General features: G+C 34.6%; 10 protein-coding genes and 1 long non-coding RNA gene across 32 annotated transcripts; 6 read left to right on the top strand and 5 right to left on the bottom strand.

The window, feature by feature from the left end:
- The first annotated feature begins 17221 nt into the window (after positions 1 to 17221).
- On the top strand, positions 17222 to 19383 carry LOC148268982 (uncharacterized). Its single transcript, XR_015816741.1, has 4 exons — positions 17222 to 17656; positions 17867 to 17937; positions 18130 to 18226; positions 19198 to 19383. It is a non-coding gene; the product is annotated as an uncharacterized LOC148268982 (long non-coding RNA).
- A 1508-nt stretch (positions 19384 to 20891) lies between these two features.
- LOC148268981 (uncharacterized) lies at positions 20892 to 30961 on the top strand. 5 transcript variants are annotated; one of them, XR_015817268.1, is made up of 2 exons: positions 20892 to 21136; positions 30688 to 30961. XR_015817268.1 is itself a non-coding variant. In XM_088214152.1 (2 exons), exons 1-2 carry the CDS (start codon positions 20962 to 20964, stop codon positions 28137 to 28139), a joined length of 399 nt encoding a protein of 132 aa, XP_088070278.1. In that variant the 5' UTR covers positions 20905 to 20961; the 3' UTR covers positions 28140 to 28188. The 5 variants fall into 5 exon arrangements, 1 of the variants encoding a protein (XP_088070278.1); XR_015817270.1 differs by lacking the exon at positions 30688 to 30961 and adding an exon at positions 30457 to 30645; XR_015817267.1 differs by lacking the exon at positions 30688 to 30961 and adding an exon at positions 27960 to 28188.
- A 14280-nt stretch (positions 30962 to 45241) lies between these two features.
- Positions 45242 to 48473, top strand: LOC110823698 (pentatricopeptide (PPR) repeat-containing protein). Of its 2 annotated transcripts, XM_088214148.1 has the most exons (3): positions 45244 to 45601; positions 45778 to 46460; positions 47387 to 48473. In XM_088214148.1, exons 2-3 carry the CDS (start codon positions 46011 to 46013, stop codon positions 48158 to 48160), a joined length of 1224 nt encoding a protein of 407 aa, XP_088070274.1. In that variant the 5' UTR covers positions 45244 to 45601; positions 45778 to 46010; the 3' UTR covers positions 48161 to 48473. The 2 variants fall into 2 exon arrangements, with proteins under 2 accessions (XP_088070273.1, XP_088070274.1); XM_088214147.1 differs by having other exon boundaries at positions 45242 to 46460.
- A 5266-nt stretch (positions 48474 to 53739) lies between these two features.
- EOL2 (ETO1-like 2) lies at positions 53740 to 58263 on the top strand. Its single transcript, XM_022054028.2, has 4 exons — positions 53740 to 56025; positions 56298 to 56589; positions 56829 to 57138; positions 57530 to 58263. The coding sequence occupies exons 1-4, from the start codon at positions 54071 to 54073 to the stop codon at positions 57763 to 57765; spliced, it is 2793 nt and encodes a 930-aa protein (XP_021909720.1). The 5' UTR covers positions 53740 to 54070; the 3' UTR covers positions 57766 to 58263.
- Positions 58264 to 58471: 208 nt separating this feature from the next.
- Positions 58472 to 63351, bottom strand: LOC110823613 (Protein kinase superfamily protein). 2 transcript variants are annotated; one of them, XM_022054029.2, is made up of 10 exons: positions 63165 to 63351; positions 62741 to 62887; positions 62476 to 62608; positions 62013 to 62084; positions 61786 to 61929; positions 61537 to 61677; positions 60371 to 60951; positions 60045 to 60235; positions 59829 to 59961; positions 58472 to 59398 (listed from the first exon to the last, which is right to left on the bottom strand). In XM_022054029.2, exons 2-10 carry the CDS (start codon positions 62850 to 62852, stop codon positions 58803 to 58805), a joined length of 2103 nt encoding a protein of 700 aa, XP_021909721.2. In that variant the 5' UTR covers positions 62853 to 62887; positions 63165 to 63351; the 3' UTR covers positions 58472 to 58802. The 2 variants fall into 2 exon arrangements, with proteins under 2 accessions (XP_021909721.2, XP_021909724.2); XM_022054032.2 differs by lacking the exon at positions 63165 to 63351 and adding an exon at positions 62983 to 63132.
- An 11728-nt stretch (positions 63352 to 75079) lies between these two features.
- LOC148268980 (Glutaredoxin family protein) lies at positions 75080 to 77990 on the bottom strand. 3 transcript variants are annotated; one of them, XR_015817266.1, is made up of 3 exons: positions 77019 to 77990; positions 75461 to 75641; positions 75080 to 75385 (listed from the first exon to the last, which is right to left on the bottom strand). XR_015817266.1 is itself a non-coding variant. In XM_088214150.1 (2 exons), exons 1-2 carry the CDS (start codon positions 77753 to 77755, stop codon positions 75608 to 75610), a joined length of 771 nt encoding a protein of 256 aa, XP_088070276.1. In that variant the 5' UTR covers positions 77756 to 77990; the 3' UTR covers positions 75080 to 75607. The 3 variants fall into 3 exon arrangements, 2 of the variants coding, with proteins under 2 accessions (XP_088070276.1, XP_088070277.1); XM_088214150.1 differs by having other exon boundaries at positions 75080 to 75641; XM_088214151.1 differs by lacking the exons at positions 75080 to 75385; positions 75461 to 75641 and adding an exon at positions 75693 to 76495.
- A 4957-nt stretch (positions 77991 to 82947) lies between these two features.
- On the top strand, positions 82948 to 88413 carry LOC110823615 (LRR/ubiquitin-like domain protein). The gene is made up of 11 exons (XM_022054034.2): positions 82948 to 83639; positions 83964 to 84182; positions 84311 to 84405; positions 85289 to 85441; positions 85993 to 86103; positions 86186 to 86286; positions 86945 to 87082; positions 87379 to 87427; positions 87574 to 87639; positions 87835 to 87954; positions 88047 to 88413. The coding sequence occupies exons 1-11, from the start codon at positions 83591 to 83593 to the stop codon at positions 88155 to 88157; spliced, it is 1212 nt and encodes a 403-aa protein (XP_021909726.1). The 5' UTR covers positions 82948 to 83590; the 3' UTR covers positions 88158 to 88413.
- Positions 88414 to 88914: 501 nt separating this feature from the next.
- On the bottom strand, positions 88915 to 95250 carry LOC110823591 (ubiquitin-activating enzyme E1 1-like). 7 transcript variants are annotated; one of them, XM_022053990.2, is made up of 7 exons: positions 95040 to 95250; positions 94181 to 94572; positions 93434 to 93651; positions 91636 to 92430; positions 90454 to 91322; positions 89949 to 90381; positions 88915 to 89764 (listed from the first exon to the last, which is right to left on the bottom strand). In XM_022053990.2, the coding sequence occupies exons 2-7, from the start codon at positions 94557 to 94559 to the stop codon at positions 89168 to 89170; spliced, it is 3291 nt and encodes a 1096-aa protein (XP_021909682.1). In that variant the 5' UTR covers positions 94560 to 94572; positions 95040 to 95250; the 3' UTR covers positions 88915 to 89167. The 7 variants fall into 7 exon arrangements, with proteins under 7 accessions (XP_021909682.1, XP_021909684.1, XP_021909685.1 ...); XM_022053992.2 differs by having other exon boundaries at positions 94181 to 94567; XM_022053993.2 differs by having other exon boundaries at positions 95045 to 95250.
- Positions 95251 to 108812: 13562 nt separating this feature from the next.
- LOC110823697 (ubiquitin-activating enzyme E1 1-like) lies at positions 108813 to 115333 on the bottom strand. The gene is made up of 7 exons (XM_022054132.2): positions 115017 to 115333; positions 114409 to 114788; positions 114008 to 114225; positions 111921 to 112712; positions 110414 to 111282; positions 109890 to 110322; positions 108813 to 109614 (listed from the first exon to the last, which is right to left on the bottom strand). The coding sequence occupies exons 2-7, from the start codon at positions 114773 to 114775 to the stop codon at positions 109018 to 109020; spliced, it is 3276 nt and encodes a 1091-aa protein (XP_021909824.2). The 5' UTR covers positions 114776 to 114788; positions 115017 to 115333; the 3' UTR covers positions 108813 to 109017.
- Positions 115334 to 117483: 2150 nt separating this feature from the next.
- LOC110823779 (Protein kinase superfamily protein) lies at positions 117484 to 121628 on the bottom strand. The gene is made up of 3 exons (XM_022054256.2): positions 120842 to 121628; positions 119407 to 120487; positions 117484 to 117986 (listed from the first exon to the last, which is right to left on the bottom strand). Exons 1-3 carry the CDS (start codon positions 121255 to 121257, stop codon positions 117696 to 117698), a joined length of 1788 nt encoding a protein of 595 aa, XP_021909948.1. The 5' UTR covers positions 121258 to 121628; the 3' UTR covers positions 117484 to 117695.
- A 1923-nt stretch (positions 121629 to 123551) lies between these two features.
- Positions 123552 to 142097, top strand: LOC110823602 (Rab3 GTPase-activating protein catalytic protein). 8 transcript variants are annotated; one of them, XM_022054015.2, is made up of 23 exons: positions 123552 to 123743; positions 123822 to 124017; positions 125266 to 125309; positions 125410 to 125473; positions 126213 to 126327; positions 126408 to 126484; positions 126565 to 126662; positions 126994 to 127165; positions 128068 to 128290; positions 128653 to 128779; positions 129002 to 129111; positions 129557 to 129649; positions 133014 to 133142; positions 133305 to 133438; positions 135768 to 135857; positions 135976 to 136049; positions 137648 to 137831; positions 137928 to 137999; positions 138771 to 138810; positions 139698 to 139975; positions 140835 to 141012; positions 141105 to 141209; positions 141593 to 141756. In XM_022054015.2, exons 2-23 carry the CDS (start codon positions 123961 to 123963, stop codon positions 141604 to 141606), a joined length of 2478 nt encoding a protein of 825 aa, XP_021909707.1. In that variant the 5' UTR covers positions 123552 to 123743; positions 123822 to 123960; the 3' UTR covers positions 141607 to 141756. The 8 variants fall into 8 exon arrangements, with proteins under 8 accessions (XP_021909707.1, XP_021909701.2, XP_021909703.2 ...); XM_022054009.2 differs by having other exon boundaries at positions 123553 to 123728; positions 141105 to 141316; positions 141593 to 142097; XM_022054011.2 differs by having other exon boundaries at positions 123553 to 123743; positions 123916 to 124017; positions 141105 to 141316; positions 141593 to 142097.
- Positions 142098 to 144179: the final 2082 nt, after the last annotated feature.

Below are 144179 nucleotides of genomic sequence, written 5' to 3'. Positions count from 1 at the left end.
ATGAAGAGTAATATCTTAAATGTTAGATATTTTCCTCTAAATTAAATATTATTTTTGGTTTTGTCCTTTCCAAGGAGAATTATATTTATTTTTATTTAAAGATAATATTTACCACATATATGTTTTATTATGTTTGTCCTAAAAGAAGGAACTATATTTAAGTCAAAATATAACTAAAGAAATATACTAGAATTGCAAATAATTAAACACAATAGGAATCTTAGTTTTATAGTATTTATTGATAGCGTTATCGTATTATAAGCTTTGGTTTACACGTCGATGCATTCATTCATGCAAATATTTACATAATTGTGTATATGCATATGACGAATGCATTTTTTCCTACAATGTATAATTCTGCTTTTTACATAACCATTCTTGTTTAAAAAAAAAAAACTCTATTTGATTGTGTCGTTGTTGTTTATGATAAAAAAACTTAAATAATTCAAGAATATACTAAAATATTTTTGGTGAAACAACTTTTCTTAGATAAACAACTTGTTAAAAAAAATAAAAAATAATCAATAGCAAAAATTACTCGTATAAATTTATGGTAAAAAAATATATATCATTCTTATATACTGTAATACTTATATCATATGTACATAATAGCTTTTATTTTTATAAAATAAAAAATATAACTGTCATAAGTCATTGCAGGTACAACTAAAGCAAATAGCAGAGCTCATGGCATTGATAAATTAAATCAAGTTGACATGCACCAACAACTAATGATTGAATCCGACACTTATAGATCGAACCATGTCAGCATGAATCAACCACAACAAATGGTTGGACCCAATATTTATGGTTTAGACCACCTTAACAAAAATGAACAGCAGATTATTGGACCAAATGTTTGCGCATTGAACCAATTCAGTGGAAATCAACAACAAGCAATTGGACCCATTGTTTATTGACTAAACCAAGTGGCCAGGAATCAACAGCAGCCACAAACGATTAGACCCAATGTTGGCGAGTTGCACCAGGTCAACAGGAATAAAAAAACATCAAACAATTGGAGCCAACATATAACAAGTGATTGGATCCAATGTTTACAGATCGAATCAGGTCAATCTAAACCAACAACAGCAAGAGATTGGATCCTTAAACCAGGTGAACAAGAACCAGCTGCAAACTATTAGACCAGACATTGACGAATTGCAACAGGTATGCATGGATCAGTAACAATAAATTATTAGATTCAATATTTATGAATTGAATTATTAAAAGTGCTAAATTACTAGAGTTAATGTTTGTGAATCATGTCAGGTAAATTTTAATTGGCAGCAACAAACTATTAGACCTAATGCTGACATATTGAAACAGGTCAGCATGAATCAACAAGAAGGAACAACTGGACATGCTTTTAATCAGTTGGAGCACGTCAAAATAAACCAACAACATCAAATAGTTGGACCTGACATTTTTGGATTGAATCAAGACAGTGCTAGTCAACAAAAAATGATTGGGTCCAACATATCAAACCAAGTTAATGGCTATCGAATGCAGCAAACGATTGCAACAAATGATTATAGATTGAATGAGGTTTGGATGAATCATCAACAAAGAGAAATGATTGCGCCTAATTGTTTGGACAAGGCTATAGGTTTACAGGTAAATATTGGAGAGATGCCAAATAATACACTCTTGAGTCTTGATCAGTCTATCTTGAACAATGCCGCAAATTTGAATATGATGAGGAACCGATTATCTAAGTTAGAGAATATGGTTAATCTTATGACGATGAATAAAAAACATGAGTATGGGTCAAATAACAATACTAATATAAGCTTCAACAACAACCAACCTGGGATAAGCTCTAGTGATGCATGTAGATCAACGAATATGAGCTTCGACGATCAATTGGGAATTGCCTTTAGTGATTTTTTTTGGTTCAGACAACACTGAAAATGTAACAGCCCCGGAAAATATTAAAAAAGAAATGAGTATTTAAATATATCGAATGCGGAAGCGAGATCAAAATTTCAGTTAACATCCCTTACACGAAAAAACCAAAAAAACGTACTTAAAATATAAAAGGTTAAACTAAGAAAGAAAACTCGAAAATAAACTTTGCGTATGACTACAGAGTCTCTAGGCATCCCCTTCGTCGTCCTCCTGCGGAACGGGCTCGGGAACCATGTCTTCCTGATCTGAAATGGTTAATTAAGGAGTGAGCTACACTAGCCCAGTAAGAACATCACGATATCTCACCGTCACGGAGATAAAGGTGGGTAGAAAATCACAAAAAGACCAATGGAGCATAATTTACAATAAATTCTTTTGTCAATAATAAATCCTTTACCATCCACTTACCTCGGTGGAATTTATGAAAATAATATAAGAAAAATAATAACATTATCACAATCATGGAATAATATAAGCTGTAAAACATAGCACTTATCACGCCTTTTATAATTCAATCATTATACAACATATCTTTTTCTCATTTACCAGCCTACTAGTATCCATGGGGGTCCCTAGGGGTCCCGCTACCCGTTAACCTTTAACATTCATAATCAGTTTCCAGGGCCGTCCCCATACCCCGTCCGGTATGGGCGCCAAAACCATAAACCTCAATACCCCGTCCGGTATGAGGGTGAAACGGGCCGTCCCCATACCCCGTCCGGTATGGGCGCCAAAACCATAAGATCTCCATGCCCCGTCCGGCATGTGAGACCACAATCCCGGTAGGGTTCCCTACGGACCCGGTCCGTCCACCATCTCCCAGGATATCTAGTCAGGCTGACCCCATCATACAATTATCAGTCTATACAATGTTTCATTTCCCTTTTTCCTCAATAAGCATCATCAATTCACATTTAAACAAGCAAATCGTAATTCATGCCGAACAGACAACATACAGTATCAGTTCTTCAGTCATTCAACCCATAATTAATAAAACAGTAAGATATGCATTCGAAACTATAAAATGAACACATCAAACCCCATAATGCATTTAAAGCTGTAAAACAGTGTAAAACATGCCAAATAACAGTAAATCATCAATCACACTAGACTCGGGCTCCATTAGCAACCTTAAGCAATTTCACACATGCGTTAATTCAAGAAATACCGTTTTATCATTTTGAACTTTAATACCGTGATAGGAAATAGGGTGAGGGGTCCTTACTTGTTTTCGGGATCCGAATACGATTCACAGTGCGCCTGCAGGCTGTCCCTAATTTTCCCTGAATTTTTCCCGGGGAACTGAAACACGCTAACAGTACCTGCACGTGTTCCAAAAAAAATCCAAATTAGGCCCAGGGCCTCTTTCGGCCCAAATCGCAACTCCGGCACGGCGGCTCCGCCGTGCTCCGGCGACGGCGCCGCCGCTGGCGGCGGCGAGTCGCCTCGGGTTGACTGTTTTCGGCCGTTTTTGGCCGAATTCGGCCACACTCGCATTGGTCCTTGTCAGAAAACAACCCTAGGGCCCTCGGGGGGCCAAAAAATCACGGAAAAGCGGAGCTTACCGGCGGCGGCGCTCTCGGGTACGGCGACTCTCCGGCGAGGTTCGTGTTTTGGTGATTTGGCTTCGGTCAACCTGTAGAGAAAAGAATGGTGATCACGGTGATATAAAAATTGCATCGAACGGAGGCCGGGAAGGGCCTCGTCGGAGGCAAAAACCGAGAGGGGACGCGGCGGCGCCGCTGGGCTTCGGCCGCGTATTCCGGCCGTTTGGCCGGGATTTCGGCTTCGATTTGGCCATAGGAGGAATCAGTGGGGAAAAATGAGTCGGGGGTATGAAATTTACCTCGATCGGCGGTCGGAAATTTCCCCGGTGCGGCGGCGAGTGGCGGCGGGTGGCGGCGGTCGGCCTCTGGTTCGTCTTCTCCGGCGAGCGGCTGGCGGCTAGGGTTTTTGGTCTGGTGTGGAGGTTCTATTTATAACCCCTTGCCTTTTGATCACAGCCGTTCATTTCGTTTTAATCTGGGCCGTTCGTTTTTGATTGAATCTGGGTCGTCCGTGCGTTTGAATCTGGGCCGTCCGATCGCGTGATTGATCTGGGCCGTCGGATCGCACCCACGCGGATCGCCAACGTGGCTCCTTTTGGAGTGACGCGATCTTGCCACGTGGCAGGCCCCGGTTGGCCGGGACTGCTGACCGGGCCTGCTGACGTGGCTGCTGACGTGGCCCCCCCCTTTTTTTTTTTTTTTTTTTTTTTTTTCCTCCTCCTTTCCGGGTGCTACAGAAAATCATTTGATGGGTTTCAAGAATCAGCCCAGAGTGAATTTTTGGAACAACCCTTGTGGATCAAACATGGAAACCTTGGGTATGAATAATCAATCTGGTATGAACTTCAGTGAAATGAACATTGGCAATCCGTCTATGGGAAGTCTCACTGATGAATTTAGATCAAGCATTAAGATGGTAGATAGTGGATTAAACAATCAATTTGGATTTAAAGACATGGTGGACATGAGCTTAATAGATGATAATGGGGCATTCAACAAAGTTTTTAATGTTAGCTTTTATTGTAAAGATGGGTTGAGCTCCATTGAAAGTGAGAGCGTAAACATGAATGAAAAGCATAACAACATAATAGCAACTAGTATGAGTGTTGGCAGTGGATCGAATAACATGACAGCTGAAAGAAGTTTTAATGACAAGAACAAGTCAAATGCTACGAAAAATATGACATTGAACAATGAAGATGAGTTCAACAGCATGGGAAATAAGCTCTTTAATAATCAAAATGGCTTAGGCATGGAAAACACAAGTTATCTAGAAGAATATGGATTAGGGAGCATGAGTTTTGAAGATGACTTTGGGCAACAGAATATGAACTTTTTAGACATGCAGCATCAATTTGGATCAGAAGAGTTTGGGAATATGATAATGGAAAATGAATCTGGATATGAGAGAATGACAATTATGAGATCAAATGATGAACATGAGGCTCAAGATAAGGGAAATCAAAGTTCAACTGATCAAATTTGGCTTTCTAAATTCAATTTGGATGACAATCAATCAAGTTTTGGTGGAATTGAAGAAATATTGAAGGATTTCAAAAAAAAAAACTAAACACTCACAAGAACAATTTTATTGTTAATGTTTTCCTTTGTTCCCATGTATTGTCTCTAGATTTATGACTCTTTTTTATATTTTTTCTAATATTTTATTATCATGTCTAAGTGTTGTGTTTGTCTTTCTCATAAAGTTTGTAATATATCCATCAACCATTAGTAATAAGTTACTTATATATATATATATATATATTAACAGAAAATTTAGAAATTTTATTTTGAAGATATTATAGGACTTTATGTTTTTGCAATAATAACTGAAGGTAAATTTATTATAAAAAGTAAATCGATGAACTTATGTAAATGTATATTATATATTTAATATATATAATGAAAACATGGGGTAGATCATATGATATAATAATTAATAATACCAAAAGGTTGCTCGGAAAAAAATTGAAAATAAGCTTTGTTTCTTCAATTTTTTGAAGAAGTTCTACCTGCTCAATTTATAATTGGTCTTGTACGATGTCTTGATTTCACGATTTTTGTCAGGAACTCCTAAATCAATTGTTTCTCTTTTTTTTTTAATATATATATATATAATATACATATCACATCATTGGATTTCATAGATACAAAAATAATATATTTCATTGTAATATTGAAGAATTAGAAAACTACAGTCATTCAAGATTAAAATAATGTTAAAATAGTAAGATAAATACTACATACATACTAAAACACAATATCACATAATTCATGATTTTCCAAGCTCCCCCACTACATTAAAAAAAAAACAATTATCTAACATGATATTATTCTGTCATAATGTTCAATGTATATGAAACTTATTTTTATCACGTACTTCTATTATAATTAATATTTCTTCTATGATACGATAAGAGCCTCTTAAATATATTAATCATTTAGGAATACTGTTATATATATATATTACAACTGGAGAACAAAAATTACAAAGGCAAATGTATATAATTAAAGATTTAATATTTTGTGGCAATTGATGATATTTTTTAGAGATGAATCTTTTATATGAATTTTCATTAAAAAAAAAAATTAGTTTGTAAGAATCGTTGTTGTATAACGATTCATCAACAAGTTGATGCTTCCCAAATCAAGTAAAAGTGCAAACCTAAAACTGTATATTAAAAAATAAAAGATTATGAGTCTCATCTAATATCTTCAGTTACCATAAATACTTTATATTAATCAGTACCGAAACTAGTTTAATAATTTAAAATTTCTATAGTTTGAGTTCGGTTTGCTTGGTGAATCAAAATCTATATTCGATCTATAGAACATTTACCTCTCAATAATATTTTTGCATCCGTTCCAGAATTAACAGTAACAAAAAAGATAAAAAATACTTTCAGGTTTGATATACCTCAGTTTTAGGGTGATTGACTTATCGATTAATCAACTTTTTTTTATGGTGGTGGTTGTAAATATTTTTATGAATTTATTATTTTTATCATATTTATTTTTTGATTAGTTTAAAATTATTAGGACAGCTCCTATTTTTTTTTTAATTAGATTAATTTCATAAATAAAATTTAATTAATTAATAACCATTAGGGAAGATCATACAAATTAAGTATAATTAAAACTATATGTCAGAGATATGAATCCCAAAAAAATTATTACAACAACTTCTTCTTCTTTATTTGCAAGATAATCAAAAACAAGAAAGAAGACACCACACTAAAATTATCAAAATTATTCATAGTCATGTAATATATATATATATATATATATGAGTATATATACTACTGTTCAACTCCCACCATCAATATACCAGCTTGTCTGCAGATATACATATATCATCTTTAACTCCGCTAGCATGCTGGAGATGATATATATATATATGTGTGTGTGTCTTTGTGTGTGTATTTGTAGAGCTACATTGGAGACAAACCTAGAGATAAATAGCGATCCATTTCTTGCTCACAATTGTTAAAATAATACCGATTTCTTCTCGAACTTTCTCTTAATGGTCTTTTAGATTTTGTGCCTAGAGAGAATTTCAAATCAACATGATCATGATCACCACCAGCTTTCCCTTTTCCCTTTCTTATAGCCATTGAGGTTGGTGCAGCAGCTAATCTTAGGGTTTTGCCAAAGCCATCTGTGCTATTTGATTGAGCTTCATGGAGGTCTTGCGCTGACCTCTTTCTGCTGACCACTTCCTTTCGTGACCTTATCATTAGCCCCAGACCCACCCCCAATTTGAAGAGCCCTTGTATTATTTGCTGCACGTCTGACAGACAACAAACATACAGTTGTAATAATAGTAAACTCAATAATACATATATATATATATATATATATATATGGATAGATACTCAATATGAATGCCATATATTTATATATACATAGTACTTGTGTCAACTAACATTAAATATGACAGAAAATTAATATAATATTTCACAAAAAATAAATAAATTTCATTCTTCATTTTTCATTTCTTGCCGATTAATTATCAATTTCTAAGTGTTTTGACTAACATGAATAATATATTTTAAATATTAACAATATATATCTAAATGACATAAAATAAATAAAATATTTAATAAAATAGATAATAATGAAAAATAAGCATATATATTGATTTATAAATATGATAATTTTTTATTTATTTAATATTGATTATGATCTAGTACTTAAAATTTAGAGAGGAATAAGTAATTTATTTTTTGTTTGTTCGTAGTAATAGGGCAGTTTCAATAACAGAAATTTAATTATTGATTTTTTGGCTGCTATTTATTATAATTGGACTAAATAATTAAAATCACATTCTTTGTAACAACTCTAGAAATTTAAAAGGAAATATATATAATAATTTAGGTGCGGAAGCGAAATAAAATATTAAGATTAACATCCTTTACACAATAATTTCAAAGTACTAAACAATATCACGGAATAAGTTCTCTAAAAGAAATATGATAAATGAGAAAAATAAAAGAAACTATAAAGTATCTAGCATTTCCTCGTCGTCTTTTTGTTGATCGAGCTCAGGAACCAGATCCTCCTGATCTGAAATTGTTAAATAAGGAATGAGGTACACTAGCACAGTAAGGACATCACACTATATCACCGTCACATAAGCAAATGTTGGTAGAAAACTAAAAACAACCAATTGAGCACAATTTTAAAGCAATACATTTATTTGAAATAAAGTCATTTAACCTTTTTCTTACCCTTGTAGAATATGTGAAAATAACCTACAAATACAATAACATCATACAGATCACAATTTCATGCATAATCAGTAACATAAAATACATCATAAATCTGTATTCATTAACAATAATTGATTATCACCGTTTCTCGTTTTTACCAGCCTACTAGTATCTATGGGGATCCATAGGGATCCCCGGTAAACGGGAACTATTTTCCTTAACAATCTTAATTACAGGGTCGTCCTCATACCCCGTCCGGTATGAGCGCCAAATGACTAAGTCTCCATACCCCGTCCGGTATGAGACAACGTTCACGGTAGGGTTCCCTACGAACCTGGTCTGTCCACCATCTCCTAGGATATCTAGTGAAGCTGTCATTTTGTCCATTTATCAAATCAAATCTCATTCCTATTTGTCCTTAGTCTCTGTTACCAACTCAAACATAAATATATAAACAAGTAACGTGCATCCAACAAAGCAAATATATCTTAGATTCCCAAAATCAAACAGTAGTAAAGTAAGCAGTGATACATGCATTTAAAACTATAAAATAGATAAATCAGATACCATAATGCATTTAAACAGTAAAATAAATCAAACAGGAATTGACAGAGAATAATGTCTGGTTCGGACTCCATTAGCAACCGTAATTAATTATGCATATTTATTTAATTTGTACAAATTACAGTATTATCATTTATTCAAACTTCAATTCCATGATAGAAAATAGGGTGAGGAGTTCTTACTTGATTCGACGCCGAAAACTAGATTTTCACTGTGCCTATAGGCGATCCCTGGGTTCCCTGAATTTTTTCTCGAGAACTGAAACGCGCTTAGAGTACCTACACATGTCCCAAATAACCCAAAAATCAAACCCAAGGCCTACTCGGCCAATTTCAAAATTCCGGCATGGCTGCTCCACCGTGCTCCGGCGACGGCACCGCCACGGGTGACGGCACCGCCGTGGGCAGCGGCAATTCGCCTCGAGTTGGCTGTTTTCAGCCGTTTTCGGCCGAATTCAGCCAAACTTGCACCGGTTCCTGTGAGAAAACACACTTAGGGCCCTCGGTGGGCCGAAAAACGTAGAAAATTGAAACTCACTAGCGGTGAGGCTCTCCGGTGCGGCGACTTCTCTAGCTCACGTTGCGGTTGGGTGTTTTGCTCTAATCAATTTGTAGAGGAGGAAATGGTGATCACAACGGTGAAAAAATCACATCAAACAGGAATCGGGAAGGGCCTCATCGGAGGCAAAAATCGAAATACCCTGCGGCGGCGCCGTTGAGCTTCGACGGCATTTTTCGGCCAATTGGCCCATGCTTCACTCCGATTTGGGCATATGTGGGTTTAGAATCAAATTCTGAGCAAAGAGTAGAATTTTTACCTCGTTTGGCAACCGAAAATTACTCCGATATGACGATGAATGGCAACAGTCGGCTCCCCGGCGACTAGGCTGTCTTCTTCGGCGAGGGGTTCTGGCAGCTAGGGTTAGGGTTTGGGTGCGGATGGGGTTATTTATACTCATCTGCTTTTGATCTGAGTCGTCCATCGCTTTTAATCTGAACGGTCCGATCGCGATTAAATAGGAAGTGAATCTGGACCGTTCATCGCGATTCAATCTGGACCGTCCGTGCGCGATTCAATCTGGACCATCCGTGCGCGATGCAATTTGGGCCATCCGTGCACGTTTTTGATCTCAGTAGTCCGTGCGCGTGGAAACAGATCTTACCCGTTCGATCGCGCGCACGCAGATCACCCACGTGACTCCCTCCTGCGTCAGCGTCTCTGCCACTTGGCGCGTCCTGGTTGGCCGGGGCTGCTGACTCGGCAGCTAACATGGTACAACTTTTTTAAATTACGTTTTAACCATCAGTTTTTTATTTTTCTTTCAAAAATACCCCCATAACCAAAATTTTCACCATTTTTTTCCAAAATTATTTTCAATTAAATTCCTAAACAATTTTTACCCATTATTATTATTATTATTATTATTATTATTATTATTATTATTTCTATTAAATTAAATTAAATTCAATTTAAAATTACATAAATAATAATTATATTCATACAATAATAATTAATAAAAAGAAAAAAGGAAAGGTTGGGTGTTACATTCTTTACTAACTGTTACGTGTATATAGTTTAATCAAATTAAATATATACTTTTTACGAAGTTTCTTTTAATCTTCACCTTGCTCCTGCTCTTTAATTTTCTTAGCCCGATACACCTATTTTCACCCAATGGACAATATTTTCAAAAAATAAAAAATAAAGAAAAATATTATATATGCAGAAATATATACACATAGATAACGTTAGTAATATATCTTGTATAAATTATGCATGTCGATCTCTTTTAGGAAAAAAAATTACATGTAAATGGCTCTCGTAAGTTCTCAGATATTCATTTTCTGCAATAGGTATTTAGAGGTTACTTCTAAACAATTAATCAAATATTCATGATTATATATATATTCTCAATATGTGATAAGAGATTATTGTTAATCGATTTATTGTAATTAAATTGAGCTTAACATTAAATTACGAATATAAAATTATTCATTTATATTTTATATATCTAGGTATATATATATTAAAATTAAACAATTGTTTTACTCAGTTCACTCCTAAGACTTTCTACAGCTTCAACAAAACATTGATGGAGTTTAGGACTCCATTTTAAACTAGGCAGCTCCGATCGTTCATATGACCTCACCTTCTTGTTTGCTTCCATTACTGCCTTCAAATCTAATATAAGAAGAATGAATGTAATTATATTGTGCATTAATAAATCTAGTATTTAAGTATATATATACACTAAAATTATACTATATGTAATAACAGTCAGGAAAGTAAAGTATAGTTTTCTAAATATATATACATATACACACATATATAGAATAAATGAAAATTTTCGACCTCTTATTTTAAAAAAATTTAGAAATATGGAATTTTACCAAAAATTCTATTTATATGTAGAAATATGTATGTTGGGGAAATATAATTTATTTAAAAAAATGTATCTATAGATATAGTTTTCTAGAAAAGGAATGATATACACAATATTCGGAATTTTATCAAGCTTCTAACTTCTATGGTTGTATAGCTACTTGGCTGTGGTTAATGCATTGTTTTAATATAAATTTGGATTTCTATCTTTATCTCAATTTTCTTGTGATTGGATATAGTAATTTTGTCAACGTCCTTTGAATGTATATGTGCACAATTTTCATCATGAAATAATGTTTATTCTTACTAAACATGTGAATTTCACCGGAATTCACACTCTCATTTCAGAAGCAAACCAAAACTAATTAGGAGATATTGAAGATAACTTTCTAACTATATTGTTAAAATTTGTACTGCAAATAGGAATTAAGTTAGGATATTATTTATAAATAATTTTATAATATCTCATATATTTTGAATTTTAATAATTATTCTATTAACAAAGGATGTGTAATAAAATTTAGTATCATTGCATGCAATTATATTTGATTGGCTCCATTAATTAGAAATAGTGTGCAAACACCCTTGCCCTCTAAAACGGGGTTCGGATGTTACATATTATTTTTTATTTAATTTAAGTTTTTGATGATGTCTTATCTGTTTTTTAAATTTTATTTATATACTATAAGAAATTATAGTAATTGATCTTGAGTTACCACTAATGATTTTTGTACTAAATATTTTATTTTAATGTACTCAATTACATTTTCAATTTTGGACAAATCAATAATCAAAAGTACAAAAATTTGTTTGGGCCGGAGTTCAAGAAACCTTACTCCCATCGCGGTCTAAGTCCTGACCCATCTAAATTTTACTAAATGTCAATGTTGAGTTTGTGTATATTTGTTGGATAGCATATTTTAGTTTCACTATATTATTAAATTCTAATTATATGAGATGGAAAATTTAATTAATTAAATATGTCCATAACTAGAGTGAATGAAACGAAATCGAACAACCATATGTATACTGTAACACCCAAAAAAATTTCTTTTATTATTTTACTTTTATTTTATTTTAATTTTTATTAGAGTTTTGTTTATTTTATTTTATTTTAATAATTAATCTATAAGGTTTTAATTTAATTTAATAATAATAATAATAATAATAAAATGTGGTAAAATTATTTTTTGGATTTAATTGAAATTGATTTTAGAAAAAAAGAATGAAAATTTATATTTTTGGGATATTTTTGAAAAGAAAATCGAAAACCGAGGGATCAAAACGCAATTTAAAAAAATAGTGTCACGTCAGCAGCCGCGTCAGCAGTCCGGTCAGCAGCCCCGACCTACCAAGACACTTTGCGTGGCAGGGACGTTGATGCGGGAAACCACGCGAGACGGAGACACGTGGGCAATCTGCGTGCGCGCAATCGGACGGCTCGGATCCGTTTCCGCGCGCACGGACGGCCCAGATCAAAAGCACGCATGGACGGCCCAAATCTCACGCATGTGGACGGTCCAGATTTGATCACACACGGACGGCTCAGATCGCATCACGATGGACGGCCCAGATTTATTTCCAATTTAATCGCGATCGGACGGCCCAGATTTAATCATGATGGACGGCTCAGATTAAAAGGAGAATGTTATAAATAATCGCATCTACACCCAACCCTAAACCTTAGCCGCTAGAACCCTCGCTGGAGAAGACGACCCAGCCACCGGAGGAACTGGCTGCCACCACCTGCTGCTGCACCGAAGGATTTTTCAGCTGCCAAACGAGGTAAAATTTTTCCCCTTGGCTCGTTTTTCAATGTTGAACCTCCCTATGGCCAAATCGGAGCCAAACCACTGGCCAATTGGCCGAAAAACATCGCTGAAGTCTAGCGGCGCCGCCGCGGATTTTCTCGATTTTTGCCTCCGATGAGGCCCTTTCCGGTTCCCGTTCATTGTAATTTTTATACCACTGTGACCACCGTCCTTTTCTCTGCAAGGTGACCGAAGCAAAACACCAAATCACAACTCGTGCTGGAGGAGCCGCCGTACCCGAGAGCTTCGTCGCCGGTAAGTCTCGATTTTCTAAAATTTTTTGGTCCACCGAGGGCCCTAGGGATGTTTTATCACAGGAATCAATACAAATTTGGCCGAATATGGCCGAAAACGGCCAAGTCGAGGCGGATCGCCGTCGTGGGCGGCGGCGCCGTCGCCAGAGCACAGCGGAGCTACCGTGCTGGAATTTTGAAATTGGTCGAGAGGGCCCTGGGTCTGATTTGGGGTTTTTTGGGGACATGTGCAGGTACCAGAAGTGTATTTCAGTTTTTGGAAAAAAAATTCTGGGAATCTAGGGACTGCCCGTAGGCACAGTGAGAACCCGATTTCAGACTCCAAAACAAGTAAGGATCTCTCACCCTGTTTCCTATTATGGCATTAAAGCTTAATAAATGATAAAACAGTATTTATGAATTAATAGATATATATAATTAATTAAGGTTTCTAATGGAGCTCGAATTTGATGTATTTTTCGGTCAGTTGTTGTTTGATTTATTTTACAATTTTAAATGCAATATGGTGTCTGATGTGTTTATTCTATGGTTTCGTATGCATGAATCACGATTTCATTTATTATGGTTTGAATTATTGTGAACCCGATGTTGTGTTGTCTTATTTGGTGTCCATTACTGGTTTACGTGTTTATGTTTGATTGGATAATTGAGATTAAGAAAAGAATAAAAAAAGTATGTGAATTGATAAATGGATAATGTCGATAGTCTGACTAGATATCCTGAGAGATGGTGGACGGACCGGGTCCATAGGGAAACCCTACCGGGAACGTGGTCTTTCATATCGGACGGGGTATGGAGACTTTATGTGTTTTGGCGTCCATACCGGACGGGGTATTGAGCTTTATGGTTTTGGCACCCATACTGAACGGGGTATGGGGACGGCCCTAGAATTAAGTTATTAACATGAATGGTTCACGTATAGCAGGGACCCCCTATAGATCCCCATAGATACTAATAGGTTGATAAAAGAGGAAATTTGTTGCCTGATGATTGAAATACAAAAGTATGACATGTACTATGATACAGATTATGTATGAATTCATGATATTTATGATGTTATTTTTTCTCATAAGTTGTTTTCATGAATCTCACTGAGGTAAGTGGACAGTAAAGATTTTTATTATTGATAAATGAGTTTGTTATAAATTATGCTTCATTGGTCGTTTTTGTTTTCTACCAACTTTTACTTCTGTGATAGTGAGATAGTGTGATGTCTTTACTGGGCTAGTGTAGCTCATTCCTTACTTAACCATTTCAGATCAGGAGGACTTGGTTCCCGAGCCCGTTCTGTAGGAAGACGGTGAGTAGAAGCCAAAGAATTTATTAGTTTTCCTTATAGCATTTATTCATAGTATTTCCTTTAAGTTAGTTTATTCTTTCATACGTTTAATTCGTTTTAGTTTTTGTGTAAGGGATGTTAATCATAATCTATTTTATTTCGCTTCCGCACTTACATTTCCTTTTAATTTTCGGGGCCGTTACACATACAATATAATTATATACAAAATGCAATAATAAAGTTATCTCAATCAACAAATAAAATTATATATAATATCTTTACATTAAAATTATTTCAAATTTAATTTATTTTATTTTATTTTTAATTATTTATTAAATTTTAATCTATGATATCTTAAAATAAAATTAATTATACAATAAAATAAAATAAAATATTATTTAATAATTCAACATTTCAATGTCGGTCATATTAATGAGAATCATATGCATTTATCAAATACAAAATATTATCTATATTACAATTCATATATAATAAATAAATAAAAGTGTACAAGATGTGTCTCAATGTACTTTATGATATGTGTGTTTCTAATGTAAGTATGATTTAGCTTTCAATTAGAGTGAATAAATTTTGATTAAAGTTAAGCACAATATGGTAATGAATAATATCCTTCTTTTTGTTCTTTTTTCACTTTCATAATTTCACAAGTAAGAAGAACTTTACAAGAACATATATATACATTAATACATATGATGTATATGTGGCATGACATGAATGATAGCAGTGTAAAACTTAATTGGGTAAAGTTTAAAATTAATTACCATATGTATAAGCTTCATACATGCATATAACCACAAACAAAAAGAAAAGAAATTCAAACTCCAATGTTCAATGAACTTCATAAATTTAGGAAATTATCGTTATACTTCAACTAAAAATGAAAATTACTTAATTTTTTAACAAACATCTTATCTCTAAAAATGAAATCCACTTAAATGGCCATTAATAGGTTGTCGACCAATTATATTTTATATGCTAAAAAAATTATTTATGTCCATATAAATAAAAGGATACAAGTACCTTTTTTATCTTCAGAAAAGCTCTACAAGCTTCTCAAGATTAGTTTGCCTATTCCAAACTCTATTTCCTTTATAAGTTCCCAACTCATTTGTTCGAATTTTAAGGTTTTGTTTTTATTTGATTTTTTTTTTTTCTGACTGTGGTTATTTGTAAGTGATTAATACGGAAGAATCAACGGAGAAAAATAACAAGAAGGATGCTAATAAGAGAAGCTCATTAAATTTTTATTGGCCTGGAAAGTTGGTAACCACTACATTAACACCAACTACTATTACTTTAGCCGAAGTACTTTTAAAATATGGAAACAAAAAAAAATTTAATTTCAAAAGTTATGGATCTACTACTAAAAAAAGTAATAGTAGCAAGGCTAACCCTACTTCTCAGTAATCTGATGCCAATATTTTTAGGATTAGCCTTGCTGCTACTATTTTTCTTAGCAGTAGATTCATAACTTTCGAGATTAAATTTTTTTTATTTTCATATTTTAAAAGTACTTGGGGTTAAAGTAATAGTAGTTGGTGTTAATGTAGTGGTTAAGAATTTTTCAGGCCAATAAAAATTCAATGAGTTGTTTCTATTAGCATCCTTCTTGTTACTCTTCTCCATTGATTCTTCTATATCCATCACCTACAAATAACAAGAGAAAGAAAGAAGATAATCAAACCAAAACAAAACCTTAAAATTCAAATAAATGAGTTAAAGACTTACAAACAAAATAGAATTTGGACTGAAAACACTAACTTTAAGAAGATTATAGAGCTTTTCTGGAGATTAAGAAGGTGTCTATATCCTTTTATTTTTATAGACAAATACACTACCATATAAAATTTTACTAGTTGACAAATTATTAATGACCATTTAAGTGGATTCTATTTTTAGAGATAAGATGTTTTTTTTAAAAATTAAGTAATTAATTTTATTTTTGGTTGAAGTGTAATGACAGAAGTAAAGATACCAAAGTGCCCATTGAAAATTAAATAGAGATGTGGGTCAATGTTGTTTTATGGGGACAATTTCCTAAATTGATGAAGTTCATTGCACATTAGAGTTTGAATTTCTCTTCTTTTTGTTTGTGGTTATATGCATGCATGAAGCTTATATATATGGTAATTAATTTTAAACTTCACCCAATTAAGTTCTACACAGCTGTTATTCATGTCATGCCACATACACATCATATGTATTAATGTAGATATATGTTCTTTAAAGTTCTTCTTAATTGTGAAATTATGAAAGTGAAAAAAGAACAAAAAGAAGGATATTATTCATTACTATATATGGTAATTATCAAATACAAAAGATTATCTACATTACAGTTCATATATAATAAATAAATAAATAAAAGTGTACATGATGTGTCTCAATATACTTTATGATATGTGTATTTTTAATGTAAGTATGATTTAGCTTTCAATTAGAGTGAATAAATTTTGATTAAATTTAAGCACAATATTGTAACACCCACTAATTTTATTATTTTTATTATTATTTTTTTTAATTTTTAATTTATTTTATTTAGTTTATTTTATAATATTTTAAATTTAATTGATTTATTTAATTTAATTTAATTTAATTTAATAAAAATAATAATAATAATGATGATAAAATTGGGTAAAAATATTATTTGGATTTAATTGAAATTGATTTTGGGAAAAAGGGATGAAAATTTGGATTCTGGGGGTATTTTTGAAAAGAAAATCGAAAACTGGGGGTTAAAACGCAATTTAGAAAAATTGTGCCCCGTCAGCGCCACGTCAGCAGCCACGTCAGCGGCCCAGTCAGCAGCCCTGGCCAACCAGGACCTGCCGCTTGGCAAGGCCACGTCGACCCGGGAACGGGCCACGTGGGCGATTTGCGTGCGCGCGATCGGACGACCCAGATGCGTCCCCGCGCGCACGGACGGCCCAGATCAAATGTGCGCACGGACGGCCCAGATGCACGCGCATGGACGGCCCAGATGCACGTGCACGGACGGTCCAGATTCAATCAAGATAGACGGCTGTGATTAAAAGGCAAAGGGTATAAATAAACCCCCCACACCTGACCACAAAAACCCTAGCCGCCAGCCCTCGCTGGAGAAGACGAACCAGACGCCGGAGGAGCCACCCGCCGCCACCCGCCGCCGCACCGGGGAGTTTTTCGACCTCCGATCGAGGTAAATTTCATACTCCCGGCTCGTTTTTCAATGCTAAGTTCCCCTATGGCCAAATCGGAGCCAAACTCCCGGCCAAACGGCTGAAAAACATGGCCGAAATCCAGCGGCGCCGCCGTGCCCCTCCTCGGTTTTGGTCTCCGATGAGGCCCTTCCCGGCCTCCGTTTGATACAATTTTTATATCACCGTGATCTCCATTCTTTTCTCTACAGGTTGATCGAAGCCAAATCACTAAAACACGAACCTCGCCGGAGAGCCGCCGCACCCGAGAGCACCGCCGCCGGTAAGCTTCAGTTTTTCGTAATTTTTTGGCCCCCCAAGGGCCCTAGGGTTGTTTTATCGCAGGACCAATGCAAGTGTGGCCGAATTTGGCCGAAAACGGCCAACCCGAGGCGAATCGCCGCCGTGCCGGAATTGCGATATTGGCTGAAAGGGGCCCTGGATCTAATTTGGAATTTTTTTGGGACACGTGCAGGTACCAATAGTGCGTTTCAGTTTCCCAGAAAAAATTCAGGAAAAATTAGGGACAGCCTGTAGGCGCACTGTAGAGCCGTATTCAGACCCCAAAACAAGTAAGGACCCCTCACCCTATTTCCTATCACGGTATTAAAGTTCAATAAATGATGAAACGGTATTTCATGAATCAACAGATGTGTGAAATTGTTTAAGGTCGCTAATGGAGCCCGAGTCTGGTGTGTTTGTCGGTCAGCTGTTATTTGGCCTATTTTACAGTTTTAAATGCAGTATGAGGTCTGATATTTTCATTTCATAGTTTCGTGTGCATATATCACTGTTCTATTGATTATGGGTTGAATGACTGAGAACCCGATGTTGTATGTTTTCTTGTTTGGCATAAATTACTGGTTTGCTTGTTTGTGTGTGATTTGATGATGCTGACTGAGGAAAAAGAGGAATAAAAGGTTATGTAAATTGATAATTGTATAATGTGGTCAGTCTGACTAGATATCCTGGGAGATGGTGGACGGACCGGGTCCGTAGGGAACCCTACCGGGATTGTGATCTCTCATACCGGACGGGGTATGGAGACCTTATGTGTTTTGGCGCCCATACCGGACGGGGTATGGGGACGGCCCGTTTCACCCTCATACCGGACGGGGTATTGAGGTTTATAGTTTTTGCGCCCATACCAGACGGGGTATGGGGACGGCCCTGGAATCTGATTACAAGTGTTAAGGGTTCACGGGTAGCGGGACCCCTATGGATCCCCATGGATACTAGTAGGCTGGTAAATGAGGAAAAATATGTTGTGTAATGATTGAAATGCAAAAGGCGTGATAAGTATTATGTTATACAGTTCATATGATTTCATGATGATGATAATGTTATTTCTTTCGTATATTGTTTTATGAACTTCACCGAGATAAGTGGATAGTAAAGGATTTTATTATTGATAAAAGAATTTGTTGTAAATTATGCTCCATTGGTCTTTTGTATTTTCTACCCACCTTTACCTCCGTGACGGTGAGATAGTGTGATGTCTTTACTGGGCTGGTGTAGCTCATTCCTTATTTAATCATTTCAGATGAGGAAGACATTGTTCCCGAGCCTGTTCCGCAGGAAGACGGCGAAGGGGACGCCTGAAGACTCCGTAGTTATATTTATAGCTTTTATTTTCGAGTTTCTCTTTTAGTTAGTTTGTTCTTTTATACTTTGAGCACGTTTTTGATTTTAGTGTAAGGGATGTTAATAAAAAATTTTATTACGCTTCCGCATTTGACCTTTTTAATACACATATTTCATTTTAAAATTCCGGGGCCGTTACAAATATGGTAATGAATAATATCCTTCTTTTTCTTCTTTTTTCACTTTCATAATTTTACAATGAAGAAAAACTTTAAAGAACATATATATACATTAATACATATGATGTATATGCGGCATGACATGAATGATAGCAGTGTAAAACTTAATTGGGTGAAGTTTAAAATTAATTAACATATATATAAGCTTCATACATGCATATGACCACAAACAAAAAGAAAAGAAATTCAAACTCCAATGTGCAATGAACTTCATAAATTTAGGAAATTATCATTATACTTCAACTAAAAATGAAAATTACTTAATTTTTGAACAAACATCCAATTAAGTTCTACGCAGCTGTCATTATATCATGCTATATATAGATCATACGTATTAATCTAGATACATGTTCTTGTGAAGTTTTTCTTGATTGTGAAACTATAAAAATAAAAAAGGATGTCAGCACTATTCTTAGAATTACTCTGGTAATTAAGTCAATTACGTTATTTAATAGAGAAAAAAATTGAAATAAGAATAAATATTCAAATTTATGATAGAACAATGCATTAACCATGGAAGGTAGAAGCTGGATACAATTCCAAATATTTTATATATCATTCTTTTTTTAGAAAATGACTAAATCTACATATATGTATCGATACATTTCTTTAATTAGATTATATTTCTCCAAAAAGTATATATATATATATATATATACGTATATAGAAATAACCTCTAAACGTATATGTAGTATATATTACTCAACTGAAGAGCCATTGAAAGGTAATTTTTTTTTTTCTAAAAGAGATCTACAAATATAATTTATATAAGATATATTACTATCGTCATATGTGTATATATATTATTTATGAACGTATAATGTTTTAATTTTAGTTTATCTTCCTTTAAAAATATATTTTATTGGGTGAAAACAGATGTATCAAGCAAACAAAATTAAAAAGCGAGAGCGAGGTGAAGATCAAATTTGCAGTATATATTCAATTTGATTAAACTATATAGATATAATAATTAATAAAAAATGTGATTTTAATTATTTAAATTCGATTGTAATGAATAGTACCCAATAAGTCAATATTTAAATTTCAGTTACTGAAACTGCCCTACTACCACAAACAAAACGAAAATAATTACATTATTCCTCTCTAAATTTAAAGTATTATATCATAATCAGTATTAAATAAATAAATATTCTTATATTTTATAAATTAATATATATGCTTAATTTTCCACTATTATCTATTTTATTAAATATTCTGATTACTTATATCATTTTAAAGATATATTCTTAATATTTAAAATAAATTATTTACACTGATCAAAACGTTTAAAAGGGATAATTAATCAGTAAAAAAAAGAAAAAAAAATATATTTTTTATTTATTTTTCTTGAAATATTATGTTGATTTTCTGTCATCTTTAATGCTAGTTGACACATTTAGTGTGTATACGTGTATATATACATATGGCATTCATATTAAGCATATATATATATATATATGCATTAATGACTTTACAAATTGGCGATGGGTTGGGGGACTAATGATAAAGTCGCCAAAGGAAGTGCTGAAGAAAGCAGAAAGAGGTCAGTGCAAGACCTCCATGAAGATCAATCAACTAGCACAGATGGCTTTGGCAAAACCCTAAAATTAGCTGCTGAACCAACCTCCATGGCTAAAAGAAAGGGAAAAGGGAAAGCAGGTAAATATCATGGTCATGTATGAGTAGTATATATACTCATATATATATATATATATATATTACATAACTATGAGTAATTTTGATAATTCTAGTGTAGTGTCTTCTTTTTTGTTTTTGATTATCTTGCAAATAAAGTAGAAGGTGTTGTAATAATTTTTTTGGGATTCATATCTCTGATATAAATTCTTAATTATACCTAATTTGTATGATCTTCCTTAATGGTTATTTTAATTAGATTTTATTATGAAGTTAATCTAACTATAAAAAAAAACTATAGGAGCTGTCCTAATAATTTTAAATTAATTCAAAAATAAATATGATAAAAATAATAAATTCATAAAAATATTTACAACAACCACTACAGAAAAACTGATTAATCGACCAGTTAATCATCCTAAAACTGAAACTATTAGAGTTTTGGATGCGCAAACTACCCATCTTCACCGCTAAAGAGTTGTTTATTTTGTTATTATTTTTCTTCCTACTAACACATAAAGTTCAAATCTCCAAGCTCTTGCTTAAAATTTTTTATTACGTTTCCATGCCATTCATTACCCATGGAAATAAATTGTTCACCATCCAAGAAATTGCCATTACCTAGTCATTTCTAACTAAAAATGTCTCTGCAACTTCAACATGATTATTTACAAGTATGGGTAGAGCTTCTCTTGTTGCCAATAGTTCTGCATGATTAAAGTTTAGTAAACAACAACTTTTTGAAAGAAAAAAATATTTAATATTACCAAGCCGGTCTCCCAAGACATCTTCGCCTCTTGCTGGCTCAAGTTTGTCCAAACACCTTCTAGAGGTGAACACCATCTATCAAACCTTCAAGTGCTTCTTCTTTTTCTTGTCGCTGTTAATTCTAGAACAGATGGCGAAAACATTATTAAGAGGCAAATGCTCTATAGATGATATATAGGTTTTGATTCACCAAACAAACTGAGAACTATAGAACCTCCAAATTATTGAATTGGTTTTAATACTAATCAATACAAAGTATTTATACCAACTTAAGACGAGACTTTTGATCTCTTATTCCTTAATCTTTTTTTGAAAAATCTTATAAAAGATTCAACTCTTAAAAGTATCTTCAGTCGTTACAAAATTCTTAATGGTTACAATAAAATATATTATTTTTGTGTGTACGAAACAGCACAATGTAATATATATATATATATTTAAAAAAAATAAATGAAATAATAGGTTTAGGGGTGTCTAACAAAATAAACACTAAAATCGATACATAGCACAACACCAATTATAAATTGAGCAGGTGGAACCTCTCCAAGAAATTGAAGAAACAAAGCTTTTTGCATAGCAACGTTTTGAAGAAAAACCCTGTGAGTTCACTTTCTATTTAACGAACAAGAAAAGTCAAACTCGTGAAAGTCACATCTTTTACTAATATACACGGGCTTCTGAGAGGATTCTTTAATCAACCAAAACCTGCAACAGAATGCAACATCTCTAACACTTACAAGTTGAGAGATGTTCCATTCTTAATGGCAGAAGAAATATGCAAGCTGGAAGGACTTTTCTAAGATACTCTTCACTTGGACAGGAGAAGCAGCGCGCTTAGCGTTAGAAAGATACCTCTATATGGGTGTGCTATAAAAGCAGAGAAGAACAGAACTAAATGGATCAAATCCTTTGATCAGTCATTTCGAGCTTCCAGTTTTTATGGATTACTAACATGGTTCGATGATGCCGATGGAAGGAGCCACTAGAGATTCATCCAACTTCCATCTCTTAACGGTAAAAAATATAAAAGATACTTGTACGTAAGCTCATGGGTTTATCTTTTATAATACATTTGTCTTCAGTTATTATTGCAAACATTAAGTCCCATAATAAACTCTATGAGAGAGACAAAAACATCATTTAGATATGACAATGAAAGATTAGAAAAAATATAAAGATAAATCATGAATCTAAAGACAAAACACGAGAACAAAAGAAACATGAACAATAAAATTGTTATTGTGAGGGTTTTGTTTTATTTTTTGAAATCCTTGAATATTTCTTCAATCCCAAAAACTTGAGTGATTGTCATCCAAATTGAATATAAAAAGCCAAAATTGATCAGTTGAACTTTTATTTCCCCTTTCTTGAGCCTCATGTTCATCATTTGATCTCATAGTTGTCATTCTCACATATCCAAATTCATTTCCCATTATCATATTCCCAAACTCTTCTGATCCAAATTGATGCTGCATGTCTAAAAAGCTCATGTTCTATAGCTAGAAGTCATCCTCAAAACTCATGCTCTCTAATCCATATTCTCCGCTATAACTTGTACTTTCCATGCCTAATACATTTTGATTGTTAAAAATATAACAGCCCCAAAAATTTAAATAAAATGTATGTATTAAAAATCTCGAATGCGGAAGCGTAATAAAAATTTTAATTAACATCCCTTACACAATAACCAAAACGTACTCAAAACATGAAGGAACAAGCTAACTAAAAGAGATACTCGAAATAAGAACTATAAATATAATTATGAAGTCTTTAGGCGTCCCCTTCGTCGTCTTCCTGTAGAACGAGGTCGGGAACAACGTATTCCTGATCTAAAATGATTAAATAAGGAATGAGCTACACCAGCCCAGTAAAGACATCACACTATCTCACCACCACGGAAGTAAAGGTGGGTAGAAAACAAAAATGACCAATGGAGCATAATTTATAACAAACTCGTTTATTAACATAAGAACATTTACTGTCCACTTATCTCGGTGAGATCCATGAAAACAACATATGAAAGCAATAACATTATCATCATCATGAAATCATATAAATTTTATAACATAACACTTACCACACCTTTGCATTTCAATCATTAAACAACATATTTTCCTCTTTTACCAGCCTATTAGTATCCATGGGGATCCATAGGGGGTCCCCGCTACCCGTGAACCATTAATATTACAACCTGATTCTATGGCCGTCCCCATACCACATCCGGTATGGGCGCCAAAACCATGAACCTCAATACCCCGTCCGGTATGAAGGTGAAACGGGCCGTCCCCATACTCCGTCCGGTATGGGCGCCAAAACACATAAGGTCTCCATACCCCGTCCAGTATGAGAGACCACGTTCCCGGTAGGGTTCCCTACGGACCTGGTCCATCCACCATCTCCCAGGATATCCAGTCAGGCTGTCCACATTTTTCACTTATCAATTCACATAAGCTTTCTGCTTTTTTTCTTAATCTCAATCATCCAATCATACACAACATGTAAACCAGTAATTGACAGCAAACAAGACAACACAGTATCGGGTTAACCATAATATCAACCATAATAAAAGAAACTATGATTCATGCATACGAGACCATAAAATAAATACATCAGACATCATGCTGCATTTAATACTGAAGAATAGATCAAACAACAATAGACTAACACTGTATCAGACTCGGGTTCCATTGGCAACCTTAATCAACTATACATCTATAAATTCATAAAGTACAATTTAATTATTTATTTAGTTTTAATACCGTGATAGGAAATAGGGTGAGAGATCCTTACTTGTTTCGGGGTCTGAAACCGACTCTACAGTGCGCCTACAAGCTGTCCCTAATTTTCCTGAATTTTTTTCGAAAAACTGAAACGCACTACCGGTACCTACATGTGTCCCAAAAAAAATCCTAAATTAGACCTAGGGCCCCTTTTGGCCAATATCAGAATTCTGACATAGCGGCTCCGCCGTGCTCCGGCGACGGCGCTGCCGCAGGTGACAGCGATCCACCTCGGGTTGGCCGTTTTCAGCCATTTTCGGTCGAATTCGGCCAAACCTGCATCGGTCCCAGCGATAAAACAACCCTAGGGCCCTCGGTGGGCCAAAAAATCACAAAAAACTGAGACTTACCGACGGCGATGCTCTCGAGTGCGGCGGCTCCTCCGGTGTGAGTCGCGTTTTGATGTTTGGCTCCAATCAACTTGTAGAGAAAAGAACGGTGATCACAGTGGTATAAAATTTGCATCGAACGGAGGCCAGGAAGGGCCTCATCGGAGGCAAAAACAGAGGGGAGTCGCGGCGGCGCTGTCGGACTTCGGCTAGGTTTTTCGGCCGTTTGGCTGGTGGTTTCGCTCTGGTTTGGCCATAGGCGGACTCAGCATCAAAAAATGAGCCAGGGGGAGAAAATTTACCTCAATTGGCGGTCAGAAACCTCTCCGGTGCGGCGGCGGGTGGCGACAGACGGCTTCTCCGGCGTCTTGTTCTTCTTCTCCGGCAAAGCAATGGCGGCTAGGGTTTTGTGGTCAAGTGTGGGTGGGGTTATTTATACCCTTTGCCTTTTAATCTTAACCGTCCATCAATATTAAATCTGAACTGTCTGATCGCGATTTAATTGGGATTAAATCTGGACCGTCCATCGCGATGCAATCTGAGCCGTCCGTACCTGATTGAATCTGGGTCGTCCGTACGCGTGAATCTGAGCCGTCCGTGCGCATATTTGATCTGGGTCGTCCGTGCATGCGGGAACGGATCTGGGCCGTCCGATCGCGCGCACGCGGATCGCCCACGTGGCCCGTCCCGTGTCAGCGTCTCCTTGCCACGCGACGTGTCCTGGTTGGCTGGGGCTGCTGACCGAGCTGCCGACGTGGCTGCTGACGTGGTATAACTTTTCTAAATTGCATTTTGACCCCCGATTTCCGATTTTCTTTTCAAAAATACCCCCAGAATCCAAATTTTCACCCCTTTTTCCCAAAATCAATTTCAATTAAATCCAAATAATATTTTTACCCAGTTTTATCATTATTATTATTTTTATTTTCATTAAATTAAATTAAATAAAAATCTGAAAAATTCAAATACAAAAAAAAAAGAAAAATAAAAATAATAAGAATAAAATTAAAAATACTTGGGTGTTACAAAAAAGCTTATTTCCGATGCTGTTGAAGTCATCTTCTTTGCTAGTGTCACATTTTTCATAATATTTGTTCATATCTTATTATATATAATATTAGATAAAAAAATATTCATTTAACTTGTAATTTAGTTATTTAACTTGTAAAATTATTTAAATTATAATTTTTAATAGTTTTTTTAAAATATGAAAAAACAATTTGTTATGAAGAACAAAAATTTAATTTTTTATAATTAATTTAAAACTAGAAATTTTTATAATTAATTTAAAACTGGAAATTTTTATTTATGATTATAAATTGAAAAAAATCTAAAAAATTGTCTATTACATAATATTTATTATTATCATTTCTATGATATAAATAAAGTAAATAAATAAATTTTATTGAGAACAATTTTCAGTTTTGATAATTTTTAAATAATTAAATACTTACATACATTCAATTAACTTACTTATTTCAATCATTATCTTATTAATAGGTACCCGATCAATATAAGTTATTTAGCTTGTCATTCATTCGTTTGGAGTTGAACCTCATTTGGTGTTTAACTTTTCCCCCATTCATTTATAAGTTATTTATTTTTACTGATTAATATTCATAAATAATTATATTTAAATCTAAGGTAAATTTAAATTTACATGAAAATTGTGATATTTACTACAATTTATTTTTAATATTTTTATCATAAATTAATTTTCAATATTTTTTTATTTATTTTAAATTTTTATTTTCACTCTATTTTTAATAAATAAATATAAAATAATTAAATCATATTTAAATATTTTAAAAAATAACTCAAATTATTATTAATTAATTAAAATTTATTCATTTATTTATAAGTGACTAAAAAATTTAGAAAAATTGAGAGTTTTTTTAGGGTAAAACATGAATTAATAAAATTTAATGAAAGTATAACCGGAACAAAAATCTAAGCCCATAAAAAATCACCAAAAAATTTGACCAAAATTTTCCTTTTGGATACCATGAAACACTCTCATAACCATACTATCAGGAAACAAATAGGATTTCATCATCCCAACACCATACCCTAAATAAAATTAACCACGAAATATCATCATCCAAACAAAGGATATGTAATAGCTTAAAAATACCTCCGAGTTAATTTCTTATATTTGATATATTTAATTTAGTTTTGTATGTGTTTGAAAATATATAATAAAGTTAATGTCATAGTTTAGAATCAAACGAAAAAATGATGGATAAGGATGAAGGAGCTAGAATAAGCATGAAGAGGCATGAAAAAAGGTGAAAATTTTTAAATAAAGTGGTATAATAAAAAATGGTAACTATTAGATAAAATAACTTAATAGAAAATGATAACTTTTAGATGAAGTGACATGTGAAAAGTAATAACTTTTTAGATAAAGTGACATGTGAAAAAACCTTTTAAATAAAACGACATGTTAAAAGTGGTAACCTTTTAGATGAAGTAGCATGTGAAAAAGTCTTTTAGATAAAACAACATGTGAAGAGTGGTAATCTTTTAAGTGAAGTGACATGATAAAAGGTAACAACTTTTAGATGAAATAGTAAGACGGAATGGTGGCAACCTTTCCCTCATGGCTCCCCACTCTTATAAATAGGGGGATAGGAGAAGGGAGGAAAAGACATTCTAGAAGAGAGAAAAATAATGAAAAGCATAGAGGTGAAAGAAGAAGAGGAAGTACGAAATGTGTGATTTTTTAGAGTATTTTGATGTTTTAAATAAAAATTTTAGGAAAACTCTACTAAATTTGTGAGAGCGGAGAAAGAAGAAGAGAAGAGGAATAAGGCTCACGATCAAAAGGGGTAAGCTTTTTCTTAAGTTTTAAAGTTCAGTTTCTCTGTAATTTTTGGAATTAATTTTTGAGTATTGTATTAGATATTTTTAAGTATTGTGTTAGGCCCTCCCTCTCATGTCTTGGCCCACGAACCTCTTCCACTCCAGGAGGATTTATCCTACGAGGAAGTACTAGTCGATATTGCGGATCGAAAGAGCAGGTTACTCCGCAACCCAAAAATACCTTTTGTAAAGGTCATATGGCAGAACCACACACCAAGGGAGGCCACATGGGAACTAGAATCAGATTTTAGAGCCCAGTATCCCCAGCTGTTCGATCGACAGTAGGAGACAAATTTGAAAGATCAAATTTCTTTTAGGGGGGAGAGTTGTAACATCCAACATTTATTTTTTTTTATTTTATTATGAATATAATTATTTATTAATTTATTTTATTTTATTTTATTTTATTTTATTATGATTTAATAAAAATAATAATAATAATAAAAATGGTGAAAAATTAGTTAAGGATTTAATTAAAAATAATTTTAAGAAAAAGATGTGAAAATTTGGGTTCTATGGGTATTTTTGAAAGAAAAATCAGAAATCGGGGGTCAAAACACAAATTAAAAAAATTGTGTCACGTCAGATGCCAGGTCAGCAGCCCTGACCAACCAGGACGTGCCAAGTGGCAGAGGCACTTACGTGGGAGGCCACGCGGGGGGAACCACGTGGTCAATCCGTGTGTGCGCAATCGAACAGCTAAGATCCGTTCCTGCGCGCACAGACGGCCCAGATTCATAATGCACACGGACAGTCCAGATTGCATCGTGCACGGACGGTCCAAATTGAATCGCGATGAACGGTCCAGATTCACTCCCTATTTAATCGCGATCGGACGGTACAGATTAAAAGCGATGGACAATCAAGATCAAAAGCAGATGGGTATAAATAACCTCATCCACACCCAAACCCTAACACTACCCGCCAGAGCCCCTCGCTGGAGAAGATAACCTAGCTACCGGGGAGCCGACAGCCACTACCTGCCGCCACACCGGAGCAACTTTTGACTGCCAAACGAGGTAAAAAAAATTTCTCTTCCACGAAATTCAATTTTAAACCCACACATGGCCAAATCGGAGTGAAAGAACCGACCAATTGGCTAAAAAATGCAGCCAAAGCTCGGCGGAGCCACCACAGGATGTTTCAAAAAATGCCTCCGATGAGGCCCTTCCTGATTCCCGTTCAATGTGATTTTTCTATTGTTATGATCACCGTTTTCTTCTATACAGGTTGACAGAAGCAAAACACCCAACCGCAACTTGAGCCGGAGGAGCCGCCGCACTAGAGAGCCCCACTGCCGGTGAGTTTCAGTATTCTACATTTTTTTCAGCCAACCAAAGGCCCTAAGTGTGTTTTCTCGTAGGAACCAATGCAAGTTTGGCTGAATTCGGTAAAAAATAGACCAAAACAGCCAACCCAGGGCGGGTCGCCACTGCAGGCGGCGACGCCGTCGCTGGAGCACAGCGGAGCCGCCGTGCCGGATTTTTAAAATTGGCCGAGTAGGCCCTGAGACTGACTTTTGGGTTTATTTAGGACATTTGTAGGTACCGTAAGCGCGTTCCAGTTTCTGAAGAAAAATTCAAGGAACCTAGGGACCGCTCGTAGGCGCAGTAGCCATTTAGTTTTCGGTGTCGAATCAAGTAAGGACCCCTCACCTTATTTTCTATCATAAATTTGAAGTTTGAATAAATAATAATACGATCTTTTGTACAAGTTAGATAAATATGCATAATTAATTACGGATTGCTAATGGAGCCTGAAATCGGACATTATTCTCTGTTGATTCATGTTGATTTATTTTACAGTTTAAAGGCATGATGGTATCTGATTTAGGGTTTTATATGCATGTCTTACTTGATCACTGTGTGATTTTGGGATTTAAGATATGATTGTATTACCGGGTGCATGTTCATTATTTATGTGATTGTGTTTAACTTGGTAACGGAGATTAAGGAGAAATAGGAAAGGGATGTGATCTAATAAACAGATATGGTGACAGTCTCACTAGATATCCTGGGAGATGGTGGACGGACCGGGTTCATAGAGAACCCTACCGTGAATATTTTCTCATACCGGACGTGGTATGGAGACTTGGTCATTTTGTGCTCATACCGGATGGGGTATGGGGATGGCCCGCTTAACCCTCATACCGGATGCGGTATTGAGGTTTAATGTATTGGCGCTCATACCGGACGAGGTATGGGGACGGCCCTGGAATTAAGATTGTTAAGAAAAATTATTCACGTGTAGCGGGGACACCTCTATGGATCCCCATGGATACTAGTATGCTGGTGAAACGAGAAACGGTGATGATTAGTTATTGTTAATGAATATGAATTTATGATATATTCTATTGTTACTGATTGTGCATGAAGTTATGATCTGTATGACGTTATTATCTTTTATAGGTTATTTTCACAGATTCCCCAATGGTAAGTAAGAGAGTAAATGGTTTTATTTATGATAAACGAATTTATTTAAAATTTGTACTCCATTGATTATTTTTTATTTTCTACCAACCTTTACTTCTGTGCCGGCGATATAGTGTGATGTCCTTACTGAGTTAGTGTAGCTCACCCCTTATTTAACCATTTCATATCAGGAGGACCTAGCTTCCGAGCTCGATCTGCAAGAAGGCTACGAGTAGAAGCTAGATACTTTATAGTTTCCTTTATTTTTTTTATTTCTCGTATTTCTTTCAGAGAATTTATTTTGTGATGTTTGTTTAGTACTTTTAAGTTATCGTGTAAGGGATGTTAACTTTAATCTTTATTTCACTTCCGCACTCAAATTATTATATGTATTTCTTTTTAAATTTTTGGGGCCGTTACAGGGTTCATGGGGAGCCCTACCGTGAACGTTGTCTCATACCAGACAGGGTATGAAGACTTGGTCATTTGGTGCTCATACTGGACGGGGTATGAGGACAGCCTGCTTCACCCTCATACCGAACGGGGTATGGAGCTGGCTATGTAATTAAGACTGTTAAGGAAAAGGGTTCACGTGTAGCGGGGACACCCCTATGGATCCCCATGGATACTAGTAGGCTGGTAAAACGAGAAACGGTTACGATTTCGTTTATTGTTAATAAATATGAATTTATGATATGTTCTATGTTGTTGGTCGTGCATAAAGTTATGATCTGTATGATATTATTGCTTTTATAATTTATTTTCATAAATTTCTCAATGGTAAGAAAAATGGTAAATGGTTTTATTTTAAATAAATGTATTAGTTTAAATCTAATGCTCTATTAATTATTTTGATTTTCTACCAACTTTTGTTTCTATGTCGGCGATATAGTGTTATGTCCTTACTGGGTTAGTGTAGCTCACCCCTTATTTAACCATTTCATATCAAGAAAATTTAGTTTCCGAGCTCGATCCACAAGAAGATTGCGAGTAGATGCTAGATACTTTATATTTTTCTTTACTTTTTTTTCCATTTCTCATGTTTCTTTCAAAGCATTCATTCTGTTATGTTTGTTTAGTATTTTTAAGTTATTGTGTAAGGAATGTAAACCTTAATCTTTTATTTCATTTCCGCACTTAAATTATTATATATTTTTTTTTATTTCCGGGGTCGTTACACCGTATATAATAAATAAATAAATAAATAAAAATATACATGATGTGTCTCTATATACTTTATGATATGTATATTTCTAATATAAGTATGATTTAGCTTTCAATTAGAGCGAATAAATTCTTATTAAATTTAAGGACACTATCATAATCAATAATATCCTTGTTTTTTGTTCTTTTTTCATTTTCATAACTTCATAATTAAGAAGAACTTTACAAGAACATATATCTATATTAATACATATGATGTATATGTGGTATGACATGAATGACAGTTGTGTAGAACTTAATTGGGTGAAGTTTAAAATTAATTACCATATATATAAGCTTCATACATGCATATAACCACAAACAAAAAGAAAAGAAATTCAAACTCCAATGTGCAATGAATTTCATCAATTTAGGAAATTGTCATTACACTTCAACCAAAAATGAAAATTACTTAATTTTTTAACAAATATCTTATCTCTAAAAATAGAATCCACTTAAATGGTCATTAATAGTTTGTGAACTAGTTAGATTTTATATGGTGAAAAAGTTGTTTTTGTCCATATAAATAAAAGGATACAAGTACCTTCTTCATCTCCAGAAAAGCTCTACAATCTTCTTAAGGTTAGTTTGCCTATTCCAAATTCTATTTCATTTGTAAGTTTTCAACTCATTTATTTGAATTTTAAGATTTTGTTTGGATTTGATTATTATTTTTTTGTTTGTGATTCTTTGTAGGTGATAGATAAGGAAGAATCAATGGAGAAAAATAACAAGGATACTAATAAAAGAAACTCATTGAATTTTTATGGGCTTAAAAAGTTTGTAACCACTATATTAACAGTAACTACTATTATTTTAGCTCCAAATACTTTTAAAATATAGAAACAAGAAAAATTTAGCCTTAAAAATCATGGATCTACTGCTAAAAAAAGTAGTAGCAGCAAGGCTAACCCTATTTCTCAGTCATCTGATGTCAATATCATTAGTATTGTTGGTAACCAGGTCAACGCATGTGGTTTTTCTCAACCATTATCATTTGATGGAAACATTAACGAGGTTGGTAATGATGTTAATGGTTGTCGTGGCAAGAATTTTGAAAATTTTGAAAATTTTGAGCCTTTGGCTAGTAACTCAAATATTAACATGAATCCAAGAAGGAACAAAGTAAATAATCACTATTTTATAATTTTTCATATTCTTATGTTAATTTTGTGCAACTTAAATTTTTTCTATAAACATATAATTAAAATATTAATAATATATAATTATACTTTTTTTTTACTTATAGGATTTCATCAAGTGAGTTGGATCCTGAACAAAGATTTAAACAAAAAAAAGTTCAATTTTCTTCATATATGGAAAAGCTCAAGTATTTACGAGAAAGAAAATACAATTACATATATATATTAGTTCATTTTTCTTAATTAGTATATGTCAATAGCAATCACATAATGTTAATACACATAAAAACACATCTATTATCATATATTTCTCATATATGTTGAGGCAGATGACTCCACAAGTTGAAAGCTCTCGAGGAAAAGAAAGTGTTTTGCAAATCGAGAAGAACAGTAGCTCAATAAACACGTCAACTACAACTAGAAACAACTCCACAGTTCAGTTAGGTAAGTTTTCTCTCTCTCTATCATCCTATGAATTTTATGTCTTCATCAAGACGTGTATGTATATATATATATATTTTTTTTTCATATACGAAGTATGCACTTATATATACATTCAGTTATTTGTACTCACAAAAATGAATTTTCTTTTTTTTATATATATAATAAGGTAAATTATATTATGATTGCAGATAAATATTTAAATACCACCAAAATATGCAACAATCACTTGCATACATACACACACATAAGTTTAGAAAAATAAAATAAAAAAATGTGTGTTAACAGGTAAATTTGAAGAGAGGCAAAGTGAGATGAATCATCTCAGACAAATCTATAATAATCACCTTGTCAAAGAAACAAATACACAAAGGCTAGCCATGGTAGAAAATAAATTATTAGGAGCGCAAATGGGAAACCCGAGCAGCTTAAATCTTCTTTCTAAAGGATGTGAACAAACATCTCACATGAATCCAAGCCAAGCTAAAGTTAAGATTTCAAACTTTTTACTCTTGAATTTATGTATGAAGAGTAATATCTTAAATGTTAGATATTTTCCTCTAAATTAAATATTATTTTTTGTTTTTTTTATTTAAGGAGAATTATATTTATTCTTTATTTAAAGATAATATTTACCACATATATGTTACACTATATTTGTCCTAAAAGAAGGAATTATATTTTAAGTCAAAATATTGCTAAAAAATATATTAAATTACAAGTAATTAAACACACTAGAAATCTAAGTTTTAAAGTATTTATTACAAATATTCAATATTTATTGATTGCGTAATCGTATTATAAGTTTTGATTTACACGTCCATGCATGCATTCATGCAAATATTTACATAATTGTGTATATGCATATGATGACCCAACATTGACGAATTGCAACAGGTAAGCATGAATCAGTAACAATAAATTATTGGATTCAAAATTTATTGATTAAATTATTAAAAGTGATAAATTACTAGAGTCAATGTTTATAAATCATACCAGGTAAATTTTAATCGACAGCAGCAAACTATTAGACCCAATGTTGACATATTCAACCAGGTCAGCATGAATCAACGACAAGGAATAATTGGACATGTTGTTGATCACTTGGAGCAAGTCAAAATAAATCAACAACATCAAATGGTTGGACCTGACGTTGGTGGATTGAATCAAGACAATGTGAGTCAACAAAAAATAATTGGGTCCAACATTTATAGATCAAACCAGGTCAATAGCTATGGAGTGCAGCAAATGACTATGGATTGAATCAGGTTTGGATGAATCAACAACAAAAAGAAATGATTATGCCTAATTATTTGGAAAAGCCTATAGGCTTACAGGTAGATATTGGGGATATGCCAAATAATATGAGCTTGAATCTTGATCGATCTATCTTGGATAATGCTACAAATCTGAATATGATGAGCAACCAATTATCTAAGGCAGAGAACATGGTTAATCTTATGACAATGAATAATAAACGTGAGTATGGGTTAAATAGCAATACTAACGTAAGTTTCAACAACAACCAACCTTGGATAAGCTCCGATAATGCATGTGGATTGACGAATATGAACTTCAACAATCAATTGAGAATTGTTTTTAGTGATTCTTATAGTTCAGACAACACTAGAAATCATTTGATTGGTTTCAACAATCAGTTTGGAGTAAATTTTTTAAACGACTCATGTGGATCAAACAACATAAAAAACTTTTATATGAATAATCAATTTAGTATAAACTTCGGTGAAATGAGAAACTTGAGTATCGGGAATCAATCTATGGAAGTGTCACTGATGAATTTGGATCAAGCATTAACATGATATACAATGGATTAAACAATTAATTTAGGTTTGAAGACATGGTGGACATGAGCTTAATAGATGATTATGGGGCACTCAACCAAGTTTTTAACGTAAACTTCTGCGGTAAAGATGGGTTGAGCTCCATTGAAAGTGGGAGCTTAAATATGAGCGAAAAGTAGAACAACATGATAGCAGCTACTATGGGCGTTGGGAGTGGATCGAACAACTTGGCAGCTGAAAGAAGTTTTAATGACAAAAGCAAATCAAATACTACGAAAAATGTGACACTAAGCAATGAAGATGAGTTCAACCGCATGGGAAATAAGCTCTTTAACAATCAAAATGACTTAGGCATGGAAAATACAAGTTATAATGGAGAATATGGATTAGGGAGTACGAGTTTTGTGAATGACTTCGGAGTACACAACATGGACTTTTTAGACATGCAACATCAATTTGGATTAGAAGAGTTCGAGAATATAATAATGAGAAAAGAATTTGGACATGGGAGAATGAGAACTATGAGATCAAATGATGAACATAAGACTCAAGAAAAGGGAAATCAAAGTTCAACTGATCAATTTTAGCTTTCTGCATTCAATTTGGATGACAATCAATCAAGTTTTGATGGGATTGAAGAAATATTCAAGAATTTCAAAAAGAAAAATTAAACACTCACAAGAACAATTTTATTGTTTATGTTTTCCTTCGTTCTGTATCTTATCTCTAGATTTACAACTTGTTTTTTTATGTTTTCTAATATTTTATTGTCATCTAAGTGTTGTTTTTGTCTTCCTGACAAAGTTTGCAGTATATTAGTCAACTACTAAGGATGAGTTACATATATATATATATATATATATATTAACAGACAATCTGCAAGTTTTATTTTAAAAATATTATAGGAATTCATATTTTTGCAATAATAACCGAAAGTAAATCTATTATAAAAAGTAAATCAATGAACTTACGTAAATATATATTATATATTTAATATATATATATAAAGAAAACACGGGGTAGATATATAATATGATAATTAATAATGGCAAAATGTTGCTCGGAAAAGATTTGACAACAAACTTTGTTTTTTCAATTTCTTGGAGAGGTTCTACCTGCTTAATCTGTAATTGGTGTTGTGCGATATTTTTATTTCATGGTTGTTGTCAGAAATTCCTAAACCAACAGTTTCACTTCTTTTTTGATATATATATATATATACACACACACACACATATCCCAAGCTCTCCCACTACATTAAAAAAAATAATTATCTAACGTTACATTATTCTGACATAATGTTAAATGTATATAAAAATTATTTTTATCACATACTTCTATTGCAATTAATATTTCTTCTATTATACAATAAAAGCCTCTTAAATAGATTGATAATTTAGGAATACTATTATATTATATTATATTATATATATTACAACTGAAGAACAAACATTATAAAGGCAAATGTGTATCATTAAAGATTTAATATTTTGTGGCAACTGAAGATATTTTTTAGAGTAGAATATTTTATAAGAGTTTTTTATTAAAAAAAAAAGAATAATTTGTTCATAAGAACTGCTATTGTATAACCATTTATCAATAGATATTGTCTCCCAAATGGGATAATATTGTAAACCTAAAGCTGCAGATTAATAAATAATACATCAAGAGTCTAATTTAAAATCTTCAGTTACCATGAATATTTTGTATTGATCACTATCAAAACCAGTTTAATAATATGAAGTTTTTATAGTTCAAGTTCAGTTTGCTTAGTGAATCAAAACTCTTATCCAATCTATAGAACATTTGACTCTTAATAATATTTTCGCATCCGTTCCAGGATTAGTGGCAAGAAAGAAAAGAAGCACTTCAAGGTTTGACATATGGTGTTCCCCTCAGTTTTGTGAATAACTTGTCGACTAATCAGTTTTTTTATGGTGGTTGTTGTAGATATTGTTTTTATAAATTTATTAATTTTATCATATTCATTTTTGAGTTAATTTAAGATTATTAGGACAGCTTGTATTATTTTATTTTAGATTTATTTCATAATAAATTCTAATTAATTAATAACCATTAGGGAAGATCATACAAATTAAGTATAATTAAGAAATATACATCATATATATGAATCCCAAAAAAATTATTACAACACCTTCTTCTACTTTGTTTGCAAGATAATCAAAAACAAAAAAAGAAGACATCACACTAAAATTATCAAAATTACTCATAGTTATGTAATATATATATATATATACTACTGTTTTAGTCTCACTATCAATATATAGCTTGTCTTTAGATAAAGTGTATATCATCTTTAACACCGCTGGAGATGATATATATATGTGTGTGAAAAAAAGGAAGAGCAAGTTTACTATTTTTGTGTATATCTTTCATTATGTACTGGTACGGATATATACACACGGAGAAGAGGAAAATACAATAATCGAGAAAAAGAAAAAAAAAACCTTAACAAATTGCCTAACAAACCAAAAACAAAAACAAATTCTAGAATCTACTTTTTCAGTTGTCTACAACAGATAGCAACTTTCAATTTCCATTGTCCACTTGCCCTAAATCCTAACATTCTTTTCATCTGGCCTTTCATTTTCTACTTTCAATCTCAACTGTCCATATGTTTCAAACCCTAGCAGAAAATTTTCACTTTTTTATAGTTGCCCCTTAAGATGAAACACGGTTGTGGTTCTGTTTCTTTGAACTCCGAATCTCTTCAAATCGGTCCATGCTTGAATCCGTTTTGTGTGAGTGTCTCATCTTGAAAAGGAAACGGTGATGGGCTGCTGTGCCTAGTGGCTTTGTGAGCAGATATGCGAGTTGCTCTTTTAGATTGACATGCTCTGTTTTGATAAAACTACTTAGGATTTGATTGCGAACTATATGGCAATCTATGTCAAGATGTTTTATTCGCTTGTGAAACACAGAGTTTGTAGTAATATGCTCTGCGGCTTTGTTGTTACATTGTAGTATGATAGGCAAAGAGGGTGTGATCATGAAGTCCTTAAGTAGATAGGTAATCCATTGTAGCTCACACACGGTTGAAGACATGCTTCTATATTCGGCTTCCGCAGAGGATTTACTGACCGTTGTTTGTTTCTTTATTTTTTAGGATATCATTGATGGCCCAAGAAAAACGCAAAAACTCATGGTAGATTTGCGAGTCATTGGGCATGATGCCTAGTCTGATTCGCAAAAAACTTGAATCTTATAGTTGTTCACTTTTGGAAAATACAAGCCTTGCTTTGGTTACTGTTTGAAGTATCTAACGAGGTGGAATGAGGCGTCTAGATGCGGCTTTCTAGATGGCTACATGAATTGGCTTAAATACTAAGTGGAGTAAGAGATGTCCCGCCTAGTAAAGTTAAGATAAAGCAACCTTCTGATTAAGCGTCTGTATTTTTTTGGACTAAGTAAGATTTCATCCTCTTCTGTGTTTAATTTTAGCCTCATTGATAAAGGAAAGTAGTTTCTTTTACCTCTTGCATGTCTATATCTTGTAGTATGTCTTTAATATACTTTCATTGACTGATGTAAATTCTTCCTTTTGACCTGGCTATTTCAACACCGAGGAAGTATCGCGCTTGTTCTAGATCTTTCATCGTGAATGTCTCATTCAATGCTCTTTTGAGGTTGTTGATTCCTTTTTCATCTTGCCCTGTAATAATAAATCGTCGACATAGACAATTATTGTAAGGTAATTTTCTTCACTTCCTTTTGTAAATAAACAATGGTCTGCTTCAAATTTTGTAAAGCCAATGGAATGAAGCTTTGAAGTGAGGTCTTTGTTCCATTGGCATCCAGCTTGCTTTAACCTGTACAGACTTTTAGTTAAGCGGCATACTTGGCCTTTGCCAGCTTTAGTATAGCCCTCTGGAGGTTTTAGGTATAGTTCTTCCTCTATGTAACCACGTAAATATGCATTATTTATGTCCAATTGATGGACAGGCCAATCATTGGCAGCCACTATGGCAAGAAGTAATCGGACAGTTACCATTTTTTCTATTTGTGAGAAATTGTCATGGTAGTCAACTCTAAATTCTTGGTTGTAGCCCTTGGTAACGAGCCTCGCCTTGTATTTATCTATTGTTTCATCTTAGTTATATTTAATTTTGTACACCCATTTCGAGCCAATTATTTTTTTTCCTTTAGGCAGCAAGGTTAGTTCTCATATTTTATTTTTTTCTAGTGCAGCTAATTCAGCTTGCATAGCTTCAACCCATCTACAGTCCTCCTTAGTAACCTCGTACGATTTTGGTTATTGTGTAACCGAGACATGTGCAATAAAATTGACATAATCATGATTGTATGTAGGTGGGATTTCGATTATGTGCGCGACAAAATCCTTCATCCAGGAAGGCCTGGTTTTCACCCTGGTACTCCTCCTAATTTCATATTCTTGAAATCTTGGTTCAGGTAAGGCCACTTCCCCTCTGTTATGTAGTTAATCTTCATTGGTGTCTGATATGGTTACATTGGGTATTGGTAATGGTGTATCTTGATGATCGATTTATGGTGATTGTGTTTGATATGGGTAAACATGTTCATGAAATATGACATCCCTTGACATGAATAATTTTTTGTTTAAAATATCATATAATTTATATGCTTTGACACCAACTTCATACCCCAGTAAAATGCATTTTAAAGCTTGTGCATCGAATTTTGTCTTTTAAGGGTAAGCATTTGTAGCAAAACATAAACAACCGAATATTTTAAAAAAAATAATCCAGTTGTTTTTTATGTAAAATTTTATAAGGAGTTTTCAATTTTAAAACTGAATTTGGCAAGATATTTATTATATATGTAGCCATAAGAATATATTCTCCCTAAAAATCTTTTGGCAAATTAGATTCAAACATTAGTACTCTAGCAACTTGTAAAAAATATTTATGCTTCCTTTCTACCACACTGTTTTACTGTTGTGTATAAGCACAAGTTCTGTAATGCACAATGCCTTTTTTTTGAAAAATATCTTCGCAAAATTTATTTACAAATTCAATACCATTATCGGTTATAACAACTTTAATTATTTTTTGAAACTGATTTGACACAAAATTACAAAACTATTTTAAAACATTTGACACATTTGATTTTTTCTTTAACAAGAAGGTCCAAGTTGTCTGAGAAAAATCATCTACCATAGTTAAGTCATAAGAAGCTCTCGAAATAGATCAAACTAAATAAGGACCCCAAAAATTAACATGTGTTAATTCGAAAATATCATTGGTAATAATATTACTTTTAGGAAAAGGTAAACGTTGTTGTTTGGCCAACGGACATATTTCATAAACATATGAATCCATTTTGTTTGAAAAACTTAGGGTGGGAATATGAAGTAGCTTGTTCATTGAGGTGTGGCCGAGTCTTTTGTGCCAAAGTTGGAGGTTGTGTTCTTAGGTATGATTGGTGCATGCTTTTTCTGGTTTTGTACCTCTACTCAGGGTGTACAGACCTTCCTTTATTGTACCCCTTTTTAATTTTCTGTTAGTCATCAAATCCTGCACAAAATAATGGTTTGGATAGAAAGAAACATAGTTATTTGAGGCTTTAGTTAATTTTCTGACGGAAATTAAGTTACATGCAAATTTTGGTATGTAGAGAACATCATGTAGGATTAGATCATTACATAGTTTTATGGTACCTTTATGTGTTGAGTACCTCAATATTATATTGGATAAAGAAACAGGTACTATGGGTTCTAATTTGATAGTTTTAGTAGGTAAGCTAAAATCATGACATATGTGTGATGTCGCACCTATATCGATTATCCATGTACCTACATCATCCGAGTTATGTAAAAAATAGTAGTTAGATTATTTACTTGCAGGTCCGGAGTAGCCCACACACCTTGTTGATTCCATTGTATTTACTCCCTGACTTTTCATGTATTTGATGATTTCTTGTTGTATAATGTTGGTTATTTCTGCATTCCAACATGTTGTGATCGGTGTTTTGCCTTTATGTCACTGGAGCTTTCATTTGAAACAGGATTTGTTTTTTCTTTGCCTCTTTTTTTTTTAAGTTCTGTGAACCATTCGGAATAGCCGTGGAGTTTAAAGCATGTGTCCCTAGTGTGTCCTCTGTTCTTGCAATGAGTGCATATTATGTTGCCTTTGTCCTTTTTCCGGTTTTGTGGCCTTAGAGTTTTCTTTGGGTTAGCATAAAAAAGGTCGGCATCCCTTCAGATATATTACTGATTTTTACTTCTCTTTTTTTCTCAACACTGAGCACCATTGAGTAAGCTTTGTTAACAGTGGGTAATGGTTCTATAATCAAGATTTGATTTCTCACGTGATCGTATGTGTCATTAAGACCCATCAAAAATTGAATTAAGTTGTCTGTGCTGTCAATTTCACTATACAGGTAGCAGCTTTGCAAGTACATGCAGGTAATGGTCTCAAATAACTCAGTTCATCCTAAAGTATTTTTAATTTTGTAAAATAAGCAACAACCGAAAGGCCTGATTGAGTAATGGAACTAATTTCTCTTTTAAATTGATACAGTAGAGGACCATTGTTTTCTTCATACCTTTTTTTATTTTTATCCCACATATTTTTTGCATATGTGGTGTACAAGAATGTGCTAGCCAGCTCCTTGGTCATTGAGTTGAGGATCCAGGACACCACCATGCTATCTGCCTTTTGCCAACGTTCATATTATGCTATGTTGGGGACTAGTTTCTCAAATATGCCATCAACAAGAGCTAACTTATCTTTAGCTCTTAGAGCAATCATCATGTCTCAGCTCCAAGCGAGGTAATTAAAGCCATCAAGAGGTGCGGTGACCTGCTGCATTCTGGGCTGATCTGAGCTTTGGAGGGTCAGCATGTCGGTAGTAGGATTTGGATTTGGGTTAGTCATTGTAAAGGTAGATTAGCAGTAAAATTTAATGAAACCGTGCTTAGTACAAGCACTGATCTGATACCATAAAAAAAAGAATAAATTTATTATTTTTGTGTGTATCTTTTATTATGTATAGGTAGGTATATATACACTCGGGGAAGAGGAAAATACACTAATCGAGAAAAAAAAAACCCTAACAAATTGCTTAACAAACCAAAAACAAAAACAAATTCTAAAATCTACTTTTACAACTGTCTACAACATATAGCAACTGTTAATTTTCATCGTCCACTTGCCCTCAATCTCAGCATTCTTTTCATCTAGCCCTTCATTTTCTTCTTTCAATCTCAACCGTCCATTTGTTTCAAACCCTAGCAGAGAACTTTCACTCTTTTGTAATGTGCATTTGTAGAGCTACATTGGAGACACAAAGAGAGATAAATAGCGACCCATTTCTTGCTCACGATTGTTAAGATAATACCGATTTCTTCTCAAACTTTCTCCTGATGATCTTTTAGATTTTGTGCCTAGAGAGAGTTTCAAATCAACATGACCATGACCATTACCAGCTTTCCCTTTTTCCTTTCTTTTACCCATGGAGGTTGGTGCGACAGCTAATGTTAAGGTTTCGCCAAAGCCATCCATGCTAGTTGATTGACCTTCATGGAGGTCTTGTGCGGACCTCTTTCTGCTTTCTTCACCACCAAATTGAAGAGCTCTCGAAGAATTTGCTACACGTCTGACAAACAAACGTATATAAAACTGTAATAATCGTAAAATCACTAATACATGTATATATATATATATATATACTACTTGTGTCAATTAGAATTAAATATGACAGAAAATCAACATAATATTTCACGAAAAATAAATAAAAAATATTTTTTCTTTTCCTATCGATTAATTATCCATTCTTAAGTGTTTTGATCAATATGAATAATGTACTTTAAATATTAATAATATATACTTAAAATGACCTAAAATAAACAGAACATTTAATAAAATAGAAAATAATAGAAAATTAAGCATATATATATATTAATTTATAAATATGATAATTTTTCATTTATTTAATATTTATTATGATATATATATATATAATTTAAATATTGATTTTTGGGTACGATTTATTATAATCTAATTTAAATAATTAAAATTGTATTCTTTGCTACCTATTATGGGTATATAGTTTAATCAAATTAAATATATACCTTTTACAAAATATTTATTATGATATATATATGCTTTAAATATTGACTTTTTAGGTACTATTTATTACAATCCAATTTAAATAATTAAAATCATATTCTTTGCTACCTTTTATGGGTATATAGTTTAATCAAATTAAATATATACCTTTTACAAAATTTCATTTAGTTAATTTTTATTATGATATATATATATATATATATATATATATATCCACTTCAAGTATTGACTTTTTGGTTACTATTTATTACAATCCAATTTAAATAATTAAAATCATATTCTTTGCTACCTATTATGGGTATATAGTTTAATCAAATTAAACACATACCTTTTACAAAGTTTCCTTTGATCTTCACATTGCTCCCACTCTTTAATTTTTTTAGCCCGATACAACTGTTTTAACCAAATAGACAATATTTACAAAGGAAATAAATTAAAAATAAAACACTATATATACATCAATATATGCACATAAATAAAGATAGTAATATATCTTATATACATTATACTTGTTGAAATCTTTCAGATACAACAAAAAAAAAAAAGAAAAAAAAACATTACCTGTAAATGACTATTGAGATGAGAAATATTAAGTTCCGGAATATTCATCTTCTGCAACAACTGTTTCGGAGTTGCTTCTAAACAATTAACCAAATATGTATAATCACATATATATTCTCAATATATAATAAGAGATTTAATGTTAATTGATTTTTTAGAATTAAATTGAACTTGGCACTAAATAACGCATATAAGATTGTTTATTATATTATATATAGGTGTACATATATTGAAAGTAAAAGATTATCTTACTGAATGCACCCCCAAGTCTCTCTACAGCTTCAACAAAACATTGATGGAGTGTAGGATTCCATTTTAACCTAGGCACCTCTGATCGTACATATTTTCTCACCTTCTTGTTTGTCTCCATTACTACTTCAAAATTTAATATCAGAAGAATGGATATAATTATATTGTGCATTAATAAATCTAGTGTTTGTGTATATATATATATATATATATATATATATACACAAAATAATATTAGATATATCTAGCTAGTAAACCTTTTTGGGTGTAATAATTAATTTCATTCTTCCATATATTTTTCCTTTAATGGTGTAACCCAAAAAAGGCAACTAATCCCCCGGAAAGTAAAGTACATTTTTCCATATATATATATCTAATGAATGGAAATTTTCCACCTCCTAGTCTAAAAAAATTTAGAGACTTGAATTTTCTTTTCCAAAATATAGACCAAAAAATTATATATATGGATATATATGTAGTTTTGGGGAAATATAATCCATTTAAGGAAATGAATCTATACATATCTCTAGATTTGGTCATTTTCCAGAAAAGGAATGATATAGACAATAGTTGAAATTTTATTAAGCTTCTACCTTCTATGGTTGTATAGCTACTTAGTTGTGATTAGTGCATTGTTCTATCATAAATTTGAATTTTTTCCTTATTTCGATTTTCTTACGATTAGATATAGTAATTTTGGATTAATTAAAAACGTTAAAATTCGTTTACAAACTAATACTAATTTCAATAAGAAAATGAAGAAATTGTATGAAAACAAATAAAAAAAATAATCTCATATATATATATACACGTGTGCGAAATTAAAATAATAAATTTTAAATTTATCAAAATTTGGAATTACGCAATTCCATATAGAATTTCATTTATGAGTTCACTTTTTATAATTTTAAGAAAAAAGTTCATAATTTTTTTAATTAAACTAAGTAAAAAATTTAAAACGAATTCCAATTCAGTCTAAAATTAGAAAGTGCACATAATATTTAAATTTACATGTATAACTTTTCATTAATCAAAAGGAATTGGACGATTTGGAAATGAGCATGAAAGTTTTGTAAAAAAAAATTATAATTAAATACAATTCTTAGAGATTAAGGCATGTAAAAAAATTGTCTTTTGGACTGTTCTCGGGCCAACCTGTTAATTTTATTAATTTTTTATATTTTTAAACTTTAATTCTTATTTTAATAGTTTTACTATTAGTTTTCTTATTATATATATTTTATAATTAAAAATTTATTTTTTAATCATATTAATCCGGTTCGTTTATGTGTGCGGGGCAAGCCCGTTAATCGTCTTAACTGACCTGGGCCGTACCAGATCCGACCCGGATCATCTCCTGTAAAGGACTACCAACCCCTTGCAGGGCGCAAGGCAAAAAGGCCAACAGAGAGGGGCAAAACCGTAAATATGCATGTCCCCTCGAGCTGAGTAGTTTCCGTTCAGACACGTCTCTTCTTGTTCAGCTCCGAAAATTTATGACCCCAGATTACCGGACAGCTTGGTCTCTTCGGTTCGTCAGTATATATGGTTTTACTGTGAGTCAACTCTATCCAATCCTAAACTCCTTCAATATTGCCTTGTGATTAAAAATCACAAATTTTGTTTTTTGAATATATAAATTTATTCCTCTTTTTGGCCTTTGATAACGCTCCTAGGATCGTCCCTTTCGCTTAATTTTATCTCTCTCTCTCTTGGAATGGATTCTCTCGTTTCCCTCATTTTCCCTTCGGTTGCTTTCCGCCGTTCCTGATTTCTGTTTGGATGGCGAGAAACAGTAGGAAAAGAAGAGTGGGTTAAATTTTCAACCTCGAGTTTCCTGCTGCAGTTGGGAAGCTATTGGACTAGGTATGTGTGTATTCTATTCTACCTTGTTTGTCTTTTCTCGTTAGTATTTTTTAAACAATTCCTATACTTTTCCTTGAGTTTACCGGGAAACAAACGCTGGTAGAAAATGGTATCTGCCCATGGATTTACTTCATTGACCGAACTGGGTTTTGTCTTTCCATCTTCATTTTCGTCAGAAAGATTTCGACTTTTCATTCCTCAACCTTATCAGAGTTTCTCAAGCAAACCCACATCCAAAATCTCTACAAGAATCCGCTGCCACCAAATTCCCTGCTTTGTTTTCCCAAAACCTAGTAAACCACGAGAATTCAGGGTGTTCAGGTCCGTAGAACTGGACCAATTTGTAACAAGTGACGATGAAGAAGAAGCTAGCGATGGGTTCTTGGAGGCAATTGAGGAACTTGAGAGAATGGCGAGAGAACCATCAGATATTTTGGAGGAAATGAACGATCGTCTCTCCGCCAAAGAATTACAATTAGTGTTAGTTTACTTCTCGCAAGAAGGGAGAGACTCATGGTGCGCACTTGAAGTCTTTGAGTGGCTAAAAAAGGAGAATCGAGTGGATAAAGAGACGATGGAGCTGATGGTTTCTATCATGTGCGGTTGGTTTAAGAAGTTGATTGAAGGAGAACACGAGGTTGGTGATGCAGTTGACCTTCTGGTAGACATGGATTGTGTTGGACTGAAGCCTGGTTTTAGCATGATTGAGAAAGTGATATCATTGTATTGGGAGATAAAGGAGAAGGAGAGAGCAGTTTTGTTTGTGAAGGAGGTATTGAGGAGAGGTATTGGTTATTCACAAGGTGATGGAGATGGACAGAAAGGAGGTCCTGCTGGGTATCTTGCTTGGAAGATGATGGTAAAATTTAATATTCATTATATGTTTATTAATGCCATAGCTTACAAGTTTTAGCTTATTATATTAGGGGGCTTTTACCCTTTTTGCAGAACTTTTCTTTTCCATGCTAAATCTTATGTGCTATTGTTGTTTGTGTTTGAAACTTGGTGCTCTTAAGTTCAGGCCTTTATTAATAATTACAAACAGATAGGCAACCACTCTGTGGGATTGAACGTTACTCTTTTATTCTGCTGGTTAATTGTGACTTATCCATTCATCAAAAACTGTTGATGCACTTGTTTTCTGAAAGTATGTGACCATATATATGTTTAGAGGTTATCTACCATCTTGATATTATTATGGCAAAATTTTTAGGCTATGAACGAACAAATTCAGACAATTTTGGATTTGCAAGTTCGAAATAGTTCGATTAAAGAAAGGTTTAAATTTTATTAGGAGATGGTAAAAATTGAACTCAGGCTAAAATTCCATTGAGGGTATCTCTAAATGGATCCTTACATGGAATTCTGTATGATTTTAAAATTTCTTATTTTCTGGTAGAATTTATATCCTCTTCTAATTGAATAAGTCTAAATTTGCAAATAGATTCTGTAAAATTTATGTATTCATTCCAAATATAGCCTTAAATATATCTAGAGATGAATGTCTGGCGTCTCATGAGTGAGCTGAGTATAGCTCCACATATTATTTTTTTATTCCAAACATACCCTTGATAAAATTATCGATGGTTCAATTACTAGGGAAGATCTTGACAGTTTTATAATTGTGTGAAGTTGGCTACCAGTTCGTTTTTCTTAGACATGGATGTGTATAAATACAAGTAACTAATTTTTTTAATAGGTTAGAGTTTGGAAAATTCATCATGCTTCTATTACCCGAAACACTTTAAATTTATGTGTGTGAAAAATTGAACTATCTTCATTCAGGTCGAGGGTAATTACAAGGAGGCTGTTGAATTGGTGATCCATCTTAGAGAATCTGGGTTTAAGCCAGAGGTCTACAGCTACCTTATTGCAATGACAGCAGTGGTTAAGGAGCTCAATGAATTTGCTAAAGCTCTGCGTAAGTTGAAAGGTTTCGCAAGGGATGGTTTTGTAGCGGAGTTTAATGACAGAAACATAGAGCTCATCAAAAAATATCAGTCGGAACTCTTAGCCAATGGAGTACGTTTGTCCACCTGGGCTATTGAGAAAGGAAGCTCGTCGCTGTATGGGATCGTACATGAGAGGCTTCTAGCTATGTATGTCTGCGCTGGCCGTGGACTTGAAGCAGAACGTCAACTGTGGGAAATGAAGCTTGCTGGCAAGGAGGCTGATGGAGACCTCTACGATGTTGTCTTAGCTATCTGTGCTTCCCAAAAGGAGGCCAGCGCTATATCACGGTTGCTTGCCAGAATAGAGGTTACCACTTCACCGCGCAGGAAAAAGACTTTATCTTGGTTGCTAAGAGGTTATATTAAAGGAGGACATTTTGATGAAGCTGCTGAAGCACTAATCACGATGCTTGATTTAGGTCTGTGCCCAGAATATTTAGACAGGGCAGCCGTTCTGCAGGGATTGAGAAAAAGAATCCAACAATCTGGAAATGTTCAAACTTACATTAATCTCTGCAGACGCCTCTGGGATGCAAATCTAATTGGACCTTCCCTGGTATATATGTATATAAAAAAGTATAAACTCTGGATCATAAAAATGCTCTAAACATGTTGGATGAGCTGGTACGCTACCTCAGTGACACTTACTTCATTGTTGCAATTGGGTGGATCAAGAATCTATCAGGACCAACAGTTGTTTTACTACAACTTTTTATTTTTCTCAATGTAAATTTTTTTTGTATATTCTTGGATGGTATCTACGGTTGTACAGCAACATTATGGTGATACAGATATATATCGGAGACACGAGCTGAGTGGATGTTCACTCGATGTATATGGTCGTTTTATCATGAACATATTGAAGAATGAATTCTCTACGTAATGTAAATGACAGAATAAAGACAAGAAGATTTGGGGTATGTTGTTGTGGGACTCATCTTCTTCCTGCTGAAACATATCATGTTACACTGGAATTCCGGGCATCTCTGGTTGAAATTGATGGTTCAACTGTAAGTCCCTCTGCAACTGTTTTTCCATGTTGGTTTGTCTGCTAATCATATATTCCACTGTTAATTACCCTGGTTTGTCGTGAAAACACAAATCCAAGGGATTTAAGCTCAAAATTTTAATGCAAATGGAATCCAATTTAAAATTTTCATCCATCTGTTTCTTCATAATTAAAGATGTTAAATTATAACAAAAAATAATTTTATTTTTTAATATGTTATAATTATTTTAATTAAAAAAATTTAATTATTATAAACTATTTTTTTTATTTAAAAGCATAATAACTTTATTCAAATTTAATCTTATAATTTTATCAATATATTAATAATTAAATTTTCAATCTCACTGAAATATATACGAATACCAATAGACTTTACGCGAACACTTGGCCATCCGTAATTCAAGCTTTTTGCTTTTGTAGTGCAGTTCACTTACAATGAGATGCATATGTGGAATTAGTATCATGTGAAAATAACAGTTTACTATTTTTTTGAAATGCCATAAAGAAACCCTCCCACTTGGAGTGACTTATGTATTTATTGAAGAGCAGAGCCATATATAATAAGTATCCTACAATAAAGTACTAAAAATTCACTGTTGCAATCACATAGAATTTAGAGTAAATTTCAGAGATTTTTAATGTTTCAATTATTGTGGTGGGATCCAAATTCCAATTACAAATCAAAAGGGCAAAATTTCTGTACTTTATTCTCCCTAGGATATATGCTTGTTAGTCATGTACTATCTTATTATTTTTAACACTAATGCATCCAAATATTCATACTTATATAAATTATTAAATTTATATTCGTCATTTAATTATTTTAAATTTATAAATTTTTATTTATTTTAAATAATAAATTTTTATTTATTCTATACAAAATAAATTAAAAAGGTTAGCGGATTATCCACCCGAAAGCTCACCTCTAGTGGGAAGTAATACTGAATTTCACATGGGTTGGTAAGGCAGGTGATGATCACATAATTTGGCGTTACGCTCATCGCAGACAGACCTGCCAGTCGCATATATTCTCCTTCTCTCATCCATCTCTCTTTGCAACTTGCAATTATGCAAAATAAATCCATTGAGTAATTTTACAAATTATCTCCACTTTTTTATATCAAAAAAAAATTATGATTTCATTTTTTCTAATTTTATTTCATGTTTTTTCTTGGCTATTTATTTCACTGATTTGCTCTTTTATTATCTATTTTATATTTAACAAAATTTTAAATACATATAAATATTCTTTAATTTTACATCATAAATAAATTAGTTACATAATATCGAATTATAAAAATAAAATTAAAGTTATTTATTGTAACGACCCCGGAAAATATTAAAATGAAATGAGTATTTAAATATATCGAATGCGGAAGCGAGATCAAAATTTCAGTTAACATCCCTTACACGAAAAACCAAACAGACGTACTTAAAATATAAAAGGTTAAACTAACTAAGAAAGAAAACTCGAAAATAAACTATGCGTATGACTACAGAGTCTCTAGGCATCCCCTTCGTCGTCCTCCTGCGGAACGGGCTCGGGAACCATGTCTTCCTGATCTGAAATGGTTAATTAAGGAGTGAGCTACACTAGCCCAGTAAGAACATCACGATATCTCACCGTCACGGAGATAAAGGTGGGTAGAAAACCACAAAAAGACCAATGGAGCATAATTTACAATAAACTCGTTTATTAACAACAAAACCTTTTATCAATAATAAAACTTTTACCATCCACTTACCTTGGTGGAATTTATGAAAACAATATGAGAAAAACAATAACATTATCATAATCATTGAATAATCTAAGCTGTAAAACATAACACTTATCACGCCTCTTGTAATTCAATCATTGTACAACATATCTTTTTTTCTCATTTACCAGCCTACTAGTATCCGTGGGGGTCCATAGGGGTTCCGCTACCCGTTAACCTTTAACATTCATAATCAGTTTCCAGGGCCGTCCCCATACCCCGTCCGGTATGGGCGCCAAAACCATGAACCTCAATACCCCGTCCGGTATGAGGGTGAAACGGGCCGTCCCCATACCCCGTCCGGTATGGGCGCCAAAACCATAAACCTCAATACCCCGTCCGGTATGAGGGTGAAACGGGCCGTCCCCATACCCCGTCCGGTATGGGCGCCAAAACCATAAACCTCAATACCCCGTCCGGTATGAGGGTGAAACGGGCCGTCCCCATACCCCGTCCGGTATGGGCGCCAAAACCATAAGATCTCCATACCCCGTCCGGCATGTGAGACCACAATCCCGGTAGGGTTCCCTACGGACCCGGTCCGTCCACCATCTCCCAGGATATCTAGTCAGGCTGACCCCCATAATACAATTATCAGTCTACACAATCTTTCATTTTTCCTTTTCCTCAATCAGCATCATCAATTCACATTTAAACAAGCAAATCGTAATTCATACCAAACAGACAACATACAGTATCAGTTTTTCAGTCATTCAACCCATAATTAATAAAAACGTAGTACATGCACACAAATCTGTAAAATGAACACATCAAACCTCATTTTGCATTTAAAGCTGTAAACAGGCTAAATAACAGTAAATCATCAATCACAGTAGACTCGGGCTCCATTAGCAACCTTAAGCAATTTCACACATGCGTTAATTCAAGAAATACTGTTTTATCATTTTGAACTTTAATACCGTGATAAGAAATAGGGTGAGGGGTCCTTACTTGTTTTCGGGATCCGAATACGATTCACAGTGCGCCTGCAGGCTGTCCCTAATTTTCCCTGAATTTTTCCCGGGGAACTGAAACACGCTAACAGTACCTGCACGGGTTCCAAAAAAAAAATCCAAATTAGGCCCAGGGCCTCTTTCGGCCCAAATCGCAACTCCGGCACGGCCGCTCCGCCGTGCTCCGGCGACGGCGCCGCCGCTGGCGGCGGCGAGTCGCCTCAGGTTGACTGTTTTCGGCCGTTTTTGGCCGAATTCGGCCACACTCACATTGGTCCTTGTCAGAAAACAACCCTAGGGCCCTCGGGGGGCCAAAAAATCACGGAAAAGCGGAGCTTACCGGCGGCGGCGCTCTCGGGTACGGCGACTCTCCGGCGAAGTTCGTGTTTTGGTGATTTGGCTTCGGTCAACCTGTAGAGAAAAGAATGGTGATCACGGTGATATAAAAATTGCATCGAACGGAGGCCGGGAAGGGCCTCGTCGGAGGCAAAAACCGAGAGGGGACGCGGCGGCGCCGCTGGGCTTCGGCCGCGTATTCCGGCCGTTTGGCCGGGATTTCGGCTTCGATTTGGCCATAGGAGGAATCAGTGGGGAAAAACGAGTCGGGAGTATGAAATTTACCTCGATCGGCGGTCGGAAATTTCCCCGGTGCGGCGGCGAGTGGCGGCGGGTGGCGGCGGTCGGCCTCTGGTTCGTCTTCTCCGGCGAGCGGCTGGCGGCTAGGGTTTTTGGTCTGGTGTGGGGGTTCTATTTATAACCCCTTGCCTTTTGATCACAGTCGTTCGTTTCGTTTTAATCTGGACCGTTCGTTTTTGATTGAATCTGGGCCGTCCGTGCGTTTGAATCTGGGCCGTCCGATCGCGTGATTGATCTGGGCCGTCAGATCGCACCCACGCGGATCGCCAACGTGGCTCCTTTCGGAGTGACGCGATCTTGCCACGTGGCAGGCCCCGGTTGGCCGGGACTGCTGACCGGGCCTGCTGACGTGGCCCCCCCCTTTTTTTTTTTTTTTTTTTTTTTTTTTTTCCTCCTCCTTTCCGGGCGCTACATTTATTTTATAAATAAATAAATAAAAAAGATAACTCGAATTCAAACTTATTCATCAATAATTTTATTTACCCAACTAATTTTTAGGAGTCTAGTGATCAACATTTCTTTTGTTTTTTATGTAACAAAATATACATGCATATATATAGATCTAATCTAATGCTTACCTAATCATCAATAATTTGGTCAATAAATTATAATCACCTTAATTTTTTAATTATTTAAATATTGGTTAGTGGCATAGTGATCTCTCCTTGACAGTGCATGTGTTAACAAATTGGTTAAGAGGTGTTTCGCAGTAAGCATCATCTTATGTATTTTAATTAAGAACAAATCTGCATAACAACCATTGATTAACTTTTTTAATTAAAAAAATAAGAGTACCATCCATGACATTTTTTTAATTAAATGGGATTAAGATGGGTTTTGTTAGTAAGTAATATTTTATATACAATAATCTTTCATGAACTTTTTCTTAATAAACAATTAAGAGTACCATTCATGAACTTGATTTATTTATTTATTTATAATCAGAGGGATTAAAAGGAGGTTTTGCAGTAATTACTATTTCATGCACTTTAATTTAATAAAAAAAATTAAGAGTACCTCTCATATTATTTTATTTATTTAAAATAAACTACCATACATGATTTAGACATATAACCAATAGATCAAACTCACCTCTTTGATGATTAGAGATGCCAAAAAGATTTTCATATCTATTTTGATTAGATGGCTAATCGATATGGGTCATCTCCTTTTCCATATTTGAATCAAGCTAAGTGAATTAATTGAAGTACATACAAGTTAATATTAGATATATAGCAACTTATTGTGTGGTAAAAATAAACTTTTCAAAGAAAAATTAATTGTAATATAAAATTTGGTTTGTTTTTTATAGTAATATTACGATTATAAAGTTACCCATTTATAAATAAGTTAAAAGTTTTTATTATTTTAAATCAATTTTAAATTTATAATTAACCCTTTTATAAACTTGGAGTTTACAAGTCTTTTGATAATTTAACATTAAAATTTTAATTTAATATACAAACTTTTAATTTTAAAATAGTCCAAATTTCAGTACTCTTTTCAAATTCATTTTCTATAGGATTTGTTTGGTGTTTGATTAGACCCACTAACTTACTTTACAGTAGATTATTAATCGGCTAATCAAAAGCTCCCCCAACCTTTGCTTCATATGTAATTCGTCACTTTATCCGCTTTTCCTTCTTGATAAATTAACCAAACATTCCTTAATTAGAAGAAAGAGGTCTAGTTGACCAAACTCCGTTATGCTGGCGTGGCGCAAAGGGATTGCGTAATAGTTGTTACTATTCTGTGCTGCGTTGTAGTGAAGTGAGCCACCTAATCAACCAACAGTTCCGGTAACCAAAGCTTGAAACACTACGGAGTTTTCCAATATCAGTCAGGCCGGGGCCCTTTTGTTTACACTCACACACCCATGAGTTTCTCAAGAATCTTTCCCATGAAATGAAGTCTAAGAAAATGCAAATGACTCAAAGTTTTCTTTCTTGTTTTCTCGAGAAACTGACACCCTTTTGACCCTTTTATACCTTGCGCTGCATCACGCTTTTCTTTCTCTTACTCTTTATTGGTAGCGAACTGGAGGTAAACAGCTGCAAATTATTCCTATTCTTTTTTCCTCTCTGTGTTTATATGTTAAACAACTTGAATCTTGTTTCCGCAATCTTCTGTATATGATATATCAGTAGTTTCTCAATACAAATATGCCTGCTCTTAAGTTCTTAGACAGATTCAAGAGCACCCAAGTTCATGCTTTAAACCAGCAAGACTCAGCCGCCGGTAGCACCGCCGGCGGTTCTACCCGAAGTAAGCTTAACAGCCATAGAATGAAGTTTATTGGGTCAAAATCCAATAAGAGCAACTCATTTTCAGTGGCTCAAGTTCTGATGCTATCTCATGGACTCCCTGTAACTGACCTCCTTGAACCCCCCATAGAGCCGCACCTTAAACCCATCCATTTCGTGGAAACCTTAGCTGACCTTTACAGAAGACTCGAAGCTTGTCCGCAATCAGAGATATCAACGATATGCACCGAGCAGTACTCTATCTTGCGTGACCTTGGTGACCCGAAGTTGCTGCGCAGGTGTCTTCGTGCTGCGAGACAACACGCCATTGATGTGCACTCGAAGGTGGTCTTATCAGCTTGGTTGAGGTATGAGAGGAGAGAAGATGAGCTTGTGGGTGTGTCGTCAATGGATTGTAGTGGCTTTATTCTTGAATGTCCTAAGGCTGCTTTGGTATCTGGGTACGATCCAAATTCGATTTATGATCATTGTAATTGTTTTGAGGACCATGCGGGGTCAATTGAAGCTCAAAACTATAAGGGAGATGAGCATTTGGGTCCAGAAGAAGGTGGCGATGTGTCATTCTCTGTCGGCAATGAGGAAATAAGTTGTATGCGGTTTAAAATTGCTGCTCTTTCGGGTCCATTTAAGGCGATGTTATATGGTAATTTTGTGGAGTCAAGAAGCTCTAAGATTGATTTTTCACGGAATGGTATTTCTGTAGAAGGAATGAGAGCTGTAGAATTGTATAGTAGGACCAGAAAATTGGATTTCTTTTCTCCTATGATTGTATTGGAGCTCCTTTCTTTTGCAAACAAGTTCTGTTGTGAACAGATGAAGTGTGTTTGTGATGTTCATTTGGCTTCACTGGTCAGTACAGTAGAACATGCCTTGATCTTTGTTGAATATGGATTAGAGGAAAGGGCAAATCTCCTTGTAGCTTCTTGCTTCCAGGTCTTGCTTCGAGAGCTTCCAAAATCTCTTCATAACCCGAAAATAATGAGAATATTCTGCAGCTCTGAGGCTAAGGAAAGATTAGCCATGGTGGGTCAAGCTTCATTCCTTTTGTACTATTTCCTGAGTCAGGTGGCTATGGAAGATGATATGGCGTCAGATATAACAGTAATGCTGCTGGAGAGAATGGAGGAATGTGCAACAGAGAAATGGCAAAAGGCTTTTTCTTTTCACCAACTGGGCTGTGTGATGTTCGAGAGAAAGGAGTTCACAACAGCTCAGTACTATTTTGCTTCAGCTGCAGAGGCAGGGCATATTTATTCATTAGCTGGTGTTGCAAGAACCAAGTATAAGCAAGGCCAAGAGTATTCAGCCTATCAATTGATGAGCTTCCTCATCACCAAGTACGAGCCAGTTGGCTGGATGTACCAGGAGAGATCTTTGTATAATCTAGGTAAAGAAAAGATAGCAGATTTGAACACTGCAACCGAGCTGGACCCAACACTGTCTTTTCCATATAAATTCAGGGCTGCCATGAACGCAGAGGAAAAGGATATTAGAGCAGCTATTTTGGAGATTGACAGGATAATTGGATTTAAGTTAACACCCGACTGCCTTGAATTACGAGTTTGGTTCTTCATTGCTGTTGAGGATTATGAGTCTGCTCTGAGAGATGTTAGAGCATTGTTAACTTTACACCCCGGTTACATGATGTTCCATGGAGAAATGAATGGAGATCATCTGGTTGAGCTTCTTGGCCAACAGGTTCAGCAGTGGAGTCAGGCAGATTGCTGGATGCAACTGTATGATAGATGGTCTTCTGTAGATGATATTGGCTCGCTTGCTGTCATTCATCAGATGTTGGAGAATGATCCTGGAAAGAGCCTCCTAAGATTTCGACAATCTCTTCTTCTTCTCAGGTATATTTGTTCTCACACAAATTATGAGTAACTTCTTTGGATGCAGTTTTTGCTTGAGCATGTTACCATGGTCATGCATTTTTTACATGCTCATCCTATTTGGAAGTCTCATTACTTCATGAATTGAAATCTTTCTTTTTTGCTCGATTCATTAAATGTTAGCATCTTTACTGATGTAATTTTTATTCATAGAGAACGTTTGAAACAATATTAATCTGTAAAGTGGTTGACCTGTCGGTGTAATAAATACTTGAGATCTGTGATTCTGACAGGTTAAATTGTCAGAAGGTCGCCATGCGCTGTTTGCGTGCAGCTCGGAATGATTCTAGTTCTGAGCATGAAAGGTTGATCTATGAAGGGTGGATTTTATATGACACTGGTCATCATGAAGAAGCTCTTGCTAGAGCTGAGAAGTCCATTTTGATTCAAAGATCATTTGAAGCCTTTTTCCTGAAAGCATATATACTTGCAGATAGAAATCTTGATCCTAAATCCTCATCTTGTGTCATTCAACTTCTGGAGGAAGCTCTTAGATGTCCTTCAGATGGTCTTCGGAAAGGCCAAGTAAGTTACATCAAGACTAGGCTTCTTTTTCTTCCTTTCTTCTCTTCTTTTTTCGGTTTTTAGGAGTCTTATAAGGGTAATAAGTTAAAGAGCAGCAAATAACCTCTCCATTTCATAATGTTTGTGCTATTATTGGAATTTGATTCAATATGCAGGCTACCTCTATCAACTTAGGTAGCATCTATGCTATAATTTAGGCCTCTCTGCACTTTGTTTGATTTTTTATTTGGTATTTGCAGGCATTGAATAATTTAGGGAGTATTTATGTTGATTCTGGTGAATTAGATTTAGCAGCAAACTGCTACATGAATGCACTTGAAATCAAGCACACAAGAGCTCACCAAGGGCTAGCGCGGGTCTCTTTTCTGAGAAATCAGCGAAAAGCTGCATTTGATGAGATGACTAAGCTGATCGAGAAGGCACACAATAGTGCATCAGCATATGAGAAAAGATCAGAATATTGTGATCGTGAGATGGCAAAGAATGATCTCAATATGGCAACAAAGTTGGATCCGTTGAGAACATACCCGTACAGATACAGAGCAGCTGGTAATTTCTTAACTGCCAATACTTATCTAGTTTCTGCAACTTGATTCTGATTGAATTTTAGTTTCTTCTCTTTCCTGCATTTGTGTTGTTTCAATTGAGGCCTGTATTAGTTCTGAAGATTCAATTTTAGATCATAGTGTAACAAGTGGCTATTTATCATCTTACGTATTTGGCATCCACTGACTGGACACCATTGAGAATTACTTGAATGAATACAATCAGATTGATCCATTTGCCAGAGTGTCAAAAAAATATTTTCTTTAAATATTCTAGGAAAACTATCATATCTCTTGAATTTTAGTTCAGTAGTTTCATCTTTCCTGACCTTAACGCAAGCCTATGAGCTAATGACTCCTGAGCATGTACTAACATACAGAATGTCTATTGGCAGTTCTAATGGATGACCAGAAAGAAACTGCAGCAATTGAGGAGCTTACAAAAGCCATATCTTTCAAGCCTGACCTGCAAATGCTGCATCTTCGAGCTGCATTTTACGAAGCAGTTGGAGATCTCACCTCTGCTCTACGAGACTGTGAGGCAGCTCTCTGCCTGGACCCAAATTACACAGATACACTTGACCTGTATAATAGAGCAAAGGGCCGAAGCACTTGTCAGCAGCTTGAGTGAGAAATAACGATGATCTGCTACTGATGGAGTTAACATGTGGGGACTTTTGAAAACAGTTCCCAGGGGAAGATCAATAATTTCCCATTTGCATATAAACTTTACAAATGGCAAACCTGGTCTTCTTGAGCATCCAGCCGTTAATTGAGCATGACATTGACAAGGCAAGATTAGATCGGGAGAAAATGAGGAAATTGATAATTGCAAGCTCCTAGCAAGATCTCCAAATTTGCTTCAACAGAAATCTGGGTACCTATGGCAGAGACGGGTTGCGTGAGAAAATGATGCAGGGTATGCAAAGCATGTCAGTAGAAATAGTAGTTTTCTACCTTCTCGGTTCCTCTTGTACATGAACAGGGTCATGATTCAGGGAGATTTCTTATGCATTTTTTTATTTCCAATTGTTGGAAAATATGTATTTGCCTAAAATACAGATAAACTATTTTCTTTCTGCCAGCAAAATCTCCCACTTCAGGGAAATGAATCATGAGATTTTAGTCCCCTTTCTTTCTTTTGTTCTTTCTTTCTTGCACTCTTTCTTCTTTCCTTTCCACATGCATTAGAATGTGTGGTTGATTTACGAGCTTTAATCTAATACTTCTCTTTTGAGATAAAAGCTTTTTATCTAATACTTGAGAATCCATGTGAGACTGATTGATAATCTAGTTCAGTAGAAGAGGAGGAAGTAAGGGGGAGTCAAAGATCAGAATTGTCTAAAGAAGTATATATTTATTCTCTAGCAAGTATGATCCATATACAGAAATTTACATGATCAAAAGGAACCAAAACTTGAGGGGAAAGCCAGGACAACATTAGAAGATGAAATAAAGAATTTAAGAAAGAGCAAATAAAAAAGAAGCGAAGAACAAGAGCCACTGGGTTTTTCATCCTCAGTTATATACAAAAACAGCTGTGTGCCTTGTATTAGATACAAGCAGTATCTGCCCTAGATACCACTGTTTCCCGATAAGAGAAACAGGAGAAAAATAGAGAAGACAAAGAAGTAAAATTCTAACTCCACTGAAGGATAAACTGAGCCCTCAGCTACTGTCTGTAGACAGAATTTCAAGTTCTGCCCACCAAAGTGGAGATAACTTTGGTATTGCTCCATCAGGTCCCACTGCTGTGATCTCTTTCAGCTTAGATGCAATCTCAATCATTGTTGGTCGCTCGTTTGTATCAGGATGGACACAATCTTTAATCACTTTGAGCAACCTGTCTAGCGCGTCCTCTTCATAAAATTTTAGAGTTGGATCCACTATTTCTTGCAAGGGCTGCTCCATTTTCAAATAGTCTGATGCCCAGTCTGCATGAGATCCATTGTCTACTGAATATGGGATCCTACCTGTTATAATTTCAAACAAAATAACCCCAAAGCTGTAAACATTTCTTGCAGGATCTGCTGTTGGAGATTCTAAAAGCTCCATGTTAGACCCTGTCTTTGCCACAGCTTTGTCATTCCAAAAGCTGAAGTCTGATATCTTGGCTGCATAATCTTCAGTCAGATATACAGAGGAAGATTGCAGGTTCCTGTGGGTAATAGGTGGAGTCAGCTGGTGCATATACTCAAGGCAGTATGCCATGCCCATTGCAATTCGTAGTCGCATTCCCCAATCCAAGTGCTCTGCTTCTTGTACTAAAAAAAAAATCCAAAATTCAACATCGTCCGGTAAGACTACGCAACTCATCTTGAAATGCATAACTAAACTGTTGTCCGCAGATAAACGCAACAGCCAGTCAATCAATCACTAACAAGGATTTAGGATTGATCAACTATGATATATGTTCACGGAAGAGATGGCACACCAATTCACTATAGAAAATCTGAATATTTATAAAGGTTTTCACTCGCACTCAGATGCAATACACTCAATCTCATTCTGTTACTTCTTGAATAGAAATTAGGAACCTATGCAGCAAGAGGAAAATAAGGTTTACTATAGAGACGTCTACTAGGCCTTTGAGAAAATCAAGAGAATATCCATTCTAAAATCAGAATGATTTCAAGAATTGTTTGCTTTGCTTCTTTATATGTATCTAAAAGTTAAAAGGCACAGAGTACTTACTATGCAAATGCTCAAAAAGTGTTCCATTGGGAGCATACTCAAAAACCATCATTCTTGTGAAAGGCTCATTTTCTTCACAATAGCCAATAAGGTTCACAAAGTTCTTATGATTCATTCTCGATAGTGTATCAATCTGCAGAGGCAACCAAATCCACATACAGTGAGATATGGAGAAAAGGCATGAATTTCTACAAAATTTCTTCGCTGTCTAGCTACCTTCAGTCTGAATTGTGCTCCCAAATTCTTTGACCAGTAGGCTCGAGATTTGACTGTAGCAGATGTTACAGCTATCTCAACCCCACTAGATAAAGTCCCTTTATAAATTGTACCATCTGAGGATCTTCCAATTATGTTACTGAAATCTTCACAAGCTGATTCAAGTTCTGCTCGCTTGAGCTTCGGGACACCTGAAATCCAGATACTGAATCATGAGTATAGAGGCACATTAACAAATGCATGATAGATGAATCAAGTGGAAAGCAAATCCAGTTTTGCTGTAATCAGATTGTTCTCCTGTCTTTACTTCTATGCAAGAAAATAACCTGTTACAAATGCTTTCTGCAGCTGCCCACTTAGACCTGTGGCCCAAGGTTTGACAGTAACCACTTTATTGCTTCTGAAACAGATAATTCCAATGACAGAGATTAAAATGAGCAAAGTACTACCCAAAGCAACAGCCATAATCAGAAACAGCTGATGCCTTGAATTTGAACTCTTGGCTACTTTGCTTGGAGTTGAAGCAGGGGAAGGAATAGGATCCACATGTGATTGTGGTGGAGAGGCAGCAAACATTCCATTTGCAGGAGCTACTGAGGCTGGAGCTGTTACTACTGCAGGTGAAGGTGAAGGACTCAAAAATATGCTGGAAGTAGATGCTACTGGAGCAGATAATGGAGACTCCAAAGGAGATGCTGATGGAGAGGACACTGGTGAATTTGATGGGGAAATCAATACTGAAGTTGGAGATTCAGATGATGACGACTTAGAAGATTGTGACAATGGAGAGAGCGAGCTTGAAACTGATTTTGATGCTTGAAGACTCCCCTCGCTAGCAGCTCTGAATGGACTTGGGGCATTCACCAACTGCAGTTGCCTATGATGAGCAATATCTCCAGGTTGAGAACTGCTCATAAGAAGTACAAGGAAAATCATCATGAAACTCAAACATGTAAACATTGAAACATGCAGGATTATGTATCATAGGAACACAGAAAATCATTAGAAATGTATAATTCCATAATTCAGAAACATCAGTTGTTATATTCTAACGACTGTGCATTAATCTTGCAGTAACACCAGGCCACAATCTACCTTTTCTTTGAACTTCATGAATTGTTTTCAACTTTTAGGCACAGAAACATGAAACGAGGCCAGGCTTGACTCAATCCCAATCTACTCCACCTTAATTTCAATTCATGAAATATAGAATTAGATCATATTTACCTTTAGTTCCACTCTTACCTTGAATTCCTTGATATTAGATTTGTGCTTCCCAGTTAGCAGTACGATTCAAAAATCCATGTAGCTTGGATAGAAAATATAATTTCATATTATTCTCATTTCAAACTTCAACTTTTACTGCATTTCTCTTCCTAATCATATAGTTAACATCTTTCTAACAATTTTAGCCTGAGTTCAACATGAATGAAAGTTCAGCAAACAGATGGGAAACTTTACTTAAAACTTTACCAAGAACTTCTTTGCTTACCAGAAAAAGAATCCGCTTCTGCAAGATGCTCTACAACCAGCATTAGTTAGCTGGCTTTCAATCATCTGAAATTCAGAAAGAATCTTAAGCTCATAAAGTTCAGGTGACAAGTAGCCAAGGAACTCATTGTTGTCAAGTAAACTGCAAAACAAATCACATCTGCTCTTCAAAAATTATCCGAGAAGGCAAAAGAACATGCTAGTATACCAGAAAAACGATAGTGCAAACGCCTTTAAAGGGTGAACCTACAGGGTAGTCAAGGAGAGATTATTGGCAAATTCAGATGGGAATTCTCCACTGAAGTTATTACATCCCAAGTCCAACAATTCCAAGTCCTTCAATTCTCCAATCTCACTAGGGACATTGCCATAAAAAGAATTGTTGCGCAGAATACTGCAGAAAATTAAGACAATCAATATCAAATCTCAAGGGTTTGTATATAAAAATTTTAAGGCCTAAACTGAATATATGCTTACAGAGATTTTAAGTAGGGCAGCTTCCTAATTTCGGGTGACAGCCTCCCACTTAGGCAAAGATCACTCAAGTTTCTGCAAGTTGAATAGATCTAACTTCAGGCACAACACAATAGAAATCACACTAAACATTTAGCTTAAACTAAAAAGATCAAAACCATGACATACTTAACATACATTAAATTGATTTGATCACTGATTTTCTAATAAATATTAATACAGCCGAATTGATCTAATTCTCTTGATCAATGATTCTAACCAACACTGGTATATGAAACGTGTAAAAAAAATTCGATTTTCCACTTAATTGATGAAAAAAGTAGCTAGTGGATTCTAATTTGAGATAACTGAGAAGTGTCAATCATAAAAAATACACTAAAAACTGTAGATCGTAAGATACTCACAACTGGAAAACAAGGAGTATCAAGAACAGGTATTAGAGAAATATTTGCAGGGATGGACTTACAATGTCACTACTTTTCCATTAAAGCACTCAACACCCAACCAGTAGCAAGGATCCAAGTCTCTATCATCCCAACCCGACAATGCACCGAACGGGTCTTCCTCAATTCCCTCCCGGAATCTCAACAAAGCCAAACCTTCAATTTTCCAGTACAAAACACAATTAACTAAATAAAATTTTATTTTGAAAACGTTTTTTTATTAAATGAGAAAACCAGAGCGATCCTATTAAGCTCCAAAAATGGAAATGCTCTGGTTTCTATTATTACCTTCACCATTCAGACCCCAACATAACCTTGGGTTTCTACAAAACAAGGAGGAGAACACCATGAACAACACCATTGAGAGCTTGACCCGACTAAATATCCACTGTTCGTCCATCCTGAACGAGCCCTCTTTGCTCCTGTCAACCTTCTCTGTACTTCAAATTAGAAACCATGAGTAAACGTAGAAAAACAAAAATGTATATTGCAGTATATAGATATATATATATATATATATATTTACGCACATGTATATGCAGATAGATAGATAGACAGATAGATATAGAGAGAGAGAGAGAGAGAGAAAGCTTCTTGGGGGCTGCAAGTTTAGGCAAGAGAAGAAGAAAGCGCGTGTAATTTTAAGTATCGGTGATTATTTTAAGTTGGTTTTCTTCTTTTTTTGCCAAGTCTGTAAAAGCTGAAATCTTACCGAGCCAAGATGTCGGTTAACCGAGACGAACAAAGAGTTCTCTGTAATGATTTCAGATTCCGTCTGGGTAATGTTCGACTCCTTTGTCGCGTTCCGAGTGGCTTGATTGACTCTCTCTCTCTCTGTCTCTCTCTCTCTCTCTCTCTCTCTCTCTCTCTGGCATTTCACTCAACCCCCGCCATCTTCGCCCGAGTAGATAGATTTATAGCGCCGTCTAAAGCAATTACCTACGTGTTATTCACGTGCTATATTTTCTTGCTATGAATTGTTTAAACAAAAAAGAACTTTGAAAAATTCCTTCAACCAACTTAGAACAAGCAGGCATTAGAAAAAAAGTCCAAAAAAGTTGACAATAGATTTTATGGTAAATGAAACTAGAAAATCTTCAAATTAATTACAGCAGATTTAGTTCATTGGATGTAATAAAACTATAATGCAATAACCATTCAAAGGATATATAGGTTTTTCTTTTATATTTCTTTATTGTATTCAAATTTTTATTTATATTATTCTTTTTATTTTTTAAAAATACTGATATTTTTATCCAAATTCAATACTATTATTATTTACTTTATCGATATTACGGTTTTCATTAACACTGATAAAATTTTAATATAATTTTTTATATCTAAATTCTTCTGAAATTTTTTATCTCCAAACTGTGTATACAGAAAAGCACAATTTCAACCTATACTCCCAACCAGTCTCAATTTTATCTTTAATAAATAAATTTAGAATTCTTTTGTACCCTATCGATGTACCCAAATTTACATATCATGCACTTAAAAAATAAAATAATTTTCTCATATAGTATATTTTCTATCAGTATCTCTACTAAATTTATCAAATAGTCAATAAAATTACTTTTATTGATATATTAGAGTCTGACGATAATAATATTATTTTACGTGCATTTAATAGAATCTACTCTAACTTTAAAATAATAGTTGTTCTAGTATGGGTTCTTGATTAGGTTGTTGGCTTTAAAGGCTTATACAAATAAACTACTTGAATATGAAGCCTTTCTAACTCATTCTAATGATTAACAATCACATTTCTAGCAATAGTCATTTATAATTGGAAGTAGAAGCATTCAAATTTTAGTCCATATTAAAAAATTATATTAGAGTGAACGTACCTAACCAAACTGAATTTAATTTTAGTTATTGGGTTTGTAAATCAATAAAATGATTTGGACTGAAATATAAAAAATAAAAATAAAAAATAATATTATTTTTGTTTTCATTATTTGCTATTAGAAAACTATTATTTTAAAAAAATCGATCTTTTTTTTCACTTTTAGTTGAATCCACACTTTTGATCAATCTTGATTTGGTTCAATTCTAGAATAATAAAAACATATAATTGAAGAATCAATATTAAAAGAAGAGTCTTAAAACATTTTATCTTCATCTTCATCTTCTACTAATTAATAATCCACTAAATTCTTTTATAATCTCCAATAATATTTATAAATATTATTTCCCAAATACATGAAAAAATAGGCATGGTTCTTACAAGTTTTAAAACCTAAAAGTTGTCATGTAAACTTCCCAACAGTGACTAATAACTCTTCCTTCACAAGCTTTACGAATGCATTATATCACATCATGTAACATCATTCTCAATAATTTTTTTATGTTAGGTACACTAGGTCATATGAAATTCTCCATAGAAGCAATAGTAGGATTCATGTAACCTACTCATGCAACGCCCTTCTTACTTGTGACTTTTTATTTTACTTGTTTTGTTCAATTTAATCTTTATCTCTCAAGTCTATCAAACTAAGAGAGTCTTAGTGTAACACCTAATTTATTATTTTTATTTTTATTTTTTCTTATTTATTTTAATATATATTAGAATTTTAGTTTAATTTTTTAATATTTAATTTATAAGGTTTTAATTTAATTTAATGAAAATAAAAATAATAATAATGATAAAATATGGTAAAATTATTTTTGGGATTTAATTGAAATTGATTTTAGGAAAAATGGGTGAAAATTTAGATTATGTTAGTGTTTTTGAAAAGAAAATCGAAAATCGGGGGATTAAAACGCAATTTAAGAAAGTTGTGCCACGTCAGCAGCCCAGTCAGTGGCCCCGGCCAACCAGAACACGCCGCGTGGCAAGGAAGCTGACACGGGAGACCACGCGGACGGAGCCACATGAGCAATCCGCGTGCACGCGATCAAACGGTCCAGATCTCACGTGTGCGGAAGGCCCAGATTTCACGCGCACGGACGGTCCAGATCTCACGCGTGCGGACGGCCAAGATCGCATCGCGATGGACAGTTCATATTTATTCCCATTTTAATCGCAATCGGACGGTCCAGATTAAATCGTGATGGACGGCTGAGATTCAAAGGGAAAAGTTATAAATAACCTCACCCACACTCGAACCCAAACCCTAGCCGCCAGTGCCCTCACCGGAGAAGAAGAACCAGTCGCCAGAGGAGCCGGCCGCCGCCACCCGTCACCGCACCGGGAGATTTTTCGGCTGCCAAATGAGGTAAATTTTCTCCTCTTGGCTCATTTTTCGAAACTGAATCCGCCTATGGCCAAATCGGAGCCAAACCACCGGCCAATCGGCCGAAAAACACAGCCGAAGTCCAGCGGCGCCGCTGTGGCTTCCTTCGATTTTTGCCTCCGATGAGACCCTTTCCGGTTCCCGTTTGATGCAATTTTTACACCACTGTGATCACCGTCCTTTTCTCTACAAGTTGACCGGAGCAAAACATCAAACTGCGACTCGCGCCGAAGAAGCTGTCGCACCCGAGAGCTCCGCCACTGGTAAGTCTCGGTTTTTCGTGATTTTTTGGCCCACTGAGGGCCCTAGGGTTGTTTTATCGCAGGAACCAATGCAAGTTTGGCCGAATTTGGCTGAAAATGGCCTACCCGAGGCGGATCGCTGCCGCAGCCGGCAGTGCCGTCGCCGGAGCACGGCGGAGCCGCCATGCTGGAATTCTGATATTGGCCGAAAAGGGACCTTGGGTTTGATTTGGGGTTTTTGGGACACGTGCAGATACCGATAGTGCGTTTCAGTTTCCCTAAAAAAATTCAGGGAATTTAGGGACAGCCCATATGCGCACTATAGAGCCGATTTCAGACCCCGAAACAAGTAAGGATTTCTCACCCTATTTTCTATCACGGTATTAAAGCTCAATAAATAATAAAACGGCATTTCATGAATTAATACATGTGTATAATTAATTAAGGTTACTAATGGAGCCCGAATCTGATGTATTTTTCGGTCAATTGTTGTTTGATCTATTTTTCAGCTTTAAATGCAGTATGGTATTTGATATATTTATTTTATGGTTTCGTATGCATGAATCATGGTTTCTTTTATTATGTTTTGAATTATGGTGAATCCGATATTGTGTTGTTTTGTTTGGTGTTATTATTGGTTTACGTGTTTGTGTATGATTAGAAAATTGAGACCAAGGAAAATAGAGAAAAGGTTATGTGAATTGATAAATGGATAATGTGGGCAGCCTGACTAGATATCCTGGAAGATGGTGGACGGACCGGATCAGTAGGGAACCCTATCGGGAACGTGATCTCTCATATCAGACGGGGTATAAAGACCTTATGTGTTTTGGCGCCCATACCGGATGGGGTATGGGGACGGCCCGTTTCACCCTCATACCAGACGGGGTATTGAGGTTTATGGTTTTGGCGCCCATACCGGACGGGGTATGGGGACAGCCCGTTTCACCCTTATACCAGACGGGGTATTGAAATTTATGGTTTTGGCCCCCATACCGGACGGAGTATGGGGATGGCTCTGGAATCAGATTGTTAATGTTAATGGTTCATGTGTAGCGGGGACCCCTTATGGATCCCCGCGGATACTAGTAGGCTGGTAAAAGAGGAAATTTGTTATATGATTATTGAAATGCAAAGTATAACATGTGTTATGTTACAAAGCGTATATGATTTTATGATGATTATAATGTTATTATTTTCATGTGTTATTTTCACGAATCTCACCGAGGTAAGTGGACAGTAAAGGTTTTTATCATTAATAAATGAGTTTGTTATAAATTATGCTCCATTGGTCGTTTTTGTTTTCTACCAACCTTTACTTCTGTGGCAGTGAGATAGTGTGATATTTTTACTGGGCTAGTGTAGCTCATTCCTTACTTAACCATTTCATATCAGGAAATGTGGCAGGGATCACGATAACTGACCATGCTACTGCCTCAACAACACCTGTCGCATATGTGGCAGTGCCCAGCACTATGCGAGAGAGTGTCCGAGGAACCAGAACCAAGGAAGACCTCCTTTTCAGGGCAGGATTTACAACCTTATCCAGCAGGATGCCGACGTCGACCCGGACGTGGTACAGGGTATGTACACTATCTGTGACCATATTGCTCATGTTTTATTTGACACAGGTGCATCGCATTCATTTGTTTCACATATTTTTGCTTCCAAACTTAATGTATCACCTGATAAACTTGATTCATTGTTGTTTGTGTCTACTGCTGGGGTGAAACACTATTAGGAGAAGTTATCTACAGGGCTTGTGCCGTGGAGATAGCAAATAGGAAACTGAGTGTAGACCTGATAGGGTTAGACACGGGAGATTTCGATGTAATCTTAGGAATGGATTGGTTAGCGGCGCATCATGCCACCATAGATTGCTTTAACAAGAAGGTTCTATTTAATCCTCCCAATGAGGAGTCATTTACAAATTAATAATTCATTTAGTACTTATTCCTTGATGGTAAGTTTTCTTAAATTTTGAGTACCTTAATCTTGCTATTTTCTCTAACTAGGCAAGCCCAAGAAGGAAATTTGTATCCAAGAGATTCTAGTAGTCCGAGACTTTCCATATGTGTTTTCGGACGAACTACCCGGACTGCCAGTGGATAGGGAAGTCGAGTTCACTATAAACTTACAACCAGGCACCCAGCCCATTTCGGTTGCTCCTTACCGCATGAGCCGCATTGAGATAGAAGAGCTGAGGAAACATATCACTGAATTGCAAGACAGTAGTTTTATTAGATATAGTGTGTCCCCTTGGGGTGCTAGAGTCACTTTTGCAAAGAAGGGAGATGGAACGTGAGACTGTGTATTGATTACAGAGGATTGAACAAGGTTACGATCAAGAACAAATATCCCCTTCCCAGAATTGATGACCTCATATCAGACGGGGTATGGAGACCTTATGTGTTTTGGCGCCCATACCGGACGGGGTATGGGGACGGCCCGTTTCACCCTCATATCGGACGGGGTATGGAGACCTTATGTGTTTTGGCACCCATACCGAATGGGGTATGGAAACGGCCCATTTCACCCTTATACCGGACGGGGTATTGAGGTTTATGGTTTTGGCGCCCATACCAGACGGGGTATGGGGATGGCCCGTTTCACCCTCATACCGGATGGGGTATTGAGGTTCATGGTTTTGGCGCCTATACCGGACGGAGTATGGGGACGGCCTTGGAATCAGATTGTTAATATTAATGGTTCACTAATTAAAAGAAATACTCGAAATAAAAACTATAAATAGAACTATAAAATCTTTAAGTGTCTAACTCGCCGTCTTCCTGCGGAACGGGCTCGGGAACTACGTCTTCCTGATCTGAAATGGTTAAGTAAGGAATGAGATATACTAGCCCAATAAAAACATCACACTATCTCACTGCCACAGAAGTAAAGGTTGGTAGAAAACAAAAACGACCAATGGAGCATAATTTATAACAAACTCATTTATTAATGATAAAAACTTTTACTGTCCACTTACCTCGGTGAGATTCGTGAAAATAACATATGAAAATAATAACATTATAATCATCATAAAATCATATGGATACGTTTATGGTTATTGTATAAGGGATGTTAATCAGAATTTTTATTACGCTTCCGCATTTAAGATTTTTAATACATACATCTTCATTTAAATTTCTGGGGCCGTTACACTTAGTTTTATCCTTTCTCTCCTTTTTTTTATTCTATGAATAATTTTTTGATGAAACTACAAAAAAAAATCTGCTTTGAAAGAAAATTTAAATCTATACTTCAGTTGTTTTTATTACTCTTTCATCCTTTGTAGTCAAAATGAATAGAAGTCTTAGCCATCCATCCATCCACCCCTATCTTAAACACATCTCTTTCACCATTTAGCGTTGTTAACTATTCAATTATTATATCTTTCATTTTGATCGTCATTCCTCTCGATTTCTAAGCTATTGGAATTATTTTTCTTTAATATGTTATACCTATTATGCCAATAACTCAATTTTATTTTTTATTTTTTGATTTAGTACATTTACGTGGTTCTACCCTTTACAACTAAAGTTAAGACTTGGTTAAGAAACAGTTTCAATAAGAACTACAACCTTTTATAAATGGAGTAGAGTATTAGAAACTCAGACTTCTCATTAAATTATCAAGCATCCAACACCTAACAACCTTGCCCCACACACACTTTATCATAAAAAGCCTTCGAGCATGAAATTTGTTATATCATTGAAATCACCCTAACACTTCTCCATCAATTCTTAACCCTTATGTCTGTTTTCGATTATTGTTTTTCCAAATAGTGATTTACTTAATAATCATATCATGCCATTAACACTTCCAATGACTTCAACTTATGAAAAATGTTTTAGTTAATAACCAAAAAATATAAAATTCAAGGTATTTGAAAATCTTGACCAACCTTGACTAAAACCATAGAATAGATATAAACTTCAACTGAAATCTCAACTATGCATCTTCTTATATTGTTCATGTTTAAAAGATTCTATCTATATGATTTAATCAATTCAAATAAATTCTATATCCCTTATCATGCCACATTCACTTAAAATACTTCTCCATGTGCAATAGCACCTCCCGAGGACCACAGCCAATTTATTTCTTGGATTACCATTTATGCAACACTTATTCTCTTTTATCAGCCCTTATAAAGATTTCTCATCTACATCTCAGCATGGAAAAATGCTAACAAATAACTAACCTCATTTATGTTTATTTAATGTATGCATTAGAATTTTCTTATTTTTTAGGAGTTATTTTTCTTGTTTCAATACACATTCCTCTACCTAACCATTACCTAAAGCTCCCTATACTCACATTATGACAATTTATAAAAAAAACAACTTTTTCATGCCAAAGCCTATTCATTTCAAATTTTGTGTCTTCCACATCTCTTCACGAGACCAACTTGCATATCAACTCACTAAATCTCACACATGACTATATTTTTCCTAAATAGTCTTGAGGATTATTTTCATGATGGGTAAACCATTACGCGAGGGTACATAAGAGATATCAAATCAGATAACTCCAAATAATGTGTTCGGTTTTTTCATTCTTATCTTTAATCTTTTTTTTTTTTTTGAAATTTTCTTCTGTCTTTATTGTTATTTTGTTTTATACAATTTGTATAGCTATTTAAATTATTATTTATAATCAATAAACATGTGATAAAGTACTATTCTCTATATCTATTTTATGAGATAAATTGCAAATCAACCTTTATAATTACCTAATCTATTAATAACTTTCTCTTGGGCAAGAATAGGAGGGTAGATAACACTCCATATTTCCATATAGAAAATGTAATGCCAACATTGTGTAGAAGTTTATGTCATGCATTAATATTTTTCTGTTAGTATTTTTCTTTCGAACAGTCAACAGAATTAAAACCATGCATTGCAGGAATTGGCCGCTGCATTAGATGATCAACCAGCTCACCTCAGTTGACCCTGCAACCCAAGTATATACTCAACAATATATCACACCCAATAATGCTCTAAATAAAATAACCATTATTTATATATATGTGTGTGTGTGTGTGTGTATACATACATATACATATATATATATATATTCAAATTATATCTGTTCCATTAGATTCTCTTTTTCCTTTTTCAGTGTTTTTAACATTAATCAATTATTCTAAAACATAAAAATTGGGTCAATAAGAACAGTCAGCTCAATTTTAATTAGCCTGCACAAAAACTGTACTTCGGTAATTTTTTAATTATCTGATATATATGATTGCTTTGATTCTATTTTGGACATATACAAAGATTTATTAATTATAATATAATATAAAATAGTTCATTTAAAAAAATTAATAATCACTTACTCAAATTAAATTAAAATATTTAAATCAATATGTATATATAAAAAAAAGGAAGAGCAAAAATCGACATGTGTCAATTCTTCATTTTCTAAAATAATTTTACATTTAAAACTATAACATATATAATAATTATATATTTAAATTATTAAATGTAAAGATTGAACTTAAGTATCACTGCATTTATATATAATTTACTTTTAATCGGTTATAAAGTCAAGAATTATACACTATATAAGTTCTTGATGACATTTTTTCTTCACCTCTCATTAATTCTGCAGATTTCTATATAATTTTTTAATATTTTATTAATTTTTTATATAATTTTATTCGCATAAAAATAATATTTATATTATATTTAAAATAACTATAAAAATCATATTATGTGTGTAGTACACCATAAGAATATATTATAACACAATTTAACCCTTTCCACAATTTTATTTATAAACTTGTGAGCATTAACACCTCTAATAACAAAAGCTTAATAAAAATCCGTTATTAAACAAGAAAATATTTTTTATATAAATATAGATATATATATATATATATATATAAGATTTTTATGTTTCAGATATAAATACAGTTAATTAGCACCACGGTAATTAAATTAATAATTTAATTTTTCATAAATTAAATACTTTAGTTAGTTATTACACACTATATTTTTTTATACTTTTCAATTATCTCACTATTAATTATTTTTTACAATAAATATAAAATAATTAATAAAATCTACATATACATATTGTTTATTGGAGTATATTGCTTGATATTTTTTACTTTCTATTACCGTGTATGTATACATATATATATATATATGTATTCAATTTTATTATTTAATATCTACTAAGAAATTGAACTGATACTAACAGACATGTCATGTATAAGTTAAAAATCATAATTTCAATTCTAATCTTAGATATATATATATGAATCTTTAAGAATTTTCATGGGATTTATTAAAGAAACGATACGATGATGATGGTGGTGGTGGTGGTGACATTATTGTACTATACAAGTCTGTAACTTGTGTACAACGATACAAGCACACATGCAAATTATAATACATATAACATACCCTACAATAATGCATACATATTTGTCCAGGCTACATATAGAAAGTCTAGTCTCCATTATTTTCAATGGTATTTTCGTACCTAATTGCATGTTTGCCATGTGAAGTTGTGGATCAATGATTGGAAGTGCACAATAATATTTTGAGAATAAATATGGGTCGTGTATATGTACACACTATAATATTTACCGTTTAAGTATAAGTATATTAGGATATTAATTAACCAAATATTATGGTAATTAATTAGATACAAGTAATTACACCAATTTGTTCTTAGAAATATATATATATATATATATATGTTATTGTCATTAAACCGATATTAATATTTTTTTCCCTATCTTAATTACTGCCTTTTTGTTTGAGTACCGTAATTGAAATTTTTTAGTGCTTATAATGGTAATTACAAAAATTTACAAGATATTATTTTTATTAGTGTTTACTTTCTAAATACATATATGCTTATATATACATATAACATGTACATATGTCAATGTATACACATGCATATGTACAAGTCATATGAATAATTTTATTTATATATATATATAAGAAAAACTAACAAGTAAAGTAACTTTTTTTTTTTATTATTTTCAAACCCATGTTGATATATTTATACGATTAACCTAGCTTTAAAGCATTTTTTTTAATAATTAGTTTTGACTACTATAGATACGGTATAATTATAAATTATATGTTTAAAAAGTATATGTATCTTTAGAAATATATATATATGCACTATATGAATGTGTTAGATGATTGTGAAATAGCTTGGAAGACAAGTATAAAATAAGGTATGGGAGATAGGGAAGGTAGGAAAGGGATATAATATTTCCCAACAAGAGAGGAAAGAAGAAAACGATATGAAATCTTTCTGTGAATATGATGTTTATAAACTAAACATAATTATTAAATTTTATCAATTTACTCCTCCTTTCTACTAAATTCTTAATTATTCGATATGTTAGTTCCATCTAAAATTCATAATAATTAATTTTGGATTTTTAGCACGTAATCAGAATTTTCAAGCACAAAACATATGAAATTTTAGGAGTAAATAAATTAAAATCATGAAAAAAAATAAAAGAAATGATTTAAAAAATTAATAATTCTATGAAAATAACAATATTAAGGTAATAAATTATTTTACCCTATAGTTTACCTTAATGGTATATTGATTGATTTGCTAATTGAAAAGCATTATTTATTTGATTAAGCTAAAAGGACATATGGGCATCACTCCATGTCTCTGTTCCCCACTTTATAAATAATTTGGTCATCTTTCCACTTTGCAGATAGCAATTGGATGGTAATGGTGAACTATATTATATAGTTTTATATTATTATGTATGCACATGTGTACTATACACATGTATATATATATATATATATTAACAGATGGAGTTGTAAAGGTTTAGAGGCCCATGATGACATGACCATGCCACCACTAGGGTACAATGACTCATGCAATTGTTTGTGGTGTGAGTGTGACCCGTATACATTTCCTTTTTAATAAAACTTTGAATACAATTTTCTTAAATCAAAATGAGACCCACAGGCTAATACTTCCATTTTCCTATTCTCTTATTATTCCTTTGAATCTAACAATATATTTTCTCCAAAAAAAAAAAAAAAGGACCAATAAGAATATTAAATGTCAATTACAAAACATTAAGTAATAAAATATAAATTAATACTAATATTATGAATAATATAATTTAGTTTAATATATATAATTTGAAACTCAAACTTTGATTAAAATTATGAGCAACATCATGAACCAATTCAAATTTATATATTTACTTATTTTGGACCATAATTATCTACTCTTGAATTGTAGTAGATGCTGTTTATGAGTGGAGCCAAGCCAAGACAAGTGACACGAAGTGGGGTCTCATTTTGTCACCTCATAAAAATAGACAATGCAACCTCTTAAAGAGCAATATAGATAATGTCATGATACCTATACGTACATATATATTCTTTTTTTTTTTTTTTTTTTTTTGCAGCACAATGTTTAAGATTATAGATACCATTTTTTCTATAGTATATGGGCCAATATCTAAAAAATTAATATGGCCAAGACAAAATAGTTATAATAAGGCTCTGTAATCCCTATATGTAGAAACGTGTATATTCACCAAACGGGCTTTAATTATTTTATGAAGTTAGGCTATTTTACAAGACGATATGGGCTAAAAGCTATGGTGCCATTTGTTCATCTAGGTTTCTACTTTTTACAAAGTCGTCATAGTAATTTAACTTATGGTAAAAGTAATACACTTTTTAACTAGGTTGAATGAAAAGTTACGATATTCAAGTCAATACTAACTTACGAAGTAAAGTAAAGTAAAAATGTAATAAAGAAACTATTTTAACCACAGAGTAGAGTAAAAATGCAATAGAGAAAAAATGACAAATCTTTTAATAAAATGGATTGCAAAGGAGCAGTATATATAATGTAGTCTGTAAAAATACAATATTGTTCATCTTTATTTTAGTAATTTTTGTATAATATAACAACTTCCAAAGAGAGTAAAAATTTACTCGTTGAATTATTAGTATTACTTAGCCTATTTGCAGAGATGTTCCAAGTAGTTATTGCATTTTACCAGTTCATGTTTATTCTTAGCTAATGCTTGGAATTTTCGCTTTATGTTTATATATCTATATATGTTTATGTGCATTAGTAAAGATGACGGAGAAAACTCCTATGTCGGTGCGTGATAAGAGTTGATATAATGGTTAACGTTCCATTCCTTTGATTACCATATGGGGGGTGTATACGTATGTTCGTATATATATATACATATATGAACATAGGATACCATCTGCGATCTCAATTGATATTGGGTCGTCTCAAGCAGAATTTTGCCTTACTATCCTTAAACCAAGAGCTAAAAAAAGTGAATCAATTGCAACTCCAACCCCTGTTAATTTATCTCTTCCATTTGTCAGATCAACACTTCGAATAAGATTCAAATAACTTATGGTCTGAAACATCTGCGCTCAATCGGACTGTTAGTGCCAGTCACCTCTCTGAATGTGATCCGGGCTCGAGTCATATTAAGGCAGTTTATGTTAACATTACAAAGAAAAGAAACATCATGTTACCTTTGTGGTATTTCATGAGTGACTCCTCTCTGTTCATTTTTTAGTACGGAGCCAGAAGTCAGACAATCCTACCATGGAAACACAGTAGCATTTCACCGTACAACAGATATAATGGACTCCAAAGAATTAATATTTTCCCGCGTTCAATCACATGCAGGCAATGTAAGATTTGGAGCAACTCCTGTGGGAATAATTGTGAAATTATTGGCACATGCTCTCATACACAACTCAATTAGGCTCAAAGCACAAAACCTACCATATATTCTGCTGAAATATATTACATAAATACAACAGCATCCTGAGTTCCAACTCTAAACTCATGCCAAACATGACTTATATGCTAATTATACAACTAATTATATAACGAAATAATCAGTTATTTCTCGCAGTAGTATCATACGATGGAATACATTAAATAATCATGACTTATATAGAGCATAATCAAACACTAATTATACACCAAATTGAAGTTACCGTAACTTAATATTGACCTACTAAGTCACCAAGCATTTCCCATATCATGATTGAAGCAAAATCAAACACCAAAAATGCCCATAAACACACTCTGTTGTTGGTATAATAATGAAACATTTGGAAATGAATCCAATTTTTTCCAAAACACTGAGAAGGAAGAATTTAGCTACTTGGGCAAAATTCCGTTTTATAGCACTTCTTTTGGCTCTACTTAAACATATAAGTCAAGCATATCATTTCATTTGCTGTTTGGCTATAAAAGGAAAGACCCAAAAGAAAGAAATTATTCACCAAACAGAGCATCATATATAGTAAAAGTCTTAACAATTTTCTGGGCAGAAAGGAACAAGACATGCCACTGCCACCCAATTGAGGGAAATGATACCGTACCTGATTAGGCATAATATTATCTCCTGTAATATAATACAAGAGTGGAAATATAATGGTGAATATAAATTACTACTTTAATTTCCAAACACTTGCTCCTTTTTCACTTAATGGTGGAAATTGTTGGAGGCATGACAGCCCACCATTTGAAGCAGAGTTTTTCCCTTCTACATGCTATTAACAATCAGAGAGTTCATTACTACATTATATAAATAAATAAATAAAAAGATTTTTAAAGTAAGATTTCATACAACAACATCATATCAAGATTCATCATTATATAAAAATCTAGTGGCTTTCAAAGATTAGTGGCAACAAATACAAATTATCCAAACCATAATGTATAATAGTATAACCTCCTAGATTTGTCTTTCTCTTTTCATTACTACTTTAAAAAGAAACCCAGAAAAGAAAAAGGTGTTAAAAAGTTAGCTAATACCCTAATATCTAATACACAATCTCAAAAGCAAGAAATCTAAATGGCTAGTTTACTAGTTTTCACACTCAACTTGTTTTTCCATTCCAAAATAGGAAAAAAAAAAAAACTACAAAACTGAATTACCCAGCCAACAAAATCCATAGAAAACTAAATTTTTGTTTGTTTCCCGTGATTTTCAAGTTATTTTTAAGTGTTGGAGTCTGTATTTCTAACAGTTTCAAAAGGAGTCAGAGAGGCGCAGAGGAACAAGAAGGGCACCTGATTAAGCCATTCTCGTTGCAAACCGTACACGTCTTGAACCCAGACTTCTCTGTATACAACTTATGGCTACCGTGACAATCTTCACACAGCACGAATCCGTAATCGCCGCACTCGTCGCAGACCCCCGGTTCTGTTTGAGGCAAACTTTGAACGAGTTTCTTCAGCTCTCCAATCTCGTGGAGCTGTATAACCTCGTCGGCGCCACCGATGTATCTGCCGCCGATGAAGACCCGCGGCAAGGTCAGCTTGCTTTGACCGCCAAGGATCCCCTGCAGCTCGGTTAAGAAGGCAGAGTCCATGGACAGATCTCGCTCATCGATTTGAACCCTGAACCCGCGGAAAATAGATCGAACAACCCGGCAGTCGTCGAACGTGGACCTCACCACACGGAGGCTGGTGAAGTAGATAACCACCCGTTTCTCGGCGCCGGGGATTGAAATTGAAGCGTCCTGTTTCGGGGAAAGAGCATCTGAATGGAGTTCGGGTTGGAGTTGGGGAGTTTCGGGTTGTGAATCGGGTTTGGGGAGGGGGCGAGTTGACCAGGAGCGGATTATGGAATTGGCGAGGCGGACTCGGTGGAAAACGGCGGAGGATCTCTTGGAGGCGGCGGCGGGGGAAGAAGAAGGAGAAGGATCGTCAGTGCAGAGGCGGTGGATATCCTTGAAGGAAGAGCAGGAAAAGGGCGAGGAGGTGTCGTGAATCTTGACCGTTGATTTACCCCACGGCCGCCACATTGACGGTGGAGACGTGAGCAATTTTCGGGGGTTTTTTTTTTTTGGTTCTTTACTTGGGTTTGTAAAGATTTAATTTTTCTTTATATGAAAATTTTTGGAAAGTGGGTTTTGATTGCTTGAAGCAAAGGCTTTGGGTTGTATAGGCAAAGATAGGGAGGAGGGAAACAGAGGTTGGGTAAAAGGTTGTTGAGAGAGAGAGTATGTGTTGTTTTCTTCCTTCATGTGATTAACAGATGTCAGATATAATTTTTTTATAAATAATTTTTTTTCCTCACGTAATATTATATAAAAATATATACATACATTAGTCTAATTAGGCTGTTATAAGAGATAGGAATTCAACATGTCTAAAAATTATTAGTGCATGAATGTGATAAATTAGGTTAGAACTAGCAAGGAGGCAGGTTGGAGCTGGATTCTACACAAAACCGAATCCCCTTTGTACAAAAATATATCGTCCCAATCCAAGAACAAATCTCTAAAAAAATTAAGCTTTCTCTTTATCGTATGAGTCTGTAATAAAACTCACACGTCCTGTATCGTTTAACTAAAAATTAAAGTCGAAAACTCTTTAACAAGTTATGAAACTACAAAGATGCTAAAAAGAAATATCAAAAATAGAGATGAAGTACTAAAAGAATATCATGAATTTTATGATAAGTAATATATTCTAATTTTAGATAAATTTCAGTTTAAACTCAATAATAATTTTTAACGGATCGGACATTTTGATATATCATAAATTTTTTTATCATCTTTAAAGTTAAATTTTATCTCAATAAACTATTATAATTTCAACTATAATAACATTATATTATGTACCTATTAAATTTTTTCTAGTTACAATAACTATCATAAATTAATGCCCTAACTAATCTTCTAGTACTTAAAAAGAATTTTTTTTAAAAAAAAAAGTGAGAGATGATGGGTATGATTGGATAGATTATGAAACCTAAGTTATAATTTTTAAAATGTAAATTTCATTTGTTTTTATTAATCGTATGTCAATTTTTTTTTGTTAAAGTCAGTCAAAATGAATGTCTGCTCTTGGCATAAAAAATGGGGCCAAAGTCTGCTTTTTGTGAATTTCCAGTTAGCTTCCATTGGGAACCAACAGACCCACAATTTACAGAACTTGCATTTTTTATTTTTTATATATTATTTTTTAAAAAAAAAAAGAATTAGAGGAAGGATATTTTCAGTTCAATTTAAAGAATTTGCAAATTTTTCAGGATAAATTTTTATGCATTTTAATTTCTTATTTTTTATTCAATATTTTAACAAAAAATTTACATTTATTACATAATTTTTTTTTTCTAAAAATGTAATTTACATCTATTATTTGGATATAATATCAAGGTTAAAAATGTAGTATTGAATTCTTATGGAATAAATGGATTTATAACTTATCTCCACTTTTTTAACCTCAAAAATTAGCACATTCAACATTTAGGTTATATTTAGATAAATTCAAAAAATACAAAAAGTTCATTTTGTAAATTACACACTTAATTTAAAATATAATCAAAATCATACATAAAACGATAAAAATTGAATTCGTATAAAATTATATATAAAATTAGAATAATTCATTTCTCAAGATCTATTAAATTTTGGGATGTACGAGTTCAAACGTTTTTATTTTTTAATGAAATTTATATATTTTTTTTTTGTAATTAAAATACATTAAAATTTGCAAATAGATTTAACATAATTGGTAAAAAAGTATTACCCATTACCCATCTTATTAAATCTTGAAAGGAACATTATGTGTAGGACGGATACTCAAGTGGTAAAATGCATCTCTAAATTTGAAGTATCCCTTAATTCAATGTTCTTAATTATTGAAAGAGAAATCTAAAGGGTACAATGACAACTGTATGTTCATTACTTTTTCACAGTCAAGTAGTAACATAATTGTTTAGTTTGATGAAATAAGAATCTCCATTTTAAGAATTTGGTATGGAAATATTATTGTGTATATCTATACCTATGTACATATATGTATATATAAGAGTAATGATTGAGGAGGGGAGACGAACAATGGGGTAAGATGGGACCATAAATTATGAAGAGTAAAGGAGACAAGGCGTGTGTGTGTTGCAAAGCAATGAAAATAAAATGTGTATTGTTCTTACAAAAGGTAAAGTAAAGAAGAATAGGTTAAGAGTAGTAATTTGGTGGTGGTGGATTCTGAAAAGCTTCACGTGGTGGCAGAGGAGAAAGTGGAGGAATGAAGATTAGGTAACTTTCAGTAAAAAAAAAACAGGAAGAAGAACAGGTAAACAAAACCCACATGCTAATGCTTCTCACATGGAAAAAATTTTACATACATACATACATATATATATATATATATATGTGGACACACAGAAAATGGAAGAGAGAAACAATATAAATTGACGGGGCATTAAAAAGAACAGACATTTAGATAAAAGGGGGATTTGAAGACTAATAGATTGTACTATCTACACACACACTTATATGTATATGTATATAAATATGGGTTGGCTCCAACTAACCAGTGGGGTTAAAAACTAGCTAGTTCCTTTTGAATTATTTGTCTTCCACTCATATTTCTACTTTTTTATATCATCCATATATATATATATATATATATATGCCATCAATTTATTCAACATTATCTACTTAATTTAGATTATTTACTTATATGAGTTTGTGACTAATTTTTTAAAAAGAATGAACAAATTTTTTTAACTATATAAATTTTACAAGCAAGGATCAGGGCAGTGAATATATATATATATATATATATATACATGTATTATTTATATATTGGACAATGTATGGTCAGCAAAATGGGCCAGTTGGTACTTCATTGCTGGAGGTTAGGGTGTCGTTATGTTGCTTAAAATAATATGGGTGGGGGTTTCCAGGCCTACCCACCAACTGGAAGCCCAAATTATATTTTTGGATTTTATGTTTTTTCTTTTAATTTTGTTCGGCCTTTCTGTCAGCTAAATACCCATTAGTAGTGAAGGACCTAAAAAAGGAAGACATCGCTTCATCTCTGTTTGTCTCTTTTACTTCGCAGGGTTTCTTAATTAATAATGTGGGACTTCATAATTCAAGAGAAAAGTTTAATTTTAATTATTATAATTTGTTATATTATACAAAAATCACTATATCCTCTAATCTGAAAAAACAATAATTTTCAACCTAGCATCCATTTTCTCCTTTACTATTGTATTTTATAGAAATATATATATATATATAAATAAAAATATGCATGAAATATGTCAAAAATATGAAGAGCCCATGTTGAAAGCCCGCAAGGAAAAGCCGAAGTTAGCAGATGTGATCCAGCCTAAAGTGGAATGTAAATATATATGATCTAACTTAAAAAGAATGTAAATATGTATGATCCGGCCTAAATAAGAAATGTCATATGGAAATCTTCTATAAAGAGGAAAAGCCCACTTAAAAGAGGAATGTGAATATGTGTATGTATATTTGAGAAACGGCATCGTATAATTATGGTGTAGGAATATCAAAATTTTTACGAAAACCCTATGTATAAATACCTAGTTTGTACAGATTGAGATACAAAAAATAAAAATTCTCTCTTTCTGAAAATTCTAGTCGAGCTTTTCACTTCTTCTGTTACATTCTTTGTTAATTTTTTTTTTAATTTTTTTTGCAGATACATCAATAACTATACGAAGATCTCTTAATTTTAACATAATGTTAGAGAAGATCGGCGAAGAAATCTCGACTCATAAAGAGGTTCAATCGTTCCTTAAGAAATCTTTTCGATAACCGGTAATATTCTCGATCTTGCAAACCCTAATAGTTCATATTATATAAATGGTAGTAATAGATTGAGTGCACTACTTGTAACACAATCTTTATATACAACAAACTATTATTTCTAGGTTAGGTCTGTACGAAGAACTTTGAGAATCAAAAACAAAAACTAGGGTTTACAGATGAAACTTTGAAATTTTCGATAAATCCCAACAATTTGCTTATGGATTATTGACTACAATGTAATAACATCGTGATTACTTTGATACAAAATACATTAATACCTGATATCAAGTGTAGAACATTTTATACCAACACTGCTTATCAAATTTGGATTTAGTTGAACTAAAGACATTCACAATAAAATGTCTCGATGATATATGAGGTAAAGTAAGTTATTGCTAACCTCATGCATAATCAAGACTCGGTGAGCATATATTTTTCAAAATTAAAGATGCTCTTTGATAAGCTAATGAATTATGAGTACATCCCAAACAGTTGATGACTAAAAATTTTAGTTGATTACCAATAGCGAGATTAGGTGATGAGGTTCCTCTTGGGACTAACAAGATAGTTAAAACTCAAGTTATATTTATAAAATATTTTTATTCTTTAAATAAAGTTTATTTAATAATTTAGTAAGAAAAAAATAAAGAAAGATTTTTTCAGATTCTGTAACAGAAAAAACTATATCTTTTAATATTAGAGATACAAATAAAATTACAAAATAAATTAATTCTCACAAACAAAAACACTACTATACTCACTGCAAAATCCTTATACCCTCACTATAGAGATGTTATAAAGCGAATCCAAACAAGCAAGTTTGATTATATTATAAGATGATAGGGCACACTATGAATAATTGTCACAAGTTATACGGATATCTTAAGGGGCACAAGAATTATGAAAAAGAAAAATTATCCAGTGTCAGCCCAGTTTCTTCAACGGACTCAAGTAAATTAGGAGATGAGCAAAAATAGACTATAATTACTCAAAAACAATGCACAAAATTCATGACAATACTATAGTCAACAACAAGGTAGCCTCCCTCATCACAAGCATCAAAAACAAATCGAATAGGATTTTTTGGTATATGTACCGGCTTTTTTGCTTATTTCATAGAGATAAACAGATGCAATGAATTATTTTACATTTTAGACACTGGAACATATGATTTTAGACATTATCTTTTAGATTTTAATTTAAATACAAAAATTTTATATTATTTAGTAAATTTTAATTTATAATATATGCATTTTAAATATTATGTAACTTCTTAATAATTAAAATACAATTTTAAGTTATTTATATATATGTTATTAGTTTAAGTTGATAAGCGATTAATTAACTATCATTATATATTCAGTATTTTTTAATAATTAAGTGTCTTTTACTATTACTTTAATTTCTTTTTGCAGGTCAAATTTCAGGCATCATATGGCCAAGATCTTCTCTCCGTCGAGGATCCAAGCATTACGACGCGCACGGAGGAAGTTGCCACTGGTGAGATGATATCAATCTAGTGTGGCCATATGCAGTAGCCTTCATCTGTGCCTCTTAGGGATGCCCTTTGATTAATCAAAAAATGGAGCTTAGGATTTGGTTCGGTGGCATTTATCATGCGTGATGCTCTCATTTTAGTTAATCTCGCCGTCGTTGCATCCGAAGAAGAAAGTGAAGCGTAAGAAATAGTAGCTGCCAGAGGAAGAAGAGAGAAACAGAAATAGACAGAGGTGTTTGGCACGGATGAAGAAGAAGACAAGTGAAGGAGGTGGAACCGTGAAGTGGTGCACGCTAAGACTTGCGATTTGTCACCTATCAGACCCACGGCGTGAAGACATTGCAGAAGAGAGAGTAGGAGAGAAGAAACAGATGAAACGACGAAGCACGATGTGTATCGCGCGTGAAAGCGAGGATGAAAAGCAGATGAGAGCGATTAGTTGTTCAAGGAAGCAGACAGGAAGATATGGTGGTGATTGGCTGAGCAAGAAGCCACAGGAGACAAGGAGAACGATACGCGGGGGGCCTTTCTTTTATTACTACCAATAGTTTCGGGCTTCACAGATGAGGAAACAGAGTCCGGCAATGGAAGCGAGAAAGTCAATGCTGGAAGGTACTTTTACTAATTTCTTAAAATCAGGTTTATGTTTTAAATTTAAATAATTAATGTATAGATATTAACTATAATATGAAGAAATAATTTTTTTATAATTATTTAATTGTTATTTACATTGAGAGTTTAAATTTGATTTTATAAGTAAGAAAATTTTAAGTGATTAATTTTACATAATTTTAATATTAAGTTGTAGGATAAAGTAATTGTAAATAATATTTGTCATTTATCTTAATTATAAAAATTAACCAAAATATAAAAAATATATATAGATATATATATAACACGTCGTTTATTTATTATTCCCCTACCGATTAAAAACAGAGCGAAACAGCGGAAGGAAAGCTTGGCGAAGGGGGAAAATGGGTGACGCATCCACCGGTGCAGGTAGCAATCCTCAATCCACCATTGACATCTTCGTCAAGTTCGGTGGAAGCTCGATACCCATTTCTCTGTCACCAGACACAACGGTCAAAGTTCTCAAGACTACTCTCCAACCCCTCACGGATGTTCTTCCTCGTGGCCAAAGGCTCATCTACAAAGGTGTTAATCGTCTTACTTCTTCAGTTCTTTGAAAAAATTGCAATTGAAGTAGCAGAATTTCGTATTAGTTTTTAGTGTAATTTGATTATGGGTTTTGTTTTGTTTTTTTTCTCCTTGGTGATGAAAAGGGAAGCTTTTGGTGGACCCAATGACTTTGAAGGAATCGGAGATCGGCAATGGGGCTAAGATCATGCTCATAGCATCTAAGGGTCTTCATCAAGGGGTATCTTTATCATTGCCCAGTTCTCGCTCTCTCTCTCTCTCTCTCTCGCTTTGTGTCTTGTTCTTTTTTTTTTTTATCTGCATGTAATGATTACTACTAGGATGTTGAATATCCTTTTTTCTTTTATTCCTAAGAGATCGATCCGCTGTATATATCTCTATATACAAGTGACTGTGAGAACTGACTGTGTCTGCAAGAGCTTTACCTTCAAGAAATATAAGTTGATTGCGATTCCAACTTGGATTTAAGTTTCTTTGCAAGCTGATCGAAGAGAGAGAAATGTGTCACTTTCTCTTTGAGTATCATTTATTTCTCCTGAATTTATCTACTGAGATTTTGCAGTTTGCACTATGTTTCTCCTTCTATAAAATGATCTACTTTGTTTTAAATTTCAGTCATTCATAATACAAATAAGAATACAACTACAACAAATATTATAATGTAGATGAGAATGCAGTAGAAATACAATAAAAATTTGAATGAAAACAGCTTATGGTTCTAAGTCAATCTGAAATCTATTCAGTTTAGTTGTTCTAAGTAAGAATATAAATTCATTATCCTGAAGTTGAAGATATAAGAGACATTGGTTTACTTATGCATAAAATATATAAATTATGACTAAGTTATACATATTAAATAGTTTAAATTTGAGAATTGAATAGTAATAGAATAAACTTAAAATTAATTCAGCGTTTCAATTGTAAATTTCTTTCTTTTGGAATTTGATCAAAGCCACATGAAGATGTATAAGAAATTGGAAACTCTTTCTTTTTTCTTCCCTGTTTGAAGAAATGCAGCAGAAGGAATTAAAGATAAATAACTGGCTTAGTTTGTCTTGGGTTAGGTATTCTTCTAAAGAAAGTTCATGGGGTTAAATGTCCAGGATGGTCCCATACTAAAAGATGCTCAGACAAAGCCTATTTCAAGGGATGCTAGGAAGCCAGCGGATAAGTTGGAAGTAGTTCCCATTGACAAGAATCGCTTAGAACGGTGGAAGGTTACTGGAGTTATTGGACTTGCAGGATGCGACCTGAAGGTATAAGAAACCTTTATTTTCAATCCTATGCAGTCTATTTTCTTGATGAGTTACCTTATTCTCATATGAGTTACCGTGAATTAACTATTTTCTTAATGGGTTATCTTTTGATTCTCAACCCCCTCCATTTTTATATTGGGTTGACTTTGCTGTTCGAGAATTTGGAGAACCTTGTATGCTCTGGATGAAATATATTCAGTGTGGCTTTGTTCTGTAGTGCTATGGTTATACCTAATGAGGCTATATTTCTTTTGATATTGTTTTTGCCTTGGAGAGAAAAACTTGATGTAATAATCATTCAAAATTTTGGAAGGTGGTAGATAAGACAATAACAAAGAAGATCACTTTCCCTTTCCCCTTAAAATTTACCTTTAGAAGCAACTTTTTAAAAGTAAAACTAAGGTTTAGTCCCACAGGGATGATAAAAACAGTGAGCATGGTGAGAAAAGTGAAAACATGAAAAAGAATTTTCATCTTTTCTTTTTGTGGGGCTATGCCAGTGATCTGAATCTAACTGCTTCCAATCATCCTTGTTGCTTGGAACTCAAAAGGCTATACCAGATGAGGTGTGGGCTTGTGGATCTTCTGCAAGAGTTCTGGATATGAGCAACAACTCCATTCAACATGTTCCAGCCCAGATCAGCAATCTGAGTTCCATGCAGGTAAGCAGAACATTTCCTTATTATGGTATTTTATTGATTTACCAGAACAAGGCCTTTCGATAACCTCTGAGTCCATCTGTAGAAATTGCTCCTGAATGCAAATGCTTTGTTGGACAAATCCATTCATTGGGAAGGACTGGCATCTCTGAAGTTTCTAACAGTTCTATCTGTTTGCCAGAACAGGTAAGTAGCTTCTGTCCTTAATCTTGCAGTTTATGTGGTTTATTGACTGTCAGCAAAGGTCATGACATATGTATGTAACTGTATCTCCTAGTTACCTAACGCCAACATATGATTATAATTAATGCAGTAGGATTCCTCTTCTCAAAGAAAAAAAAAGAAGTGGTAGAATTTTTTGATATTCAGTTATCTTGATTAAAACCCAAAGGAGAAAGTGTCATCTACCCCACAAATCGCACATGTTTATGTCAGTTATGAATTGCAAGAGGCAGGAAGAAGGAAAATTTTGTTAGTGAGTCGGAGCTTCCTTGTCAAGTTTAAGCAAAATATGATTGTCAATTAGAAGACACGTTTTGCCGTAAGATGGGATAATTATCTCTTCTGTTGTTTATCTATGGAAGTGTCTGCATTTCTTTTATAGATTGGATCATGTTTCTTTCCTTGAATGCCCTCACCCTCAGCCATCCATATGATCTTTATGAAAGGTATAGTGTAGCTGGGATTACTGGTAATAAGTTAAAGTGTCACTTGCCTTTAGTCAGTACTCGTAGTTTAGCTCAAGAACAGGTAAACTTACTCTGATCCATGAGATGCATTTTTAAGTTTGTTGCATCTGCAATCATTAAGAACCAAATCATTATGAATTAAATGTTTTATGCAGTTTGATAACTTTGCCTTGTGAACTCGGTGCTTTGGATTCTCTGAGGCAACTTCATATTTCTAATAACAAGTTGACAAGCCTCCCAATTGAAATAGGACTCCTCAGTCAGCTTGAAGTTCTGAAAGCAAATAATAATAGGTAATGCCTGAACTCGAAATTGTGGGTTAAGGACTTCCTCTTCCTTTTATTAGCCAATAAAGCAGGTTTTATTGCTCTGTTTGAGTTTCTTCCGTCTTGTATTTTAGATAAGCACCAGATTTTTCATATTTGTAATTTTATACCATCCTCATCAGTTTTCAGATATTGGCTTTAAAGATGTTATAAAATATTCTGAAAGGAACATGTTTCATTTAAGTTGGATATGCATTTCATGAGCTTGTATCCTGTAAAATATGTCTTGTCTTGATTGATGTCTACTTGTTTCTCTGGCTTAGGATAACCACTATCCCGTCATCCATGGGCAATTGTACTTCTCTCATTGAGGTAAGATTCTCCATGTTTCTCTTTCTTTATCTTTCTCAGTAAGGTATATATTTGGCCATTATGCGGCATATTAAAGGAATTTTTCCCTTATATATGAAAGAGCCTTCATAAAGTGTTGGAAACTTGGATCATTACTCGTGTTACAGGTTGATCTTTCATCAAATCTTCTATCAGTTTTGCCAGAGGAATTTGGCAATTTGCGCAATTTGAAGGTGCATACTCTTATCTTGGTTATACTGATTTTCTACCAAATCCCTTTATGTTGCCACTACTTAGCTAGAGTTGGCTATACCAATCCTGCACTCTAAAGGACTACCATGCTTTTATACTTTGAACACTTTGCTAGACTAGATTTTGCTCATGAGTCCTGTGACACGTTTACAGCTATGATTTGTACTGCTTTGCAGGCTTTGTACTTGAGTAACAATGGGCTATTGTCCCTTCCTTCATCATTATTCAAGACGTGCCTTGAGCTTTCAACACTCGATCTCCATAATACAGAAATCACGAGTGATATCCTTCGCCAGGTACTTTTACCTCTATGCCACCTTGTAAAGCTTAGCTTTTTGGCTGTTTGTGCCGTTTTGAAGGATACGACATAGAAATGTTCTTGTTACAGTTTGAAGGATGGGAAGACTTTGATAAACGGCGCCGGTCAAAGCATCAGAAACAACTAGATTTTCGTGTTGTGGTCTCTGGTGAATTTGATGAAGGTGCTGACAAAAATTGAATTAAAGAAATCATGTACAATTTTCTGAGATCAAAGCTGGTCTTTCCATTTAGAATTAGAAAAATGGAGCTTCATAAACTTTTCTCATAGATGTAATTAGGTGGAAATCATAGCTTTTGATAGAGATTTTAGGATCTTTTTGTCTCCTTCAATGTTGATGAAGGACTTGGTTTGTAACAAATAACAGGGGCTTGATTCTAAAACTCTTCTAGTGTTCCATTTGGATCAAATTACACCGTGCATTTTCAATTTTCAATTCTGAGGACATATTAGGTTAACATATACATATACATATAAATAATATATATTTTTGAAACAGAAGCTTAACATATATTGATACATTGTTTTAAAATTGAACATATTAAAAGTTCAATGTCTATCTATCCAATATTTGATTCTATTTCCTTTATGCATGTCAGCCGCATGGCCAAATTTTCATTTACCGCAGAGGGTATGTGTTTCATATAATGCTAAAAGGAACAAAATATTTAAATAATTTAATTAGTACGACATTGCTTGAGTCACAATTTTTTAAGAGATTAATTTGATATGATCTGGAACAAGCATATTGCTACAATTAAATTTCTCTGATTTTTAGATGATGAACTTGATTTAGAACAAAGAAACATAGTCTGATTCTTGGACACCAGGTAAACAGTAATCGTTTGTTTATCAAATCAATTCAAGGGTTTATATGCAATTGAAAAATCAAACAAACGTCATAAAACCAAAGCATCACAATTTGAAAAAATACAAATAAAAATTGAAAATGCATCACATTGACAACAAATAAGAGCGCAATCAAAGAGTGAATAAGCTAAACAAAGGTTGGTAACACTGGGTAAATACAATCAGCTTTTAAATCATATAAGTGAAGTGAAACTTTTGCGGATGAAAATACAATTTTCTCTAGTGTTTGGTAACCACCAGATGTAAAGGCTATTGTTGATGAAAAGAGTTCTGAACTAGGGTCACAGCCTGACTGGATACAACAGATTTGAGAAAAAACCTCAACGGAAGTAAATGGATATCTGAGGAATGTCTACGTCGTTGTCCTCCTCATCCTCACACGCAACTACAACATCCAGATGGCGACGATATGGAGGCAGATCTACCTTGGCCACTTCCCGAGCTAAATCAACCAACTTCTTGTCCATTCGCTCTCTGTGACGAGGAAACATGCTATTATACAGAAGGCAACTTCCACAGGATATGCTGTAGGCATTCAATCCCTTGTCCTCAAGCCACCTGAGTAGCTCCCTTAGAGTGGGATTATTTTTCAGGATCCATCTGTCCCATACTGTCCACCTCATGTCTTGATGCTTGATCACCTTTGGTGGAACTGGCTCAGCCATGGAGAAGAGAGGGAGCGCCAAGTTAGCAAAAGTGTTGCGATAGTCCTCCAGTTTGTGTCCTCCATCCAAAACCTTGTACAGTTCCAGACACACAAGACCTGTGGCCATAGCTGTTGAAGTGGCAATGGCAGGGATAATTCTTCCAGCAATGAACTTGGCTTTCAGCTTATCGACCTCAGGAATGCTATAGTTCCTTGCCCTCATGTTGGCAAGACCAGCTATCATATCCATATGGTAGTTGGTATCATCATCCTGCAGTTTGAAATAGAATTTAGTTGACCAAGATACAGGAATTTTCATCATTACTATCAGCTAGAGCCCTGGACACTACCAAATTCAACCTATCAATACAGTTCCAACAATTAGCATACAACAAATTAGGTCCTCAACTGTACAGGCATCTGAATGAATCAAACAATCAACAAAAGATACTGACCTTTTCAAACTGAATGGGTTTCATTCTGAAATCTGGAGACAGGTTCTGCCTATATTGCTCTAAGTTCCTGATTAATTCATTGATAACTGCTGCATCATCCACCGATGCAGTAGTCAGACTAGTATCCTTCTCATCAGTAACAATTTTCACACCTTTCTTTGGCTGAAATTCTGGAACCATCACCTTTTCAACTGCCTCAACTAATCTCTTGGGGTGCTTAACCCAATCAGGAACAGGGATTCCAAATGTCTCTGCCCGTAGGATAGATGCTGCCATAACAAAATTGAGGTGACTGGTATCAGCAGCTGAGAACTGAAGTGGATGAGGGAATCGCTTTGGGGCTGACCAGAATGGAGCCCCTGTACTGGTTGCAGCATCTTCAGGAAATGTAAAAATCAACTGCTTCACACGGTTAACAAAATAATCTTCGAACCTGATAATAAAGCCTCAATTAAATATTGACTCAATCAAAACATAATATTAGGATTACCATAAAAAGAAATACCTCAATCTAGCCCACGTCATACAATCCTGGAATGTATCACATTTGTCTTTGTCAAGACACTCAAGAATGCGTTCCAAGTTATCCCTAGCTTGAGCATCACCAGCATTGGCCATTGCAGTTGTGTATTCAACTGGATTAGAAAGATAGGCATTAACTTCAGCAGGAGTTTTCTCAAGCAAACCCTCAAATTCTGATCGAGCCCAGGTCAAGCAGTGGTCAATATTGTGCGGGAATGAATGCACCGTGCACATAGGGGCTTGTTTCTCAGGTGGATCCCTTGAGGCCCCATAGTTTTCTGTCAGGTGTGGAATGACCATCTGCGTGTTGCATTTAGCACCAAGGGTTCCCGACTCAAGAAGTGGCTTCTGGAAATATAAGCATCTCTGATCAACATATAGCCTGGCATTGACATTATCTAATGCATTAATTATAACTGTTAAATTCTCCCAGAATGTATCGTCAAATATATTCTCAGTTTCAGGTCCCACACGATTCTGCAAAGCCTCGACATGAAGACGAGGATTAATAGATGAAGCGGCGGAAGCAGCAACTGTGGATTTTGCCTGCCCTATATTCCAATCACGAAAGAGAAACTGCCTACTAAGATTACTCTTCTCAATTACATCATCATCGGTGATAATTAGCTTTCCTTGGTTGCGACATGAAACTCCCATCAAAGCAATATTCTTTAAGAACTCACAGCCAAGTGCACCAGATCCTACCATGAATACTTTAGCATCTTCCAGCTTCTTCTGTAGCTTAGAGCCAAACACAGAAATTTGTGCATCATAGCGGCTGTTTAATGGTCTAAAATCACTGGCATCCACTGGCTCTGTAGGAAGTGACTCCACTGAATCGAAATAAAAGAACTACAGAGAACAAGTGATACAATCTTAGATTACCAGAAAATGAAATCAAAATTAAATAGCTTCGGCTCAGAAGGGAACTTTCACATTAATAGGTGGCAAAAAATTTCAACAGTTGTATTCAATAGGATCATCTGCATTTAAACATGTCCTTATAAGAGTAAGCATGCCCGATGCTTGAGTGAGAGAGGGACAGACAAGCGCATGCACAGTATAAACTCTCTCTCAAAGATGGATCAACTAGATACAAATTTGGCTAGTAAAGACAGCTATTACAGAATTATATAGCATCATCTGAAACAAAACAGATCCTAACCTGGAAAAGAGGATGGAATTTCCCCGAGCATGCTTTGACAACCTCTTGACCCACGATACCACCAAACATAGCAGCCATGGGGTTCAGTACAGCCCTGGCTCCAAAAGCAAAGTGGCGCAGAATTTTAGGATTAACATCTTCTACCCCCCCATCACCCAAGCTCTCATTAATTTTAGTGGCAATAATTATAAGTTTGTTTGCATCCTCTTCTGAACCAGCAACTGGGAAGCGACCCAATTCAGACAGAAATTCATCCAGTGCTTGGAATGCTAGGTGCAGGAGAGGTGGGCGATCAAACTTTGAGAAATCACTCAAAAGGAAATCACCTGGTTCTTTGATTGCTTCTCTGAATGGCTTAAAATTCAACACTTTGGGCTGCTTCACTTGCGTGACAATACCACCCTTCATATAGGTACCAAAATTTGTGGTATCCTCCTCAAGAGTGAAGGAAAACGGCCTTGCAGTTTTAACCTTCCTCGGCTTTCCATCATTAAGCTCTGTCATTCCATGAACTTCAGAGAACACTACAAGATCCCCATCCTGAAACTCAAGCCTTTCATCATCAACACATGATATCAGTGCTGGATTGTCATTGCTTATGGAAGCAATTATGCCTGTGTGTGGTTCCTCTCCATCAACATCAAAAACTGTAAACTCAGGTCCGAAGTCACAAAAAACAGATCCAAAAAGGCCTCTAACTTCAGCCTTAATGAAGGCAATGGGAGGTTGGTGACTGTGGCAGTAGTCATTAAACTCAATGGCTTTATCAAAATTGATTTCAGTAAATACAACAGCCTGCATAGTGCATAATTTGAGCAAAGTACATAAGAAACTTGTGAGAAAAAACGCAAGCACATGCACAAAAAATGGTGCAAGATTCATGTCAAAGAAATAGCACATTTAATATGTTATTCCCAAAAGGAACCAATTAAAAAAACTAGCATGAGATTTTATTAGTATATTTTGGCACTTAAAATTCGAATCTTAGAATCGTGATCAAACTTAAGTTGTCTATCGTCCAACAAAAGTTCCGGAAACTTTATTTCCTTTTTTGAGAGATAAAATCTGGGAACTTAAGCTCTACAGGATAATAAGTTATACTTTATATTAGATACTAGGTGGCTTTCTACCATTTCCATCATTTTCTTCCGTAAAAGAGGGAAAGGGTAGAGTCAAAATAGTCTTTCAGCAAGGCAAGACGTCAACGGATATGGATGCATATCTTTTTTCAGCTTTCTAGGAAAGATGAAAACGTTATATATTATCGCATCAGGTATTCTATTACAAAAAATATATGCCTCTAAATTGCGAGTACTAATCACACTATCCCATTTTCAAGATGGTAAGTCAACATTAACTCATTGACGTACAATCCAAGTCCTTCCTGGGCATGAGTTCAATAAAAACTTGACTCCTATTGGATCTTGACATATATGCCTCTAAATGTCCATATGAGTATTATTACACTTCCCTATTATCAAGATGGTAAGTCAATATAAACTCATTGATATACAATCAAGCCCCTCCTGGATATGAGTTTAACACGAACTTGATTCCTATTGGATATTCACACCTGCACTCCCAAAGTTTGTCAAATTTTTGCATGAGGTCCACTTCAGATTAGTTTATCAAATGAGGATGCATCTCTCGAGACTAAACATGGAAAATGCAAGGGCCACACTAGAGGGAATGCAAATCGGCAAGAAAACAAGACATCCACCCACAGGCCACAGTAACGTTTGGTAATTGCGATTCATATGCTATACTGGAATTGTAGAGGACAAGACACTTGAAGTACCTGGAAACCAGAAAGCTGTTCTTTGGTCAATTTTGTTGTCAGAGTAGAGATGACGACAGCATTGTTAAGCTCTTGTAACTTCTGAACAGATGCAAGTGCCCTATTTTTACCAACATCGTCCTCCGAGAAAACAAAATTACTAGACAGATCCCACAACTCCACCACACCTTCATCATGCAAGGTCACAGACTTGACACCGGCAAGAACAAGGTTCTTTGCTGCAAAAATGAATTCACAACTTAAGACGAAGAAAAAGAAAATATGAGCAACATTAGCCGTCATTAAACATTAAATAACATATCTTTTTTCTTGTTATCATAATAATAGTTTCTACAATAGCATCATTATTTACTATAGCAATACCTAGTATTATGCCATAACAGAAAGCCTATTATCATGCTAATATTTGATGATCACTCGCTCGTCTCAATAAGATGTGCATCACTTAAGCACCCAAAAAAATCCAAATCCAACAGATACAGATCAAGCATATCCTAGAAGGGCAAATATATACGTATCATTTCCTTAAGGGTTAACGAGAGCTAGGTTAGATAAGAATAACGATACCCACTGAAACAAAGACTAATTGAAAACTAAAACAAAATTTAGAAACATAGGAAAAATGATATACATAATCCAACGCCAAAAACCCTTTTACCGACTTTTCAAAAAAAAAAAAAAAAACCATTACCAAGCATCAGACTGAACAATCAAAAGCAAAAAGAACAAGCTTGCAAAAGTAGATACCAATCTCAGCGCCAAGACCCTGCATCCCCGAGATAAGAATATTGGACGCGAAAAGCCGCCTCATAGTCTCGCGACCGTACACGGCGAGCTGTCGGCTGTGCAGATCCTCATCTATATCGTGATGATTCGAGTCCCCTAAAGCCATGATCGACTGCGTATCAACTACGCTGCTGCTATGGGTACTGTTTTTGCTGTTTCCGTTGCTGGGGTAGCTGTTATCGACGACTAGACAGTTATTAGACGTTGATCCGGTGGCAGAAGAGGAGATGCAACTTTCAATCCGGTGCTTCTTGATGGACGAGGCAGATGCGATGTTGTTGTTGCTGTTGTTATCTTCTACGAGAAATGCTTTGTTAACTCCTCGCTTCCGAGGAAGCATAAAGTGAACTAAACTGCCCAAAATGCCAAAAAACCCCATAGAAATCATCAAAAGCGAAAAGCGAAGAGTGAAAAACCCAGTCAGATCAATACTAGAGTAGTTTCGAAGATAAAATCCGATAAGTACCGGCACCAGCAGAATCATAAACCCTAACCCTAGCCTCGACATGATTCGTTGGTAGAAAGGAGAAGCAAAGATGGGAAAACGTACCGATTACAACAGTAGTCAAGAGAAGAATAGAATCCCAGAGAGAGAGAGAGAGATTTATTAAGTGGGTTTTAGGGTGAATTCTCTTTTCTGTTTACTTCGTCTCAAATATAATTTTATACTCGTTTGCTGGTTGAGTTTCATACAAAAAGAAGAGAGAGACAGAAAGACACGATTTTATTGATTTCCATTTTCGCGAGGTTTTCTTGGGAGCTGTAGTATGACTACTACCCAGAGAGAGAGAGAGAGAGAGAGTGCAAAGGGAGAGCTCACCTCACCTGTGACGTTTATGGCCGGATATTAATTACCGAAATGAGGAAATATGGCAAGTAGATGAAGAGGAGATACGTCGTCGTACGGGTAGCGTCTCCGGTGGAAGACGACGACGTTTGTTATCCTGCTCGGCCGGGTAAAACTCTACGCGTGCTTTGAGATTTGATTTCTATAACTCGGCGATTTTTGACTTTCTGTTTCAAGGAATTGCTTTGTTGTTGAACGAGGAATCGTGATTCAGTTGGGTCGTCTATGAGGGCAAAACACGTAAACGGGGAATTTGGGCCCAGATAGGCCCAGCAACATCAACTTATTCCACGTATTTTAATTTTTTTAATTAAAAAACAAAAGAGCATGTATTAAATTTCATGGTATATATGTCCTGCGTAAAGAACGTTAGAGGTGTAATTGTTTAATTATTATTGGTTTTACCAACTTTTTATCACGTAATAAATGTTTAAAGATGGTGCTGTAATTGATTAGGTTTCACGTTTGGTTTAATAAAAATAATACTATAGACAGGAGTAATTAACATTATAATAACAAGAATGACACCAAAATATTTGTTTTTCTCCAAAAAGAAGATTTTGACATTTAAATTAAAACAAAAAGCATTGTGAGAATATTTGAAAAACAAACACAATTTAAGATTAAGAAAAAAATATAGAACCTTATACTATAATAAAAATGTATGTAATAATACTTTATTTAGTTATTAAAAGATTTAAATATATACTAATTAATTATTATGTTAAAAGATTCGTTAATAATAAAGTCACTCGTGTTTACCAAATAATTGTTTATACGACGTCACATATATATATTTTTTTAAAGAATAATCAACTTCATTAAAAACAAGAAATAATTACATTATATTAGGAAAAATTAAATACTTTACGCATAAATTCTGATGAGATAACGCTTCTCTCGTAATGTTATGAGCGATTGTGTTGCCATCTCTTCTTACCCAGCTGACGGAGATATCTAATCGTTTTGCTAAGAGCATCCTATAATTGTCTACTATAAACTCATACTTTGAGTCATCTTTGCATGTGATATTAACGCCATCTTCACTAACTGGGCATCCACTTTTAGTACACCAAGTCTGTTGACATTAGTGGTGAGGTATTACAGCACTTGCCAACAGCCAAGTAACTCTATTAAGAACGACGTTCTGCAACCACGCAATCGGTCCAAAATTGTTTTCTAGATTGACCCCGCTGAAATGCAAATCACCACCCCAAACTCAACCTCAGTTTCTGATCTCGATACAATCCCATCAACATTGCATTTCCAAAGACGTCATGTTTCTCATTACAAAATAATTTTTAGAAAAATCTATGTAATTGATATTTTTATATATCATACTAATAATGTGATTATAATTTACTCAAATTCAAGCAATATAGCTTATGATGTGAGAAAGATGGTAAAATAATAACAATCACTAATATAAGTTAATAAGTTGAAATCAATTGTAAAACAAATGAAAAAATCTTAAATTTTTAATGCGATTGAAACAATGACGATATAACTACCTAGTTGATGCAATCTTAATGAATAAAGAAGCTTTTTTTTTTTTATCTTTCTTTCTCTCTTTCTTTCTCCCTCTTTCCTTATATTTTTTTATTTTCTTCCTTTTTCTCTCCATTAATCTCTCATGTAACATCCCGAGTTCGGAAATTAGTTTTCGAAGAGTAAATTTTAAATTTCTCAAATAATAATAATAGTTGAATTTCTTTTTCTTTTAATTACAAGATGCAAAAAATAATTACTAAGAAGAATATATATATATTGGGCACATTGGAAAATAAATTTTAGAAACCAGGACCAAACTGTAAATAAAAGGGGGGCATATTTGAAAGAAAATTTGAAAAACATGGGTTGATTAGCAAAAAAGAAAAAACAGACCACGTGGATGCCCAGTTAGCAGCACAATGAATCCCTGCATGCCACATGGTGCCCACGTCAACACGGGCTCCATGCAGGAAGCCTACGCTAGCAATTTGTGTGCCAGGAAGATCGAATGATTCGTGTCCACTCCTGCACGCACAAACAACCAAGATCAATTCCTCGAATAAGCTCGATTAAATGACCCTGATTGCCCCACGCGAACCAGATTGAACGATCAGGATGAATTCTCCATATAAGCGCAATCGGACGGTCCACGTGCCTCTACGCTTCCTAGAATGAACAACCCAGATTAGTTGAATAGAGGTATTTAAACTTCTCTTCAGCCGGCCCTAATACCCTAGCCGACATAAGTGACTGGAGAAGAAGAAGAAAGGTGGCCATAAGAAAAGCTTAGCCACCAGAGAGACGATAGTGTCATCGTGCCAAAACCCCAAAACGCGTTGGTAACCCCAAATTTTCTTCGTGTTCTTCCCGTTTCTCTGTCCTTAGCTATTTAGACCATTCTCGATGCAGGATAACTAAGAGAAGCTGTAACCTACTAGAGAGGAATGATAAAGTTTGGCTGAACCGCCACACCGAAGAATGAAAACTGACAGTAAAACCAAAATTTTCCCCTCTTTTCTCCGTAAAACACCTCTTTTCCACGATTTAAACTAATTTCCATCAGGGACTGGCTACAATCGGTTTGGCCGAGAGGGAGAAGCGTTGAACAAGGAGAACCAGGCAGCAGAGCTTGGTGCTACCGCTACATCAGAACCCCAACTCAACCCCGATGAGTTTTTACGCCTTTTTCACAATTTCTTACGTATTGTTACGTTATTTTGATTTGAGCTTCCAAATTTTATCAGGAAAACCAAGAATCTAATAATCGGGAACCATCACGAACCATAGTGAAAAAGGCGGTGCCCTGGACTACGACCCAGTGTAGGAATCTCTCAACATTTTTTCTGTTACGGTTAAATCAAAGTTTAATCAATAATAAACTAAAATTCTAAATAGTTTTGTGATCTCTTGGTAAATTAAATACAGGATGCCGATGTAGCCCATAAATCGATTTAATTATGTTTGTCGCTAGCTTATTCGTGTTGTTTATTCGTTAATGTTATTTTTATGTTATTTTATCATTTTTACTTCATTTTATTTTATGTTACCTTATTTTATTCTATTTATTTTCAGTTGATTTTACCTGTTTCCATTTTTCTTCTGTTACATCAATTTAGAACCAATGTGTTAGTTTCACTTCTTGAGTCATTGGATTTTATTTCATTTCGTTTCATTGTTCATATTTTTCCTTAGTTGATTTTACCTCAATTCGTCGTTTTATTTTATTATTCATGTTATCACAAAATTTGACGTCTCTATTCTATTAGGATATTTTATTTCACTTTTACTTACGGTTTTATCTCTTAACAAATTTCGAAGCATGAATTTTGTTTACTTATATTCTTTTTAAAGTATGGGTCTTACATGTTATTGGTGGCTAGATAAAAAAATAAAAAATATCCATGCATAATAAACCAAATTGTTGAATAACATGGCCTATCGAGTATCATAGGAAAGAATGTATGGATTTGGTACATAGAGTGAACCCTACCGTAGACGTTACCCTCAGCTGTACGGGGCTAGAAAGTCCCATACTATATGGGATTGAGAGTTAATTAATTTTACTCATATCGGACGGGGTATTGAGTCGATCTTTAGTTGTGGCACCCATTACCGGATGGGGTATGGGGACGACTGATTAATTTAGAAGGAAGTGTTATGTATCCACGAGTAGCAGAGATCTCTATGGGCCTATAATGATACCGGTAGGAGGAGATAAATATAGTAAAACAGGAATGAGTATGACAAGAAAACCCAATCTCAAACAAAATGGTAAAGAACCCAACGCTACATGTTTATTTGAGTGTATGTTTTTTGTGATTAAATCGTCATTCTAATTCTATTTAGGGTATTGTGTTTGATAGATTACTAGTCAGGAATAAGAATATTAACATTTTTAGTAAAACAGACAAGGAATGCATTAGTATTCGAATTTCACTAAAATTTTACTCAATCGGTTGTTTTATATTTTCTACAGTCCTTTAATTTTTTGTATCAATGGTAAGGTATTAATATTCTTACTGAATTAGTCTAACTCATCTCTTTTTTATTAACCATTTCAGATCAGGACGATCAAGACCCGGATCCTGAACAACAAGAGACCAGTTAAACAATTACATCTTTCTGCTATGTTAATTTCGAATAGAGGTTAATATTATTTACTTGTTAGTGGTTTTCTCATTTTAAGTTCCGAAACATTTTCATAGCCTCTATTTGAGTATTTTAAGTAAATATACAAGGAATGTAATCTTAGAACATTTAATTCTTTTGCTAAATAAAAATTTCAGTATTATTATTTTTATGATTATGTTAAACGCTTGAAATCCTTGATAAGGGTTTTAGGCTTTTATAATTAGTATCAGAGCCGCGTTCCTCGGAATCATTCCTTGCACATTTAGGGTTAGAATAAATTTAATGTAATTCGAATCTCAAACCATTATCATGTAATATAGGTAAGGAAGCATGAGGAGAAAAAGACCCCCGCTGAACATAGTAGCCCAAGAGAGATCACTTCGGGAAGACGTTGATCGACTCTTCGAAATGCTTGAGAGACTGATTTTTGCATAACAGGCTAAGGATGAGAGAAGGGAGTTACCTGATCCCCCTCTACCCCTGCCACTGTATGAGCAACCTCCACATCGAAAGGATCTAGTACCCCCATGATACAACCCAGTTCCTCAACAATACTATCTAGCACCGCTGTAGTACAATTTAGTGCATCCACCGTACAACCCAGTGTCGCCACAAGGCCACCCATTTCCTCCCTAACATAATTCAGTTCTCCTCCAGCAGGACCTAGCTCCGCTTATGATGGAACCGGGTTACATCGAGAGATACAAGAGATTTAACTTATCTACTTTTGCAGGGGTATCCACTTTTGAGAAAGTTGAGTACTGACTGGCAGAGACAGAGAAGACCTTTGTGACACGTGGGGTAATTTTCGAACATAAGATTGTCTTTGCCATGTATATGCTCATAGACCAAGCAAGGCGTTTGTAGCAACTCAAACAGGCTACTCTACCCACTATAGTAATCTTAGAACAGTTTTGGGCTGCCTTCAATATTAAGTACCCTTTGAAACATCTCCAACATTTAAAAAAAATAGAATTCGCGCAACTGGTCCAAAAAGATTTGTTAGTATCAAAGTAAGCTTAGAAATGTCTGGAGTTAGGTCGATACTCCCCTAAAAGTATGACAGATGAAGGTAGGAAGACAAGGGGGTTTGAATGAGGTCTTCTTCATGAGATCAGACAACAGTTGTATGTGTTCAAGCTTGACACGTATTTATCAGTCTTGACTAAGGCCTAATTGATTGAGAGGAACATCCGCATTTTTTCCTCAGTGATGGGCAACTCTAGGCCCCCAATTCCACATCACAGACCCGCACCCACTGTACCGAACCAGTAGAATAAAGGGTCAAGACCCATCCCTCAGGCTCCTCCCCAGGCCCCAATAGCAGGACGTGGTAAGATTTGTCAGCACTATGGTAAAGATCATGGGGACCAACCTTGTTATTGTCTCAACAACATCTGTCGCATATGCGAGAGTACCCAACATTATACGAAAAAGTGTCCGATGAATCAGAATCAGGTCAGGCCCGCGGTTCAGGGCAAAGTCTACACACTCATCCAACAGGATGTTGAAGCCAACCTAGATGTGATTCAGAGTATGTATGTTATCTGCAAACATTTTGTACACATTTTAATTGACATTGGTGTTTCGCATTCTTTTATTTCACACGTTTTTACTCAATATTTAAATGTACTACCTGAACGTCTTGATTCTGTATTGTTGGTGTCTACACCTTGGAACGGAACATTACTAGTAAATGCTATATACAAATCTTGTATCATATAAATTGTAGGTAGAGAATTAAGTGTAGATATAATAATACTATATATGAAAGATTTTGATGTAATCCTAGGGATGAACTAGTTAGCGGCGTATCATGCTACTGTTGATTGTTATTATATGAGGTTTGTATTCAACATCTCTAACGAAAAATCTTTCATTAATTAATAAAATCTTAAATATTATTAGCACATGGTGATAGTATATTGAATTCAATCGTATGCCATTAACTTAATTGTTTTTTTTTCTGCGATAGTCAAACTCAATAAAGAAATTTGCATCTAAGATTTTTTGTTGTTCGAAAATTTTCGGACGTATTCCCTAATGAACTATCAGGATTACCAAGGGATCGAGAAGTAGAACTCGTCATTGATCTTCAGCCTAGCACACAACCTATCTCGGTTGCCCCATACTGAATTAGTCGTGTTAAAATGAAGGAACTGAAAAAATAGATCAAAGAGCTACAAGACAATAGTTTCATCCGATACAACATATCTCTTTAGGGTGCCAGAGTTACGTTCGCAAATAAGAACGATGGGACTTTGAGATTGTGCATAAACTATAGAGAATTAAATAGAATCATAATTAAAAATAAGTATCATCTCCCCAGAATTGATGACCTTTTTGATAAGTTAAATGGTGCTCAGATCTTCTCTAAGATTGATCTGTGTTTAGAATATCATCAGGTGAATATCAAAGTAGAAGAAATTCCTAAGACAACCTTCAGAACCTGGTATGAATATTACGAGTTTCTTGTCATGTCATTTGGATTGACTAACGCACCTGCAATGTTCATGGATTTGATGAACAGGGTCTTCAGGCCATTCTTGGAGCAGTTTGTTATAGCTTTCATTGATGATATCCTAATTTACTGTAAGAACAGGGAAGAACATACTCAGCATCTTATCCAAGTCTTACAGACTCTTAGAAAAAAGAAATTATACGCAAAGTTGAGTAAATGTGAATTTTGGCTTAAGCAAACTTCCTTCTTTGAACACATAATAACGAAAGAAAGGGTATCAGTGAATCCCGACAAGATTGAGTCAATGACAGGTTAAAAACAACTAAATTCGGTCAATGAAATTATAAGTTTATTGGGTATGACTAGTTATTACCATAGATCTGTAGAAGGATTCTCAAGTATAGCAGCCGCTCTGACACGACTCACAAAAAAAATGTCAAGTTTGAGTGGAATAAGAAATATGAAAGAAGCTTTACAGAACTTAAAAGGCGATTAACTACTGCACTAGTATTGGCTCTACCAAATGTAACATGTGGGTATACAGTATACAGTGACGCATCCTACTAGGGCTTGGATTGTATTTTGATGAAGCACGGAAAGGTCATAGCTTATGGGTCTAGACAATTGAAAAACTATAAAAAGAACTACTCCACTCATAATTTGGAACTTGCAGTAATTATCTACGCCTTGAAAACCTAGCGTCACTACTTGTAAGGGAAGACGTTTAACATCTATACAGACCATAAGAACTTGAAGTATATATTCACACAGAAAGACCCCAACATGCGTCAGAGGCGTTGGATAGAACTTCTCAATGATTATGATTATAAGATCTTGTACCACCCAGGCAAGGACAACGTGGTGGCTGACACTCTCAGCAGGAAGAGTGCAGGTATGTTAGCTTATATAATAATCTCTGAGTACAGAATGATAAGGGTCTCGCAACAGATACAACTCTAAGACTTAGAACGGGCCACATGCCTAGCCCACTTAACGGTTTAACCTGAGCTAATTTAGAGGATCAAGGAGGCTCAGCTGGCTGATTCTACTTTAGCAGCCATCAGGAAGAATATAGAATTGGGGTTAGACCCCAGGTTCTGAGTTTCTGCTAATGGGTTAATCAGGCTCCAAGACATATTATGTATCCCGAGTGACATTGATTTAAAAAGAGATATCATAACGGAGGCTCATAGTTCGAAGTTCACCATGCAGCTTCGATTTTGGTAAAATGTGATGAAAAGGAGTATTGTCGATTTTATCTCAAGGTGTCTCATAGGCCAACAAGTTAAGGTCGAGCATTAACGCCCAGAAGTTCTACTCTAACCATTGTCAATCCTATAATGAAAATGAGAGCATATCACTACAAATTTTATGACATGATTGCCCAAGGCACGTTCTGATCATGATGCGATTTGGGTAATAGTTGATCGACTCACTAAGTCCTCCCACTTCCTAACCATTACAGTAACATGCCTCTTGGACAAGTTAGCTAGAATTTACATTCGAGGGATAGTCAAGTTTCATGGGATTTCAGTAATAGTGGCATCAGACAGAGACCCCATATTTACTTCTAGGTTATGGACTAGTTTTCAGTAAGTTATGGGGACAAAATTATAATTCAGTATGGCTTTTTACCCTCAAACAGACAGACAATCAGAGAGAATTATTCGAACATTAGAGGATATGCTTAGGGCTTATACCCTAGAAATCGAGGAACACTAGGATGATCATTTATCCCTAATAGAGTTTACCTACAACAACATTTACCAAACAAGCATCGGTATGGCTCCATATGAAGTATTGTATGGTCAACGATGTAGATCACCTATTTGTTAGAAAAAGGGAGGTAACAGAAAATTATTTAGCTTAGCCTTTGTAGAGGATACCACAGCAAAGATTGCCAAAATTAGAAAAAACATCCAAACAGCTCATAGTAGATAGAAGAGTTTTGCAGACATACAAAGGAGGGATTTAAAATTTGAGACAGATGATTGAGTCTTCCTTAAGGTCACCTGTTGAAGGGTATCACTAGATTTGGGAAGAGGGGAAAGCTGAATCCCTGGTTTATCAAACTGTTTGAAATTTTGAACAGAATTGGGACGTCTACCTATAGACTAGCACTGCCACCAGAATTATTCACGGTCTATGATGTCTTTCATGTGTCAATGTTATGCAAGTATAACTCTGATACTTCACATGTGTTGTCCTACAAGCCCCTTTCACTCCGGGAGGATCTTTCGTATAAAGAAGCACCTGTCAATATCTTGGGACCAAAAGAGTAAGGTGCTCTATCACGAAAAAATCCTTTTTGTCAGGGTCTTATGACAGAATCACTCGTAAGATGGGGCTACTTGGGACTTGGAATCAAAGTTCAAAACTAGCTATCCTCATTTGTTCGACTAAGGGTAGCAATTTAGGGGTCCAAATTTTTTTCCGAAGAGGAGAGTTGTAACATTATGAGTTCAGAAATTAGTCTTGAAATAGTAAATTTTAAAATTTTCAAATAATAATAATAGTTGAGTTTCTTTTTTTAATTAAAATATACACAAAAATAATTATTGAGAATAATATATACATTTTGGGCACATTTGAAAATAAATTTCAAAAATCAAGGCCAAACTGTAAATAAAGGAGGCATGTTGAAAGAAAATTTGAAAAATATGGGTCAATTCGCTAAAACAAAAGGGTCACGTGGATGACCAATCAGTAGCACAACGAATCACTGCATGCCGCATGGCAACGACGTTAACACGGGCTCTATGAGAGAAACTTACGTTGGCAATCCGCATGCCAGGAAGATCGAACGACCCGTGTCCACTCCCAAACGTACGAATGACCCAGATCAATTATCCGAATACGCCCAATCGAACGGTCCCTGTTGCCCCACGCGAATCAAATCAGATGACCCGGATAAATTCTCCAAATAAGCGCAATTAGACGATTCACGTGCCTCCACTCCTCCTAGGATGAACGGCCTAGATAAGTCAAAGAAGGGTATTTAAACCTCTCTTCAGTCGGTCCCAAAACCCTAGCTGACACAGGTGACCGGGGAAGAAAAAGAAGGGCGGCTGGAGGAGAAGCTCAGCCACCAAAGAGACAATGGTGCCACCATGCTGGAACCCCAAAATCCGCCAGTAAGCCCAAATTTTCTTCTCGTTCTTCTCATTTCTCTGTCCTTAGCTATCTAGACCGTTCTTGATGCAAGATAACCGAGATAAGCCACAACTCGTGAAAGAGGGACGACGGAGCTTGGCTGAGTCGCCGCACCAGAGAACGAAAACTGCTGGAAGGCTGAATTTTTCCCCTTTTTTCTCCGTAAAACACCCCCTTTCCATGATTTAAACTAATTTCCATCAAGAACTGACCAGAATCAGTTTGGCCAAGAGGGAGAAATGTCGAAAAAGGAGAACCAAACGGCAAAGCTCGATGGCACCGCCACGCCGAAAGCCCAACCCGAACCCCAATGAGTTTTTCTGCCTTTTTTTAAATTCCTTACGTATTTTCACGTTGTTTTGATGTGCGTTTCCAAATTTTACCAAGAAACTCAAGAAATCCAAGAGCTGAAAACCGTCACGAATTGTAGTGAAAAAGGCAATGTCTTGGACTCTAACCCAATGTAAGAATCTCTCAATTTTTTTCCTATTACGGTTAAATCAAAGTTTAATCGATAATAAACTAAAATTCTAAACAGTTTTATGATCCCTTGGTAAATTAAATACAGGTTTTCGATGGAGCCTATAAATCGATTTAATTATGTTCGTCGCAAGCTTATTCATGTTGTTTATTCATTAATTGTTATTTTTATGTTATTTTATCATTTTTACTTCATTTTATTTTATGTTACCTTATTTTATTTTATTTTATTTCAGTTAATGTAACCCATTTCCATTTTTCTTCCGTTACATCAATTTAGAACCAATGTGTTAATTTTGCTTCTTGAGTCATTGGATTTTATTTCATTTCGTTTTATTGTTCATTTTTTGCCTTACTTGATTTCACCTCAATTTCTTGTTTCATTTTATTATTCATGTTATCGCAATATATGACGTCTCTATTCTATTATGATATTCAAATTTCACTTTTACTAACGATTTTATCGCTTAACAAATTTCAAAACATGATTTTCGTCTGGTCATATTCTTTTTAAAGTATGAGCCTTAATGTTATTAGTGGCTAAATAAAAATGAAAAATATGCATGCGTAAATCAAAGCTGTTGAATAAAAGGGCCTACCGAATATAATAGAAAAGAGTGTACAGACTTTGTACATGAGGTGAACTCTACCGTGGATGTTACCCTCAGCCGTACAGGGCTAGAAAGTCCCATACGGATGAGGTTAGTAGTTAATTAATTTCGCTCATACCGAACGGGGTATTGAGTCAGTCTTTAGTTGTGGTACCCATTACCATACGAGTTTGGAGACGATCAATTAATTTATGAAAGAAGTGTTATGTATCCAAGGGTAGTGAGATCCCTATGGACCCGCAATGATACCGGTAGAAAAAAATAAATATAGTAAAACAGGAAAACCTAATCTCAGGCAACATGATAAAGAATCCAACATTACATATTTATTTGAGTGTATGCTTGTTGATTAAATCGTCATTCTAATTCTATTTAGGGTATTGTTTTGATATATTATTAGTCAGGAATGAGAATATTAATGTTTTCAGTAAAACGGACAAAGAATGCATTAGCATTCAGATTTTATTAAAATTTTACTCTATCGATCGTTTTATATTTTCTACAGTTCTTTGATTTTCTGTGCCAGTGGTAAGGTATTGATATTCTTAGTGAGGTAGTGTAGCTCACCCATTTCTTATTAATCATTTCAAATCAGGACGATCAAGACCCGGATCCTGAACAACAACAAATCAGCTAAGTAATTACTTCTTTCCGCTCCACTAATTTCGAATAGAGGCTAATAATATTTACTTGTTGGTGGTTTTCTCATTTAAGTTTCGAGACATTCCCATAGCTTTTATTTGAACATTTTAAGTAAACGTACAAAAAATATAATCTTCGAACCTTCAATTTTTCTATTAAATAAAAATTCCAGTATTATTATTATTATGATTACACTAAACGCTTGAAATTCTTGATAGGAGTTTTGGGTTTTTATATCTCAAGTTCTCTAGAAATGTCATACAAATACAAGATTTCATGTATCAAGTGATATCAAATGGAAAAATATTTCTTTATTCATCAAGTATGGCTTTTTATATTTATGCAAGTTATTTAAACTATTACCTTCCTATTAGCATGATATACCTAAAATTTTTTTCAATTTATTTATGTCTGATTTCGATTATCTTTCAACTTATTCTCGCAATTTCTTTTTGTATTAAATTATTCTCTATTAAAAATGATACATTTAAAAATATTCATAAGATCTGAAAAATCATACTTCGAATATTAGCATGTAAGGGTATGCATTAGCCTAAAACCGAAATGGAGCACTTACAAGAAGTTTTAATACATATGAACTGCATACTCAACCTAGTTGCAATGTTTTTGTTTTCTTCTTCTTGGTCGTTTTTAAATAAGTTGGTTTAAGAAATGTTAATGGTTAATTTACTATTAAATAATAAATATTGAATTAATTATTAATTTATTATTAGTTGTTATTAAATAGTAAGTATTTTAAATTTAATCTAAGATTTTGAAATTTTTTATTGTTAATTTGTAACTAGATATCAAGTGTTAAATTAATGGTAAAAATAATTCATCAATATTTTTTAAAAAAATTTATGACAACTACTCTAATCATACCCATGTTGAAATATTAATCCTATCAAGCTAATTTTTTATCTTAAATTTTATAAACTAGATACTATTATTGTATATTATATTGATATGATCCAATCTATTCGATTATTGTTTAGTTTTTGCGTCAAAAATGAATTATAAATCTCCTAGTTTTTTTTTTTAGCTTTACCTGATACAAAGACCGAACTAAACGATATAATTTGATTCAATTTAAAATATAATTATCAGTCAAACACAATTGAGCCCTGTCTTCTTATTAAATTAAGGGTTTTGAAATTTATTATTCTAAAAATATTTAACTTTTACTTCAGTATTAACTATAAAATATTTAAACACTAATTATTTTTAATTAGTTTAACTCAAATAGAATAATCTATTTTTTCATCATATACATTACGGATCAAATATCATCCATATTCTCAATCCTATATATATGAATAACATGTTAAATTGTATTTTGGTCTGATTTAGTCTGATTTTTCAATCCTAACTAGACTATAAACATCCTATTACCATAAATAAGAGTTATGTTTTCTTCTTTAAACACCATAATATTACAAGAGATTTCATCTTGAATTTTTAGGTATTTTACACTCAACTATTCAAGCATATGTCCTAACACAATTCAAATTACTAGAATTTTACTGCTATTTCTATTAGATGTTCTTGAAAGCTCTTCGTATGTATTATTAACTTCACCTATATGCTATCTGATTTGTGAAGGATTTGGTACTTCCACTTGCATGCTACCTAATTTCTGAATTGAGTTGCTGCTAGGTAAGTGGCCCTGCTAATGATGGATGTCTCCATCTACATTTCTTCCTTTTTCCTGTTTGGGTTCTAAAGATTTATAGAAAAGAATGGATTTTAGAAAAATCTAAAAGAGGAAGGAATCAAGGACGGAAAAAAGGGAGATTGTGAACCAATGAGAAGAATATCCAATGTGATATGTGGAAGACATAGAGGGAAGTAAGAAAAAGAAAAAGATGATTCAAGATGAGTGGATTTGTTAAAAGATTTGATACTATTCGATAAAATAAAACGAAAATTACATATGCTGTTTCTCTAACTACTGTTTTTCTTTACAATTCTCCATCATCTCATCAATGTTTTCTACAATAAAAACGCCTCAGTAGGAAGAAAAAATGGCATTTCTTTATAAATAAAGAAGTTCTTTCAACTCCATATGATATGATATTATATGGTATGAAATATTTTTAGCACCAATGTACATATCTAATTTCATCCTTTTGAAAAATCAATTTAGGTGAAGGAACAACCTAATTTCAAACTAACACCTCAATTTCAAGTCTGCTGAAAATTGAGCTTGTTCAAAATCAAGCTACTTCAACAAGTTTCCGCCCCTATTCACATCAAAAGGAGATCAACTCAATATGGTAAAATCACTGATCATTTATGCAACCAAAGTAACTTTGGATTGTTATATGCAAAGTAAAACTGTTGTAAAAAGTATCCACCTGGTGTTCTATCGGACATGACATAACACCATAATAGAAAGCTACTACTGTGAATGAAGAGTTCTCACTTCTCACCCTAAAACTTGCAGCTCATGCAGATGGATTTTTCAGATAAAACAGCCTCAAAGAAAGTAAATGGATACTTGAGGAATGTCAATGTCATTGTCTTCATCATCTTCACAGGCCACAACAACATCTACGTGCCGACGATAACGGGGCAATTCTATCTTGGCCACTTCCCTAGCCAAATCCACCACTTTCTTATCCATCCGATCTCTGTGCCGCGGGAACATACTATTGTATAGCAGACTACTGCCGCATGATATGCTATAGGCATTCAGCCCTTTATCCTTCAGCCACTGGAGAAGTTCCCTCAAAGTTGGATTGTTTTCAACAATCCATCTATCCCAAACAGTCCAGCTCATGTCACGATGCTTGATTACCTGTGGAGGGACTGGCTCGGCCATAGCAAAAAGAGGTAGTGCAAGGTTCGCAAATGTGTTCCTGTAATCCTGAACTTCATGACCACCATCCAGAACCTTGTACAGCTCTAAGCATACAAGACCAGTGGCTAGAGCAGTAGAAGTCGCTATTGCAGGGATAATCCTTCCAGCAATAAATTTAGCTTTCAGCTTGTCAACCTCAGGAATGCAGTAGTTCCTCGCCCTCATGTTGGCAAGCCCAGCTATCATATCCATGTGGTAGTTGGTATCATCATCCTGTATATGTTTTGAAACCACATTAGCTTCAAACCTAGTTGACAGAATAGAAAGATTGAATTGCTTAAGACAGCAATGAAGTATTCTAGATTTTGATAACATCAATGAAGTTTTTCAGGTGAAGACACAAAATCAATAATATATACTAGTGAATCACACATGGGAAGGTTCCCCTTTATCACCATCTAGGTCAAGGATGAGAGATAATCTAGACCAATTGATCCAGCTAATTTAAAACTTTAAGGTAAATGCATAAAGGATGAAAGGAGACAAACCTTTTCAAACTGGATTGGTTTTGTCCTGAACCCTGGAGGCAGATTCTGTCTGCAGTTCTCTAATTTCTTGATAAGTTCATTTATAACTGCTGCATCATCAATAGAAGCAGTGGAGAGAGTGGTAGCCTTCTCATCAGTCACAATTTTGGCATCTTTCTTTGGCTGGAATTCTGGAACCATCACTTTGTCAACAGCCTCAGCAAACTTCTTGGGATGCTTCACCCAGTCAGGGATTTGGATACCAAATGTCTCGGCTCGTAATATGGATGCCGCTATAACAAAATGGAGGTGACTGGGATCAGCAATAGAGAACTGAAGAGGTTGAGGGAAACGCTTTGGAGCTGACCAGAATGGAGCCCCAGTGCTGGTTGCAGCATCTTCAGGAAATGTATAAATCAACTGTTTAATGCGGTTAGCAAAGTAATCTTCAAACCTGAACAATAAGGATAATATCAGAAAACATGCAATCAAAACATTGCTTTTATCATAACCGTACACTAGATCTATCATCATTCACGAGTTACCTTAGACGAGCCCAAGTTATGCAGTCCTGGAATGTTTCACATTTTTCTCTGTCAAGGCACTCAATGACACGTTCTAGAGTATCCCTAGCCTGAGCATCACCAGCATTCCTCATGGCAGCAGTGTATTCAACAGGGTTGGACAAAAATGCATTCGCTTCAGCAGGAGTTTTCTCAAGCAAACCTTCAAACTCAGATCGAGCCCATGTCAAACAGTGGTCAATATTGTGTGGGAAGGAGTGGACAGTGCACATCGGTGCTTGCTTCTCAGGTGGATCCCTTGAGGCACCATAGTTTTCTGTTAGGTGAGGAATGACCATCTGAGTATTGCATTTAGCACCTAAAGTCCCTGACTCAAGAAGTGGCTTCTGGAAATATAAGCACCTCTGGTCAACATATAGCCTCGCATTCACATTATCCAGCGCATTGATAACAACTGTCAAATTCTCCCAGAATGCATCATCAAAGACATTCTCAGTTTCAGGTCCCACACGATTTTGCAAAGCCTCAACATTGAGACAACGATTTATTGATGTAGCCGCAGAAGCAGCAACAGTGGATTTTGCTTGCCCGATATTCCAATCACGGAAGAGGAACTGTCTACTGAGGTTACTCTTCTCAATTACGTCATCATCAGTGATGGTCAGCTTTCCTTGGTTCCCACAAGAAACTCCCATCAGCGCTAGATTCTTCAAGAACTCACAACCAAGTGCACCAGATCCTACCATAAACACTTTAGCATCCTCCAGCTTCTTCTGGAGCTTAGAGCCAAACACTGAAATTTGTGCATCATAGCGGCTATTCAGAGGGGTAAATTCACTGGGATCTAATGGCTCTTTTGGTAGTGATTCCAGAGAATCAAAATAGAAGAACTGCATAAATATGCAAATGAAGTTAAGCGTTAGCAGAACAAGTAATAGCAATGAATCACTCAACGAAACTCCCAACTACAGGACAAAGTCATAAGACAACCAAACTTCATGATGTCTAGGCTAGGCCCCATTAGTCACAACTTGCCAAAGTTGAAATCACCAAAAAAATATGAAGTTTGCATTTCCTTCTTTTTCTAGAACCACACAAACCCCCTAAGGAACAGCTTCTGTTCCCAGAAAGGCAGAGCCCATTCATTTACTGTATTTGTCATCATTGAATTTCTAAAACAAGTTTGCAGTAAAGGCGGCCAACTTTTCAATTAAAATGTGACTTGTGCACAAAAGAACTCTGTTAAGCAGAAAAATGTACAAAATTGACTAACTGCCTACTGTCACCACCTTAATATGCATAGAAAAGTCCAATTCAATACAAACATATTTTTTCATCTACATGTGTGTCCTTGCTTGCGTTTGTGCAAAAACCTGGGGGTCCATGTAGGAGTGTGATAATGTAAATCGATCCTTGTAAGATACAACCACAACAATAATATTATCCTAAATGTCCCTTTCAAACAAAATCCTAAATGCCCACTTTTTCATAACAATACCAAAGGGAAAATAAAAAGGTGAATACAAACCTGAAAGAGGGGATGAAATTTTCCAGAACACGCTTTGACAACCTCTTGTCCAACAATGCCACCAAACATGGCAGCCATGGGATTCAGAACTGCCCTGGCACCAAATGCAAAGTGCCGCAAAAGCTTTGGGTTAATATCTGCCACAGTCCCTCCCAAGCTCTCATTGATGCTACTGGCAAGAGATATAAGCTTCTGAGCATCCTCCTCTGAACCAGCAACAGGTAAGCGGCCCAATTCAGATAAAAATTTATTCAGTGCTAGGAAAGCTAAGTGCAGAAGAGGCGGACGATCGAACTTTGAGAAATCACTCAAAAGAAAATCGCCCGGATCTTTGAGTGCTTCCCTCAATGGCTTAAAATTCAATACCTTGGGTGGCTTCACCTGTGTGACAATACCGCCTTTCAAATAGGTACCAAAATTTGTGGTATCCTCCTCAAGAGTAAAAGAATATGGCCTTGCACTTTTAATCTTCCTGGGTTTTCCATCATTAAGCTCCGCCATTCCTTGAACTTCAGAGAAAACAACAAGATCCCCATCCTGAAACTCAAGCCTTTCATCATCCACACATGACACAAGAGCTGGGTTGTCATTGCTTATGGATGCTATTATTCCTGTGTGCGGTTCCTCTCCATCAACATCAAAAACTGTGAACTTGGGACCAAAGTCACAAAACACAGAACCAAAAACACCTCTCACTTCAGCCTTGATGAAGGAAATAGGAGGCTGTTGATTGTGGCAATAGTCATTGAACTCAACCGCATTCTCAAAACTTATATCCGTGAAAACAACAGCCTGCACCAAATAAAAGATAAATAGGTGCATGATGCAGCAAACAAAATACATTAAGAAAACCTTTCCAAGAAGAAACAAGTGATACATGCACAAACAAGAATCAAGAAACCAAGACCAGGATGAAACCAAAAACAAAAAGCTTCCATAGCTGCCCAGATTTAAATCAGGTGCTTGATGGATGAATGAATACAGGTTTTTTAGTTCAAATCACAATTACCAGAATCCCATGTAATGAAAAAAGAAAGCTACTAGGTTCTCAAATTCTATGCTCTTGAATGGACAAACGGTGTAACAAAAAGCTGTAGCTATACTTGAAAAAAAAGGCTTTATTTGCAAATAATTGCCACCAAAACTGCCCCATTTGTTCCCTATATCATCTACCTCATGCTTAAATCATCTTCCTGGAAATTGATACACAGACACATGGAAAACAATTAAGTTGGACATTTACTCTGAAGTAATGATAGATCTTCTTCAGATCCAGCAAATACAACATTAAAAAAATCATAATTCTTCTGTTGACAAACCAAACATGGGAAAACCTGAAGAACAAGGTGGTACCTAAAAGGAAATGTACATTTACATAAGAGTTATATAATCAGAAATTCAAGGTTCAATTTAATTTAACAAGAGAATATAGCTACATATATGCAGGAGCATTCAATGCGTGTATATAAACCTCACAAAAATTCAGTTCTTAAGATAATAATAACTGTAAACAGCTCCTCTAACATGCACAGTCAAATGTTGGTTTTTATCTAATGAAATAGACCACAGAAGAAGACATTCTCCTGCAGCCCCAGCCTCCAGTTTAAGGTAATACTAAAACAAAAAAATAATTGAGCAAAAATATATTGTTGACAGCCTTAATTTGTTAGTGATCACAATCGACCGTCCACCACAAGCTAATTCAAACTTTTTCTACAGGGGACTGCATCTATAGAGAAGAAAATGCTCCAGCACAATAAGTGGTATCATTACTTTCCTGAACAAATTGGAATCCATGAAGAAAAAAAATGCATAGAGAATTTTAAAACAATACTTTTTTTTGAAATAAAAAGTAGTATAGCAAACTAATGAAACTAGTCAATTCATGGAAACTTAATTCTGTTTTGACTAAACAAAATAGTTAATGTATTACTTGACAATCAATTCCAAATTTGGATCAACTAATCCGGTGTATCTTCCACATTCATAGGACTTCCTTTATATTTTCGCATTGTGAACATGGAATTTTCTTGCATTTCTAATAATCTAATTCCCATTTTGGCATTTCTAATTTCTGGAATAAGCACCTGAAAATCAGAAAGCTTGTCTTTGGTTAACTGTGTTGTTAAGGTAGAAACAACCACTGCATTGTTGAGTTCCTGCAACTTCTGAACAGAAGCAAGTGCTCTGTTCTTTCCCACGTCGTTCTCTGAGAAAAGAAAATTACCGGACAAATCCCACAATTCCACCACTCCTTCATCGTGCAATGTAACAGATTTGACCCCAGCAAGAATGAGATTTTTTGCTGCCACAATCAGAAATGATAACAGAATGAGTCCTAGAACGAGAGAGAAAACAGAAGAATAATTCGTGTAGTACAAGCAGTGTAATAAAAATGTTTCAAACGAAAGCTACCTTCAGCTACCATAAGAAAATTGGCATTCAATGCTAAACGGAAAGGAAAAGGAAATGCTATGAGCGTTCATACCAATCTCTGCACCAAGACCTTGCATCCCCGAGACAAGGACATTGGAAGCAAAAAGCCGTCTCATCGTCTCGCGGCCGTACACCGCCAGCTGTCGGCTGTGCAAGTCCTCATCAATGTCCGACTGATTGGATTCGCCCAAAGCCATGATCGGCTGCGGCGTCGGTGCGGCTTCACTGTCGCCGCTGCTGTTATTGTTGCTGTTGGCGGCGACGGAATTGTTGTTAGCCGTCGATTCGATGGCCGCGGGATGGGAGACACCGGTGTCGATCCGATGCTTCTTCAACGCCGATGCACCCGTGTTGTTGTTGATACCTTCACTACCTTCTTCTACAACCACTCCTTCACCAGGTCTCTTTATAGGAAGCATATAGTGCAGTAAACTGCCGAAAAAACCAGAAAACCACAGAGAAATTACAATCAATACCATGGATAAATTCAACAACCTAGAAAGCTCAAAATGAGTGCTGAAAACCGAAAATCCAACTACGATCGGCAACAAAAACATCAACCACAACCCTAAACCTAGCCTCGACATGATTATCGGGTGGAAATGAAATGAAAAAGAAAAATGAACACACAATCTACCGGAAGAGAACCAGAAAACGTACCGATTAGGACCGAGGTTTAGAGAATAATGGAATCTGAAAGAGGGAGAGAAAGAGGGTAAATTGTCGGTATTAAAGTTTTTCTTTATTAATTTTCTTGGTTATAAATTTGAAGTTTGGTTTGCTTGGTGAGTAATTTTGGAAGGAGTAGATAATAGCTAAGCTTGGCCGGGTTTATATAGGATGGGGAGAGGGGTATTTATGGATTTGCATTTGGGCTCTAGGGTTTTGGGTTGGCGCGGCGTGTGCTGTGCTGTGCTACTACCATCTCTCTCTTCATTGGAGAGAGAGATAGAGAAAGGCTGTGATGTGGGGAGAGGAGGATAAAGTCAGCTGGGAGAAGGAAGGTACATGATTCAATCATGGAGGAGAGCATGGGATTTTCTACGACGTCGTTTCGTTACAGCACCATGGTACTCTCACTATCTATCTAATGGTACTGTCAAATCATAAATAAAATTTACAATTTTAAATAAATTTTAGTTGCTAAAACATAGCATAAAACTGCCGATTGAGCATGATTTTGTTTAGTTAAATAGATTAAATAAATTTAAATTGGTTTATTTGCTAATATTTTAATTTGTTTGGGCAAATTTTTTTTTTATTATTAGTATAATTAAGTGAAAGAAATGAAAAATTAAATATTTAAGCATGACAAACACAGTTAAAGAAGGCTTCTGCACGCACATTGAAAGGGTGCTTCGTCTAGGTCACGTGAGTCCTGTGATAATATTATCGGCAAAATACTATTTTAACTATTATGATTATAGTGGACAAATAAATATAATGTATCAATATAAACAGATTTATTTTATTTATTCCCCTGAAAACATTATTCATGATACCATAATTTTATGTTTTAAATGTAAAATAAATTACTGTCCACTTTTATTTTTATAAAATTACAGCTTTTAACATAAATGCTGTTAATGTTATATGCATTTTATGGTAGTTTGATTAATAATACTAACAAATGAAAATGATAATTTTTGCCAACTTTAATGCCAATTAGTCAAAGGCATTAATGGTCTTAACCTATTTTGCCATCTTTATAATTATTTAAAATAATAATTACTAACGTATTCTAAAAATTTTGGATGCATTTGAAGCGTCATAAGTGTTAAGTTATTTAAACATATTTAAATTTTAATTTGACTGTGTAAATTACATAATAGTTTAGTCAAATGCATTAAAATAATAATTAAAAACTTGTTTAATCAATTATAATTAAACTAAATATTAAAACTACAATTTAACAGAAACATTACAAAACATTGAAGATTAGCAAGCCTCTTGTGTAGTAGATATTTTGTGAAATAGTATTTTATAATAAAATTTGAAAATTTATATTTATTAAAATAAATTGCAAGTGGCTTGCAGTAGATGCATAGAATAATTTATCATAGACATGGAATATATAATCCATTCCCATTATAATTTAACCCAAGGAATATATTCTTCTCTTGCCCTGCAAGTGAGGATAACTGAAGAGTGGCCTACATAATAAATAACAAGTGGGCTATTTTCTTTGGTGGGAAACATTATTAATCCATTACGAGTTATTGTTATCAAACACAGTTCAATTTAGGTAATACACTGTTTGGGCTCTTTAACTAGAATTCCAAATCGTATAACAAAGTTCAGAGCTTGGTCTTTTGGGCTTTACAAGGCGACTGCCCTGTCTTGGACCCAACTTGTTTGACTACCACCAAATCAACATGACTTCATTTGCTAAACAAAATATTAAAAGAAAATCTACATACTGTAAATCTATGATCACTTCTAACCCCTGATACGTTTAAACATGTCCTAGTGGGATCACAATTGCTATTTGTATTCAAAAGCTTTCAGAGCTCAAATAATTAGAGGTCCAGAATCCAGCACAACCATTAAAAAGTACCCATGTAAGTTGGCCATGAGTGTAACGGACATGCATGTCAAGCCAAAACTACCCTTCCAACATGTGACCTCTTGGGTCTGACCCATAGGAGCTGAAGCTTCAAAGTTAAACGTCAAGGGAAAAGAAGTGATGAGATGAAATTCTAAGTGTGGCGTTTTTTAATTTTTATTTTTATTTATCTCACAAAGCAAACCCCCCCCCGGTCAGACAAAAAACAAAGTAAAAGGGACATATCCCTTGGGCCCTCAAGAAAGCCATCAGGCAAACAAAAGGAAACCTGGACTGCAATACTCCCTCGTGTCACTAGGAACTTGTTGGCCCATAAGATCAACTACAATCTTGTTTGCTCTTTGCTTTTAACCTTTCTTATCCGGGTATCCTAGCCTTTTGCAACCAAAAATGAAATGCCTAGCCATTATTATATAAGACACACGAGCATAAGACATTAAACTATTCCCCCCACTCACATCACCACCATGAGTGAAATTTAGTACGCCTATTATGGCAGACATTCTTATGGAAACAATAACAACATCAATATTTTATTCCTTTTCTTCTTTGGCTGGTATATAAGGAATACTTTTATATGAAATTATGAAAGAAAAGAGGACATATATATTGGATACAACTTGGGGAAAGAATGAAGATATATCTATCATCATTTCTGCTATTAGAGCTTCCCAAATATGCATTATGCATGGTAGCATGGACTTGATAAGGGAACCCCTTTGTACAAGCTTTTAGCATCAGTAAATTACAATTGATGGAATCTAAAAGGATTTTTACCTGTTGTTGTTGTTGGGCCGCAGCAATATCAATAGAATTTCAGAGAATTGAGGCCGCTTTGACGGGCAATTGTTCCAGCACTTTGTCATGAGAGATTTAAGGAATTGAGGGCAGTCCTTGGGAATCTCTGGCCTTAGGCCACATGCTGCTATCCCAACTGCTGCCTGCACAGGGGAGCATGTAGAGTAGGCTGCCTCACCAGTCACCATCTCCCAAATCACCATTCCATAACTGTATGAATTACTCATCCAAGTCTCAGTAACATTCTCCGGGTCACCAGCAATAATCTGTTTTCAACCAAAAATATCAAAGGGAGGGAAAAACTTCATCTCAACTCCTAAACACCAAAAGAAGGGACTGGATGTACATTTTACTTGTGAAATTTTCCTATTAGTAAAGAGAACAAACACAATAGAGTATATTTCCTTCAATGAATCCTTTCTAATTTATTAAGATATTCTGCAACTCCAAAACAATATAGTTTTATTCAAAATCTTTCAATAATGCCATCCTGGTTATATCTGTATTCAGATAAAACGAGAATTGTCTGAATTTATCAAATATCCTAGATGTCAAAAGAGAATCGTCAAGATAACTTTTTACAATTATTTTCATTCATAAAATTTATTCACTAGGAGAAAAGGACAACCACAAACGCAGTTGGAAAGGCTCGGAGCATATGAAAGTTGTCTATCTTTGGTTTAGATCAGGAAGATTTAAAGTTCTTTCAGCCGCTTTAAAATTGATTAGGACCAGAAAGACTATAAATGCAAAATAATGATAATAATAAAAATTCCAACTTGCGGGCTCCACTATTTGGACCATTTTGCCAAAAGTGCCACCACTACAAAGGAGAGCCAAAAGATGATTTGTTTAAGAGAGAATATGAGTGCTTACATAAAGGTAAGCATTAAATTGAAGATTAAAGCAAAATAATCATTAAAACACGTTAAGCATGCTCATAAAATTATGTTGAGATAAGAGACTAAAGTTCCTTTTTGGAAAAATTAGATTGATTCCAAGAAATTTACTCCTCAATTCATTGCATCGAGATAAGGTCCAATGTCAAGAAATAGTAGAAATAATATGATTCTAGATAATATTTAGAAAAACCCAGAAAAAGGTTTCCTTGAAATTGCAGTAATTAATAGATGCCACAGATTATACAGTTCACCTCATCTGTCCATCTTCCCCCACACAGAGAAAAAGAGGTGGGCCTAGACGCTATATGTATGAAAAAATGTATAGATGCAGACTGTATTAGCATATATCTCAAGGCTGCAAACAAGCTCCAACCAGAAGAACATTTGTGCCTTGACTGCTCCCAGTTCACAATAAAACAAACCGCATTGCATAGCAACTCAAGGAGCATTTGAACTTTCACTCAGAATAAATTCAGAAATTCCATAAGGAAGCAATCAATAGAAGGTCTTCTAATAACCTCATGATTACGGATCATTGACTAGTTATTTTCTCAGCATTTGAGGAAGAAATTTGCGCCATCGGTCCAGACATACCATTCTAGAGGTAATCATTCTAAAGCTTTATAACCTAATGCTAATGACATTATTGATGGGGGTTACTGGGATATGCTCTGATAACATGATGACCGTCACGATCATGCATCCAACAATTATAGTTACCGTCAACAATAATAACATGAATTAAGTGAACTTTTTAACTACAATCAAGTAAAAGAACACAAACCTCAGGAGCTAGCCACCGATAGCCATCAGTTTCATACTCCATTGCTTCACCAACACTCTTGCAAGCAGAGACTATCCCCATGTCCCCTAAACAGGCATTCCCATGCTTATCTAGCAGAATCCTCTGTGTGTTGACGTCTCTATATGCAACACCGTGATCATTCATAAATTTGACCCCTTCAGCTATATCAGCTGCAATCCTAATTATCTCCTTAGTCTGAAGCTTCTTGTTCTTTAGCATCAAGTCATGAACTGATCCACCTTCCATCAACTTCGTCACAACACACAAACCATGATTTTCATCAACACAAACGCCACAAAACTGCAGAATGTTCTTATGCCTGCAAGTCATTAACTCCAAGAGATCTCTCCGAAGCTCAAATTGATAAGAATTTCCCTTCTCACAGCCCTTGAGTTTCTCGATTCCAACACACTTGCCCTTGTAAACACCTTTAAAAGAATTGGTGCCAATCTGCTCAATAAACTCAAGATTGTCAGAGTTAAGCAACCATTTCCCAATTTCATCAGCACCAGATACGATAGTCTGCCATTCGTCGACTGAGACAACAAATGAAGAATTAGGCAGCGGTGTTTGAAGCTGGATCTTCATGTTCAAATTCTCAATCCCGTTTTTATAACTCTGCTCCGTAGGTTCTTCTTCAATCTCCCCAAATTCTCTCCCCCTGGTGTTCTCTTCTTGACACCCACAAAGCCCAAATGGCAGCTTCACTGAAGTGGGTTTCGGCTTCTTTATAGCAGACTTCAAGGCACTTTCGATCCGGATTTTAAACAATTTTTCATGCCCAGCTTGAACCAAAAGAATAATAATCCCGAGTGTGAACCCCTTCTTCTCGAAGATCTGTATCTTCTTACAACAAATGGAGGCACTATCAAGTGCACCCGACATGGCTGGCCAAGAAATCAAAGAGTTACAGGCAAATGTGAGCTTGAATACAGAACCCTGTACTTCATCATCAGAAACTTCTTGAATTAATATTGCAGGATGGTCGTCTCCTGATGCTTGCTCTATCAATTTTATATGTAGGAAAACCTCTTTCATATCAAAACCAGCCTGAGCGTAACTGTTAATAAGAAGAAGATGATGATGATGATGATGATGATGAAGAGTGATAAACAAAATGAGAAAAGGTTAAGCGCCAACTACCAACAGTACCAAATAAGAATCCAAATGCTCAGTTCAGTTGCTAAGTGGAAAAAAATTTTGGAAGAGAAAAACTAGGATTTATATTTCAATACAACAAATATTTCTTGCAGGAAACCTTGAAAGAAAAAAAGAAAAAAAAAACAGAACCCCGTTGTTTCAGTAACTAAATAAGATTACTTACTTCCCCTTATCTAGCCCATTTCCCTTGCTTTTTTAAGTTTTCCTGCATTTTCTCAGCAACCTAACAGAACGTGAGTCGAAATCTAATTACCTGAGAGGCAACGAATCATAATGCTTCCTTATATTCGACATGAGCTTCTCCGGCAATTGACTCCCAGGATATAACTGCGTGAGATTCCTTACGACGCTGCCCCAAACAACCTTCTTACAGCCCTCGATCTTGGACGATGCCGTTCCAGCCCCCGAAGCTGTAACATGCTGGTCACGTGCGGAGTCGAGATTCAGCGTGTTCTTCAACGAGGCAATGGCCTCCGACACGTTCCGTGTCAGCCGCTGCAGTCGCTTCTGCATAGCATTCGTCGGCTCCTTCACGGCGGCTCCGGCTCCAGCTCCAGAGCCCTCCGGCACCGTCCCCTCCGACCTGTCCTGCGTCCGCATCAGTACCTGCTCGACCATGTCCTCGTCCGTACTGGCCCGACTCGACCAGCACTCCAGAGCAGCAGCCATTACTTTCCTCTCGAGCTGAGCAGCAGAATAAGCAAACAGCTCAAGTGCTCCTTGGTTCTTGCTTCAGATTTCGAAACTGTGTACCTATATTTGTATTGATATATAATATATGAATATAAAAATGAAGAAAGAAGAAAAAGGGTGCGTGATCGCTGACAAGAGGAGAAAATGGAAAGGGGTTGTTAAATTTGTTATAGTTTAGTTTAAGCTTTTGGGGATGGTGGGAGTGATTAAATAAAGAGTGCCAGGCTGAGAGAATGATTATGAGTGAGGACAGTAGATGGGCCGATGCAGACACTTGAGAGGGGTGATGCTGCCCTTTCTTTCAGGATGCCTGTGAGGCTGTGATCCAGAGGATGATGTATGTCAGGTAAGATATGAGTATAGTTTTTGTTTTTCTTTAACGTTATATTTGAAATAAAATTTAAAAATTTCTAAAATTTAAGCTAACATCCAACTTTAGCATTTAGATATTATTTCCTTTAAAATTATAATTTATTTCAATAAAAGTCACCTCTTTTTTAAGTGTGAGTAAGGGGGAGCAAAATTGGATCCAACAAAATAATTTAGACCGAAACGTTTAAAAAAATCATAATTGATTAAAAAAATTAAATTAATCAAATATTTTATTAACATAATAAAAATGACTTTCCTTTTACGAATTTAATTGAATCATTCATCAATAAAGATTAAGATATTTAGATTTTGCATATATAAGATGATCTTTTATTATATTAGACTTATAACATATTTTTACGTAATATTAGATTGACACGTTTTTATAAAAAATTTTAAATTTATTTTTAAAAAAAAATTATCAGATTACTTGATGTTAATTAATAAATTAATAATTTTTTTTTATATATAATTATAAAAAAGAATATAACAAAAATTAAGCTCTAAATAATTATCGTATGAAACATATGTGCACAATAATTAATTTTATTTAAAGATGATAACCATATTTATTTTACAAAACTCAAACATAAATAAATTTTTTTATTTATTAAATTATATTTAGTTTGTAGATTATATCATTTGAATTTAAACTTAGTCATTTTATTATATTAATATAAATAAATTTTTATTAATTTTTAAAAATAAAAAATTTATTTATTAATATCAACAATATTATATACTAATTATATTTATGAATATAAATATAAATACATTTATGTTAATAAAATTATATATTTATTCTTAACTTAGATTCAAACAGAAATTTAAAAGATTAAATTCAAATGCACTAATTTTTCCCTATCAACACGAATCCATCTGACCAGGGCAATCACTCTAACAAGAAAATTGCATTTAATCAAATTTAAACGAATTAAATTAGGTGAATTTGAGTACAAAAAGCTATCCTTACATTTATCCAATCTATCTATACATAAATAAATATATTTATATGGACATTTTCAAATAACACAAGATATTAGATAAAATCAAGTATTTTATTGACTTTTCAAGTTTCAGATCCAAATATATCCAAGTTCAACCGGTGAACCAGAACCAGGCTAACTCATTTGTCCAAACAAAATAAAATTGCTGCCGGAATCTTACGTGTCTTTTGGTCCTCTGATTGCGACGATGATGAAGCTGGTGGGGCTTACATTACATGAGTTGATGGAACCTAACCGGTGGGGTCTATCGGTAATCCATGATCTGCCACGTGTCCCCGCTTAAAAAATATCATGTGTAGCGGGAAATTTCGGCCGTTGATTTCTTTTTTTTTTTTTTTGTTTTTTTTTGTTTTGGCTTACCAGTTTACTAAAATGTCGTAGTATTTTGGGGCCCACTTTTCGCCTGATGGAAATATGTTTTTCCCCACCAAGTAAATTACAGATAAGTCTTTAAAATTTTCAAACATTTGATTTTTTTTTTTTGTTGATAATTACATAATTGTCATGTCAAATATGTGATACATTAAATTATTATTTTAATAAGTATAAAAAACTGTCGTTAACTAATAAATAAAAGTTTAATTTTTATTTTTAATAAATTTATATTATTTTATAAAGGGCAAAAAATATCTTATATTTCTATTAATTTTTTAAATTATTAAATATTACATAATAAAATATTTAATTAAATAATATAATATATTAATGATGTTAAAAAATTAATAGATATGAATTAATAGGAATAATTTTTAAAATTATGGAGATTAATAAAATCAAAAATTGTATAAAAATAAAATAAAACAAAATATCACATAAAATGAAACTGTCAAAGGTCATTTCGTTCAACCAGGTCAGGGAAACATAATAGAAATTAAAGAATAAATATAAAACGGTGCCGTTGGACACTTACCAGTCGCGAAAAGTTCTCTCGTCTCTCCCGACAGGTCATCTTCTTCTTCTTCGTCCATTACAACTTCCAATTGCCTGACAGCAACAGATCTCATTTTCAATCCCCCTTTGTGTCTATGCACATTCAGCAAGATACTGTTAAGCTTAACCTACCTTAATGTATTGCGATTTCACGTAGGTATTCGTATTTTTTTTTAAAATTAATTTATTCAAATTCTGACGTTGCCTTCTTTTTTTAAATGTGAAACTCAGGTCGCTCCATCAATTCACCTTACCAGAAGAAAGTTTAAAAAGTGAGTTATGACTTTGTTTCCGGCCTTAACTGAATTGAGTTTCTGATTAACAGTCAGAAGAAAGAAAGAGGAAAAGAAAAGGAACATCATCAATCTTCATGGCTTCGACCAGTAAGACTGAGTATTTTGAAGAAGACGAAGCTTTAGAAGAGGAGGTAAGCTCCTTTTTCTTATTCTTTTTTCCTTTACACGGGTGTGCATAGTTATTATGTATGAGGATTTGGTATCTGCTAGTAATTTGTTACCTAGAAGCAGAACTTAGCGCGTGAGATTGACTGCTAAACTGCAGTTTCATGCTCTATCAAACTCTGTTTGACTGCCTAGGGCCCTAGAAAACAAAATGTGGCACAGCCATGGTGGCATTACCTTTTTGTTTTCAATCCGATGTTGCTTTTCTAGTTTTAATATAGGATTCGCCATTATCTTTTCTAGTTTTCAAATAGCTTCCCGGAAGGACATTACTTGACTGGTGAGTGTTATTTTTCAGGGAGAGAAAAAGGAATTAAGATTAAATAAAGGCCACCAGTGGCTGCAACACATATACAAAATTATAAACAGAAGATCATAATATGGTAATATCTATGTCATCCAGTAAGCGATAATCCTTGCACAAAAAACTGAGAGTTCTAAAACAATAATCCTCGATGGATGCAAAAGGAGTAGAAGAGTGCTTGAAAACTCTTTGATTCCTTCCTTTCCTAGTCACCTGACATGTAGAAAGAGGAATAGGTGAGAAATTCTTTCTGATGCTTGGGAGGCAGGATCCCATTCCATACCCACAGTTCATCCTTGATTGAGGTACTGAATACTCGATAAATACTAAAGAGGGTCGGAGCAGATTCCTAAAGCTTTTCAACTTTGGACACCAAAGAAGAAGATGAGATGGAGATTCATTCTAGTTGAGGCAAAGATAGCACTCTGTTACCAAGGTTTTACTTATTTTCTGAAGGTTGTTACTATTAAGATTCTGCTTTGAGTAGGATACCATAAGAAAAGCATGAACCTCCGAGTGGCATTTGTTTTCCATATGTGCTTTCATGGCAACTTTTCCAATGAATGTTGAGCATCTCAGTGTGTTAGCCTGCTCAAGGTGAAAGGAGTGAAGTACGGTTATATTGACTTGAAAATTGAAGGGTGAAACTGAAGTTTTTAGACGTCAGAGAGAGGTTAAAGGAACTTGAGGTAGGAGACCAGAAAATTTTATGTTGAGATCCATTGATATTGGGACATTGTTCAAAGATGAAAAGTTCACACAAATTATGTTAGTATGCTATATTTGGTGTTTCCTTTGTTAGCCTATCATGGACTATTGGACAGGAAATTTCAGGATCTATTTTTATTACTTACTAGTGAGGAAGTAAACTGATATTTTACCTTTTCCTCTTAATACAACCCCGGTGCAGCTGGAACGGTTTGATGACTTTACACTTGCTTCTTCTTGGGAAAGGTATTTGATTACTAATAGTTAATTACTTTTTATGCACATATTGCCTCCTTTTTTCCATGCTTCTGCATATAACTGATACCTCTAATTGTATTATCCTTAGGTTCATATCTGACATAGAGGCAACTTGTCGGCAGTGGTTGGCTGATGGTCCAAAAAATTTGTTGGTATGCTGCTTTTATTGCAAAGATTTGTTTTTATGACTGAAAGGACTGAAGCAATCTACTGCTTCACTTTATCTATTCCTAAAATTGTTCATAAATTTCTAGTGCTTGAAGAGTAACAAATGCTAGAAAATATGGAATTTCCTATAGCCATTCCCACCTTTTGTCAGCTTCTCTATGAATATGAGAACAAACTGCTCATATTCGAGTATTTCTCTAGAGAAACTCATTTGTTTGACTGATTCACTAATTTATTCTTTTTGCAGTTTAATTTAGTTGTTGATTTTTAAGTGCAGATAAATTGTCATTCTATCCTTTTTCTCCCTGAAAATTCTCATCCTATCCTGAAACTATCTATTTTGTAAAATCATCACTTTATCATATTGGAAAACAAATTTGGGCTGTTAATGGAATGACTCAGGTGGTATAGAGGTGGGAGAGGTTAGGCGAAGTATTTACGTTCAATTTTTTCGAGCTAAAAGAATGAAAGAAGGAAGTAGCTGTGAATTTGGTCACAATTTACAGTTCTCATTACATGCTAACTATTTTCTTTTTCTTTTCAAATGATTCCTTTTTGCTTTGATGCTTAATTTGAAGTTTAAGTTGGGAATCTTGGAAAGGCATACCTCACACTTATTTTCATTCTGTGGCTGATTCTTCTCTCTTTTAATGAAACAGTTTGTTTTTTTGATTTTGTACTGCTTGACCTCCATTATATATTTTCTGCATTACCATACTGTAGGAAAAGGGTGCAGTTCAGTTGGGTTTCTCAAAGAACATATATAAGGTCAAATCTGACTTGAAAAATGTTGCAAAAAACTATTGCATGGAATACTACTTCGAAATTGACAATAGTGGTACTTATAAAGTACTTTTCCTTCTAATTTTTCTCTTAACGATGAAGATTCACATTTTCTACTTCTTGACTTTGGTTCAGTTGGTACAGGAAAAACTGCAGACTGGAATTGCAGTTTGCATGATCTGCAGCTTTGCTTTGGGGTGAAGGATTTTCTGGTATGATTTAACGATGCATTGTAAGCTTTTGCAAAACACTCTCTGCTGCATTTGTCATATTCATGTTTATGCTTGCTCAGGTGATTGCTCCCCAAAGTGCCAGTGGTGTGATTCTTGATGCACCAGAGGCTAGCAAGCTTCTGAGTGCAGTTGCAATAGCTTTATCAAATTGTTCAAGGTAGGTTTTGGGTTGAATCTTCACTGTTTAGCAATTGCAGAAACATTTTCGCATATAGGCCTCTATGATATATCTCACTTCTAGAATCAGGTTTAATATTTGATTTTCAGAACATGCACGTCTCTTTTCCCTGACGGATTTATATCAAGTTTAGTAGTTTTCTTTTGAACCATTGTTAATGAATACTGTCTTCTTGCTAAATGTATTTTGCTTTATTTGACTATTTACTCTGTGAGTTGGACAAATGGACTCATGTAGGTAGCCTTAGTATGTTGACTAGTGATTATCTTATGTTTTTTACTTTTTTCAAGTTATGATTTTTTATATGCAGTTTGTGGCCAGCATTTGTTCCCGTGCACGATCCTTCACGAAATGCATATATTGGCATACAAAGTATGGGAACAGTGTTTACTAGAAGGTTTGAGGCAGATCATATTGGTAGCCAGGTCCCAGTAAAACTTATGCATTTGGAAGGATTGTACGAGTTGTTTCTTTCTAAGTTTGTGAGTTTCTGTATTCTTATGAAGTATCTGTTTTCTCTACAATGTCCTCCTTTTTCTTCCCCTAATCTGCTTGCAAATGAGGTGTTTATTGCGTTTGTGATGCTCCAAGATGCAGAATACCAGTTACTGTACGCTATTTGCTCTTGATATTGCCTAAAGTATGATTGCATGCCTGCCTTTAACCCAAAAGTCACTTGAGATGCTGCAATGGCCGAGTGACGGTGTACTGGACAACCAGAAATCTGTTAACTAAGGTCAGTGTATGTTGAGTTGGTCAACCTTGGCTCACAAGTTGAGAACACCCTGTTCTAGAATGCCAAGTCGGGTGCCATGTGATGGGTGTAGGACTACACTTCTCACTCATTATATGCCAAAGAGAAGGGGGAAGTGGATCAAGATAGTTAGGGAGCATTTAGAAAATAGATGGTCAAAGATGTGAGGTTATGCGGTGGGTTGTGTGCCTTTATCGCTCTTGCCTCTTTATGCTTTTCCCACCCAGCTTAGGTGGAAAAAGAAGAAAGCTTTCTCCCAGGAGGCCAGAGACATTAGTGAGAAACTACTTTGCAAGAGCTAGAACTTTAACCTTGTCTGATCTGCGGGCCAAGGAACAATCTTGTTATATTCTTTCATTCTGATTTATAATTGGTCTAATAGAAACTGAAACTGTGCAAGGAAACACACTTGTGTAGATGTTATGTGCAAAGGTGATGTCATACTTAACTTAAATGTTATAGAGAACTGAAATAATTTCATCCTTTTTTAGTTGCTTTTATATCTCCTGCTCAAGTTGAACTCAAAGTTCATCCAACTGTGTAGATATCCGTATTTGTCATGCTTTGAATCTGTGTTGGTTTGTTTTCCCCCTTTGAATTATTATAACATATTTTCTTTTGATGTTGAAGGCATACTCGACATTGGACTTTGCAGTACATCTTTTTAAAGTCCATGTTATGATGAAGCTAACCTATCATACCCTTCCCTATGATGATGATAATGTGGATGATATTCAAGAAACTTTTTCTGGAAATACTGAATCTGGACAAGATGGTGACACCCGTCAAAAAAAACAATGGGATGATGACTGTCCTTGGAGCGAGTGGTACTCTGCTGAAGATCCAGTTAAAGGTAAAGAACTCCCATTCTTGTTGTCTTCAGTGATTGCAATCATTTTTGAGATAAATACTTTGTCCATCTTGAACACAGAACATTCCTGGCTCTTCAGTCCTAACTTTTATTCCCTGACCTATTTTTTGGAATGCGTGCAATCCATTTGCATCTGTGCACATGAGCCCATGAGCATATTTCTTTGACTTTCTCTATCTTCCTTATAATTTTGCTTGGCACTTGCTTGCTTGTGTGCGCGTGTCTTGTGTGGTTGTGTTAAAGGGGAGGGATGTTGGTCATTAAGCATCTAAGGATCTGTTGCCTTGAGTGTTTAAATATAGGAAAGATATTGCTCCTCAAATTCTGTAATTAAATGCAAACAGGATTTGATTTAATTGCCACACGGCCGGAGAAGATGGTGGAAAGCTCTTTAGAGATGGCTGAACTGGAAAACGCTTCACCTCATGAGGCTAAGAAGTGGACTCTAATCCCGCATCTGTCCCCAATTTTGTAAGAATCATTTCTCCGTTTTCTCTTTAATAACATTTTTGTATTATTGTTATGTTATCTTTTTGTTAATTGACGCCTTTGGTTGTTACTGCTTTAGCAACCATGTTATACAATTTTGTTGTTATTTTATTATTTTCTCCTAATTTGTACTCATTTTCTTGTGAGACATTATGATTTGTAATTTATTCTTTCCTTTCTAAGGCGAAACATTGTTTTTTTCAGAACCGAGAGTTCGAAGGGAAACCAAACTGGCTTTGCTTCCCAATTGCTCCTTTTGGTTGATGCACTGAATATGTCCTTTGAAGCTCAATTCATGGAGGATTTTGTATCAGGTTTGTTTCTTCTATGCAAACATTTGTGATCATTTTTTTTTGGGACATGACATCGATGAATTTGATGATAGTGGCAATGTCATGGATCATTTGATTGTGTTGTAATTGAGATGTAAATGGGTGGTACCTTCTTGGTATCTATAAATTTACAATACTTTTATTTAAAAAAAAAAAATTTGTAATCATTTTCTCATGAAAAATGCTGAATAGAGTAGAAAGCCAAATTGTTCATGGAATTCGTAGAATGTGACTGGGATTAGGGCACAAGAGAGGTTGAATTAGAGGATTTCATCTTATATATATATATATATATATATATATATATATCTTTTAAAAATAATCTTTAACTTGTAAATTCCCTTGCCTTTGTTATAGATGGAGATTGCATGTTTGGTCTTTTGACTTCTCAGTTCACTTCATTATCATGCTCTCTTATTTCTTGCAGTTGAAAATCCTAGTTCTGATAATCTGAAGTCATCAATGGTTATACCCCCGCCAACAGTTCTTGATCGTGTTCTCAAGGATCTTTTTCATGAGGGTACTTATTTCTTAATGCCTTCATATATCATATAGTTTTACCTATTCTTGTATATATGGATAAAAAAATACTATTGATGAGAGAAAAGAGAAGAGTACATCAGTTGGGAAGAAGAAAACCTCTTAACCACAGAAAACGAAAAAAAGGAGAGCATAAAAACCAATGCAGAGCCTCCTCACCAAAAAAAAAAAAAAAAAAAGGAAAACCAAAGCCGCTCATGGTCCTGTGCCTGAGGTCTGCCAAGGGGCCTTAAAAGTGAAGTCGCAGAGCAAGGCTGCTGCTTGCTTTTCCGATCTCTTGCCTATGGTGAGGCTCCTTTAGAGTGCATCCAACCTTCTGAGAGTAACTCTAACTTTTAGATAAAATATTCAATAATCTTTTATTGATGATAATAGACATTTATGTGGAAGCTGTTTGAGATCAGATCTCTCTTAGGTGTCCAGAATTTCAGATCCAGTTTATTCAAATGCCAACTCCTAAATAAAACATAATTCAATGAAAGATAAACTCTCATCTCAATTGCCTAGCACATATCCCTAAACTCCTAATTTCACAGCCAAATTTGCGGACCGCTTAACTCACTGGACTGCTTTCTGCTTCCACTTGTCGTGGGTCCCATGGCTGTAAACTTTCCAAGAAATTTTGTCCTCATTATCTGCAGGCATATTCCATGATATCTCCTTTCCTTGATATGGTGCTTGCTGCCGGTGCCAACTCAGGACGGTTCTGCAATGAATTGGGAACTCTTCCCATCTTGACACTGTCCGCTGCTCCAGGACTGCCTTTGGTGCGAGGCTGAATTTCACCTTTGGCAGCCACAGGAGGAAATTTCTTGGAAGTAGAAATCCAGGGAAAAATGGTTAAAAAAAGATAACAGGAATACAAGATATTTCCATTATTTGGCCAGCCATAGGAGGACACGTAACTATGGTGATAAAATGGTTAATGGTAATCACAGAGTGAGAGGGAATGATAATATGAGAGGTAAGGCTCAAAGCTACTTTCAGAGCTTATATGAAGAAGAGTTTGACAGAAGGCCACGGTTGGATGGGCTCCAGTTCAGGATGTTTGGGGAGACCTGCAGAATTGAGTTAGAAAGAGAATTCACTGAAGAGGGATCTATGATGGACTCAGATGATATAACAGACACAAGGCACCAGGACTAGACCGTTTCAACATGAAGTTTCTACAAGAATTTTGGTTTATTGGCAAAGGTGATGTGATGGACGTGTGTAAAGAACTATATGAATAGGGTCATTTGTAAAATCATTGAACTCAACCTTTTTGGTGCTTATTGCAAAGATAGAGAGTGCACAACATATAAAAGATTTTTGCCCAATCAATCTGGTGTGCTGTATCTACAAGCTCAAGTTGAAAATATTAGCTTGGCGATTGTCCAAGGTATTAGGGGGAAGTGAGTGAGGAGAGTCAACATGCATTTATCGAAGGGACGCTGTGTTGGTGGCCAACAAAATGGTGGATGACTTGATGGGTAATAAGAGGGAGCCTTGTGCAAATTGGATAAAGAAAAAGCATATGATCATGTGAGTTGAGATTTTGTGGATTACATGTTGGGGAGGATGGGATTTGGAAGTAAATGGAGCAAATGGATATGGACTTGTATCTCCACTACATCTTTTGCTGTAATGGTGAATGATAGACCGTCTTTTTTCATCAGGGCTTCCAGGGGGTTTAGGCAGAGAGACCCTCTCTCACCTCTATTATTTTTCATTGTTATGGAGACACTGAGCAGATTACTTGAGAGAGTCAGGGAGTTGGATTTGATTAGGGGAGTTAATATTGGTAGAGGGAGACAACAGCTTGAGATCACTCATTTGTTCTTTGCCGTTGATACCTTGCTATTTTGTGAACCAGATGATAGTTTGTTACTGAATCTACTGTTTGTCTTGCTGTGCTTTCAGGCAGTTTTGGGTCTGCACATTAATTTGAAGAAACCTGAATTGGTTAAGATTTGGGGATTGTTTGAATGAAGGGAGGCTGCCAAGGGTGCTGGGATGCAGATCAGTTAAGTTACCTATCAAATATCTTGGTGTACCGTTGGATTTCAAATATAAAGATGAGAGAACGTGGGAACCAGTGGTGGATTTGTTCGAGAGAAGGCTCGCTGGATGGAAAGAAACTATTTGTCTAAGGGAGGTAGGCTGACACTAATTAAAAGTACATTGGTCAATCTTCCTATTTACTACCTTTCGGTAATGACCATTCCTGTGATGGTAGCGAAAAAACTTGAAATCATTCCGTGCCAGTTTTTGTGGGGGGATGAGGAGGAGAATAGAAGATATCACCTGGTAAAATGGGAGGATGTGAAGATGCTGTTGAACAAGGGTAAGTTGGGTTTGAGATCATTGTTTGAATTGAATAATGTGTTACATGGTAAATGGTTGTGGAGGTTTCAGAGAGAAGAGGATAGATTGTGCAGGAGAGTTGTGGAGGTTCGTTGGGGGGATGTGGTGGGGTGAGGATCCCATTAGGGTATGATGAGATTATATGGGATAGGGCCTTGGAGAAAAATTGACATGGGTAACCAAAAATTCCAGGAATGCATAAAATGGAAGATAGGGAAGGGGGATAAATTTTGTTGTGGGAGGACGATTGGATTGGATCAGATTGGATTAAAATCTTTTTTCAAGGATCTACGCAATTGCTAGGTCTAAAAATATAGTGGTGGAAGAAACATGCACTGGTGAGAATGATAATATAGAATGGACTATGAATGTTATGAGGAATCTCAATGCTACATCTATTATCAAATATACAGTTTAATAATACAAATGATAAGAGCTTGTGGAAATTGAAGAAAAATGGTGAATGGGTGTTACCTATGCAAAAGAGACCTGGAATCATGTAATTGCATTTTCTTTTGGTGCCCGATGGTGTATAACATATGGACTTCAGTATATGGTCTACTGGGTCATTGGAAGGTTGACGAGGGAGGAGCTTTGGGCATGGGAGGGTTTTTGTAAAAGGAAAAATTACCTTAAAATTATTTCTTTAATTATCTGTTGGGAGAGAGAGAGGGAGATGTCAAAGGTTAGAGATAAATGGCTACACACATTTGGGTCGGTTATTTTGGGCCATAATATTTAGAAATGTTATTGATACACCAATTGATTTGTAAATAACTTGTACGGGGGAGGCACCCCTTTTGGTGCCATTACTTAATATTATTCTTTCTTTTGATCTCAAAAAAAAAAAAAAAAAAAAAAAAATTAAAAGCGATTTGCCTTGGGCAGATTTATTTATTAGATTGTGGAGTTATTGACATTCCTAAGCTCCTTGAAAGTTGCGGGAACCTTGTAAAATTCCTTTGTACTAAGTTTACCTTTTATAATGCTATTTACAGGAAATAAGCTCCCAGATTTTTCTAAAAGTGAAAACAAGAGTTCTCGAGCAATCAAAGGCGCACCACTTGGATCTCTTTTTGCACAGTTTTGTTTGCATGCCCTATGGTTTGGCAACTGCAGTATACGTGGTATGGAGCCGAAATGGTTATGCATTGTATGAACGATTGAATTTGTTAAAGAATGTCGTTTATCAGTCATATATGAACAATTAGTTCAGGGAGCATCATTTTCAAGTGAAATACAATTTCATCTTTCTGATTATAGTTTCTCCTTTTAACATTTTATGATAGCTATTGCCGTTCTCTGGTTAGAGTTTGTTCGAGAAGTTCGTTGGTGTTGGGAAGAGTGTCAGTCATTGCCGAAAATGCCTTTTGATGGTTCAATTGACCTGTCTACTTGTTTGATTAACCAGAAGCTGCATATGGTAATAAGCTGATGTCATCTTTTAAATATGTTTATTGCTTTCAGTTTTATTCTTTTCAAATATGTTTCTGCAGACTTGATTAATATTCAAAAATGCCTTTTGATGGTTCAGTCGACCTGCCTACTTGTTTGATTAACCAGAAGCTGCGTGTTGGTAATAAGTTAATGACATTCTTTTAAATAATGTGTCCATCTGTTTATCTGCACAGAAGAAAGTTAGGCCTCTAATATATTTTTTTACAAGTTAATAGTTTGCCTATGAGCTGTCATGTAACTTTTTACTCATTCGTCAAAACATTATTGCTTTGACACGGGGCTTATTTATGTGTTTAGGGAATGTAAACGTGAAACTGTTTGCATTTATTATCTCTTGAGATCTCAAGAAGGTTGATACAAAATAGAATAACTAATTATATCTTAGCTCTTGTACTTAAAAATACCTTTATATTCATGCATAATGAACTCTTTGTTGATCATGCTGTGATGTATGAGTAGGAAAACTCCCGTTTCTTAGTCATCCTTGAGTTTGTTCTTGACAAAAGAGATGGGCATTCTTAAGGACTAAGCTTCCTATTTCAAGCATGACTTCCTTTGAGATTCCTTAGAGATTGGCACCGAGCAGGTGTCTTTTTGTTCCATGCCCTATGACCTTTTTAACTATTCTTTCTTCCCCAATTTAGATGGAAGTTTCACATGGCCTTTTGGGTGTCTGTAATATGCTGACTGCACAGCAGGTTTGCTGCTTGCACAAGCTTTATTATGCTTTTAACAAAAACAAGTGTCCTTTTTGGTTATACCATCTTAATTACAATAAATTTTGTAATTAGACAGTTAAATTATTTATAAGAAAAGTTAGTAGACTTTTAGTTAGATGATTTTGATTTTAGTAAATTTTTTTAGTTAAGCAGTTAATATTTTTTTTAAGTGGGTAGATACTAGAATTTTTAGTTAGACAAGTTTATTTAAACCGTTAGTAAAATTTTTACAATATGATTTTGACAAGACAGTTTTAATTTCAGTTAATTTTGAACTGATACAATTGCATCATTGTTGTTTTTAACTATATCATTTCATTTAAAGTAGAATATTTAGTTAAAAAAATATTAAAAAATTTTAAGTACTCATACAATTTTGATATGTCAATTTTCATTTTCATTTTATGCTAGTTTTTTTATCTTAGTAAAAATTTTAATTAGAAAGTTAGTAATACTTATAATCATGTATTTTTATTTTAATAAAATTTTATGTACTTTAAATATAACTCTTACTTCATCCTAATCAAATTCTAATATGAATAAATTAGATTTTTTAAAGAAAAATATAACTATCACCTAATCTTGATACGAAATAAATTATAAAATTTAAATTAAAAATTTCTTATACCTGAATAATAGAAAGTAAATATAAGAGTTGTGAATTATTTGTTTTAAAAAAATGTATATTTTTAAAGACTTCTTTTGCCTTTCAAAATTTGTTTAATTTTTGTTGTGGCATTTTTAATTAGACAATTCAACAATTAATAGAATTTAAATTAAATAGTAGAATGGTGAGGTGTATAATTTTAGTTAGACAATTAGTAGAATTTTTAAGTGCATCAATTTTTCATTGAAGTTTTTTTATTAGACATCAGTAGAATTTTGAATTAAACAGTAGAATTACTCTATGTATAATCCTTAACTAGACGTTAGTAGAATTTTGAAGTGTGACAATTTTAATTTCAGTAAAGTCTTTACTTAAGGCTTTCTTTTTTGGCAACCTACTCTAGGGGAACTTTCCTTTTTTTATTTCTTGAAAGGTAAATACTAATTATGGATGAAATTAGGAATAAATCTTAAACAGATCCAGAGTTTCCAAAACTAAACAAATTTACCTAAATAAAGCCTTAAAAATGCATAGAGATTTGCAGCAAAACAAAGCGAAAAAATTTTCCAGCTCTAGCAGCTTCTTTGTCTTATGAAATGGCTTCTTGCATACTCTTCATGATAACTTCATAGGCACTGCTTACCTCCTCAACGGAGATAAAAAGGCAGCATCTCAAAGTTTAGCATAATGGCTTCAATATAAAGCTCACTAAATATCAAAAGCAAAGACAGCAGCCTCTCAAGAACTAACAGCAGCTGCACACAAACAAAAGCATAGCTTGAAAATGTTGACCCTCTCTAACTACTATGTTTAAGGGCAACTTTCCTAATGTACTTGATACACATTGCATCGTCTTGTCACATATTCTTTAGATATGATAAGATTTCTGAGGTGGCTTGCCAATGCTCCTTTTAATAATTTATGATGCTGAAGGCTCCATCCTTTCACTTTGCTCATTTGCTATTCAGCTTGCAATATGCATTGAGATGAAGCAGGAACTAAATGAAGAGTTTCAAGATTGTATTGGGAGTGAAGATCACATAGAAGCACACAGTGAGGTTATACAAACAGTGTTGTCTTAGTCTATTTCCTCCACTGCAATTTGGATATAATCATGGACTGCTGTTATCCTTCCCTTTTTGATTGACTAAATGACTTGTTTTAATGGAAATGCAGGAAGACAGTGTAGTTGTCGAGGATCCTTTCAATTTGCACCCACCTGATGAACACTTTGATGGGAAACGTGACAGGTGAACTAAGCAAGTGAGAGCTCCTAGGTTCTCTTCATAGAGAATTGGTTGCTGTAAATGTGGCCATCAACTCCTTCTGACTTGTATATTCTTAGTTTTGCTTATATTTTGGATAAACCTTATTATTATGAATATAGAAGTAGCATACTTTTATTCTTTTAACAAATAGGGTAATTTGAACATGAAGAAGACATTGTTCATAACTTGCTTTTACAGATTTTGCAATATTAATTGGTTTGGTCGTGTACCATTAGCATCCTACACTATCGCAGTTCAGGTATCCTATTCGTGTTCATAGACATTAAATGATTTTTCCCAGGGCAATAATAATGCCTTCTCTAATACGTTGGCAGTAACCTAGCATAAAAGTGGTCTTCCATGTGATTGTTTGTTCATATGCTAGCAATGGTGTATATAGTTTCCTTATTCCCAAACAATACAGGGATTTACATATGCACATGGTTAACAAAACTAATAGTGCCTAAAACTTAGGATTGATTATAATGAATGCCTGAGTTCAGGAACCTCATGAACAATATCTCACTAGCTTAACAGAAGAGCTCTTTTATTCGACTTTAAGGAGTTTAGTAGCTTCTAACCATTGCCGGAACACTTACCTAAAGGGGGGTTCGGGGGGTGAAAAAAATAATGTGAAATTTTTCGCGTTTACTTCTAGTTCCCCCCATATCTTATCATCCCGACCATTTCTAAGCCTGCGAAGGAATGGAATAGAGGGATGCCCTTATCCAAGTCGCCGAGTCGACAAAAAACAGGATTTATCTCATTTTATTGTCGTTACAGGGCTTCTTTGATCATTACGTCCATTTCTAAACTTGTGAATGAATGGAATAAACATGATGCCCTTATTTGAGTTAACTTTTCTCATCCCGACCATTCCTAAGCCTGCGTAAGAATGGAATAGAGGGATGTCCTTATTTGAGTTACCGTTGTTTGGAGCGCCCACTTCTTAATTATATCAAAACGCTCCTAACAAACAAGTCAATAAATCGAGGTCCTATAGGCTTTGGATACCGTATGGAGCCACGTCGATCTAGTATAGCATGGGCGCTACATTCCTTACAGGGGGCTGCCCACCTCCCCGTAAATGTAGATAACCTTTTCGGTCCCTTACTTGAAGTAGAAAGATTTTATAGAGAGCGAACCTTGGCCCTGAGGGGCCCTTCCGCCCTGCTGGGCTCACCTTTCTTAACTCCTTAAAGCCGAAGAAAGGAGCTCTTCTATGAAGTGAAGAGCACCTTTTTCATTCCATAGGGATACTGGTGGTGAACAGAGAGAAGGAAGCCCTCGTTATATAACGTGGTCTCCCCTCCCTCTATCTCCCCCCCCTCCCCCCCCAAGGGGGACAAGGGGTAATGATCACATTACCGCAATGCAATCTATGACTTCCTCCGGAAGGGGTTATTGATTATAGGAGCTTCAGCTCCATATAATCTTATTTCTCCCTCGGACCCTAGGGATTATAATCTTTTTTTTTTTCTTCCAGAAGAAAGCTATCTACTTTTATGCAAGGTTATTTGCATTGCGGGTGACATTTCTATAAGCATGCTGATGCATAGACTTCTTGTTTTTATATACAGACTAACAGCACAAAATTTGCATGGGTCTGAAGCAATTGCATCAGAGTTTAGTAAGAAGCCTGAATACATGGCATCTGCTGCTGATCAAAGGCCTTCAGGTTCTATTAGGAGGGGCTCAGCTGGAGCTGTTGGATCTATGATGCTTCTGAAGTCATGTCAAAGCTTGCATGCCCCGTTCACTCAGGTTGTGTTGCATACCCGAGCCTTTTGAAATTCTTTTTTCTGCCCACTTCTCTGTTAATATGATTATAGCTATTTATCCTTTTCTCTTAAATTTCAGGATCCCCCCCTTATGACAGAAGATATGCATGAAGAACGACTTCAGGCTGTTGAGGCCTTTGGTGATACATTTGTAAGCTTAAGTTCTTCTTTTCCAAATTAGTTAATTTACAGGAATATGATTAATCCTTTTCTGCTATAGGGACTATCAATTTCCTACAGGAATTCTGTTAGTGTCAATTGTGGCTGAGACAATTTTTTTTTTGATAGTTTAGAAATTAGTGTTATATTTTTGAAGGATTTTGTGCTTGAGCTTTTTATGTCTAGTAGTGTATCAGTATGCTTAATTTTGTGCAAGTTTAGATGTAAATACATCTCTGCCGATAAAATACCCTGTTTATCATTCTTTCCTGATGGATAAAGCAACAAAGAAGTGGTCCCTATGATAAAATGGACCTTTCTTTTGTTTACTGGAATGAAAATTAAGCATGATAAAAGTTGTAAAGCAACTAATACTAATTTACACAGCAGCAGAGTGTCTTATGTGGACTTTGGTTTGATCAATTAAGTGAGGAACAAACCCTTAAAAAAGTTTGTCCATTGATTTAAATATTTGAAAGTGTTTAACTAAAATAGTGTTTCTCACCAGGATGAGAACAGTTATTCGTGTATAGATGTTATTCCAATTTAAAGTATTGGAAGTTCAATTTTTTAATAACATTTCCTTTTAGGGTATAAGAAGTTTAACTTGCTTTACTTTCTGCAAAATGATATTCACCTATGCATGTCGTTGTTCATTTGCATTTTTAAAAACTGCCTGGCCTAGTCATCTTTTTTTTTTTCAGTTCTCTGGAATAAATTTATCTTTATCCACTAAAGCAGTAAACGCTCCATCTTATTGCAGAATTTTTCTGCTCAGTTGGAGAAGGATATCTTGTCATCAGGTGACAATTTTCTTTTATATGTAACTAATTTAACATCTAGTTTCTTCATGTATTGGAGTTTGATATGATGTTTCTATGTATAACTTTAATCTCAATGCTCTAAAGATCATTATACTGGAAAAGGAATATTGTTGTAGAATTAGGAAATGGAACAGACGGGGGAAATCGGACATTCTCATGTGGCTGCAAATGAAACAGACTTGGGGAAATTGGACATTGTCATGTGGCTGCTACATATATTTTGGATATTGATGTGAAAATGTTTTTGCTTCTTTTCACTTGGGGCTTTGGGGGGCTTCATATGTTAGGAAGTTAAAGGTATGAGGAACCAAAATCTTGAAAATCGTTGCTACATTGTGTGATTTAGACAAATTAGTATGGTTACCCTTCTAAGATAATAGGATCTTCTTAGGTGCTAAGATTATGGGATTTGACTTGTAATTAATTGACTTGATTAGCAAGATTCCATTAAGATAGTTTCCTATTTTCTGATGAGAGGGTCTCTCCTAATTTAGTTATGATATCTTGTTTTAGTACCTAAGGAGATCGAGTGTACAGACGTTATGCATCCTGTTTTGGAAATTAAACTTGTATATATTTACTCGTTTGTATTCAGAATTCGATAAGAAAAAACAGAATATTTTCTTCAGTACTCATTAGACAAATAAGGGTAGCACTTCCAGATTGGAGTGTAAAACTAGTGCATGGTATAGTTTTGTGTACTGTAAAGAATACTAACTTTTGTACTTTCACCATTTTGCTTTCATGGCAATTGATCTCTAGCAAAGATATTTTCGAAAAGATTTGTGAAACTTTAGACACAAAATTCTTGTTTGTTGATACCCATAAGATGGATTAACTAATGATGATTTTAAATTTTTGTACAGATATGTCAGCATTTAAAGCAGCGAATCCAGATGCTGTTTTTGAGGATTTTATTCGGTGGCATTCACCTGGGGATTGGATAAATGATGAAAATGAAGGAAGTAGTCCATCTAGAAGTCTTGCAATGGGGAGTTTCAAAGATAATTGGCCTCCTAAAGGAAGACTTTCACAACGAATGGCCGAGAATGGGAATATGTGGCGGAAGATTTGGAATGATGCACCTGCTTTGCCAGCCTATGAGCAGAAGCCACTTCTGGATCCAAATCGAGAAGGGGAAAAGGTCAGTTTTTCTCTTCTTTTTTCTACCAAGTTTCACCTCTATTGTTGTTTTGCCTTTCCCAATGCCAAAGTTGACAGTGTTAATTGAAGTTCTGGATGGTCGGTATGCATTTTTGGTCATTTGGAAGGAAATTGTCGTATATTATTACATTTGCTGGACAATAGTTCTGTGAGATCAAGGCTTCTCTTATTCCTTGTACTGTATCTGTGGAGTGTTTTAGATATTTACTAATCTTTTTCACCAAAACAGACTGACACATAAGTCTAAACTATGTATAAATTAAGAAGTTAACTGTTGGGAGAGAGGTAAATAGAGAAATTGGTAATCCTACACGAATATAAAAGAAGATGCAGCTGGGATATTTTCCGTTGTGAAGGGGATATAGTTTTGTTGACTAAAATTTGAGTCTGGTATAGAATAGCAAACAGAGCAAAAATATTAATGCAGTTAAAATCTTACACTCCTTTGTAAGTCTAATTTAAGAATAAGGCACAGAAATCCCCCAAATTTAACTTACTACACAGAAGGTCTCCTATTTTAAGAATTTGAATAGAAGTTCCATACTTTTACATAAAAGTCACATTTGACTAGTAGTAATTCCACTAATTCTTTGTGTGCCACTTCAACATATTGTAAGATTACTAAAATATATTTAACTACCATTATGAGTAATATGTTACAAGGAATAATTGCTAACCTGAACGACTGGCCAGATAGCCACCTTTTCAAAAATATTTCATGCAGATTTGGACAATAGTCCTGGGAGTTTCTTCAGTTTACCTGATTATCAGAAATTAATCGCTAACTCTACCTTAATTTATGTTTTAACTTAACTATTATGGTTTTGGACTCTATATAGATTCTTCATTACTTGGAAACTGTGCGACCACATCAGCTGCTTGAGCAAATGGTTTGTACTGCCTTCAGAGCATCAGCTGACACTCTAAACCGAACTAGTTTTGGGGGCTTGAAGCAAATGACAGCAAAATTAGAGCAACTCTACCTTACAATGAAATCTGCACTGAGGCCTTTGCAAGGTCTTGCTTGTCATTATTCTGATTGTTCACTTAGGTTGTAAGGTTATGCTTTGCCAAATGCTCTGAAACTTTGGGTGTTGCAAATGTTGCAGTTAATCATTTATCTGGGAACAATGAGATTATTGAAGACTTGAGGCGGTTGTGCATTGTTTTTGAACATGTTGAGAAGTTAATGACTGTTGCAGCTTCTCTTCACCGTAAGTTCCTGCAAGCACCACGTCTTTCTGGAGTAATTTTTAATGACTTCTATGAATTTTATCTTCCAAACATGGGAATGGGCTCCAAGGAAGTCGATGTTCAAAGAGTAAGCTGTCTCTACTCCATACTTCTCCCGTAACCACTTGTTGAAAGTTTTCTCATGGAATATAATTTGTGAATCATTTGAGTCCTTTCCAAAATAGGAACTACACTTGGCTGAAATTTTAAAATAAGTTGGTTTGCAATGAACGAAGCATCCTGAATTTAAGACTCCATTACATAGTTCAGGGATTTTTATGTACAATTCCTTTCATTCCATCAAAAACCATGCATCTTTTTATGACTTCAGCTGATGACTACGTCTCTTTGATATTCGCCTTAGGAGTTCAACTCTAGGCAGGAAGTAAGGTTTCATGAGAGAGAGGTAGTCTCAGATATGTTCACACCACCAACTGCTAATCAATCATGGAGAAAAGTTTTGAGCATGGGTAATCTTCTCAATGGCCATGAACCGATTCTCAGGGAAATTATATTTTTAGTGCGTGATAGTGTGAGTAGCAATCACTATGCACCAAGCACTCCCAGAGGAAATCAAGAAGAAATAGAAACATACCGGATGTATATTTGCGGAACCTCAAATGATCTTCGGGTAGCACTTTCTATTACCTCATGTGATTAGCCTTTTCTCAATAGATGTGTATATTATCACTTGTGGTGGATAAAGGATTTAAATTCTGACCAATTTTCTGAAAGTTACTGGTATTTATGGTGATTTTATGGCGCATTTCTATTGCATCCTCACTCCAGGCTGCAGCCATTTGTAAGCACATTGTGTTCATTTACCTTTCTCCAGAGTAGAAATTACATAATTGCTTGTTAGAAGAGTAGTTTGATTGTATTGTATTCATTTATGTGCAACTAATGGAATTGGATTACTCAGTTTTAACTCAGAAACTATCGCTGGTTCTTTTCTTTTTCTTCGTAGGCCGTCTAAGCGAGAGCTAAATCGCTTTTTAATAATTTTCTCAATCAGGATATGGACTTGGTTAATTTGATTTTACATCTCTGTGCGATATGAAAATTTATTTAATTCACTTATATGTTTTGGTTACCTGTAACCTAGAAAAACACAGGCATGATAATCATACAGCTTTGTAGAATATGACTATTTATTTATTGACAGTTGATATATTCTAATTGCTTAATTGTAGTTATACAGGTGTATTATAGTAATAGTATTCTCATGACACTATAGCCATATCTAAGAAATGTTCATTAAAAATTTATGTTGTGTAATGATATAAGTTTATAATGCATTTGTATCATGTCCCTGTAATTAATTAATACAGGAAATGGCTTCTAAGTGGGACATAATCAAATCATATAGCAAATTGTGTGAATTACTCAGATGACGTGGTTGTTATAAGAATTACATAGTATATATTTCCCTAAGAATGAAAATCAAAGTAGACATTAATTTCCTTTATTATGGTCATTTATATCATTAGTTTATTATAACAGTAGATTGTGTACTGCTGCCATGAAATTCCAATGGAAGGATGGTCCAGAATCAATTAAATCAACTTAGAGATAATATTGTGTACGGATATATATATATATATATATATATACACACACGGGTATGGTCATTTACTCACTTCTGGTAGGATGAGTCTCTTTCTCATTACCTAAGAAGAAGAAAAGAGAAAAGGGAAAAAAAAACAAAAAGCAAAGCGTACCCTACCAAATAAGTTTCTATCCCTGCTAAATTCTCTCTCTCTCTCTCTCTCTCTCTCTTCATATGTGTATACAAACACAAAATATTGCAGAGAAACAGTCAACAAATTTTGATTTAGCAGTTATTTAAATTTTTATTTAGTTTTAAGAAATATATATATATATATATATTACATTGTATTAAAAAAAAATTAAGATAGAAAATATACATCAAACTAAAAAGAAACCTGTAAATAACAAAGTTAAGAAAAAAAATGTAACGATAAGAAACAATTGCTATTAGGATGACATGATAAAAATAATAATGTCTTGATCAAGGTAGTAAGCTGAATTGACCAAAACATTTTTTTTAACACTTAAAATTTCCCATTCTAAAGATTCGATCTTCTAATTTAATGGCATACAAACAGATAAAAATGGAATCGCGTAAATTATTGGATGATGAAATTTGTAGCTCCAGTAACTTTTGTCTAAAGATAACATTTAAAAATAATTTACTTTTAATTATTATTAGCAAATTTTTTATTCATGTTTGATATTTGAATGATCTGATTGATCACGCCAAGGTTTCATGAATCATGATCAGTTGATGGGTTTATACATACATACATACATATACATATATATATATATATATATATATATATAAAGGGAGGGGAGAGGTCAGCGTCACAAGGAAATGGACGTTTCATTAGGAGGGGTGGGGTCAGCAGATATGAATGGTGAGTGCAGGATAATAAATAAAAACAAGGACGTGAGTAGTAGTACCCTTGTAGTAATACTACACTGCTTATTTCATACGTACTAAAATAGCCTTAAATATTTATTATTATAATATTCTACACTAACTCATATTATTTTATAACATTATTATTTGTTAAAGTTGATTTTCATGTAATACCAACATTTAATTTCCTCACTACCAGGTTTTATTCTGCCTGAAATGACTTCATAAAATATTGATATGGAGATCCAGAAACATGTACGTAATATGAAGGGAAGAGAAGATACAGAGAAGACGTATTTTCTTTTTATATCTAATGAATTTAAAATTATATATGTTTCAATTATATTTTAAAACTATCTTCATTGTTCATGAAAATAATTAATTTTATGATTTAATCGAGTAGTTTTTGTTGGGTAATAAATTATATTTATTCAAATTAGGTGTAGTATAAACATTGAAAATAAAGATCACGAGCACTCCAATTCCTTACCCACTCAAATTTTAA

The sequence above is a fragment of the Carica papaya genome, chromosome 2 (assembly GCF_054855325.1).
Source record: "Carica papaya isolate Zhongbai chromosome 2, ASM5485532v1, whole genome shotgun sequence".
Taxonomy (NCBI): domain Eukaryota; kingdom Viridiplantae; phylum Streptophyta; class Magnoliopsida; order Brassicales; family Caricaceae; genus Carica; species Carica papaya.
Note: the sequence above shows the minus strand (reverse complement) of the source record. Positions and strands in the feature narration are given on the sequence as shown.

What these genes read in the sequence shown, in the direction of transcription:
- LOC148268981 (XM_088214152.1), top strand. Translation starts at nt 20,962, where the DNA reads ATGGGTTGGGGGACTAATGATAAAGTCGCCAAAGGAAGTGCTGAAGAA. An exon ending in AAAGGGAAAAGGGAAAGCAG is followed by an intron (nt 21,137 to 27,915) that starts GTAAATATCATG and finishes GTATTGTGTTAG; the next exon opens with GCCCTCCCTCTCATGTCTTG.
- LOC110823698 (XM_088214147.1), top strand. Translation starts at nt 45,708, where the DNA reads ATGGTATCTGCCCATGGATTTACTTCATTGACCGAACTGGGTTTTGTC. An exon ending in ATCTTGCTTGGAAGATGATG is followed by an intron (nt 46,461 to 47,386) that starts GTAAAATTTAAT and finishes ATCTTCATTCAG; the next exon opens with GTCGAGGGTAATTACAAGGA.
- EOL2 (XM_022054028.2), top strand. Translation starts at nt 54,071, where the DNA reads ATGCCTGCTCTTAAGTTCTTAGACAGATTCAAGAGCACCCAAGTTCAT. An exon ending in ATGGTCTTCGGAAAGGCCAA is followed by an intron (nt 56,590 to 56,828) that starts GTAAGTTACATC and finishes TGGTATTTGCAG; the next exon opens with GCATTGAATAATTTAGGGAG. An exon ending in GTACAGATACAGAGCAGCTG is followed by an intron (nt 57,139 to 57,529) that starts GTAATTTCTTAA and finishes GTCTATTGGCAG; the next exon opens with TTCTAATGGATGACCAGAAA.
- LOC110823613 (XM_022054029.2), bottom strand. Translation starts at nt 62,852, where the DNA reads ATGGACGAACAGTGGATATTTAGTCGGGTCAAGCTCTCAATGGTGTTG. An exon ending in CTGCCCTACTTAAAATCTCT is followed by an intron (nt 61,930 to 62,012) that starts GTAAGCATATAT and finishes AATTTTCTGCAG; the next exon opens with TATTCTGCGCAACAATTCTT. An exon ending in GAGCACAATTCAGACTGAAG is followed by an intron (nt 59,962 to 60,044) that starts GTAGCTAGACAG and finishes TTGCCTCTGCAG; the next exon opens with ATTGATACACTATCGAGAAT.
- LOC148268980 (XM_088214150.1), bottom strand. Translation starts at nt 77,755, where the DNA reads ATGTGGCGGCCGTGGGGTAAATCAACGGTCAAGATTCACGACACCTCC. An exon ending in AACGAGAATGGCTTAATCAG is followed by an intron (nt 75,642 to 77,018) that starts GTGCCCTTCTTG and finishes TTATTCCCACAG; the next exon opens with GAGTTGCTCCAAATCTTACA.
- LOC110823615 (XM_022054034.2), top strand. Translation starts at nt 83,591, where the DNA reads ATGAGGAAACAGAGTCCGGCAATGGAAGCGAGAAAGTCAATGCTGGAA. An exon ending in CTAAGGGTCTTCATCAAGGG is followed by an intron (nt 84,406 to 85,288) that starts GTATCTTTATCA and finishes TTAAATGTCCAG; the next exon opens with GATGGTCCCATACTAAAAGA. An exon ending in GCAATCTGAGTTCCATGCAG is followed by an intron (nt 86,104 to 86,185) that starts GTAAGCAGAACA and finishes GTCCATCTGTAG; the next exon opens with AAATTGCTCCTGAATGCAAA.
- LOC110823591 (XM_022053989.2), bottom strand. Translation starts at nt 94,727, where the DNA reads ATGTCGAGGCTAGGGTTAGGGTTTATGATTCTGCTGGTGCCGGTACTT. An exon ending in AACAGCTTTCTGGTTTCCAG is followed by an intron (nt 92,431 to 93,433) that starts GTACTTCAAGTG and finishes TGCACTATGCAG; the next exon opens with GCTGTTGTATTTACTGAAAT. An exon ending in AACCCATTCAGTTTGAAAAG is followed by an intron (nt 89,765 to 89,948) that starts GTCAGTATCTTT and finishes TTCAAACTGCAG; the next exon opens with GATGATGATACCAACTACCA.
- LOC110823697 (XM_022054132.2), bottom strand. Translation starts at nt 114,775, where the DNA reads ATGCTTCCTATAAAGAGACCTGGTGAAGGAGTGGTTGTAGAAGAAGGT. An exon ending in ACAAGCTTTCTGATTTTCAG is followed by an intron (nt 112,713 to 114,007) that starts GTGCTTATTCCA and finishes TATTTGGTGCAG; the next exon opens with GCTGTTGTTTTCACGGATAT. An exon ending in AACCAATCCAGTTTGAAAAG is followed by an intron (nt 109,615 to 109,889) that starts GTTTGTCTCCTT and finishes AAACATATACAG; the next exon opens with GATGATGATACCAACTACCA.
- LOC110823779 (XM_022054256.2), bottom strand. Translation starts at nt 121,257, where the DNA reads ATGGCTGCTGCTCTGGAGTGCTGGTCGAGTCGGGCCAGTACGGACGAG. An exon ending in TATGATTCGTTGCCTCTCAG is followed by an intron (nt 120,488 to 120,841) that starts GTAATTAGATTT and finishes TCTTATTAACAG; the next exon opens with TTACGCTCAGGCTGGTTTTG. An exon ending in ATCGGTGGCTAGCTCCTGAG is followed by an intron (nt 117,987 to 119,406) that starts GTTTGTGTTCTT and finishes GGTTGAAAACAG; the next exon opens with ATTATTGCTGGTGACCCGGA.
- LOC110823602 (XM_022054009.2), top strand. Translation starts at nt 123,961, where the DNA reads ATGGCTTCGACCAGTAAGACTGAGTATTTTGAAGAAGACGAAGCTTTA. An exon ending in CCGCATCTGTCCCCAATTTT is followed by an intron (nt 128,780 to 129,001) that starts GTAAGAATCATT and finishes TGTTTTTTTCAG; the next exon opens with AACCGAGAGTTCGAAGGGAA. An exon ending in AGGAAGTCGATGTTCAAAGA is followed by an intron (nt 141,317 to 141,592) that starts GTAAGCTGTCTC and finishes TATTCGCCTTAG; the next exon opens with GAGTTCAACTCTAGGCAGGA.